Source organism: Armigeres subalbatus, chromosome 1 (assembly GCF_024139115.2).
Source record: "Armigeres subalbatus isolate Guangzhou_Male chromosome 1, GZ_Asu_2, whole genome shotgun sequence".
Taxonomy (NCBI): domain Eukaryota; kingdom Metazoa; phylum Arthropoda; class Insecta; order Diptera; family Culicidae; genus Armigeres; species Armigeres subalbatus.
The window spans coordinates 210290489-210434667 of record NC_085139.1 but is presented as its reverse complement, the minus strand read 5'-3'; the positions used below and the strand labels follow the sequence as shown (position 1 = coordinate 210434667).

The window sequence follows — 144179 nt, the reverse complement described above, 5'->3', positions numbered from 1 at the left end:
ACATGTTCATATTTTTCAGAAAAATCTGAAGGGTTATGTACAAGACACGACCGCCCAACGTAAACTACGTAGAACAGTTTGGTGCATTGAGGAATGTAGTCATATTTTAAGATAATTCATTTGATTACTTATGTCACTGGTTTAGAACAAAATTACAATAACTTAAAACATAAAAAAGTGTTGGACACTGTAGTCAGGGGTGTCGTCCGAGCCCTCACCGACAGTCTGGAGCTCGGATAACAAAACCCTTCAAAAAGGTCACTTATAATTCAGTTTTATTGTTCTCAGATACATAAAATCTATTCTACAAGCATTATATGTAGTTGAAACAGTGACCCATTCTCACCCCCATTTGACCCGTTGTCTCCCCGACGACGGTACGATAACTTAAAATTTTAACTTTAAAACCCCAAGTGGTAATAATGCTTTTCGCAATTCCAACTGTTGCATTCGACTTAGAGTAAAATTAGTAGGGATTCAGTTTCATTCCAAATTTTCGACCACTATTCTAGTTTATTTGTAATAATATATAGGTGGAAATAGTGGAGTATGATTATTAAATAATACTATTCTGAAATAAAAATAACTCACTAGCGTTACATGGTTATGATATCCCAAGCAGCACACGTTGAGCCAATCTTGTTGCAGTAACCATATTGTGAGAGAATTCGGGCATATATAAGTTACTGTGATCGATGTGCTATATGTTTGTTGCTGGGGGTGAATACTGGTGAGTGCGTGTACCACGATTTAGCGATTTTACGACAGATGCGAGACGATACGCATCGGCCCTGGACCTTGCAAAGAATCTATGCTCTGGCTACGGACAAACAGGTGCCTCTGTCCAATGGTAGTCAGAGCATCGAGTCATCACTGGTGGAAGAATACGAGCCTTGGACCTTTGGCAGAATCTCCGCCTTCTGTTATTTGGAGTGACGAGGAATAGTTGGCAGAGAAGGGATAGTCGTATTGTTGAGTCCGACAAAGAAGCGCGAGTCGATAAAACCCGGTTGCGCCAACTAGAAATCAACAAATACTAGCCATGTACCGTTTTGACTCAAATTCCGAACTTTAGCTTTTAAATGCCCATTTTAACTTTATTCGTGTAATTTTCTCCACATGAGTTAGAATTCGTTTGTTATCTTGATCCTTAGTGCGGAAAACCAATGACAGTTTTAGTTTTAGGGCGCTAAAACGCCAGTGTTCGGAATATGAGTCATATTCGGGATTTGAGTCAGAACGGTACCAAAAACCAAGCCATTCGGTTGAGATGCGCCAGAGTATACTATAGTAAACACTGCGGACGGGAATAGGGTATTTGTGCTATTTTATTACAATCTAACTTCCACTATCTGGCAGTGGCATTATGGATAACATACTCGTGCAACCATATTATTAATATAATTGCAAGAATCTTAGATCCGGGAGCTAGAAAGTAATAGTTCTATTGTAACCTATAGCCCGTTTCAATAAAGTATGCGTTCCGAAGCTATAGCCGTTTACAATAAGCCCCGCATGATTGTACCCACAGAGTATCTGAAGTGCATTCAAACTTCCTGAATTAAAATTGAATTCTTTTGATTTTGGCGCATATTTAATAATAAAAATATAATTAACAATATGCAGTTTATCATAAAACGGCTCACCATTTTCCTAAGTTATCTTTGAATCGAAAATGTTTGTTCATTTGCATTGCGATTATCGCATTATAACATTGCATTGCCGTTGCTAACAATCGATCATCCTATCCTTGCACAAACATGCGCTTGTATGTATATCGCCGACTGCGGTCACTGCTCTGGCCCTACTTTTTGTGGCAAACTGGTGCGAAGCACCGCACAAAAAGAATAGCCCAAAAACCAACTACACTGAACGACGGCCGAATGAGACTCACGTTGCGAACGGGAAAAAGAGGTGCTGCCAAAATGGTCCAATACCCTACTTTAACGTTGATAATCAAATGTTTCAATATTACTGGAAAATTCGTGGAGAGTTTCCGAGTCGATTGATATATAAATCTCAAAAATCCATCGAAAGATGAATGCGCTATTAACGTTCAAAATCTTACATGATTTCGTGACGGTCTCGGATTTGGAAATTTTCATTTGTCACCCTGTATCCGAGTCTTCCCCTTAGACGTAGTTTACGTCAAAAGTGAGGGAATAGATATTTGTCGAAGATGATCTGGTATTCCTTGAATAGCATGTTTCATGGACAGATCGTATACAATTGAGGAACTGTCGTTGGTGAAGTGAACTCGAGGTGGATTATAACACGGAAGACAAAGATCTGATGATATGTAGTTGAGATAAACTCTCAGGAATCTTGAACGACAAGTTAGTTTAAGCATATTATCGAAGTTATCTAGAACAAGTGTGTTACTTGTCCCACATTTGATGAGTATTCTAAGTGAGAGCTCCCAGTAACGGTGCTTTAAAGGAGTGACTCCAGCAAGCACCTCCAGGCTCATGTTATGCGTTGAATGCATGCAGCCAAGAGCAATACGCAAACAACGATACTGAATTCGTTCCAATTTGATCAGGTGGCAATCAGCTGCTGAGAGGAAGCAGAAGGAGCCATACTCTAAAACAGAGAGAATAGTCGTTCTATAGAGTTTGATGAGGTCTTCCGGGTGAGCACCCACCATGTTCCGGAGATAGAACGTAGAAAATTGATCCTTTTCCGGCATTTTGTATCAAATACTCAATGTGGAGTTTCCAGGTACATTTGGAATCAAACACGACCCCAAAGGTATTTATAAGATAAAGATTGGTTGATGTCATCATTCAACAGCTTGAGTTTCAGTTGAGCAGGATACCGCTTCTTAGTAAACACAACCAACTGAGTTTTTGCGGTGAAAACTCGATCCCTAGATGTCTGGCCCAAACAGTCAGATTATCCAGGGTACTTTGAAATGGTCCTTGCAAGACAGCTACACATGGACCTCTTAGAGACCACGGCATCATCTGCAAGTTGTCTGAGCGTGCATTGTCCTTCCAAACAATTGTCAATATCTTTGACATAGAAATTATAAAGCAGGACTTAAACATGAACCTTGGGGAAGGCCCATGTAACTATTTCTGGAAGTTGTCAGACTGCCGAGTGTGAAGTTCATTTGTTTTTCTGACAACAAATTGTACAAGAAATTATTCAAAAATACGGGTAGCCCATTACTGTGCAGATTGTCTGACAGTACTTCAATGGAAACTGAATCAAAAGCGCCCTTAATATCCAAGAATACTGAAGCCAATTGCTCCTTGTGCGCAAAAGCCAGTTGTATATCTGAAGAAAGCAACGCTAGACAATCGTTTGTTCCTTTACCTTTACGAAATCCAAACTGAGTATTTGACAGTAATGCATTTTGCTCGACCCAATGGTCGATTCTTGAAAGGATCATTTTCTCCAATAATTTTCTCATGCATGATAGCATGGCAATCGGTCGGTATGAATTATGATTAGACGCTGGTTTCCCAGGCTTTTGAATAGCTATTACTTTGACCTGTCGCCATTCAGGTGGCACAATGTTGTACTCCATGAAACAGTTGTACAGGTCAAGTAATCGTCTTTTTGCGATATCTGGGAGGTTTTTCAGAAGATTGAATTTGATGTTATCGCATCCCGGAGCAGAGTTGTTCGATGAAAGAAGAGACATAGAAAGTTCCAGCATTGTGAATGGTCCACCCAAAGAACCGGGATCAGTGACTGATTCTCGAAATAGCGGTTCTGCTGGTACGGAATCTGGACAGACCTTTTTTGCGAAGTTGAATATCCATCGATTGGAGTATTCTTCACTCTCGTTGGTGGAAGTGCGGTTCCGCTTGTTGCGGGCCGTTTTCCTCAGTGTTGTCATTGAGGTTTCTCGCGATAGTCCTCGACAAAACGTCGCCAGTAGCTACGTTTTTAGCCTTTGAGAAGATTTTGAGCTTTCTTTCAAGCCTCAAATACTCTTCAAAAAGCTCAGACCTTCCGTATTTACGGAAAGCCTTGAAGGCATCAGATTTCTCAGAATACAACTTAGTACATTCATCATCCCAACCAGGAGTGGCTGGTCTTCTTATGACGGATGTACTTGGAACGCGTCGTTTCTGAGCTTCTAGTGCGCTTTTTTAATTAATTCGGTAAGGAATTGATATTCATCCAGCGGTGGAAGAACATCAGTTGATTCAATACCAATATTTACCGCCGATGCAAATTTTTTGCCAGTCAATGTTCTTCGTGAGGTCGAAAGGAACATTAACTGGCTCAGATTGTTGATAGCTACTTTTAATTGTGGTAACTATCGGCATATGGTCACTACCGTGGGGATCTTGGATAACCTTCCACGTGCAATCTAACGATAGTGAATTTGAACATAAAGACAGGTCAATATGGCTTTGTTGACCATTTGGTCCTATTCGAGTTACTTCACCAGTGTTCAAAATATTCAAATTGAAATCGTCACACAAATCATAGAAAATAGGCGCTGTATAATCGTCATACGTTTCGCTCCATACAATACCATGTGCGTTCATATCACCCAATATCAATACTGGAGATGATAGGAGGGAGACTGCGCTCCAAAAATGTCGACGATTAATAGAGGCATTTGGAGGAATGTACACTGAAGCTATGCAAAGATCTTTATTCTTCACATTTACTTGGCATGCGACGATTTCTAAGCCGGGAACAGTCGGAATGGAAATTCTGTAGAACAGAGCTTCCCAAACTTTTGGATATGCGACCCACCTAGCAAAATTCTTTATGTCTCGCGACCCACCTATGAAAAAATGCATTTTACCAAGTAATATTAAGCATTAATTGAAGCAGAATGTCATCTGTTTCGGCAAGTTATACAAAAATATTCGCGTTACCTTTATGTACAAATGCAAACAATGACAAACATGATATTGTATGTTAAAATGTTTTTATTTTACTTCATTAAGGGGCAGCTTTTAGGCATAAATGTTTTCTATAATAGCGTGGTGATGAATATTTAAAATAAAATGCGGTTTGAACTTGGAATTATGTTCCTGAAAAAAAAATGATCAGAAGGTTCGGCATTCGAGCTGCAATTAATATTTATTCTACGCGACCCACCAACAATCCGCTCGCGACCCCCCTGGGGGTCGGGACCCACAGTTTGGGAAACCATGCTGTAGAAGGAGTAGCATTTTTTGATCCCCAAAAGAACGCCACCATAATGATCATCCCGATCTTGGCGAATAATGTTAAAATCGTGGAAGTTGATTTCATCTTCAGAAGAAAGCCATGTTTCACAGAGTGCAAATATGTCGCAATCGGAATTGCGAATCAAAAACTTGAACATGTCTAATTTATTTTAAGACTATGACAGTTCCACTGCAGCACAGTGATTGTATCTTGTGTAATAGCCGTATTATCCATCGAAAGATACAATTCCTGCAAGAAGGGCCATGAAACAGTCAATTGCTTCAGATAACTTTCCACTGTTGGTATAAAGAGGTCAATGATTGGCCTCAATGAATTCGGAATATTGAATAAATTCAAAAACGGTCCACAAGGTCCTTAAAGGAGATCAATCCTCGCTTGGACGGAGTACTTTTTGGGAAGAACGAATTGAAGTTTTTCTTTCATTGATTCTCCTAGCCGGATGTTTCTTGGAAACATCGGTTTTGGGCAATGGCGGGAATGTCTTGCTGCAAGATGGATCCAAAGGAGCAGTGAAGACAGGTTGCTTCGGGATTTTAAATAATCCCCCATTGCCTTCAGATTTGGGCAAGCTTTTATGGATGACTTTTGATTTCTTACGGCGCGATCCCGGGGAAGACGGTTGCTTCCTCTTTTCGGACACGTGTACCTCCGTAGAATCATCCATATCAGCTGTGTCGCTGCGTTGATCACACCTTTGATTTCGACCTCCCGCGAGGGGACATAAACTAAATATTCTACATTGTACGCCTTGTCTTTAGCAATTTCGTTCGCCACCTGATATGTAGGTGCGGTGATTCGTAGCTTGTTCCTGTTGATCTGACTAAAATCAAGCTTCGTAAAACGACGCGTCAAATCTTAATGCCGAGAAAGTCTAGACTTTTCACTTTCTGCCGAAAGTAAACAACCCAAGGCCCAGGCGAAGCCGCATGGTACAATCGTGTGCGGACATCTTTCAGAGGACTACCGCCCCCCATAGTCTCTGCCTCCATTCTCACCTCGCAAGGTGGAAGGACTATTAATTCTTATACTAACTTAGAACTAATAGCAAATTAGAAAAAAATATTAAAAAACTAATTTAATGTATTATAATTAATCCCACTCTGTATCAGAGAGATGGGAGAACAATAAAACAATGCCTTCCACTTATCTGCGCTGCTGCTGTAGGTAGCAGCAGAAACAATAGCCTGCTTCACTGGCGTCGCCAGAAGCAGCTACTTCGCTCGCCGACAGTAATCGCCTTGGATCCGTAGGTAGGCACCACACAATAGACACGCACTACCGAACAAAACCCGCGATGAGACACAGCACACACGTCTGGCTCGTTCGAACTATCGGCACGGAAGGTTTATGTTAATATCTGGGAAGCTGATTCCTCACAACACAGGTTTAATCAAAATCTTTTTTTTTATTGAACAGTTGAAGCAAATCAGATAACATTGAAGATTTGATAAAAATTTGATGAGAGCACAGAAATCCAATTTTGCACCTTATCTTGAGCGCCACACACTTCGATCTCACCTTTAAGGAAGTGATGCGTATGCATGCGTATGTTTTTCATGGAAATTAACTAATATTAAAGCACAACTCAACTCCTAATAAATCAGCCAAAAACTATATAAACTATATTAATTATCATATAATGTACTGTGAAATTGATCCTTGACACATCAACTGCCTTTCTTGCAAATCTGAGCTCAATTGGGCATACTGAACCATATTTCAAATAGATTGACGGAGGTGTATTTTTTCATGTATTTTTGCTGAAACCCATATATAAACTTCAAATAAAATGCGTGGAGGATGGTGGGGATCTAAAATCGCCAAATTTAGCTTTACGTATTTTATGAACGAACCCTTAGCGTTTGTGGAGACTTGATTCCCTTCTTATGATAAATATCCACCATCTATCCACCAAGTGGCGGCCGAATTTTTAAAAATATCAAAGTAGCTTTTTTTCTGGATGTTTGTTTTTCTTGGTGTCTATCTGGCGCTCATATTTTCCTGCTATTAAAAAAAGCGGAAGAGTAGATTTTTTTTATGACCGGTACAATATCTATTCAACGTAAATTTTCAAAGCAACCTCTTTATAAAATTTGTAAATCTACAAAACATTAAAACCCTGCAAAATGATTTTTTTTTGCTTAATTTGTGTAAAGGTGAATAAAGAAGAATCAAGTATTACCATTATTGAGTTAACCATTTGATATCAAAATATCCTAAACATACAACCCGCCAAAAAGTCTACCCACCTCGCCATGCCGGAAACGGTACCTAAATGTCCCTAGTCGTCCCACGAGAAGCATGCACAACATTGAAATCATCGAAAGCTCCCAAAATCAAAAGCTCTATCCCGAAAGCATCTCAAACAGCAAAAGAGCGCGTTCGTTCCCACCTCCAAGAACGAAGATCTAACGCACCATCTTACGCACAAAATGAAGAACACTGACTTTCGCTGATTCCTTTTGAGCCATTAATCCGACGTACCTATACCGCTACAGTACTGACCCGATTTTGTCACTCCCCGATTTTGTCTACCCCCGATTTTGTCTACCCCCGATTTTATCACGTTTTCGACCCGATTTTATCACGTCCCGATTTTGTCACGTTTTCGACCCGATTTTGTCACCCTAAAAAAATTTGTCATTCTTTTTATTTTCGTAAATAATACCATAAACAACATTGATTTTCATGAAATAACTTTCACCGCCTGTAGTTTATTACGAACGACTTCTGAGTACCTGGGAAATATTCTGTAAGCATTTTCGACAAGAAATAACGGGTACCGTTCACGCATTTTGCCTTTCCAAGGCATAAAATGATTCATATTTGTGGAATGAATTAAAAAAAATGAAAAAATTTTTTTTCCAATTTTGTCACATACCCTGTTTTATCACCCCAAAATTCACCAGGGGGGTGACAAAATCGGGATATTACTGTATAGAATTCCCACTTCCACACCGAAGGGAAAAGTAACCGGACAGACGGAAAAGGAAAAAATACACCTCTTCCAAACTGTTAAGATGATTAGCCGCTTCTGTAATCCTCGCAAAGTGCATAACAAAATTCGCAACCTCTCCTCCATAAGCAGCACGTCTGTATACGAAAGCGACCTGTACTGTGTAGGGACAGTGTTAGAAAAGCGGAGAAGACGCACCACCACTTCTAGAAGGAAACTCCACCTTCCTTAGCGCTTACTCAAGACAGTGTCCAACAGTGTAAAGAAGCTCGCATACAATAGACGTACGGATGGAGCTTTCCCACAGAGTAGTGTCTGTACGAAGAAAATGATGAATGAAAGTTCACTGTACCGACGACGACGACGTCGTCGCTTCACACACGGAACCGTAGCGTAGTAAACGTAGAAGGGTTCTTCGAATGGGAAACACATGCGCCGTCACAACACAGCAGCAGCGGTGGAAGCGGTTTGTTTGTGTGTTGCGTACCCAAACGGACCGAAACGCTGCTGCTGGGGAAGGCAAACGATGAATGAACAATCTACTGACTGCTTGATGAACACCGTGACGAGTGCTAAGGGCGCCTGCACGCTGAGTACCACATTGAGTGGTGCTTGTTCAACAAACGTTTGAAAAGATGGAACAACAAACGAACGATGGATACGGAAGACGGCGACAACTCTAGCGACAAGGAGCGCACTCGGGAAAAGGAACTTAATACAGTCCCTTCCCGATTTTGGCAACACGACCGGATTTTAATGTTGCCAAAATGGGGATGTTGCCAAAAACGGGAAAAAATTTCATACAAAATTTCAATTTTTTTTGTTTGCATGATTGAAGCTAAATACTTAGAATATGTACTACAAAGTATGCGGAGTGTGTTTAAGTGATGCACGTGCATCATAATCGTCATTTTTGCGATATTCATAACTCGAAGATTGTAGCTCAAACAAAATTGAAACAAACTCAAGAATGGTAATCAAACGATAATGTAACTAATTAGCCAATTTCATAATACAAATTTAATAATAAATAATATTTGAAATTAACAATAGCGTCGGCCATGTCCTTACAAAAAAATTGTAGTGATAAAAAACGTTTATATAGTAGTCAATTGAAGTGCTGACTTCAATCTGACATCTCAAATGAATTATTTCTTCTTGTTGGCATTACATCCCCACACTGGGACAGAGCCGCCTCGCAGCTTAGCGTTCATTAAGCAATTCCACAGTTATTAACTGCGAGGTTTCTAAGCAAAGTTAACATTTCTGCATTCGTATATCATGAGGCTAACACGATGATACTTTTATGCCCAGGGAAGTCGAGACAATTTCCAATCCGAAAATTGCCTAGACCGGCACCGGGGATCGAACCCAGCCACCCTCAGCATGGTCTTGCTTTGTAGCCGCGCGTCTTACCGCACGGCTAAGGAGGGCCGTGAATTATAGTATACCGAAAATGCTTGTTTTTATCATAATTAACTATATAAATCAAATAGCCATCCAACAAATACAAGATGACTAAATGTGCTACAAATTTCGGATTCTTATATAATGGATAAACTTTCTTGTGGTCGGTATGATTGAGAGTAAAGTTCTGTGCACTATTTTTGCTGACATTATGGAAAAAAAAGAACGCAAGGCATAAGACGTTCCATTGTTTTAGTAAATGGTAAAAGAAATCTGCATTCTGCACATTGGTCAAGCGTAGTGCGAGTACAATGAGCTAGACTTTACTAAGGTGGCGCAGATCAGCGTTCCGTGCCACTGATATCCACTTTCTCTTACGTGCAGAATGCAGACCTCCGATAACGATATCAGCAGACAAATTCGGAGACGCAGCGTGGCAGGAAAGCGTAAGTACGAGATCTGTACTATGCTTGTGGAGGATAAACGCGCACTTGGTTCTCTACAACGATCCGACAGGCACAAGACGGCGAGGTGTGCAGCGATCAAGGTGGATCGATCAGGTGGAAGACGATTTACGAACCCTCCGTAGATTGCGTGACTGGTAACGTACAGCAGTGGACGGAGACGACTGTTATGTACCGTAGAGGCCACTCCGGCCTTAGGCTGAATAAATAATAATAAAACCACATGGGACGCATCACTCGCCTATCGAAGCAGCTAGACTTACACCAGCGATCTCATGGGAACTTCCCGAGCAGCATAAGTCAGACAAAAATGGTTGCAGCAACTTCATTGTGACTAAATCTGGTCATATTTGAGTTGCGGTAACCTGAGTGGAGCATGTGTGCTGCTACCCGAGCAGCACAATTCAGCCAAAAATGGTTACAGCAACTTGATTGAGACTGAATCTGGTCACATATCAGTTGCAGAAACCAATGAGAAACATGTGTGCTGCTAGGGTAGGGTTCTCAGGAGCCACTTCTGATACTTCGCCATCACAAACAGAGAGAGCAGAAATTGGAAGTGTGAGTGAGTCTTGTGAGTATTGATCTATTGCAAACTATACTACATCCATAGCCAATGAATGAACTGCCTCACTCAGATGTATGCCAAACAACGAGTAGGAGCGATCGTTGCTGTGATAAACAATCAGCAACACCATCTAACAAGCCAAGCCGTGGTGAGGTATCCATGTAAGCAACGATAAGATAGTCGAGAGAAAGTATCGACGCCTCCCATTCAGTGTACTAGAGTTCCAGACTCATAGAGGTCTTCATTTTTAGAATGCTTGAATGGCTTCTGCTATCAGCGCACCGGAACGACGCTCATTGTTGTGTTACCAAGTGATTCGCTTCACTCAATAGGCTTCCATCGGTGAGTGTTAAAGACCATTAAACGGTAAATCATCTAACTCCAATTTCAAAGATCTTAGGAAGCTCTTGCCCCGCGGAAGAGCATCAAGTTGGCTTAGATTAACCCGATTTTTTCTCATGATTTGATTTTTTTCAATGCCTGCTTGAGAGCCTTACGATTTCATGTTACCAAACTCTTACCATTACTGTTGAACTGTTGGCAAGCATGCTGGAATCAAAAGGCTCGTTATGCAATTGACACATCAGGAAACAGGAAACACATCAGGGCCAACAGTATTCTAATGTTAATCGCTAGATAAATTTGTGTAAATTTTAAACAATAAGATTCTTTGAAATAAAATTGTTGATAATTTTCTATATGGAAATTCAGCAGATAAAATGACATTTTCTCGGCGCGTAATGAGCAAAACGACTTAATGACTAAACAGCGCATCTATAAAATCGAATGCGCCAATCATTAGCAATTAAACCTACTGGGATTGCTTGTTCCTGGATCACTCAAGCAGTATCGGTTGCATTGTGATGTAAACGGCGGGCTTCGCTTAATAGATGTTGTACTATGTACAACGGTGTGAGTCAGCTTATCGACGACAAAATCAGTGAGATGCCAAATACGACATTATACGGTGGGCTGGTTAGATTAGGGTAGTGTGAATAGGGACATGGAAAACGAGAATAAAAAGAGCAGAAAAGTTTCAATAGACATTGTTTGCAATGAGCGGTAATACGAGTGGTGGTTCATTAATTCAGTGAAAGTGCCCACTATTAGTACAGAGCCCATAATACGCATATAAACCCTAATGACATTTACTTTCGGTTTTGATTATCCTATTAGATATTAATAAAAAGGTTTTAGCTCTAAAAAGTAACAAGAAAAAAAATTCTAGGTTGTTGCCAAAATCGGGAAGAAAATGTTGCCAAAAACGGGTGTTGCCAAAATCGGGGGTAGACAAAAACGGGTGTTGCCAAAATCGGGATGGGACTGTAAATTGACTAACCGGATTGCAATCGGTATTAGGCTTTAAACATTCAATAATATGTATACTGAAATGGACTATTTCAATTTTAGAATGTTTTTCTTTTCTCGTACAACAAAGTATTACTGGTAGTAGGCTAGTTACTATAGAAGGCTATACTGCCCATGATCGCATATTTGTAACATTTGCATTTTTAAGATTTTTGATTACGTCTGTGAATCGTTCAAGGGAAATAGTAAGTCACTGCTAACCCCAGGGAAGCAAAATAGGCAATATGCTTATATGTGGTAAGCCAACAGTATTTGAATTTGTTGGGGCCATTTACAGTCAATTTACAAAATCAACGAAAATGCTAATGTTACATTTATGCGATCGGGGGTAGCATACTGCCCATGATCGCATATTTTTCCCATATGAATAGGAAATCCAGCAAAGATGGGACTGATAAACGATCATAGGCAGTATAGCTTCACCTCAAAAAAACAATTTTAAATAGAAAAGTTAAAGGAACATGTCGTGACCCGACCGAGATTTATTTTTTTTAGAATTGATAAAAGAAAAGTTACTCAATGTTGTCACTGGCAAAACCGAAAAAATAGGGAAGGATTGCCCAATATGCATTCCTCAAGCTTTTTCGATGTTTTAACCAATAGAAACTGAAAACCCGAATTATTTCACTGTGCAGACACAAAATTCTCAAGACTAGCTGCATATCACATTGACCTCCTAATATTGGATTGTTGCGTTTGGTCCATTCGCTCAGAAATGAGGTACAGTGAAGTTCGCTAATTGGGTTTTCTTTAGGGGCTCATCAAAAACAACATTCATGGTTATCCGAGTGCCCCCATTAACAAACAACATTCGTGAATTGGGGTAAGGATGTGTTTCAAATAGCGACCGTTAACTGTATAAACGATTTTACGAATGATTTAATTTTTATTTTTATGTGTTTTTTTTTAATATAAAACGAACGATTGAGAAAATTTAATTTTTTTACTGAGAATATCTGAGAATAAAAGAACTTTTAAGGAATTCTACAATGGTAAAAACAAGCAATTGAAATATGTATATTTATTTTACTTTTTTAATGAAAGTGGAGCAAAGATGATATTTCGGAGAAGTAGAATCAATAGAGAACTTTTAGAGGAAAATATTTGTGAATTCCTAAGTTCCCATTGTTTCAAAAAGTATTTATGACTAGTTGACCCGGCAGACGTTGTCCTGCATAGTAGGCAAAAATGCGCGTTGCGAACTACATACAAATTTTTATTTTTGTTTTTCACGGTTTACTCAACTTATGATTTTCGCATCAGGACATATCATATAAACCCGTCGGAAACGATAACGAACATATCTGCTGAAGGAATGAAGAAAATCCATCCAGCCGTTTTCGAGTTATGTGGATACGAACACAGCCCATTTCATTTTTATTACATAGAAGAAGAAGATAGATGAATTTTCATAACAAGTGTAGCTCCAGGAGGAGTTTTGGAGAAAATGTTCGATAACTGTAATGCGTTTTTGACGTCAACCAGTTGTAAGTCGACGTCAAATACATTCAGTATATCTGATTGTACAGCGCAATGACATCATCCCATTTTTTTTTTTTCAGTTTCAACCGCCACATCTAGATTTTGCTAATTTTGGCGTTATCCGAACACATTTTTATTAATCTTCTTTTATTTTTATTTGTGCCATCCTCATCAATCTTCTCGTATATTTTAAAATCCTCTCGCATCCGCTGGGTACCATCATGAATCGTTCGAGCACTGTCAGAGGAATTGCTCCCGGATTTCCGGAGGATAACCGTTCCAAGAATGCGGTGAAATCGTTCGCAAATGTCCGGAGGAATCTTTCGTGGAGTTCCGGAGTAATTCTTCCAGAAGGCCGGAGGAATGTTTCGTGACTTACCGGACTTGATGAAGGAATTATACGTGAATTTCCGGAGGAATCAGTCACAGATTGTTGAAGGAAACGTTTTCTAACTGCCGGAGGAATCCTTATCGATTTGCCAGAGAAATCGTTCCAGCATTACCAGGGGATTTGTTCTTAAATTGCCGGAAGGATCGTCCGTGAATTACAGGAGGAATCTTTTCCAAATTGCCGGAGGAATCGTTTTCGACTTTCCGGAGGAATCCTTATCAAATTACTGGAGGAATCGTTCGTGAATGGCCTGAGGAATCTTTCGTGGATTTCCGGAGAATCGTTCACGGATTGCCGGAGGAATCGTTCGCGGATTGTCGGAAAATCGTTTCTGGATTTCCGGAGGAATCCTTCGCAGATTACCGGAGGAATGGTTCGTGGATTTCCGGAGGAATTGTTCTCGGATTATCAAAGGGATAGTTGCCGGATTACTGGAGGAATCGTTCTCGAATTGCTGGATGAATCGTACTCAGATTGCCGAAGGAATCGTTTCCGGACCACCAGAGGATTCATTTTCAAATTGCAGATGAAATCATTTATGAATTCCAACAGGAATCGTTTGCTGATTCCCAGAAGAATCTTACCTAAATTGTTGAAAGAATCGTTCTCGAATTGCCGGAGAAATTGTTCGTAAATTGCCTGAGGAATCTTTCGCGAATTGCCGGAAGAATCTTTCATAGTTTGCCGGTGAAATCGCTCCCAGGTTGCCAGAAGAATCGTTCGTGAATTGCCAATTGTTTCCGAATTGATGAAAAAATTATTCACGGATTTCCGGAGGAATCGTAGCAAAGCAATCCAAAGCAATCCGGGAACTATTTCTCCGGCAATTAGCGTACGGTTCCTCCGGGAATCCAGGCACAATTCCACCAACAATGCGGGAATGATTCCTCGGACAAAACGAGAACCATTCCTCCGAAGATATGAAAACAATTCCTCCAGCATTCCGAGAACGTTTTCTCCAGAAATTTAAAAATGATTTTTCCGGCTACTAGCGAACGACTCCTCCGGAAATTCAAGAAGGATTTTTCGGAAATACGCGAACGATTCCTCCGGCAAATCGGGAACGATTCATTCGGCAACTCAGGAACGATTCCTTCGGCCATCTACGAACGATTCCTCTTGCAATTCGGGAACGACATCTCCGGCGATTCGAAAACTATCTTGCAATCCGGAAACGATCCCTCCCACAATTCACGAATGATTCTCCTGCAACGATTCCTTCGCATTCCACAAATGATTCCTCCTCAATTCACGAAAGGTTCCTCAAGCAATCCGGGAACGATTCCTCCGGCGATCCACGAACCTTCTTCTTCTTCTTCTTCTTATTGGCATTACATCCCCACACTGGGACAGAGCCGCTTCGCAGCTTAGTGTTCGTTAAGCACTTCCACAGTTATTAACTGCGAGGTTTCTAAGCCAGTTTACCATTTTTGCATTCATATATCATGAGGCTAGCACGATGATGCTTTTATGCCCAGGGAAGTCGAGACAATTTCCAATCCAAAAATTGCCTAGACCGGCACCGGGAATCAAACCCAGCCACCCTCAGCATGGTCTTGCTTTGTAGCCGCGCGTCTTACCGATCCACGAACCATTCCTATGTTTTTTCGCTTTCAGTTCGGGATAGATTCCTCCGGCAATCTTGGAACATTCCTACAGTAATCTGGAAACAATTCCTTTGGAAATCTGTTAACGATTTTTCTGGAAATCCGCGAACAAGTCATCCGGCATCCGAACATTAGGAGCGATTCCTCCGTCCATCCACTAACGATTCCTCCGGAAATCCTTATTGAACAAGAATGCAAAGATTTTGCATCGCTCTGCATCGTTGCATCAATCTTGGCTCATCTTCGCATCTTTTCGAAAAAAAAATATGCAGCGTGAGAGATCTTATGAAAAAAACACTGATCTAAAATATCTCCTTAATCTTGATGGTCATCGAATTGTCTATCCAGATGTGTCGCACACCTCGGTTTCAACAATAAGAAGAATACATACACACTTAAATTATTTTGCCGACCTCAGCAAAATTTTCGCCGAGATTCCAACAGCCGAGATCTCGGTAATATTTTTTACCGAAATTCGGTAATTCTTTTACCGAAATTTCGTCATAATTTTACCGAAATTCACTTTTTACCAAGATCTCGGTAACGATTACCGATGACTCGAAATCGAAATCTCGGTGAAAAAGATATCTGGCTGTTGGATTCTCGGCAATCGTAAAATTTCGAATTTTAAGTGTGATTTTTGAATATTTGGAAGACATTTTTTTTTTAACTTGATGAACAGATTCAACAGTGCGTGCTTGTAAGAAATTCCATTCGGGGCATTTGATTGGCGAAGCTTCGAATATTTTTATATAACAGCTTCATGTACAAGGATTTTTCTGAAAGAAATTCTTGGTATTTTTCAACGGCACAGAGGTCAAATTTCTGATGCAATTGAACTGTAGAGAGTAGCGTGGAGAAATTCATTTCAATATGTTTATTTCTGAACAAAAATTTGGAGTAATTAGCTGCATTACAAATGTTAAAATATACTTTCTAAGAGATTTGGTTGCCACTTTGATAATAGTTTTATTGACGAAGTAAAAAGATTAAAAATCTAGAACCAATAGGAAAACGCACATATTCCAAAGGGACCGATCAGCATTTTTCCAATCGTTCAGCTTTGAAGATAAGTATTGCTTTTGAATTAACGGATCCTGATGCAGTTGATACAAAGCAAACTTCTTGGCAAAATTTCTTCTGTCACTTTCAAAATATTCTGTAATACGAAGAAAACTTACTTCACTACAATTAAAAGAATACGGACTACCAAAAAAGTATTATAACGCCGAGTAAACATAAAGGGAGATTTCGAGACGCCTTTCTTGTAAATACGAATTTGGGAAGGAGTGAAGAAACTAAAATTAAAAAATTAACATAAATAAAGAAAAAAAACGAATTTGGGGTAGAGAACGTTTAAGCAGCGAGAGCTATTTATGTTAATTTTACAATTGATTGTGAACTTACATATTTAGTCCAGTCCAAAAACTCAACCACGTTCGAATTTGTGCAATAGTCTGTGTCTTTTTGTTTTATTCTGCTGAAAGTAACAGCGTGGAATTTTCACGTGCTTGAGATCACGCAGTACTGTTACTCAGCGTCACCATTATCTAACTAAGAATCTGTTCATCTCAGTCCATGCCTGGTCTCCAAACGTACTTGATCTAGACCGTGCCATGATTAACAAACGGCACCACAAGTCATACAAACAGTTTTCGTCCCGCATCGTCCGAATTCGAAGGCCGATTCCGCCAGTGTTTGCTTGACGAACCTTTTCTGTAGAGTGGTACAGGGAGTATCCGGAGGAGCACCGGACGCAGAAGCTGTTGATTGATATGGATTTGCTTCCCTTCGGATTTGCTGCACCGTCAGCTGATTTCCAGTGTGAAGGTACCAGCTTGTACACACCTCACAGCTATCAACACCACAAACCGTGGCCTTTCATGGCCACTTTCCGTGCGGGATCAGGCAGTGACGACAAAAGTTATACTTCTAGTGATTTTCCAACGTTGATTGTTTGGAACCATTGCGGTCTTTCACTTCATGTTCATCCCTCTTACAAAACAGACACGATTTAGGTTGGTGACCTACACTTGACTTTTTCCTTCTTCACGTTGAAACATTTTACTTCCCCTTTGGCTTATCTGGCCTTCTCGTGGGCTCTACGAAGAGTGTAACATTGTTTACTGCAGACACAATTGCTGTTATGTAAGCAATGAGAACACGAAAAGCACTAGTACTTGTCATTTATGCATTGCCCTGTCCAGGTTGATATTAGCTGTCAGCCTATCCACCAGTTCCTGGAGTAGAAGAGGTTGGACAAATGCTATTGGGTCGTTGGGTACTGTTGGGTCGAATTTCCAGCAGGAATTATAGGTTCGTCATAATTATATAGATTGGGAAGGTTTGCTTGACGAAGCTAGCGAGTAAACGAAACAGTGTTTATGTGGTCCATTGTGTAGCGTAACTAGCATTTGTCCCCAATTGGTAAATGTACGGAAACTGCGCCTGTCTACCACTTCTTGGCCCACTCTAAACGAAACATGCACCGTAGTATTATTTAGTCACTGGAATTGAAACGTTGTTGATGCTAACAGAGGCTGTGCATTGATAATACTGGATAATACTGACTGGATGAACTTCGTTTGAGGTTGGCTAAATGTTGCTGTATTCCCTGCAGTTCTCGTTCTAGATCCACTGTAGACCTTTTGCCGACGTACGATGGACATTTGTCGGCAAAACAAGCTGCGTCCTTCGAAGAGGGGGGGGGGGGTGAGGAATCTGTCTTTTTTCCACTGGAGTACTGGACGTTGAAGAATCGAAGCTAAATTCGCCGGGAATCGAATCGACTTAGGTACAAGTATTCTCCGCAATGTTGAAGTCGTACAAACCAGGAGCTGCTACAGATGTAATAAGGAATATCAGCCTGTGTGGAAATGATCAGAAGTGTACTACCATCCGAACTATCTGCGGTTGCTTTGAGTTCAATTTCGGAATGGTGGCGGCACTGATGAGGAATTGGCTTGTCCCGGACCCAGTGGCCCTGACCAAATCTTGGTTATTTTTCACTCAACTTCGCTCAATTTTCTTCTAATGCTGGAATTAATTTTTCGGCTCCCACCATTATTCGACAATTCCTTCTCCCATAGCAGGAAATTTCTTTACCGATTTATTTGGAAATTCCTTTAGGAATTCAAGCAAATTCCTTGTTCGGAAATTGATTTAGAAATTTCTTCGGGATATGTTTTAGGAAATCCTTCAGAAATTCTTTTGAGAACTTCTCCAGAAATTAATTCCAGGAATACAGTAGACGTTCGATAACTGCAAGTCATTTAACTGCAATTCGATAGTTGCAACAGTTTTGAAGTTATCGGACCGCTAAACTTCAAACTGATGTCAAACTCAATGACAGCTGCATTACGCTGCACATTTAGATTCACTTTTATTGCATCTGACGTCGATTGACAACCGTTTCATTAACTGAAAAGTAAACATTTTGCAGTTATCGAACGGCTACTGTAATTAAAAAATTAAGCTAGGAATTCCTTGAGACATTCCTTCTGAAAATCCTCTGGAAAAAAAATCCAAAACTTCATCCAAGAAATCCTTCGGAAATCCTTTTAGTAAAGCCACACGGATTTTATTTTTGATATTCCTGCAGTAAATTCCGGAAATTTTGTAGGGAAAATTATTTCAGGGATGAACAAGGAAATACTAAAGGTATTTCCAGATGAAATTTCCGGAAGAACTCTAAAAGTAATTTCCGAATGATTCTTAAAAAAAAGTCTGAACAAATTTTTGAAGTGATTTCCGAAAACTTTTCAAAGGACTAGCATTAGCATTAGCATTGAGATCCTTATCTAGAATGCTATCAGAAATCAAGAAGGGGAGTGGTCCTTGATTCCAGTCTTAAACAAAAATAACAAAAGCATGAGGATTACTACTCCTAGCCACGCCCATCTTCACCGTAACTAGGGAGAGGAAGGAAGTGTTGATATAGTACTTACTTAACGAGAGGCCGCCGACTTAGCGACACCCTCATAAGTACCACGGAGTTGGATGCTGAGGAAGGTATTCGTTGGGTCAGTAACCGTGGTAGATCTTACCCCGTAACACACCACGTAAAGGTGTCTACCCAGCATTACGGGTAATTCCGAAAACTTTTCAGAGGACTATCCAAAAATTTTTGACTAATTAAATTTCCTAATAAATGTCCGAAGGAATTCCTAAAAAATCGAAAGAATTCCTAGATGATGTTCTAAAGAAACTCCGGAGGGATTTCTTATGGAATTACTGGAAGAAATTCTTTGAGAAATTCCTGAAATAATTGCTGAAGGCATTTCTTAAAAAAGTTCGAAGGATTCCAAATCTGAAAAAACCCATTTCCGCAGGAATTTGTAGAGCAATTTCCATAAGAAATTTTTGAAGGAATTCTCCTAAGGAAATTTCGGAAGGTTCCCCTGATTTAATTTCCGTAGGTATTCCGACAAGAAAACTCTTTAAATAATACCCTAAGCATATTTCGAAGAAGTTCTCAAGACGCAAGTATTCCTTAAGGATTTTTTTTAGTTTTCCTAAAGGAATTTTCGAAGGAATATCCTAATGCATTTCTAAAAGAATTTCTGGATCTACTTTTAAGCATTTTTTGAAAGAATTTGCCTAAAGAATCCTTGGAAGAAACTCCGAAGGAATTCTTGGAGGAATGTACATCTATATATATAAAACTCAATGTTTGTATGTTTGTTCCAGCATAACTTCTGAACGCATTGACCGATTTCAACCAAATTTGGAACACACATTCTTTATCTTAAAGAGACGACGATAGGGGGGTTACGGATGCTCTTTGGAAAAGGGGGAGGGTGTGGTGGGAGGGGTCTTGCTTAGTCATCGGTCAACTCAGTGTACCTTCTGAACCCCTTGGCCGATCTCAATCAAATTTGGATCACACATTCTTTATCTTAAGGAGACGACGATAGGAGGGTTATGGATGCTGTTCGGAAAAGGGAGAGGGTGTGGGGGAGGGTTATTGCTTAGTCATCGATAAACTCAGTGTACCTTCTGAACCCCTTGGCCGATCTCAACCAAATTTGGAACTCACATTCTTTATCTTAAGGAGACGACGATAGGAGGGTTACGGATGCTCTTTGGAAAAAAGGGTGGGTAAGGGGGGAAGGGTTTTGCTTAGTCATCGATCAACTCAGTGTACCTTCTGAACCCCTTGGCCGATCTCAACCAAATTTGGAACACACATTCTTTATCTGAAGGAGACGACGATAAGGGGGTTACGGATGCTCTTTGGAAAAGGGGGAGGGTGTGGTGAGAGGGGTCTTGCTTAGTCATCGATCAACTCAGTGTACCTTCTGAACCCCTTGGCCGATCTCAATCAAATTTGGATCACACATTCTTTATCTTAAGGAGACGACGATAGGAGGGTTATGGATGCTGTTCGGAAAAGGGAGAGGGTGTGGGGGAGAGTTATTGCTTAGTCATCGATCAACTCAGTGTACCTTCTGAACCCCTTGGCCGATCTCAACCAAATTTGGAACTCACATTCTTTATCTTAAGGAGACGACGATAGGAGGGTTACGGATGCTCTTTGGAAAAAAGGGTGGGTAAGGGGGGAAGGGTTTTGCTTAGTCATCGATCAACTCAGTGTACCTTCTGAACCCCTTGGCCGATCTCAACCAAATTTGGAACACACATTCTTTATCTTAAGGAGACGACGATAGGGAGGTTGGGCATGCTCTTTGGATATAAAAGATGGTATGTGGGAAGGGGTATTGTTTAGCAATCGATCAACTCAATGTAAGTCTTGAGCCCCATGACCGATTTGAACCAAATTTGTGTCAAATATTATCTGTCCTAAGGCAACGATTTTAGTGGATATTGGTAGGTCCTTTTAAAATGGGGAGGTTGTGAGAGAGGGGTATTGTTTAGTTAGCGATAAATTCAGCATAACTTCTGTACCCATTTACCGATGTCCACCAAATTTAGAACCCATATTCTCTGTCTAAGGAAGACTATATCAGACTGGTAGGACTGTCATAGCTGAACGAGAGAGGGTATATTTGGTCGAGGTTCAGCCAAAACGCACCAAGCGCCAACGAAAAAATACCGATTTTTCTGCTCAAACTTTCGTTTAGCAGATTTAATTGATCGTAAATCGTATCGGATATCCCTCAACCGCATAACTGAGGATATCCTACTGCAAATGTACGTTTAAAGTGATATGAAACTATTTCCGTTGTCTTACGAACAAAATATCACAAGTCAGTCGAAAAGCCGCTTGGTGCGGTACTATACTGCGGTACATAATACTATTTGGCCTAAGGTCATTCAACATGAAGTGAATTTGGGATAATTATGAACAGCATCACAAAAATCTTTCATAGAAATCATGCATTTGCTGGGTATAAAGCAATGATAATTGTTACCCTTTATCGGAATCATAGTTTGCCCAGTGCAAAGCAATGAATAATGTGTTTCCTTCTGGATGGTGGATGTTATTGCTCCTTTAAAAGTAAGCATTTCCTCGGAATAAGGCAATGGTGGGTGTGATTCCTTCTTTAAAATATGCGTTTGCCCGGAATAAGACATCGGTGGATGTTTTCCCTTCTTTAGAAATAGACGTTTGCCCGGAATAAGGCTATTCAATTCTCTTCTTCAAAATCAGTCAATATTTCCAAAAACCTTCTTTTAATCAAATGATGAAGTATCAACAAGTAAACACAATTACCCTGTTAACCAATTGGTTTTATTATTTTCCGATTGTGAAAAAAAACTGCTAACCAAACTGGCAACTCCGAGCAAAGCCGGGTACAGAAAGCTAGTAGAAAATAAAAAATCTCGGAAATCCATCCATCCATATATATAAAACTCAATGTTTGTATGTTTGTATGTATGTTTGTATGTATGTTCCAGCATAACTTCTGAACCCATTGACCGATTTCAACCAAATTTGGAACATACATTCTTCATCTTAAGGAGACGACGATAGGGGGTTAGGGATGCTTTTTGGAAAAGGGGGAGGGTGTGGAGGGAGGAGTATTGCTAAGTTATTGATCAACTCAGTGTACCTTTTGAACCCTTTGGCCGATTTCTATCAAATTTGGAACACACATTCCTTATCTTATGGAGCCGACGATAAGCATGCTCTTTGAAAAAGGGGGAGGGTGTAGGGGGGAGGGGTATTTATTAGTTATCGATCAACTCTGTGTGACTTCTGAGCTCCTTGGCCGATTCAACGAAAATTGGAACACACATTCCTTATCTTACGGAGACGACGACGAAAGGATTAGGGATTTTTTTTGGCAAAAGGGGGAGGGTGTGGGGGAGGGGCATTTCTTAGTTATCGATCAACTCTGTGTAACTTCTGAGCCCCTTGGCCGATTCCAACCAAATTTGGAATATACATTCCTTATCATAAGGAGACGACGTTCGGGGGATAAGCATGCTCTTTGAAAAAGGGGGAGGGTAGGGGGGGAGGTGTAATGTTTAGTTATCGATCAACTCAGTGCAACTTCTGAGCCCCTTGGCCGATTTCAACCAAATTTGGAACACACATTCCTTATCTTAAGGAGACGGCAATAAGAGGTTAAGCATGCTCTTTGAAAAAGGAGGAGGGTGTGGGGGGAGGAGTATTGTTTGGTAATCGATCAATTCAGTGCAACTTCTTAACCCCTTGGCCGATTCCAACCGAATTTGGAACACACATTATTTATATTAAGGAGACGACGATACGGGGGTTAAGCAAGCTCTTTCAAAAAGGGGGCGGGTGTGGGGGGAGGGATATTTCTTAGTTATCGATTAACTCTGTGTAGCTTCTGAGCCCCTTGGCCGATTTCAACCAAATTTGGAACGCACATTCCTTATCTTAAGGAGACGACGATAGGGGGGTTAAGCATGTTATTTGAAAAAGGGGGAGGTGTATTGTTTAGTAATCGATCAATTCAGTGCAACTTCTGAACCCCTTGGCCGATTCCAACCACATTTGGAACACACATTATTTATCTTAAGGAGACGACGATACAGGGATTAAGCAAGCTTCTTGAAAAAGGGGGTGGGTGTGGGGGTAGCGGTATTTCTCAGTTATCGATCAACTCTGTGTAACTTCTGAGCCCCTTGGCCGATTTCAATGAAATTTGAACACACATTATTTATCTTAAGGAGACGACGATAGGGGGGTTAAGCATGCTCTTTGAAAAATGGGGAGGGTGTGGGGGGAGGTGTAATGTTTAGTTATCGATCAACTCAGTGCAACTTCTGAGCCCCTTGGCCGATTTCAACTAAATTTGAAACACATATTCCTTATCTTAAGGAGATGACGATAGGGGGGTTAAGCATGTTTTTTGAAAAAGGGAGGGTGTGGAGGTAGGTGTTTTGTTTAGTAAACGATCAATTCAATGCAACTTCTGAACTCCTTGGCCGATTTCAACTAAATTTGAAACACATATTCCTTATTTTAAGGAGACGATTGCCCGGATTCCTAAAAAAACAAATTCTTGACAATGACATTTTTCCGGTAATGACATTTCAAAAAATAATGAAAATGATACTTCCTGATACACATATCCCAGAATATGACATATCCCTGAGTGAAGTAAGCCATTAACATAACACTATTTGGCCTAAGGTCATTCGACGTGAATGGCATTTGGGATAATTATGAACAGCATCAGAAAAATCTTTCATAGGAATCATGCATTTGCTGGGTATAAAGCAATGATAATTGTAACCCTTAATCAGAATCATGGTTTGCCCAGTGAAAAGCAATAATTAATGTTTTCCTTCTGGATAGTGGATGTGATTTCTTCTTTAAAAAAAAAAAGCATTTGCCCGGAATAAGGCAAAGGTGGGTGTGATTCCTTATTTAAAAATATACGTTTGCGTGGATTAAGGCATCGGTGGATGCTTTTCCATCTTAAGAAATAGACGTTTGCCAGGAATAAGGGTATTCAAACCCACGATCCCTTCTTCGAAATCAGTCAATGTTTCCAAAAGCTTTCTTTTAATCAAATGATGAAATATCAATAAGTAAACACAATTACCCTGTTAGGGTAACCGTACCCTTAGTGGAGGTAGCACCAATAGTGGAGGTAGTGGGGTTTTAACGAAATTTATCATATTTATACACTTTATGATGGTTTCAGTTGATGCGTCGTGCTTTAAATATCCTGTTAAATGCAACTTATCCTAATATTTTGCTCGGAAAACTATTGAAAACAATGATTTTCCTTAACAAAATTGACTCCCTTGCACCTATAGTGGTGCAACTGTACCAATAGTGGCGAGTCTCATAAGAAACGAATGGATAGCACCACTATGGGAACCAAAATTAATTTTTACCTCCACTAAAGGAACAGTGTACCCATAGTGGTGCAAGCAATATTTGGTAATTGTTGATGTTAAATGACATCTATCTCATTTTTGTTAGCAAATTTATTTGTTTTTCTATTGACTAAGATATAAAAGCTGTAAATTTTCCATAATTATCAATTTTTAAAAAATATTTTCTTTTGTGGATCTACTAATACCTCCACTATTGGTACCGTTACCCTAACCAATTTGTTTTATTATTTTACGATTGTGAAAAAAAAACTGCAAACCCAACTGGCAATTCCGAGCAAGGCCGGGTACATAAAGCTAGTTCCTTAATAAATTAGTTCGGAAATTCTTGAAAGGAATTCCGGCGGAATTAAGGGAGCCGAGAGAATGGAACAACTGGAAGATTTTCTGAATTTCTAAAAATTTGCTAAAGAAATTTCTGAAGAAAATTCCGGAGGAGTTTTCAAAAGAAATGTCAGACAAAGAAATTTTCGAGAATTCCTAAAGAAATTTGTTCATGTATTTCTAGATTTATTTGCGGAAAATTTTCCAAGAAATTCTTTGAGGAATTTAGTAATGAATCACTGGGAGAATTTCCTATACACTACTTAGAGAAATTTACGATGGAACGCTTGGAGGAATTTTTGAAGGTATGACTGTAAAAACTTCTGAATGACTAATCAAATTAATTTCTAAAGGTATTTACGAGGATAAATATATGAAATATCACCTGGAGGAATACTGGAGAAATTTCCTAAATTAAAGAAAATTCCTAAGGAATATCTGAGAATATCTGAAGAAGTATGATGGTGGATCGACTGCAATTGTGATATGTTTGGCTTTTTTTTTACTACTGTCCGGATTTTAAAAGGAATTTCTGGATATATTTCTAGAAGAATTCAAATATTTCTGAAGAAACTCTTGCAGAAGTTTCTGAAGTAATTTCAGAATGAACTCTTTTGGAAATTTAAAAATTTATACGAAAATTCCATTTGCAATTCTTTCGGGGATTCGTTTAATAGTTATTCAGGAAATTTATTCAACAATTCCTTCAGAAATTCATTAAGAAATTCTTTTCGAAACCCTATTCAGAATGTTCTTTGGAAATTCGTTCGAAAATTCATTAGGAAATTCCCCCTGAAATACATTTTGAAATTCCTCCAAGAATTTCTTTAAGAATTTCTTCAGAAAATCTTCCAGATATTTTTTCGAGAACTAATCCAGGAATCATTTATAAAATTTTCCGAGTAGCTCATTTGTATACTCCTCCAGGGACTCTTTCGTAAAACTTCCCAAAAATACAGGGCAATATAAAAATACATTGTCTGGAAATCTAAAAAGAAGGGGACGTCATAGTTGAATCACCCCTAACATATATAAAACAAGTGCAATCGACTCAAACAATAATTAGTTTTGTCCATGGGACGAAAATGCAACCATTTTTTCATTCATTTGCCTTTAAATTAAAAATCAAAAATATTATGTTTTGCCTTTCTCGTATGTATTTTTCTAAGGACATAACTGGAGCCGTCATCAATTCTGGCAATGTTTCTCATTGTTTTGCCTTTCTCGTATTTTTTTGTTTTCATCAACTTCTGAAAGCAGTTATGAGTAATGCGTCATTCATACTAGTCAAACATCACCTTTACAAAACCATCAGACCAAACACAATCATCGACGACCACACTCCATGTACGTAGGAAGCGTCTTGCTTGTGTGGGAGTGATTCATACGCAAATGATGCGATTCCAAGCAGGGGAAGGCGAACTATCAGAATGAACATTCAAACGATTGCCTGCGTTTCAATGAACACACGGTGAGTGCGGCGCTCGCACTCCTGGGTTACCGATTGAGTGGCGCTTGTACAAAAAGCGAAGTTCAACAGACGACGACGGCGACGTCGATCCAAGCATCATCTGGTAAATTACTTTTGCTTCTCGTAAACTCGAGAGTCGAGGGATCACCGCACAAAAGATGAGGGTGCTGGCTGATGGCACACCGGTGCGATATTCTCTTCCATCCTTACATACACTCACACAATGGAGGCGCGTAACGGTGGACTGTGTACACACAATCCGGTCGGTCGGTCGGTTCTGCCGTGGACGATGCTGTGAGAGAGCGGTATTTACGGGACGACGTGCACGACGAAGAACGCCTGCTGCTGGGGTGAGGGCGAGGACGATTGGAACACTGAACAGTGAACCGTCGTTGTCGTCGTCGTGTGAGATATGTGCCTCGTTTGCTGTAGCTGACTGGCTGCTGCTGCTGCTGGCGTTGGTGCGGTGTGTCGTACCTATCGTACATACAATTTAGTAGCGACCGAAACGTCGCAGCGTAAACACGAGATTATGAGCCCTCCACAGAACGCATATACAAATTAAATTAGAGGTGTAGTGTTCCGAGAGTGATCTTATACATAGAGTAGGAAGAAGAAGACGAGCGCGCGATTCAGACGTGTCGAGCTCCGCGGCAAGGACCCAAGGTGTGATAAGAAAAAAAAAAAACAAATTAGCAATCAGGTGCACTGCCGCTGCACCTTGCGACCGATCGCGTTGTTCCGTTAAATCGTTTCCGGTTGCCGGTGTGTGAGAGGGTTCGCGACGCGTCGCATAAATCCGCGCGTTCAAGGATTCCAACCGTTTATTGTTTTAGTAGTGACCTCACTGATCACGTCGCCGTCGCACCACACAGAACAAAGAACCGCAATCCACACACCTTCCACACCTATTCGAGACACAAAGGAATACAGTTCGCCAAGTTCGAAGAAGGTAGTGCGTAAGCAGTTTCGTTCTAGTTGTTTTACTTAGAAGAAAAAAAATCAAGGAAAACCAGACAACGAATCGTTCTCTGCCTAATGACAAAAGCCTGTTAGCAACAAAGTGTTTAGTGCAATAACACGGGCAGCGCAACCGCGGTGGAATACGCCCCCTCACAAAGGTGATCCTTGGGCGGAAAGTGATCTTGTTTACTGCTGGTTCCTACTACGGTGAAAGTGAGACTTAGAGCTTAGAGCGCGATAAAGTGTAGGAAGGATGGAGCCGAACCGGAATCGAAGCAAACACTGATACGGCACTGAGTAATCGCGCAGAAAACCAGGTTACTGGTCACCGATAGCAATATGGATTGAGATTCCCGTAGAATGACCAGACCAGTGATTCATCCGGAAAGTTTTGAGTTTTTCCCCATCGTTTTTTTGGTTTGATGATTGATGAAACAACAGTTCCAATTCCGGAAGTTTGAAGTGCGTAAAGTGTGCGTGTTCGAGTGAAGTGGTGATACCGAAGACCAAACGGCGGAGTGTGGAAAGTGCCAGGAAATCCGAGTGAAGGCGGCGGGAGCGTTGAATCCCACACCGACCGGTTACCAATGTTGTCTTGTCTGGTGCCGCCACGTTTCGGACAAGAAGACTGTGTCATGCCGTCATCCGCCACGTTCGCCTTGCAGTGTATGTATTTTGATTTATTCTGTTTGAAATTTTAAAAAATATCAATGATTTGCAACACGGGTCACTCGTTCCAAATGGGTATTCTGGGGAATAAACAAAGCTGGGTTTCAGTAGATTTCGATTTGCTATAAAATTTGATAACGTGAATTCGAAAATGCCAAAATAAAATGTGTTTCCATTTGTACTCCTAGTTGTAGATCGTTAAGTTATGTTGACTAGTCAATGTTGTACGGAAAATCAAATTAAATAGTTCTGAACTGTAGAATATAAGAAGAAGTTCTGAACTTGTTTGGAGATATTCCTTCAAATACGTCTTAAACCAATAATCAAATTGTGGATAAGAAATATTTTTGAAGCGGCTCACACTAATTTAGGAATTCAACATCGTCTCATTGATATAAATTTGATTTCAAGTGGACAATGTATATAAATACTAATGAATGAAATTAACTTTCACATGCTTTTGGATGAGGATTGCAAAACTTCTCAAAAATGTATCACTTGATCGAAACGTAAAAGAAACTACATTGTGGAAAAAGTGAATTCTAGCAGTTCGAGCATTTTTGTTTTAATTTGCGTCGAATTGGAGTTCAGTTTGAACTTGATTGAAAAATACGACAGTGTGAAGTTTAAAACTCGTAAAATATTATTATTTTAAACTATTTCTTCTAGAGTTCTCTCAAAAAGATATTCATTAAATTCTATTTGGAATAAAGAGGTTATTTTCCGACTATTTACCATTAAAATGATCCGCGGCAAGACTCTTCTGATTTATCAGTTTTAACAGTGAGTTTATTCAATTATCAATCATGCAATCTTCATATGCATGTGAATGGTTGATTTTTGTTGGCCAAATATGACGAAAAAACAAAAAAGGAACAGTTGTTTTGTGATTCCCGATCATAACACTTGTTTTCAACATTTGAGAAACAAAACGGTCGATTTGGTACAGTGTTTGAAACAATTCAAAGTTGAATACTCCTACTCCTAGTGGCGTCTCCTGGGACGCCACCGAGAAATAGTTTCACGAACAAAAGCATACTTATGTGTTCTGCAAACAACATCATCCTGAAGGCAAAACATTTGACCGGAATATTTGAATTAGAGTGATTTTGGACTGAATATACGAATTGTTATGTCTCGCTTATCGGTTTTAGTAGGATTTTGTATTGGTCTCTGTAGTATATGTATATTTTTTTAAAGAGCTTATCACACAGTTACAAACTTTGTTAAACTGTTTGATATCTTAGTATCGTGGGTGACCGGAATCCGACCATTTCATGAAATATCAATAAATTGAAGGGGGTTGAAAGTAAATAATTCATGAATATTTTTTTATCCTGTTCATATACTAGACAGAAAGCATTTTGGCTGTTGAAATGAAAAGCAGGCTTTGAAATTAAAACAACACAAATCAAAAACAAATCACCACCCTGAAAACGCGGAGTTTTAAGTTGCCGTTCGTTCAAGTGTTGATCATAATTATACCAAAAGTGACTGTTTTGGAATGCAAATCGCATTAAATAAAATAAGTTCAGTAGAATATAAATCAAAGAGATTGCTTCACAGGATGCGTATTGAACTATTTACAGTGATAGTCTAGTCAGTAGGTCAATAGGCTTTAATTTGAATATTCAGTCAAAAATAGCTGCACGGATTTTGATCCTTTGATTTGTAATCCGTACAGGATTGTTGGATTTCGATTCAGGTGGTGTTGAATACGTTCAATATTTTAACAAGTTTTTCGTAGTTTTAAATGAGTAGAAAAAAGTGGAACACTTAAAAAATAGAGACCCTAATGCACAGCCTGTATCAACGTCGAACATTTCATTTGCATTCGATTCGTATTGTGTGGACACTTTTACAACTACTGAAGTTTTTAGACGGTAGCTAAAAATGAAAATAGTTCCATAGGATTTGGACTCTCTTTTCAGGTGCTTGCCACGCAAGATACAATATCATCCTCCGATAACCGTCCCTAACGGTCTAAATGTTAAATTGAAAGACAGGCACACAAGTGTACTAGTTTTTATATTTAAGAAGTCTCATAACATACCTTCTGCCAGTCTTTGGCCGTTCAGACCGCTAGTCAGCTTCTTCCATACTTTCTCATACGATTGACCCGCTTCGCAAAACTTTTGCTTTCTGGTCGCCGACGGATTCGCACTCATCCGGTTAATCAGCAAGTGCAACTGCTTCCGGTTGGTAACTCGTACGTCGAAATCATGATTTTTTACATTTAAATCCATTTACGATCAGAATTTAAAAAGGAAAACTTACCGCTTGGTTTACATTTTTTTGATTTTGAACCCTTCTCGATCCCTTAAATCGACGTAACACAAGTCTCGCTTGATATTATCGTTCCAATCAGACTTTTGTCGACATATGTCGACTATTAGAATGCAATGAGCGTTCATCGAAGTTCATTCAGTTCATTCGACAATAATATTGTCCCTTTATTCAGATACGGGAATTGGGAAATTGCGTGATGCGAACGACTCTTGGAACGACTCGACTCGTTTCGAATCGCGCGAGACGTTTTTGCATAGACGCATTTTTTCACTGCTACACAGACTCCCGATCTATAATTTATTTCTCAGTTATGATCTCTCATCTCAAATATGAATAGCAGCCTACTTCGATTGAAAATCGTTTTCCTTGCTTTGTTTCAGCTGTTTTAGTCACTGTTTTAAGTCACTGGAAACAATAAAACGTGTAGCGTCTTTTTTTAAATAAAGATCGAATGAACATGATTTCGAAATCTTTAGGAAATATGCATCTAAAGAAAAATCGGGCTCACAACACATTGCAGACACCACTACTTCTTTAACTAATCTAAAGTTTATCTAATTTTTGTTCTCTATGCTCCTCCACTTTTATAAAATATCATCGGTTCAACTTTTTGTTCTTTTAAAAATGGAGAAAAGAGGAGGAGTGTATTTAAGGCAGTGGCGTCGCGTAACCTCACTTTTTACCTGTGCATTGACCCAAAAAGTGAAAATTTTGATATTTCGACAGCCCAAATGGAAAAGAAAATTATCAGAGCCGTTTATACTAATCAAAATCTAGTTATTCTAGGCATTTCCGCACACCAATTCCTTAAATTTAAACTCAGTGCACAGGTAGATTGAGGCTAGGGAAACGCCACTGATTTAAGGTCATGAACGTTCTATGATCGTTCCCTTTTTTCTTCGATAAAAATAATTTCAGCCTAGTTTATCTCTGAACGTTGAGAAGTGGTTGCAGGATGGTTTGAGTAGGGTTAGAAATTTTTCGTCAAGCCAGGATGAACTATCGGGGTTCTGGCACAGTAAATCCATCTACAATAATAATAACAATCTATAATAAAAGTTTCATTTTGTATAATTTTGTCCAGCTCGTTTCCATTAGAGGAGTTTGTAAATCGGTGCCTGTAGAGTTAGTCGTTTTGGGTAGCCAGGTCGTCAGATTTATTTGAACAGATTGATGTCCTTCAAGAAGCTAATGGTCTTCCATTCGTCCAGAGTGTTTTTCCATAGGTCGGTTGTCGTGTTTTGTGACCCGTGCGGAGCCCCGGCAAAACAACCTGCTCGCGTCAGTTTATCAGGCCACCTCTCTGGAGGGGTCAATATTTGCCAGTCCCGTTCAATGTTTGCCAGTGTATCAGCGTACTCGTTTTCCCAAATGCCACAGTGGCCGGAGATCCACTACATCCAACCAGTGGATGGCAGATTTTAATGCAGTTCTGCCTAAAATCCTTACAAAAACTGAATAATAATTTGGCATATACAATTTCGGAAGATTTTAATACAATTGTTGTAAATATTGAAATCTTACAGATTTGAATTATTTTAAAACAATATCTTTATAAAAAGCTTACAGAATTGTATATGCCAAGATACAATGATTGTCGGATATGTTTTTTGGGTGTAGAGGGTAACATCACTGTCAAAGACCTCTTCGATTGACTGTATGTAGGGATATTTGCTGGTAGGAGTCAGAGGCTTCGCTATGGGTCGGGTCGGAGACTGGAGGATGGCCGTAGCTTCCGCAGAGAATACCGACCAATAATGGTTTGGTAGACGGTAGGAAGCTTATTTGATGGCGTCACAGGCGACACCTACCTTCGGATTTCGAAACGTCCGTGAAAATCATTTTTTTTCGGAACTCGGGTATTTGTTCGAAATTCGCTCGTTGAATAGAGTCTGAACATTTTTAGAAAGCTCCTCCGCCAGCTTTTTGATCCTAAGCGGCGGAGACCGACAATCCTGGGAAGGCGTTTCTAACAATTTGATAATCTAAGCGAAATATTTTCTTTTTTAAAAACAGCAAACAAGCGTTCTCGCACGTCATGACTTGATCATTGATATTTATCCATGATTGTACCAATATCGCAGCTGATGTTGCTTTACAGATACCTCAAACCTATCTCGATTGAAATCCGGTCTGAAGTATTAGCTTTCAAAAAATTCATTAAATTCCAAACAAGTTACTAGACGTTTAGTTATTGGAGACGTAATCGTTTAACGGAGAATAGAATACCTTCAATTAAGGTTAATATTTTTTCGGACATTGGAGTGGCCAAACAAGCGGTGCTGTGGCCATTAAAATTATTTTTCCAAGCTTACCTTGGCCGTTTGCTATACATCATGTTGTAGTGCAAGTTTGGTTTCATCAACAACATCGGTTTGACATTTATAGCATCGGTACTTTTGCTTCTGAAGGAATTTCGGTAAGAAGTTCCCGAACAAATTTCAAACTAATTTCTGGAAAGAGTGGTACTAAAAGCACATGGCTGTTTTTTTTGTCTAGGACTAGATGACGGTAATTTGAATGTTGAGTAATTACGAGAAAAAATTTGAGCCCTCCAATAATTTCTATCGAAAAAGGTTTTTCAAAATATTCACTTGTTTGAATTGCAAAAATCTATACATGGCACGTTTGTTTTTATCTGGAAATTAATTTAAGCACCTGAAACAAATCTCGAAAAATCAGGGAATTTTGTTTTAACAGATGAGAAGCCACCCCGATTTACCTGACTAAATAAAAAATCACAACGCCATAATAATAGCGGAAGCTTTCCAATATGACCAATAACAATTCGATGGAATAATCGGATTACCCCAATTTTTCTTCAAAGGCTTCGATCCAAAAATGGAAACTTGTCGACATTATGCTATTTGGTGCTTTTCAATTGTTCTTCAAAGTTTGAAAGTAAAGTGTTGGGAATTTGAGTCAAACCAACTCTGTGTGACATTTGGCCAAGTTCTTGCGCTACCTTTACTTTGAAAGCTTAGAATTTCATTTTCTTCATGACTTTCCAGACTAGAAACACTTAGAACAGATCAACTAAAATAAGTTCTTTGATTCTTAAGTTATTCTTGTTTTCTAGAGTCTTGTTTCTTAAATCATTATTTGTAGTATTGTGCACAAATTATTGTTTATCTCTCAAGCAAAAATTGCGTCTAAAACCCTCACCGAAATGTGTATTGTTTATTACTAAAGGGTAATATGAACTTCTGAAGTTTTGTGTCATGTTGTTGTTGCGATTTGCGTTTTTGGCTTGAGGAGCAGTGCCTCATATCCGCCACTAGCGGGGACAAGTATTGATTCTGGCTGCAGCAGCCATTCCTTGAGCAGTACGAAGCTGACAAGAAAACAGAATTTCGTAACGCTGGTAACGTCTGCAACGTAAGCTGTCATTTTCTCTGCGAAGAAATATTTCTTCTTATTAGTCGGTAAGCAAACGTTTCATTCGGGCTATCCTTGAGCAGCTATGTAAATTATTTCAGTAATTGAAGTAGTTCTTCTTTTTTATGATAACCGTACAAGGCTTTATGCCTAATACACTGCATATACGGAAAGAGTTCAATTTGATGATGGGAGAAATGTCATTTTCAGGGTTCGTAATGTTCACTCAATCTCAGCAGTACAGGATGCTCCCTCACGAAAACTTTCGGGGAAGAAAAACAGTCTGGAGTCTGATTGCCGTGGGAAATTGGTTTGCTCGTTTTCTTTTATGTATATCCGAGCATTTTAGGTGCCATCAGCAATGCAAACGGTAGTAGCCTTTGTGGAACAAATAACATGGTACACACTTAAATTATTTTGTAGACCTCGGCAAAATTTTTGCCGAGATTCCAACAGCCGAGATCTCGGTAATATTTTTTACTGAAATTCGGTAATTCCTTTACCGATATTTTGCCGAAAGTCGGCAAAGTTGATGTTTTTCCGAGGTCTCGGTAAGCCTCACACCTCGGAATTTGGACGGCGGGATTTTTCCCCATGTATTTTTACATATGCGATGTTTTCGGATTTCGGCACGGAAAATCAAAATCCCGACCCCATTTAAAACGCACGGGGACCAAGAAACTTCATTATTCATGCCAGTCTTGACTTCATCATTATGCTGGTTAACAACCAAACACTGTCAATAAAATGCTTTTTTTCTGTATAGCGTTATTTAGTGATAAAGTCAAGATGTTAATAACGAATGACCAGAGATTGTTGAGATGTGTGTCTGGAATCGAACATAATTGGACATACTCGACTACGGTCGACAAGTCTCCAGACAAAACTCGAGTCGCTTTCAAGAGAATATAGATCAAGCATCTTTTTCAAGAATCTGCAACGAAATGCTAATTAGCTTCGTCTAGGACTCTCGGAGATATCCTTGGTCTCAAAAACTCTCCGAAGCGTGGGTGCCATGTTGCTTTCCATTCAGTGTGTGTGGAATCAGTCTTAACGCTCAATCATCGAGACTTCATGCGCGAGACGACTCGCTTGCGATTCTGTAGGAGGAGCAACGCGCTTGAGTTTCTCGGACAGAATTGCATCGCCGAATTTCGCTCTACAAAGCGTCAACACGCAATCAAGGCGTATGTTTTGTTTACATACGGATTTATTAGCCATTGTATCAAGCGAAAAAAGTTAATGCAATGCATTTAACAATGAAGAACATCTGATGGGATTTGGCTCTCGCGCGATTTGAATTGCCGGTGAGAATTTGAGATTTTACCAACACTGTATCACTACCGAGAAGAGCTCTTGACGCGACGTTAATGAAATCTGGTTACAATATCATTTCCATATCATACATTATACTTCTGACAAATCCGGATAGTTCCTCAAATAGTTTCAAACGTGTGTGGAAAAGCCTATGCATTTAAAATAGCAAACGATGTTTCTTCATGTTTCTACTAGAATAATTATACATGAATTAATGAAATAAACACCTGGTCACTTTTTTCCTGATTTTTTGAATAATTTCTAGAAATTTCCTACTTTTTCCTGCATTTCCCGCATGGACTTTCTATTCCCGCATATTTCCCGCATTTCCCGATTTTCCGACTCCCTGGTCATCCTGCTACATGCAGATAGCGTGGTGGTGTGGCTAGAGTGAGCGCATTCCTTACGGCTATTATTGTTGACATGCTGGGTTCGAGTCCCACGGTGGCCATACAATTTTTATAATTGTTCTGCGATTATTCTCGCGAAAAGTGAGTGAGAGGTAAAAAAGAGGTGAACGAAAAAGGAATTTCATCTAATTGGCATGATTTTCGTTTATCCTGCAAGGCTAGCTCCAGAGAATAGATTGGTGGGTGAATAATGTTCCTCATTTATAAACAACGAAAATAGATTCTCCCTGAGCCCGAAAAACGCTTGGTTTGGTCTAATCGAAACGAAAAGTCAGAACACTGGCTTTGTGCAATATTGCGAAGGAACAATTTTCCGCAAGGAAGAGTGACAGCTCTGTTTTAGGTATATAGCAGGCGTTATTGGCGTTACGAAATTTTCTCTACTTGCCAGCTCCGTACTGCTCATGGAATTGCAGTAGCGGAATCATTCCATTATCTATTTGCACAGTACTATTCAGTGGCGTCGCGTAACCTCACTTTTTACCTGTGCACTGATACAAAAAATGAAAATTTTGATATTTCTACAGCCCAAATGGAAAATAAAATTATCAGAGTCGTTTAAACTAATCAAAATCTAGTTATTTTATACATTTTCGCACGAAAATTTCTTAAAAGTCCAGTGCACAGGTAGATTGAGGTTAGGGAAACGCCACTGGTACTATTGAAGTCCGTACTACCCTTTAGTTAGCAATCACTTCTGTAACAGTTTTAGTAACATTGACGACAATGGCGACAACCAAGAAAGTAGGTATTTCATACAAAATATTACCCCTATAGGCGAATCAACAATACTAATTCAAAATTCAACTGAGTTCATGAAAAAATGTTTTAAAATTACAACATCGTATGAATTGTGTTTGCGCTTCGACATATTATCAGATTTTCTGGATATGATACTCTGCGCGGCTTTTGTAATGTTCCCAAATGGGTAGTTGCACAAACTTCACCCGGCGAATGACTGTCGAAAGGTACGGCCGCACCAAACGATACACCGCAATGCTATTCACCCATAAGAATCAAGTAAACGGGGTGCAAAAAGCGTTGCGGTACCTTTCCTGAAAGGTGCGTGCAATTTTGAGAAAATTAAGCTATACCAAGCATTCGCTCAATTGGGGATACCTTCAGGAAGCAGATGACTGTAATGAACAACACAATGACAGCTAATGTCATTTATCCGTGCGTACCACCTTATTACATTGTGATTGTGAGTAATTTACCTTCCTACCGGAGAAGAATCTGCCGTGTTCGTTCGTCGTGGCCTTGTGATTTGCATTCGGTACCATCAGGAAGAGGATCTATTTTTAACTCATGACGGTCCCTTGGAAATAAAAACCTAAAAAGGGGAATTGATTGCGTGCCATCCAGCAGAGACGCGCACACGGTGAGGTGACGCGTGCCTTTCAACCGGTTTTGGCCAGTTGTTGACGGAGGGTGAAGCGTTTAAAAATCCGATTTCAGGAAAGGTATTTGCGTGCAAGTGCGCGTCGTTACTGCCACGCACCTTGTCCGTTTGTGGACGATTCCGATTGTGTGGATTGAGACTACGGAGGTTCGAACTGCACCCCTCCGTCAGGGTTAGCAAGAATGAGAATATTTAAATCCCTATCCGTATGGGCGAGGGTGCCGCCAACAAAGGTAAAAGCGGTCGACCAACTCCGTAGTTGGATTAGAATAGAGGTTTAATGAATTTTTGTTTCGGTCCAGCAGCGGCGCAACGTTACCGAAGTTAATTTGATTTCTGGGTGTAAGATAACGCAAGAGCGGATTTGACCATTGTGAATAGTTGACTGATTCTGGGATATTGGACAGTTACAACCCTATTATTAGCTTTTTCGTTCAAGAAAATCAAACAAAATGGATTACTTGGATGGCCTGTACTCAAATTTTGCATCATAACACGAAGCACAATGTTCGAAAAACGATCGCCGCACACGATTATGTGCGGTGTGTGTGGCGTGCTGCTGGCCGCTCGCCAAGCTCCTCCCACTATCGCTTGAAAACCGGTTTTCATCCATCACAAAAGGTGAAACGACGACACCTACCTACCGGCGCGTTGTTGGAACACATTCCCCACAAACGTGCCATGCAACAACAACAACAGCAATGAACAGGTCTTACCTGCGCTGGTATACGACGACGGTGATGGTCGGTGGCATGACCGAACGACCAACCACCGACGATGGCGATGCCGCGCCGTACCGCGCGCGTGTTAGGCCCAATTAAATAGCTACTTCCTCAATTATTATAGCCACACTACATACAGCAACAGACACAGTCAAGAGCGCAATATCGGACTCTGCTGGTGGGACTGATATAATAATGCGGTACCTGCCTTCGTGGCCGGTTAGCGGGGGTTAAACGATGGATGTTTGCATTTTGTGATTGAAACAATTGGTCCTATGTGAGTGTGGTGATGGATCCCCTTATTGCTGGATTTGTCTTTTCCGTGTCTGGTTTTAGAATTCTTGACTACGGAGCGTAAACATCACAATGCAAAATTCGTGAATCGATCATTGCAAATCCTATTATGAATGCCAAGGAAGGATTTTAAAGTAGTGAGAATTATAGAAAAATCATCGATTGAACTAATATGAAATACAATACTGTGATTTACATGAGTGAATTATAAAAAACGAGCTCCATAAATGTATAAAACATAAAACATCTAACTTTTTGTGAATTTTTGCCCCCGATTTTTTAAACATTACTACTTTAAGCATCTTAAAATAAACAAGTTGAAGACAAAACAATGTTATCAATTGGATAGGATTGAAATCGAGCTCAATAGGAACCCCGCTGAGATTTATTTGTGAGGTTTAACCTATCTAAAGATAGTGACCACACTCCAAAATAAGAGGCCACAAAATGGTCGTAGTCCGTGCACGCACGTGTTAGAAATTCTTATCGTTTACCTTCTTATCAACTCATTCGAGAATTTGTAGCCCATTCCACGGCCTTATCAGTGCCAGTTTGACGAAAAGGTCTAAAAAGTAAACCATCATCGTTGTCTACCTATCCTTATCGCAGTTACGGTAGAGGAGCGTAACCAGGCGGAGCCCGGTCCACATGTGCGATGATGGATGGAATGACGTCACCATTTGAACAGGAAATTCGTGCAAGCTTACCGTTCGTTGCCTACAATCTATGTATGTACATACTATCATTTAGGTAATGAGTTTTGAGCGCCCGATTGCCTCTCCTCTCCGATTAGAGATCACCTCGTCTGACGATCTACTCGAGCTGGGAATGAGGTGAACGCGATTTAACAACCCTCATTATCGGGCGCAAAAATGACAACTCAACAAATAAATGTTACTCTACATTATTATGCCGTTGTGGCGAGGACAATTTTGCATTCTTTGATCTGTTTCGGTAGTTTCATAAAAATCCAAGATGGTATTCGATTACCAAACCATTTTATTGGATTCCGACCGTTACAAATTTAAAACTCGCGAGCTCTCCATATCTTAAGTCTCAGTATCGACTTGTGAAATGAGAAGATGCACCAAGTGCATCGGGACCATCTGCAATGAACCGCAAAGAAACAGCTTAGGCGTATCCGACGGCTGCTGCTAGGCTGGCACACTGCTCAGTCAGTCAGAAGGTTGGTAATGATCGATTAGGGACGCATCCGCTCTCGATTTATTTAGGTTTTTTTTAGCGCTAGCAAAATGATTCGGTAAGAATCCGATCGAACTGAAGTCCATTAAATAGTGATCTTATGAAAACTAAGTAATGAAATTTTAATGAAATACAGTTATACCCCGATTTTATCACCTCCTGGTTTGACTTTGGGGTGAATGTGACAAAATCGGAAACAAATATTTTAATTTTTTAATGCATTTCACTGATATGAAGCAGTTTATGCCTTGGTAAAGCAAAAAGCGTTAACAGCACTTGCAACTTTTAGTCGAAATGGCTTTTGAGTCATTCTAGCTGAGACCGGGCCGGGACTATTTGCACGAGGTTCTTAAAAATGTCTAAAGGTATGTTCATTCGAAAGATTTCGGCGAGTATATTGAGTATCCGAGTTTAATTCATCAGAAAGATGGACCCCTCGTTAGCTATACACGAAATCACTTTTATGGACCCCTCGATTTTTGTCAATTCTTGACTCACCAAAACTGTCATAACTCCAACATTTCTCAACCGATCTTAGAGATCAGCATATCGTTGGAAAGAGGAAGAGTGTGTCCTCAATTTGCAATAATAAAAATATCAGCAGCCGTATTGAATTTGGCCGCCATCTTGGATTTATTTTTAAAAACTATTTTCCACCAATTTTGAATATTAATACATCGATGAAAATCTTAGCTTATATTGTGCATTGTGTCCGAAAATCTCAGGTGTATGTTTTTTCTATCAGAAGTTATGTACGATTTACCAATACCAAAATTCTTGTATTATTAATTACAATAACTTGAATACGGCTCCGTTATGCTCAAAACTTTTGAGCCCTTCAAAAAAAAATACTGTTGTAGATATGCTTTTCATTTTTGAAGAGGTTCATCTTTCTGAAGAATTCAACTCGGATCCTTAATATACTCGCCGAAAGCTTTCGAAAGAACATAAATTTAGGCATTTTTAAGAACCTCGTGCAAATAGTGGCCCGGTTTCAGCGAGAATTACTCTTTTAAAACCTTTGACAGACACTTGTGAATGATTCATAATAACATAATAAACCACTTTCGGTGGAAGTTATTTCATGGAAATCATTGTTGTTTGCATTGCATTGTTTATCAGTTTTGTTATTCAGGTGCTTAAATTAATTTCCAAGTTGCTGCGAAAAACCTTTTTTGAAAGAAAATTTTGAGGACATTTTTTCTCGTAATTACTCAACGTTCAAATTACCGTCATCCAGTCATCGACAAAAAACACCTCCCCCTCCTCGAAAAAAAATCCGCCCACCGAATTCTTTAGAAATTCCTTTGGATATTAATTCGGTAATTTCTTAAAGAAACTTTTTCCAGAAATTAGTTTAAATTTTTTTTTCGGGAATTCCTTCAGAACTTTTTTAAAGAAATTCCTTCAAAAGCAAAAGTATCGATGCTATAAATGTCTTGATGAAACCAAACATCTGCTACAACATGATGTATAACAAACGGCCAAGTTAAGCTTGGAAAAATAGTTTTAATGGCTACAGCACCACTAGCATTGTAGTACTATTGGAAATACCTTCAAAATATGCTTCAGAAGTTCCTTGAGATTTTTTTTAAGGAATTCATTCGAAGATTTTCCTACGAAAACTTTAGAAAACACCGTAAGGAATGCTTCCGGAGATTTCTACAAAAAATCCTGGAGGGATTCCATCGGCAATTCATTTACGATTTTTTTGGATAGTATAGTAAATTATTTTTTAAATAATTTCTTTGGAAATTATTTCTGGAATTCCTGAAAGAAATTGTTCCAGCGATTCCTTTAAAATTCTTCCAGTAATTTTTCAGGAAATCCTTCGGACATTTCTAGAAAATTTCTTTCAATAACTCTGTTTAGAAATTCAGAATCCCTTGAAGAAATCCTTTGAAAATTATTTTAGGAATTCTTTCTAGAATACCTTTAGAAATTCCTTTGGAAATTTCTCTTGGAAAATCCATTCGAAATTCCTTCGAACATCCTTTAGATTTTTTTTAAATCCCTTCAGGTTCTCCTTCAGGAATTCCTTGAAGAATCCTTCGAAAATTCCTCCTAGAACTTCTTTCGAAATTCCTCCATAATTTAAAAAAATATGCGAATAATTCCTAGGATATACTTCTTTAGTGATTCCTTTGGATAATTCTCAGGAAATTATTTCGCAAGTTTCCTCCAGGAATTGCTTTTGAAAATCCTTAGTAATTTAGTATTGTTTAATACATTCCTGAAGAATTTCCAAGGGACTTCTCAAAAGAATTTACAAAGCAATCCATATTTGATTTCCTGAATAAATTCTTAGGTATCTCTAGGTATTGCTTCGGGAACTCACCAGGAATGCCTTTGAAGATGACAAAACGTGTTTTTATGCCCATAGATCGGAATAACGATCCATAAATGATCAACATTTTCAATTGTGTGATTGGATTGATACATTTATTCAAAGTTATGGATCATTTTCATCTTTTGAGTTATTTCCATCAATGATCACCGAGCTAACTACATATAGAGAAAACTGTATGGAATTATGTTTAATGTAAATGCTGCCTTCGTAATTTATCCAGGAATTCGTTCGGAAGCATCTTCAAAGATCATCAAAGCAGCGGATTTTTTTTCGGAACGATTTTGGCGTTATATAATCTAATTTAAGGATAAATATTGTGTCGCAGCTCAGCTCTGTCAGTGGAGGCCGATAGCAATTGAAAATCGAGAATTTAAGTTGGGCTGGGCTGGTCACAGCTCACGTTAGGACGGAAATGAAATGTATGAACAAGCATTAGACTGGAACCCCGCTGGACAGCAGAGGACCCAGAGATTCATGGTGGTGTAGCCTCCATAAATAAACAAAAAAAAATCGAGTCGAATTATATCTTGGACACATGTTAAGCTGGACATCGCTCAAGATGAAGATGTTCAGTTTAACATGTTGCCAAGTGAGATTAAAAACGAAGGATCATCATTCGACAAATTAATGACGTTCTGTTTTGATTAAAATGGTTCTTCAGGAAAGTTGACCATAAATAAGTCGAAAAATTGACTGAAACAATAAAACGCGATAAAATTTTTGACGGGAAAGGTCACCTTTGATCCTTTGTTATAATCTTGTTAAACACTTTTGATCGGATATTCCGGCAACAAAATTGAATGATCTTTGGAGCTTATCACCATTTGTAGTTCAGGAAAAATACTACGAAACTTCTTTGGAAACATTAGTAGGACCGCAAAAGGACGGTCCACAAGAACAATCGGGTGGCTGCCCATTTTGAGAAAGATATTTACGATAAATCCGATGACGAGCAATAAGAACTACAGTCGCAATCTGATCAAGATTCGTGCTGATAGGTTTATGACAATCATTTTCGTCAAAGGTCAAAGCGATTATTTCAAAGAGATATCATGTTACCCAATCTTCACCAGAACCGAGTTCTGCATCAAGCTTATAACCGGAAATAGGCATAGTACAAAAAAAGCAGGAAATAGGCATAGTACAAAAATAGCTGACATAGCTTCTCCTCTGTTTCCCTTTAAAACATTATTTGATCTAATCTAATAAAAATAGTTTACTTGTTATTTTCCAATCGAAATACTATTTTTCTTCCTAATTTTTGAAAAGAACTTGCTCTTGCAAGGAGGCTTCCGAGCTTATTGGATAGAGGCTTCTGAGCCTATAGGAAAGGGGCTTCTGAGCCACTTGAAAGGAGGCTTTCGAGCCTGTTGAAAGTAGTGCCTTTTGAAAAGCTTCCGAGCTTTTTGAAAGGAGGCTTCCGAGCCTCTCAAAAGGAGCTTTCCCAGCCTCTTGAAAGTAGACTTCCGGGCGTCTTAAAACAAGGCTTCTGGCCTCTTGAAAAGAGGCTTCCCAGTCTGTTGAAAAGAAGCTTCCCAGCCTCTTGAAAGGAGGCTTCCGAGCCTACTGGAGAGAGGCTTCTGATCCTCTTGAAAGTAGGCTTCCGAGCCTCTTGACAGGAGTTTTCCGAGCCTTTTGAAAAGAACCTTTCGAGCCTCTTGAAAGGAGTCCTCTGAGCTTTTTGAAAAAAAGGCTTCCGAGCCTCTTGAAGGGAGCTTCCCGAGCCTCTTGAAAGGAGCCATCCAAGCTTCTTGGAAGACGGCTTTCAGGTCTCTTGCAAGGAGGCTTTCGAGCCTATTGGATAGAGGCTTCTGAGCCTATTGGAAAGAGGCTTTTGAGCCTCTTGAAAGTAGTTTTCCGAGCCTTTTGAAAAGCTTCCGAGCTTTTTGAAAGGAGGCCTCCGACCTTCTTGAAAGGAGGCTTCAGAGCCTATTGAAAGAGCATTCCGGGTATCTCAAAGCGAGGCTTCGGGGCCTCTTGAAAGAAAGCTTAGAGGCCTCTTGAAAGGAGTTTTCCGATCCTCTTGAAAGGATATTTCCAAGCATCTTGAAAGGAGGTTTCCAAACATCTCGAAAGATGCTTCCAAGCCTCTCGGAAGGAGGCTTGTGAACATCTTGGAAGGAGGCGTTCGAGCTGCTTCCGAGAAGCAAACGGACACGACACCAAGGACCAACGCGCACTTGGAGTTTTCAAAAGAAAAGTGCTGTGAACTATCTATGGTGGGGTGCACATGGTGGAGAAGACGATTGAACCACGAGTTGCATCAGCTGTTGGGAGAACCATCCATCGTTAACCCCGCGAATATCGGAAGACTGCGGTAGACCGAGCACGTAGCCAGAATGACGAGTAACAATCTGGTGAAATTGGTTCTTGACAACGATCCTACGGGAACAAGAAGCCAAGGTGCGCAGCGAGCAGGGTGATCAGGTGAAAGATGATTTGCGGAACCTCCGCAGGGTGCGTGGTTGGCGACATGTACCATGGACCGATCTGAATGAAGAACACATTTATGCACTGCACAGACCACCAAAGTTTTGAAATGAAAAATACACAATTGCCAAAACTTTATCAACAAGTTTTGATTGTAAGTGTAATACGTCCGCCATTACGCATTTTTGTCCGATGTACCCCCTAGGACCAGCGAAGGTACCCCCAGGGGTACATGTACCCCAGGTTGAGAACCGCTGGTCTTGATGTTAGATGAGCATCTATAAAGCAAGACCATGGTACGGTATAGAAGGTTTGCCCACAAAAAAGATACTTCACTTAATTACTATCGTAAGAGCTGCCCTGTTCCACAGTTGAGGCGCATACTGATGCCAGGTGAAAAGGTATTCGTTTTTGAACATCCCTGCAATATTCTAGATTGCCTTTTACGACGGTTTACGCACTGATTGTCTTCAGTAAGCAGTGCGATCTTCGATCCATGTGGCAAGGATCAGATCCTTGATTGTTGAATGTAAAAATCAATCAAATTTGAATCTCATTTCCACTACCTTTATTAAAAAAACAAATGGCGGCGCTGATGAGTTCTCCTTCGGAATTACAATTTTCGCAATCGTTTTCTCCGAAATTAGTCTTTTTGCCCCTTTATACTCCTCCTTATTATCAGTTTTGCAACTACTTTCATTAACCATCCGTTCTGGTTTCCAAATAAGTATCCTTGGGACTATCACTATGATCAGATTTTACTGTTCGGTAGACGAACAATCCGCAATCCGGAAAGAGAAGTCGCATTGCTGCTCAACCGCAAAAGTATTCCGCGCCGACTGGAACCACATTTGGCCGCTACCACTGTGCTTGAAATCAAATAGATTGATTTGTCAAGTTCTTTTATTTAAAAGGCTCAAGCATGTATTTAACTTTACGGAGCCATGGTTATTTTATTGTGTAAAATTGATATATGTTTTTGATTAACAGTTAGTTATTAAATTTACTACTTGACATTTGAAATCTTCTGATGCTTTTGTGTAAAATAGCAATTGAGTTTTGGAAACTTTAGGATCATCAACTATTCTGATTCTGATTCATGTGAATGACGCATATGATCTATTCAAAAAGCACTCTAGAGCTATACAAAAATCAGTGGTCTGTCCAGAATGGACAGTTTTTTATGCTTTTAAAAAGAAAGTTCAATCAACTCGCTAATCCGGACGAAGATAACAAACGTGATACCGACTGTAATACTCATAGTAACACCGAATGCAGTTCGAAATAAAAATCCTTCGCTGCACAACATAAGCCTACCTACCTAAAGATTGAAACGAAGCAAATCGTTCTCCAGACAGGTTGTTTATGTTTGCGGGGCCGTGTTGTTGTTGTTATGCTTTACGATGGAGAGAACGATGAAAGGGAAAATAATATTTAGAAAATGTATAATATTTCGCTAACGTTGGCGGTTCGTGATTTACCTGCCAGCAAGAGCCTCCCTTTGCTCCCCCCCCCCTTCACAATAGACCCTGTCTGCGGTCAGCAGGAAGACGTGATGTTTACGAATTGCATCCACCGTCGTCGTCGTCATCGTGGACTGCTTCGATCCCATAATCGGAGTCCTCTTCTTCGGCGGAGGCCTCGCTTCGCCGGCTGCTGGTGATGCGGGTACAGCGCAGCATTACTCACCTCACACCGAAAGAGGCAGAAAATGAAAAACTCACATGTTTATGAAAGTCGAAAACTTCTCGGAAACCGGGCCGGGGGTGGCTTCGCACCACACACCGCACCGCACGCGGGGGCTTATGAATGCAATTCTTTCAGAACTAAGGAAAGATCGACGCGGCGCGAACATCGCGTCGTCCCATCACTGCGCTGCTGCCGGAGATGAGGAAGAGATGCCTAAAGTAATTTCTCGAATAAATAAACAATAAAACGATTGAGAAGAGAGAGTGAATGCAACGAGTAACAGTAACGGAACGACCGACGACGACGACGAGACGATAGTGAAGTGCTCTTACATGTGTGAGCACTCGCATGGAAAAGCACCAGAAGAGTGACGTGTGAGGTAAGAATAATTAACAGTTAATAAGTGTCTGCCATATTGTTGATTAGTTTTATTGTTTGTTTTCGTTAGTGTCGATAAAAAGAAAGATGAAATAAAAGAGGCTCTCGGGTTGAAGGAACCCATTTTTCTCGCACCGTGGTGCAGTTCTCGTCCGGTTGGGCGCTACGGATAAATCGCATTCATTCAACAGCTGTGAACGATTCAGCGCGATCCAGCAGCAGCGCAGCTCTAGCCGGGCGATGAAACATGACGACTCGCACGGCTGGTGCACAATATGGTCGGTGCTGCCAGCAAGGTGCTCTCGCCGTCGTAACCCTTCGGCTCGCCCGGAGTGAATGAAAGACCAATTTCAAGGTAATTCAACTCCTTGTAAACACAGCGGTTTCAAGTGAGCGAAGGTAAAGAAAAGGTGAGACCCTTTGTTTTGCATGCTGTTGAGAGCTGTTGTTTACGGTAACGGTATTAAAAGACGATAAGCAGCCTGCGAAAGAAAGCGACGGAATTGCCAATTGAGTACCCATATCGGCAAAGCAAACGACTGCCAGTAGCCGTTTTTTGAGCCATTATGAATAGCAGTAAACAAAAGGTTGCGTCGTACGAAGTTTTTAATTAAACCGATGACAGATGATCGCAGTAGCCATAACAAAAGAGGTGTGCTTCGCAGATACTGAGACGAACACAGTAGTCCTTGAAATTTAATTAAACCAATTTCGCACTCTCATGAACAAAGCATTAATCACAGGTTACTCACCCCACCAGGGCAAGGCAACCTGCTTGGATCAGGGTACGGATAGAGCGGAAAATCAAAATGTTAACCCCCTGAATCCCTGAGGTTAAGCCCCTCCAACCACTGTCTCCTGCTCTAACCAACCAAATCCCACGTCATATGTGTTGGCTTTTTTTTCTGGTCGAAGCTTTTGCCAGGCTCTGCCGCTCTGATTGAAGTTGGGGATAATTAATTACGTGAACCTTTTGGTCCTATCTCTCTGTATCGCCATCATCGTCGTCGACGACGACGGTGGCTTTCCTGCAAGGGATACGATGGCCCTTCCCTCCATCCCCACTCACTCCGGTCAAGGTATGTAGTAGCTTACACAAACACCCGAATCGAGTTGTTTGGTCAAATCTAATTGCTTCTGCTCACAGAAGTGGAATCGTTAGTAAAACACAGTCGTCATTCCGGGGCTTACCGGATACGATTGCTGCCGGGTGTAGGGTGTGAAAAGGTATTATTTGACCGCAAAAGAAAATAAACAACCTCTCCATGGGGTCTCCGATGAGCTGTCGACTCGAGAGCACCGACCGTACCTGACTTAATTTTCCAACAATTCAATGAATGACCTGTCGACTCCTTGTCTTTTTACTACCGCACCCCCTGCTGGTCCGATTCGTTGCTACCTTTGACAGCTCTCTTCGCACTCAATTATCTTCGGACAACACCTCTTTTCGTTGTCCCTTCTCGCCGTATCGCATCCGTAACCTGTTCCATTAGGGGTTTCAACTTTTTTTCTTTTCGCTTCCCTATCTCCTCCTCCGGATCGGTGATTAAGGTTTCGCTAAAGAATAAGAAAAAAGCCACCGCATTCTGCCTTTCTGTTTGGCCTCTTGGTGATGCTCTTTGTGCCTGACTGTCGTCGTTTAGGTAAATGCTTATTCAAGACCTGACCTGAATGGCTGACGCCACGGTGACTCACAGGTTATCCGCAGGCAGGCAGCCAGGCGCCTTCTGTCCTGCTCACACCGGAGTTTCGCAACCAACCGGTCGGTTGGTCGGTTGGTGGGTACGCAAATTGAAGAATCATTTATTTCCCCCCTCCCCAGGAAGGAGGCTCATGGGTCGACTCATGTCAGAGTTGTCTTCGTTGACGGTGCGTGATTCCTCGAGGCAGTTTACCTTCCATCCAGTACCTACGTGCGTGACGTCCTTGCCGGTATTCGCCTCGCACACTTACGTCATCTTCGGTTCGGAGAAAACGCAAAGGATTTTTCCTCCACACACCGCGGCCCGGCGTCGTCCGGCGCTTCTCCTCTTATGGAAGTATTTATGCTACGTCTACCCAAAATAGACGAGGGCGAAATGTAAGTCAGTGGGGTGAGTTGGCAAAATCCGACGAAGGAAAGTTGTTTACCAGGGGGGAATGAGTCTAATTCTGCAGGGGTTACCTTGATATGGTATTTATTTGATCGTCGAATCGGCGACACGGTGGCGGCGACGGCGGCAACGTCGATGAGGACTACGACATTTCAGACTCGGAAGAGACCAACTGGGATGCTGAAGCGTAGGGGAGGACACGAACGTTTGTTTTATTTTGGAACCTGTGTTTCGGAAGCAGGGGACGGACAGGTGAATTCGGGAACTGGTTGATATTTTCTTATGCTGGAAAAAAGTATCCTAATTTTTAAGATGATACAATATTTAAAAGAGTATTTAAAACCCTGTAATTTGCATTGAAAAGTTTTTTATTTCCACCATAACTGGTTTTTTGATTCCCACAAGAAATTCTTCTGAATTTTTCCAAACAGAATTATTTTTAATTTCCTCGGATTTTTTTTTTCAAACTTCCACGAGAATTTCTTCTAATTTTCTGAGAACAATTCTTTCAATTTGCCTCTCGAAACGAATTTCCACGGAAAAGTCTCCAATTTTCCACGCGGAATTCTTCCGATTTTGAACAGGAACGTCTTTTAATATTCTACTGGAAATTCTTCAGATTTTCCACTGATTTTTTTCCAATATCCCACGGGAAATTCTTCCAGTTTCCCAAGAAAAATTCCTCCAATTTTCCACGGGAACGTCTTCCAATTTTCCACGGGAGCTCCATCCTCGGAAAATCTTTTCTATTTCCACTGGGAACTCTTTTCCGATTTTCCTTGGGAAACTCTTTCAATTTTCCGCTGGGAACTCTTGCGATTTCCCACGTAATTTTTTTTCCAATTGTCTACTGGAAATTTCTTCGATTTCCAACGGCGAATTTTCCCAATTTTCCAAGAATTTTTTTCCAGTTTTCTATGGGAAATTCTTCCGATTTTCTACGGGGAAGTCTTCCGATTTTCCACTGGGAAGTTTTCCGATTTTCCAAGGGAAATTTTTCAAATTGTCTACTGGAAATTCCTCCGATTTCTCACGGCAAATATTTCAAGGATTTTTTTCCAGTTTTCTTGGAAAATTCTTCAGATTTTCCACGGGAAAGTCTTCCGATTATCCACGGAAATTTTTCCAATTTTCTACTGGAAATTCTTCCGATTTCCCACAGGAAATTTTACAATTTTCCATTGGGAACTTTCGCAAACTTTCTCAGAAATTTCTTCCAGTATTCTATGGAAAATTCTTCCGATTTTCCACGGGAACGTCTTCCGATTTTCCACAGGAATTTTTTTCCACTTGTCTACTGGAAATTCCTCAGATTTCCCACGGCAAATTTTTACAATTTTCCAAAACATTTTTTCCAACTTTCTTTGGAAAATTCTTTCCGATTTTTCACGGGAACGTCTTCCGATTTTGGAAGGAAACTTCTTCCAGTTTTCCTCAGGAAATCCTTTCTATTTTCCACTGGGAGCTCTACTGAGAGCTTTTCTACGGGATTTTTACAATTTTCCACTGGGAACTCTTCCGATTTTCCACGTAGATTTATTCCAATTGTCTGCTGGAAGTTCTTCCGATTTCCCACGGTAAATTTTTCCATTTTTCCACTGGGAACTTTTGCGAACGTTCACGATTTTTTTTCCAGTTTTCTATGGAAAATTCTTCCGATTTTCCACTGGGAAATCTTCCGATTTTCCACGGGAAATTTTTCCAATTGTCTACTGGAAATTCCTCCGATTTCCCACGGGAAATTTTTCCAATTTTCCAAGAATTTTTTTCCAGCTTTCTATGGAAAATTCTTCCGATTTTCCATGGAAACGTCTTCCGATTTTGGAAGGAAACTTCTTCCGGTTTTCCTCAGGAAATCCTTTCTATTTTCCACTGGGAGCTCCTCTGAGAGCTTTTCCACGGTTTCTTCCGGTTTTCCTCAGGAAATCCTTTCTATTTTCCACTGGGAGCTCCTCTGAGAGCTTTTCCACGGGATTTTTTTCTCCAATTTTTCACTAAGAACTCTTTTGATTTTCCACGGGAAAATTGTTCAAATTGTCTACTGGAAATTCTTCCGATTTCGCACGGGAAATTTTTCCAATTTTCCACTGGGAACTTTTGCGAACGTCCACGAATTTTTTTCCAGTTTTCTATGGGAAATTCTTCCGAGTTTCCACGGGAAAGTATTCCGATTTTCCACAGGATTTTTTTTTACAATTGTCTACTGGAAATTCCTCCGATTTCCCACGGGAAATTTTTCCAATTTTCCAAGATTTTTTTTCTAGTATTCTATGGAAAATTCTTCTGATTTTCAACGGGAAAGTATTCCGATTTTCAACGGGAAAGCCTTCCGATTTTCCACTGGGATATCTTCTGATTTTCCACTGGGAACTCTTCCGCTTTTCATCGGGAAAGTCTTCCGACTTTCCAGTGGGAACTCTTTCGATTTTCCACGGGAAAATTGTTCAAATTGTCTACTGGAAATTCTTCCGAATTTCCCACGGGAAATTTTTCCAATTTTCCACTGGGAACTTTTGCGAACGTCCACGATTTTTTTCAGTTTTCTAATGAAAATTCTTCCGGTTTTCCACAGGAAAGTCTTTCGATTTTCCACAGGGAATTTTTCCAATTTTTCAAGAATTTTTTTCCAGTTTTCTATAAAAAATTCTTCCGATTTTCTACGGTCAAGTCTTCCGATTTTCCACTGGGAACTTTTCCGATTTTCCGAGGAAATTTTTTTCAATTGTTTACTGAAAATTCTTACGATTTCCAATTTTTCCAATTTTCCACTGGGAACATTTGCGAACGCCCACGATTTTTTTTCCAGTTTTCTATGGAAATTTTTTCCGAATTTCCACGGGAAAGTCTTCTGATTTTCCACTGGGAAGTTTTCCGATTTTCACGGAAATTTTTCCAATTGTCTACTGGAAATTCTTCCAATTTCCCACAGGAAATTTTTACAATTTTCCACTGGGAACTTTTGCAAACTTTCACAGAAATTTCTTCCAGTTTTCTATGGAAAATTCTTTCGATTTTCCACGGGAACGTCTTCCGATTTTAGAAGGAAACTTCTTCCGGTTTTTCTCAGGAGATCCTTTCTATTTTCCACTGGGAGCTCCTCTGAGAGCTTTTCCACAGGATTTTTTTTTCCAATTTTCCACTGGGAACTCTTCCGATTTTCCACGTATTTTTTTTCCAATTGTCTGCTGGAAGTTCTTCCGTTTTTCCACGGGAAAGTCTTCCGATTTTTCACTAGGAACTCTTCCGATTTTCCACAGATTTTTTTTCCGATTGTCTACTGGAAAATCCTCTGATTTCCCACGGCAAATTTTTCCAATTTTCCAAGATTTTTTTTCCAGTTTTGTATAGAAAATTCATCCGATTTTCAACAGAAAAGTCTTCCGAGTTTCAACGGGAAATTTTTCCAATTGTCTACTGGAAATTCCTCCGATTTCCCACGGCAAATTTTTCTAATTTTCCAAGAATTTTTTTTCCAGTTTTCTGAGAAAATTCTTCCGATTTTCAACGGGAAAGTCTCTCGATTTTTCACTGGGAGCTATTCGGATTTTCCACGAGAAAATCTTCCGACTTTCCAGTGGGAACTCTTTCGATTTTCCACGGGAATTTTTTCAAATTGTCTACTGGAAATTCTTCAGATTTCCCACGGGAAATTTTTCCAATTTTCCACTGGGAGCTTTTGCGAACGTCCATGAATTTTTTTTCCCAGTTTTCTAATGGAAATTATTCCGGTTTTCCACAGGAAAGTCTTCCGATTTTCCACAGGAAATTCTTCCTATTTTCCACAGGAAATTTTTCAAGAATTTTTTCCAGTTTTCTATGAAAAATTCTTCCGATTTTCCACGAGAAAGTCTTCCGATTTTCCACTGGGAACTCTTCCGATTTTCCACGGGAAGTCTTCCGATTATCCACTGGGAACTCTCGATTTTCCACGCAAATTTTTTCCAACTTTCCACTGGGAACTTTTGAGAACTTCCAGTTTTCTAGGGAAAACTCTTCCGATTTTCCACGGGAACGTCTTCCGATTTAAGGATGGACAGTTTTCTGATTTATCATGGTAAACTAATTCCGATTTTCGATCGAAATTCTTCCGATTTCCCATAGATTTTTTTCCGGATTTCCAAAGAAAATTCATCCGATTTTCCACGGGAAACTTTTTCAATTTTCCACGGGAGATTTTTAAGATTTTCCACGCGAATTTTTTACGATTTTCCACTGAGAATTTTTTTCTATTTTTTAGAGGAAATTCTTCGACTTTCCACGGAAAATTCGTTCAATTTTCCACGGGAAATTTTCCCCGTTCTTTACGAGAAATTCTTCAAATTTTCCACTGGAAATTATTTTAGTTTTCCATGACCAATTCTTCTGATTTCCCACGAGAACGTCTTCCGATTTCAACGGGAAACTCCTCCCATCTTAGAAGGGACATTTTTCCGATTTTCCAAGGTAAACTTTTCCGATCCTCAAGGGAAAATCTTTCGAATTTCCACGCGAAATTCTCCCAATTTTCTACACAACATTTTTCCCGTTTTCCAAGGAAAATCCTTACAATTTTCATTTTTTTTTTATAGGAAATTTTCCCGACTTTCCACGGGAAATTCTGCAGATTATCTACGGGAATTTTTTCAATTTACAAAAGAAAATTCTTCAAACTTTCTACGGAAAATTCCCTGGATTTGCCACTGGGAATTTTCCCAGTTTTTACGAGAAATTTTTCCGATTTTCCACAGAATCTTCATCCAAACTTTCGCGGGAGATTTCTCCAATTTTCCATTTTCCACGGAATTATTTTCCTATTTTCCACGAGAAATTGAAAATAATTAAATGAAACTTTTCGAATTTTCCACGGTAAACTTTTCCGATTTTCATGGAAAATTCTTTCGATTTTCCACGCGAACGATGTCCAATTTTCCACGAGAAATTCTTTCGATTTTCCACAGAAATTTATTCCAGTGTTCCAAGAAAAATTCCTCCAAACAATTTCCACATGAAACTTTTATGGTTTTCCTTGGGATTTTTTTCCGGTTTTTCATCCGAAATTCTTCTGATTTTTGGCAAAAAAAAAATTTTAGATTTTCCACGCGAATTTATTCCTATTTTCCACGGAAATCATTCAGATGTTCTAAAGGAAATTCCTCCGAATTTCCACGGAAAATTCGTTTTACTTTCTACGGAAAACTCTTCCGATTCTCGATGGGATATTTTTCCAGTTTTTCCGCAAGAAATTCTTCAAATTTTCCACGGGAACGACCTTCAATCTTCCAGCAGAAATTTTTCCGATTTCCCAGGGGATTGTTTTTCTGATTTTCCACAGGAAATTCTTCTGACTTGCACGAGAAATTCTTTTTATTTTCCACGGGAACGTCATTCGATTTCCCCAGAGAAGGTTTTCCGTCTTTTGATTTTCTTTGTGATTTTTTTCCGTTTTTTTAAAGAAAATTATTTTGGTTTTCCATGGATAAATATTCTGATTATCAAAAGAAAACTCCCGATTTTCCAGGGGAAAATTTCTTGTGATTTACAACGGGAATTGTTTTTTTTAATTTTCCACGAACATTTTTTAGATTTTCCTCAGAAAACTTTTCTAGTTTTCCACGAAAAATATTTCCGATTTTCCACAGGAACGTTTTCTGATTTTCCACGGAAAATCCTTTCGATTTTCTACGGGAAATTCGTCCGATTATCCACGGGAAAGTCTTCTGTCTTTCCACAAGAAGGTCTTCCGATTCTCCACTGGAACACCAAATTTGTTTTTCGATTTTCTCCGAGAAGTTCATCCGATTTTCCACGGAAACATCTTCCAATTTTCCACGGGAAATTCTTACGGTGTTCCACAGGAAATTATTCTGACCTTCCCCGATTTTCCAGATTTTTTTTTATTTCGGTTCGCTTAGTCTGTGAAAATAATTAATTGAAAGTATAAGTTTTGAAATATTTACATGCATGTTCCGTCTCTCAGTCAGTGGTGAATACAAATAGTCCATTTCACCATTGGCATCAGCATACTTTTTACTTCGTCAAATCGATTTGGATATCTATTTTCTGCGATCGAATACCTCAAAGTCATCACAGTCGCAAAAAATGCATTCTTTTCGGTTCAACTTCGCTGTCACAATATCTTCGGGTGCCGCTCTTCCGTTGACCACCAGCGGAGTTACCTCCCGTTGCGAACGAAACACACAGCTACGAAAAAAAAAAACGGCACCAATAACAATACACATAATTGTTAATGGTCCACGGCGCGAGATGTCATCGGCAATAAACGTCAAACGACGTGCAACAAAAAGTGTTTACTTAGCCTCCTCCGGAGATTTCGGTCTGCATTCACATTCACATAACTACCGGGGTTCGGTATTTTGTCAATTCGTGTCCCCACGCCGCCGGATGAGTCGAAGCAATCACTCAGGTTGTGCCCGGTCGCCTCGCCGTTCGTATTGTCGCGGGTGGTGAAATGGATTTTTAATACTCACGTCAATTGCTTTGGGCTAATTTTTCTATCACTCTTCTTGCGAGTGAAGTTGGGGGTGCCTACGCACGCAAGTTCGCACGAAGTCACGCCGGAGGCGAACCCGACACCGCTTCAAACCGTCGAAGGACACTTAATTAGTGGGAAAATGCGAGCGACGACCGGTGCGACGCTCCCACCTTCACCCATCGCTAGCGCACAGGAAAAAGGTGAAACAACAAACGTCAATTTCGGTTATTCACCACACGGCATGTCACGGCGAGGTGCCGGTGCGGTGTGGTGCGTCGCAATCGATCGACGTTTGATTGAGGTGCCCTGTGACTGACATTAGCTTGTAGAGAGAAGACGCTAATGGCGCCGCTTCCTGTGAGGTGTGCTCGCATCCGATGAATGGTCGGACCAGCGATGCCAGATCTACGGAAATTTCCGTAGATTTGCGGAATTGAGTGCTTTCTACGGATCTACGGATCCGTAGGTAAAAACTACGGAAATTTGAAAATTTCTGCGGAAATCTACGGATTTTTGCACTTTTAATTTCAATTGGAGTATCTGTGATTTTTAATTTATTAATGATTTTTACCTCATTTAATTCTAACTACCTAGTGCTATAAATATAGAACACACAGATGAGGAAATGAAATTTTCCTGGAGGAAATCCTGACGTAATTCTCGAAGAAATATCTGGAGAAACTAGGCATTCCATTAGACCTTCCATCGTGAATTCTTTCAAAAATCGCTTCATCAATTCATCCGGAAGTTCCACAAGGAATTCTTTTAGAAACTTCATTCAAAATTTATTTAGAAATTTTCTCAGAAATTCCTTTAGGAATACTTTTAGGAAATCCGTTCGGGTTTTTCTTTGGAAATTTTTTCTAAAAATCATTTGTAAATTCCTTCAGAAATTATTTCGGGACCTCCACCAGGAGTTCCAAATAATTTCCATTGAACATTCTTCCATCCTTTCAACATCCTTTGTGAATTTCTCCAGAAGGTTTTTCGAAAGATTCTACGGGAAATCCTCTGAAAATTCTAAGAAATCCATATAAAACTCCCTAAGGTTTTCTAAATAAATATGCTGGAGGCAGTTCTGAAGAAAGTTCTAAGAGAATTTCCAAACTATTAGACTTTCAATTGAATATCTGGAGGAATTTCCCAAGAATATTCAGGATTTTTTTTGGAATAATTTTGTGAGAGTTCTCCAAAGAAATCTCTGGAGGAGAACTCTTAGCTGAATATACAAAAAAATCTTGAAGAAATTTAACCTTCCAGGACTCGCATCGTTGTAAAAAGTACAACACCTCCGAAAAAAGCTCGCGTGTCGTTTACAACAGAGACGGAACTGCTTGACCGATCCAGGACCATGCGAGTCCTGGAAGGTTAAGAACTTCGAAAATTGTTTTACAAAAATCCTTTAGAAATTCTTTTTGTAATTCGTTCGGATATTCATAGAATTTCGTCTTACCATTTTTTCATCCATTCCTAAAAAAAATCATTTCTATTTGGAGGGAATTGAGCTGGATAAATTTCAGAAAAAATATAATTTTCGCTGTAGCGATTGCTCTGGGCATTAATGAAATTATTTCTTAAGAAATTCCTGTAGGAATTTCTGAAAATGTTACAAAAGGACTTTTTGGAAGATTTCCGTTAAAAATCCTTAGAATTTCTGAACGAATTCCCAGAAGAATTCCTTGCGGGATTTGGTTTTCTTATAGAAATTTCCGAAGAAATTTTTCGAAGTTAGTGAGTTTCCGATAACAATTTCTGAATTCATTTGCGGAGAATTTTTTAAAAGAAGTCCTGTTGGAATTTTAAAATGAATTCCTGGAATATTTTTTAATGAAATACCTAAATTCCGAAGGTATTCCTTTAAAAACAAAATTGGAGGTAGAAATATGTGTATGGCTTACCGAATTAATTCCTGGGAGTATTTCATATAGAATTATTTTAAATATTTCCTGGAAGGCTTTCCGATGCATTTCTGGATAAATTTATGAAATAACACCAGGATGATCAGAAAAAATATTTTAAACTCTTTTTAGTGGAATGTATTCAACCGTGTAAGACGAGTTAAGTAACCTCCATTTAATTCCACCAATTATATAATTGTGGTGGAATTAAATGGAGGTTACTTAACTCGTCTTAGACGTTTGACCAGGATAATTATTCCAAGATTTTTTTCGAGGAATTTTTGCACCAAATATGGATTATAATGTCGATATTTTAGGTGATTTTCTTGGTTGCTATCTTAATTTCAGCGTCAAAATAGGGTTTTGTTTAACTTCTGTACTGGCCGAATTATGAATGAACGTCAAAATTGCTGGTGAACGAACATTATCACAACTCTGGCACCGCCAGTACTAATTTATAATGGTCAAGATGATCTCCTAAGTGATGAAAACTTTATCATCTGCCTAAACTGAAGAGAGATCTGCATAAATTTGAGAAAACTAAACTACCAGTTACATAGCCCAACTGGATTCACTCCAACAGGTGTAATCAGGAGAAAGGATCCAGTTTTTTCTATCTGTACAGTCTTACTCTTATACACCTTTGCGAAGCAATCCAATTTAGACATTGTGTTGGGCTCGGTTCAACGCTATCCTTGCTTATTTCGTAGTTACGGATTGTCATCGGAGCATTTCCGTCTTTAAAATAGGAAAACTTTTCTCGGGATTGTTCCCATGTAGGGTCGATATTCAAGAATACTCAAACCTATTAGCACTAAAGAGCCAAGTAATCAGCTTTAGAATTGGAGTTGTCCTGGAAATTAAAAAGTCCATAATATTAAACTGAATCTATGTTGAATCAATAGAAGTTCTATAAATAAAATGGGGAAATGATAATCTCAGCGTTGGAAATAGTTACTGTCAAAAATATGTATAGCAACTGCCAATTGCCTTTATGACGAGTGTGGAAATCTATATAGGGCACTGTGCCTATACTCTTTCGTTTTTGGATTTTCATGAAAATAAGGATATAACAAGACCAGTAACTATAAATGTTGAAGTTTAGTGGTCGTATTGTTATCTTGTATTGTGGATGAGCGCCGAAATAGGGCTGGTTAATCTACGGAATTGATGTTGAAGCAATCTGGCATCGCTGGGTCGGACATCGATGGACAGATGATGATCGTGTGCGCAAGGTGAACGCGCGGTGTCAGCGCCCGGACCGCCAAACCGACGACGCACGGTGGACTATTTTCGGAAGAGGGGAGCGCAATCTGTTGCGGTGAAAGAGTTTAATGTTATTTTTGCTTTTTTTTCACCGCCGTCCACCGTCGACCACCGAAGGAAGCTGATGATCGTAAAATAAGACAGGGAAATGTGGTAAGAACGTTGTGTTTTGTTGCGTGTTGTTCTTTTTCCAAACAAATACCCATCGAGAGTGGCGAGGGCTCGGGACTGTCCCTGGTGAGTGGCGGGACGGGTGGGAATAGGTCAGTCTTGCGTTTGTTTACACAAGTGGTGGACAACGACGGGTCTTGATGGCTGCTGGCGGCAGCCAGAAGCGGGTCCGGCGCTGGTTAAATTCGGTTCCAAAATCTTTTGCGTTGGCCTCTTTTTATCTGAACTGCGGTGGAGTGGTTTGTCGTTAGGAAATTGCCCATACTGTTTGGTGCTCCCGGATGAGGTGACCAGCTGACTCCAGGTGTGGAGTGGTGAATAAAGATGGCAGCTAAGTAAAAGACGAACAGCTGCAGAGCCGTGACAGCCCACCTAAGTTACAAGTGGATTAACTGTTTGACATTTTGAGGCCTCCGCAATTATCGAACACCTCGGAGCAAGTTCGGGAGTTTTGCTGTGGTAGATGAAACGTGAAATGTAAACAACCGCATGGCACGGCCGGCCGCACCTTACGACAGTTGGGGTTTCCCGTCGTTCATGCAACCGTCGTCGCCGCCACCGGGCTGTACGTGCTCCACGATGACGGTTCAGTTTGTAAACATGCCCTGTTGCCTGTTCCCGTTGCAATTTGAATCTGATGCATTTCTAGCAGCCACGCCAAACGTCAGCGTTTGCATGAAGTGATTAATTTGAGGGACTGCGTCCCCCATCCGTAATTGGGTTACACGCGGCTTACACGGAACATATTTTAAAATGATAATAGACAGAAAAGCGACGGCCTCAGCAACGGCACGGCAGAGCCAGTGATCGCCCGAGCCACGGGAAAAGTGAGATTTATGTGGTTGATTTTCTGGTCGAGTTTGTTTTCGTCGGCCATCGCACGGAATCGGACCCCACCTCCCACGGTGGCATAGGTAAATAAATTTTCGTCCAACTCTTTTCAGAAACAGTCTACGCGCACGAAATACACGACCGTCGGAGCGCCGCGCGGTCACTACCGACTGGTGATAAACAAATAAATTTTGCACAGTACCACTCCGGCCATTGAGAGACCTAGTGGAGCGATTTATCGTTTTTTCGGTGTGTCCCTTTTGGGAAGGGGAATGGCAACCGGCAGCGTGCAGAAGTAGCAGCAGCAACAACAACAGTTCAATTACACCGGCTGTTTTATAGGGCTGGGAGGTGCAGACGGCGAAGAACCTGGCCATCTCCCGTGAGTCCATTGTAAGCAGCAGTAATTTGACTCCAGCAGGGAGCTCTGAAAGTACGTGTAATTCACCTCATTAGAGTAAATTGACAGCTTGAGCGGATCGCTGCTGCATCTCGAACCCGCATCACAGCAGCGTTTGTCGGAATAACTCACGGGGAAGCAGAATCCATAACTCGGGGAAAACGAAGCAGATCCCTCTGGCTTCGCTTCGAATGGTGTCAATTATCTGGCTTGAATTGAATCATGTGAAATTCTAAAGAAATTCTCGCAGACGGGAAAAAGATTCTTCTACACGGTCACATGTGTGCGGAAGCGAGGACTATCGCTCTGTTTACGACTTTGGAGATAAGTCTACGTGATTATTCTTTCAAATCGAAAAAGAGTAAATCGAATATGTGACTACAGTCTGCTTTCGGAGCACCTTCTATCTTTGTCGGTGTATTGAGAGTTTGTTTCTTTAACTAGGTCAAATGGGGTTTTCCTAAGATTTTGGAAATCCCTGAAGAATCAATCACATTTACATATAAGGTCTAATTATTGTTGTGGAGCTTATCTACTACACATTCTTAAAGAGTTTTTATTCGATCTGTACAGATTATGTAAGCATTTTCGTCCATATATTAATTATTTTTCCCATTTCCACGAACTTTGGGCCGAATGCAACTGATTCCGTTCCATTGTTCACAGCAATGAGATATCCGCGAAGAAAGCGTGTCCTTCATCGAGCAGACGTGAAAAATGGAAGAAATTGGTTATCTTCGGGTTCAGAAAACGACAAATTGATTTCATGTCGGCTTCGAGTGGCATGGATTGACGGTTATGAAGTGCGTCGGTTAGCTCCCCAGTCCGCGGCCGGAGTACATTTCACTAGACGTGCGTTTCGCACTGATAGCGGCGTCGTCATCGTCACGATTGACGCCGACAACGACATGATGGACCAAGATGATGATGATGCTGATGATGATGATGGCCGAAAATGATTACACGTATTGATGGCGTAAATTGCTGTCATCGCCCGGTGATGAAGTTTTATGATGAATGAGCTGCTTCGCTCGAACCACACCGTTTCGTGATTGGGAATTTACCGCAGACCCTGGATTTGACCAAAATAGAAGAAGGTGGTACCCAGCGGCACTCGTCGGAGACGACGCACGGCGGTCACCGCTGCACACGTTTCACCAACCGTTAAACAGTGTGATCAATGTGGAAATTAATTGGCTGCGGTGCCACGTTCGATAGAATCCAAAGCCATAAATCTCAAAATAGTTGGATGGAAGAAAAATACCGCGCTCAAAATTCCATCTGCTGTGAGGTGCGAGTTCTCGTTTCCTCATAATAGCGATAGATTCGATGTTCCACCGCACATGTGTGGCTGCTCACGTTGCTGCTGCGGCGACCATTTCTCGGAATTATGTCACGTTCTTTGTCTTCGGAGGTGTCTCCAAAGCCAGAACTGCGCACAAGAGCTTGTTGTGAAATCAACGTTAACGATCCAGCTGTTTAATGAAAGACAGGTGAATGTCGAACGTTGTAGCTTGGTTCCCACATGTGGGTGAGCCGTGAAAAATTCAATACCCTGCGCGTATAAATCACACCTCTCTCCGGGCCGACTGCAAAACATGCAGAACGATTTCTACTTTTTATTCCTACTGTCCCAAACTTCCTGTGCACCTTTCAACGCACGAAGCAATAAATTTCTTTCACGATTTACATTAATAAAATGGTTCATCTCGCAGACGATATGCGTGAGTTTTTTTTTTCACTCGTCTATCGCCGGAACTTCGATCCCGTAAAAAAAAGGTGCTCTCGCCTTCCCCTCTCGTTGCACCATCATAGGTGTCACTTCATAAGAATGGCATCCGGCTCCCTTACTTTTCATAACACATTAATTTTATGTACTTTAAATGATCCCGCAGCTAAGTGGGCTTTCCCATCAATATCGTTCTCACCTTTTGATGGTTTGATGGTGACGGATGGAAATGGGAAATGGCAGATGGAAACTCTTTGTATACAACTGAATATTCTTAGTGGCGTATTTGTAAGGTTTTACATAAATAGTGATAAGCAATGAAGCAATATTATCAGTGCATTTTTTCTGTTGTTGGATCTTTGGTGAAAACTTCGAAAATTCGATGAAATTTACCTTCGGAAATTCGAAGGAATTTCCCTTTGGAAATTCGAAGGAATTTCCTTTCGGAAATTCGAACGAATTTCCCTTTGGAAATTCGAAGGAATTTCCCTTTGGAAATACGAAGGAATTTCCCTTTGGAAATTCGAAGGAATTTCCCTTTGGAAATTCGAAGGAATTTCCCTTCGGAAATTCGAAGGAATTTCCCTTCGGAAATTCGAAGGAATTTCCCTTCGGAAATTCGAAGGAATTTCCCTTCGGAAATTCGAAGGAATTTCCCTTTGGAAATTCGAAGGAATTTCCCTTTGGAAATTCGAAGGAATTTCCCTTTGGAAATTCGAAGGAATTTCCCTTTGGAAATTCGAAGGAATTTTCCTTTGAAAATTCGAAGGAATTTCTTTTTGGATATTTGAAGGAATTTCCCTTTGGAAATTCGAAGGAATTTCCCTTTGGAAATTCGAAGGAATTTCCCTTTGGAAATTTGAAAGAATTTCCCTTTGGAAATTTGAAAGAATTTCCCTTTTGGAAATTCGAAGGAATTTCCCTTTGGAAATTCGAAGGAATTTCCCTTTGAAATTTCGAAGGAATTTCCCTTTGGAAATTCGAAAGAATTTCCCTTTTGGAAATTCAAAGGAATTTCCCTTTGGAAATTCGAAGGAATTTCCCTTTGGAAATGCGAAGGAATTTCTCTTTGGAAATTCGAAGGAATTTCCCTTGGAAACTTCGAAGGAATTTCCCTTTGAAAATTCGAAGGAATTTCCCTTTGGAAATTCGAAGGAATTTCCTTTGGAAATTCGAAGAAATTTCCCTTTGGAAATTCGAAGGAATTTCCCTTTGGAAATTCGAAGGAATTTCCCTTTGGAAATTCGAAGGAATTTCCCTTTGGAAATTCGAAGGAATTTCCCTTTGGAAATTCGAAGGAATTTCCTTTGAAATTGAAGGAATTTCCTTTGGAAATTCGAAGAATTTCCTTTGGAAATTCGAAGGAATTTCCTTTGGAAATTCAAAAAAAATTCCCTTTGGAAATTCAAGGAATTTTCCTTTGGAAATTCGAAGGAATTTCCCTTTGGAAATTCGAAGGAATTTCCCTTTGGAAATTCGAAGGAATTTCCCTTTGGAAATTCGAAGGAATTTCCCTTTGGAAATTCGAAGGAATTTCCCTTTGGAAATTCGAAGGAATTTCCCTTTGGAAATTCGAAAGAATTTCCCTTTGAAAATTCGAAAGAGTTTCCCTTTGGAATTTCGAAAGAATTTCCCTTTGGATATTCGACAGAATTTCCCTTTGGAAATTTGAAAGAATTTCCCTTTGGAAATTCAAAGGAATTTCCCTTTGGAAATTCAAAGGAATTTCCCTTTGGAAATTCAAAGGAATTTCCCTTTGGAAATTCGAAGGAATTTCCCTTTGGAAATTCAAAGGAATTTCCCTTTGGAAATTCGAAGGAATTTCCCTTTGGAAATTCGAAGGAATTTCCCTTTGGAAATTCCAAGGAATTTCCCTTTGGAAATTCCAAGGAATTTCCCTTTGGAAATTCCAAGGAATTTCCCTTTGGAAATTCCAAGGAATTTCCCTTTGGAAATTCAAGGAATTTCCCTTTGGAAATTCAAGGAATTTCCCTTTGGAAATTCAAGGAATTTCCCTTTGGAAATTCAAGGAATTTCCCTTTGGAAATTCAAGGAATTTCCCTTTGGAAATTCAAGGAATTTCCCTTTGGAAATTCAAGGAATTTCCCTTTGGAAATTTAAGGAATTTCCCTTTGGAAATTCAAGGAATTTCCCTTTGGAAATTCAAGGAATTTCCTTTGAAATCGAAGGAATTTCCTTTTGAAAATTCGAAGGAATTTTCCTCTGGAAATTCGAAGCAATTTTCATTTGGATATTCGAAGAAATTTCCCTTTGGAATTTCGAAGGATTTTCCCATTGGAAATGCGAAGGAATTTTCCTTTGGAAATTCGAAGGAATTTCCCTTTGGAAATTCGAAGGAATTTCCCTTTGGAAATTCGAAAGAATTTCCCTTTGGAAATTCGAAAGAGTTTCCCTTTGGAATTTCGAAAGAATTTCCCTTTGGATATTCGACAGAATTTCCCTTTGGAAATTTGAAAGAATCTCCCTTTGGAAATTCAAAGGAATTTCCCTTTGGAAATTCAAAGGAATTTCCCTTTGGAAATTCGAAGGAATTTCCCTTTGGAAATTCAAAGGAATTTCCCTTTGGAAATTCGAAGGATTTTCTCTTTGGAAATTCGAAGGAATTTCCCTTGGATATTCGAAGGAATTTTCCTTTGGAAATCCGAAGGAATTTCCCTTTGGAAATTCGAAGGAATTTCCCTTTGGAAATTCGAAGGAATTTCCCTTTGGAAATTCGAAGGAATTTCCCTTTGGAAATTCGAAGGAATTTCCCTTTGGAAATTCGAAGGAATTTCCCTTTGGAAATTCGAAGGAATTTCCCTTTGGAAATTTGAAGGAATTTCCTTTTGGAAATTCAAAGGAATTTCCCTTTGGAAATTCAAAGGAATTTCCCTTTGGAAATTCAAAGGAATTTCCCTTTGGAAATTCAAAGGAATTTCCCTTTGGAAATTCAAAGGAATTTCCCTTTGGAAATTCAAAGGAATTTCCCTTTGGAAATTCAAAGGAATTTCCTTTAAATTCATAAAATTTCCTTTGAAATCAAAGAATTTCCTTTGAAATTCAAAGGAATTTCCTTTGAAATTCAAAATTTCCTTTGAAATTCAAAATTTCCTTTGGAAATTCAAAGGAATTTCCCTTTGAAATTCAAAAATTTCCTTTGAAATTCAAAGAATTTCCTTTGAATTCAAAGAAATTTCCTTTGGAAATTCAAAGAATTTCCTTTGAAATTCAAAGGAATTTCCTTTAAATTCGAGGAATTTCCCTCTGAAATTCAAGGAATTTCCTTTGAAATTCAAAAATTTCCTTTGGAAATCAAAATTTCCTTTGGAAGTCAAAATTTCCTTTGGAAATCAAAGGAATTTCCTTTGGAAATTCAAAGGAATTTCCTTTGAAATTCAAAGGAATTTCCTTTGAAATTCAAAAATTTCCCTTTGAAATTCACAGAATTTCCTTTGAAATTCAAAATTTCCTTTGGAAATTCAAAGGAATTTCCTTTGGAAATTCAAAGATTTCCTTTGGAAATTCAAGGAATTTCCCTTTGGAAATTCAAAGAATTTCCCTTTGGAAATTCATGGAATTTCCCTTTGGAAATTCAAGGAATTTCCCTTTGGAAATTCAAGGAATTTCCCTTTGGAAATTAAAGGAATTTCCCTTTTGAATTCAAGGAATTTCCTTTGAAATTCAAAGGAATTTCCTTTGAAATTCAAAGGAATTTCCTTTGAAATTCAAAGGAATTTCCTTTGGAAATTCAAAATTTCCTTTGAATTCAAAGAATTTCCTTTGGAAATTCAAAGGAATCTTTCTTTGAAATTCAAGGAATTTCCTTTGGAAATTCAAGGAATTTCCTTTGAAATTGAAGGATTTTCTCTTTGGAATTTCGAAGGAATTTCCCTTGGAAATTCGAAGGAATTTTCCTTTGGAAATCCGAAGGAATTTCCCTTTGGAAATTCGAAGGAATTCCCCTTTGGAAATTCGAAGGAATTTCCCTTTGGAAATTCGAAGGAATTTCCCTTTGGAAATTCGAAGGAATTTCCCTTTGGAAATTGGAAGTAATTTCCCTTTGGAAATTCGAAGGAATTTCTATTTGGAAATTCGAAGGAATTTCCCTTCGGAAATTCGAAGGAATTTCCCCTCGGAAATTCAAAGGAATTTCCCCTCGGAAGTTCAAAGGAATTTCCCTTTGGAAATTCGAAGGAATTTCCCTTTGGAAATTCGAAGGAATTTCCCTTTGGAAATTCGAAGGAATTTCCCTTTGGAAATTCGAAGGAATTTCCCTTTGGAAATTCGAAGGAATTTTCTTTGGAAATTTGAAGGAATTTCCTTTGGAAATTCGAAGGAATTTCCCTTTGGAAATTCGAAGGAATTTCCCTTTGGAAATTCGAAGGAATTTCCCTTTAGAAATTCGAAGGAATTTCCCTTTGGAAATTCGAAGGAATTTCCCTTTGGAAATTCGAAGGAATTTCCCTTTGGAAATTCGAAGGAATTTCCCTTTGGAAATTCGAAGGAATTTCCCTTTGGAAATTCGAAGGAATTTCCCTTTGGAAATTCGAAGGAATTTCTTTCTGGAAATTCGAATGTTATCCCTTTTGGAAATTCGAAGGATTTCTGTTTTGGAAATTCGAAGGATTTCCCTTTTGGAAATTTGAAGAAATTTCCCTTCGGATATTCGAAGGAATTTTCCTTCGGAGAATCGAAGGAAATTCCGTTTGATAATTCGAAGGCATTTCCGTTTGGTAATTCGAAGGAATTTCCGTTTGGTAATTCGAAGGAATTTCCCTTTGGAACTTCATTAAAATATCCCTTCGGAAATTTGAAACAATTTGCGAAAATGCGAGGCAACAAGCGAAAGAACGAACAAGCTAAATATTATTACCTACTTGAAAACTGACCCGACAACAGCTCTTAATCCGGCTGTGTTGTTGCACCAAACGGTGACGAAACGAATTTTCAATTAGGATGAAAAATGGCCCGCGGTAAATACCCATCCAAATTGCAAAAGACAAATTGACAACCGACCAAGGCGCGGTGACGGCGACGACTGTGGGGGAGCACACCGAACTGAAGACCGAGACCGAAGTCGGAAGCGAACCGGTCAATTAGAGGAGGTTCGGTAGAGGAGACAGGTAGGATCTGCACCGCCAATATGAGGGGCACTAAATGTGTGTAGCCTTGAAATCGACCGCTATACCGCGTCACGCCATAACCCGCGCCCGCGAGCGAGAACCCCAGTAAAGGGGGAACAAGCACGAGAAAAATGGGCAGCTAGAAAGTTTGACAGGCGTATTTTTAAATTAACTGAAACGGTGGTGGCTGTATCGCACCTCACCTAGCGATTGAACGGACGATTGCTCGCACTTTCACTTTGTTGGGCGCCACAATGTAGAGCCGCTCGCCGAATGCACGGGAAATGAAATATTATTACAAAGTTTTATTGGAATATTGAAATATCCATTGCGGGGCACGCTTGTCTAAACAAAAACTTTGGGGTGCCACTCCCGCGTCCTTTCGAAAGCGGGGGAGCCACACGTCGCCGAGGTCGACGAAGATGCGACGGCAAGTTGACAGCTGTTTTCATTCTCCGTGTCGCGTCTCAAAGCCCGGTACGGATTTTAAAGTGGCGGTGGAGGTTCTGTGCCGTGGCACGGGAACGCCAAAATCAGTGAATAATGAGCTTCATTATTCAACTTTCTAGCGTTCTGCTGTCGGGTGAAACGAACTGACTAGCGACTGCATCTGCGGAGGTGTGCTGCCGGCATTTTGATTGAACAAATTGGTTCTTGTCTTTGCTTAAAGCAGTAGGCTTAATCGACTGCCGCCGGTTGCATCTGGTGGGTACGGGAACAGCGATGCCAAACAATAATCCACGCTGTCAAAAGAGGATTTCAAACCAGAATTCAAGGTTGCCAAATGCTTCCGACACCCGCATGTGTGCACAAGTTCATGGAAACAAATGTCCCTACTGATGTTCCTACCCCTCTGTAAGTATTTGTTTGCACTTTCATTCCCGAATATAAAAACGGGCAAGTTTTCCACTGAACTTGCAAATACGGAAAAGTAGCTACGTACCCATACCTCATATGGGAAAAGTTTAATGTGCTTCCCGAAACCCCCCTTGCAAAGGGGGACACGAGTGATGGAAACTTCCCAATTGTTCTCCGAATGGGTCTTGTTTGACAGTTTTCTGGCTCCTTCCGTTTGTTTTCACGCATTCAACAAGTAGAAGGGAGTCGACCTCACCCAAAAGTAGGTAAATAACACATCTCCACTGTGTCCATGAAAACTCGTCGCCGCCGTCCAGAAATCGGAAAGTGAAACAATAATTAAACAGAGGCATTAGACGCTGAATTGGTGACTTCGTCATCAACGTCGTTGTCGTCGTCTCGTCACATACGACGAGACGGTCCAGCGCAGCCCGCATACTTTCCCAGTTCGACGTTTGAAGAGCAACCGGGTCGGTCGGTTGTTGCGGTCCAGTTAATTGATATAAATTAAGGTGGTTGCGTGTGACTCACTCTCACTCCCCTCGCTTCGCTATTATATACACACGCGGCACGAAGCAGCAGTGCCCCAACAACAACGGAGCGGAATCCGAGAGTCACATCAAGAGCTCTACAACCGCAAGTGGGTCGTGGAATTTGAATAGACCGATGATGGCGAGAGCGAAGTCAGTCTGTGCGCGTTGAGAGCCCTTCTCCATTAGGGCCCAACCGAACCCCGCCACGTAGTGTTCGTTTGATGTTGCTGATGCGAAAAGGAAAATATGAGATTATCATTATATTATATGATTGCTATCATCATCACACGCCAAAGTAGCTTTCTAGTGGTGGTGATGATGTACGAGTCCAGCCGCCCGAGCCCGACCGACTGCTGCGGCGTGTGATCACTCGGTGCGGATGAAACAGCCACCACGATGAGATCATCGCCGGCTTTCGCTTGAAAATGAATGCCTTTCCTCCACCGCCGCTCACCCGAAAGACAAAATTACTTATGTTTCCATTTCTGCGTTCTTCTGTTTTTCATTTTCAGTTCCAGCATTGGCATCCGGCCTGCCGAAAGATGATGAGAGTAACACCCCCCAGACGGATTGCTTCCTCCAGTGTCCGCAGTGCGGCCAAACGCTGCGCGGTTTTCAGGTGAGTTTTTTTTGTTGGCAAAATGTAGATTGAAGAAAATGGTGAATCTGTAGCGCATTGTTGAACATGTTGAATTGAAAAAAAAAATTGTGTAAAATCAAGACGTTTTTGCACATAAAAAAAAGAAAGCGGAAGGCGTTTGCAAATTCTAGTGTACACTTTCATTGATGAAGATGTCAATGCCTGTCTACGACTTCCAGCCGGGAAGTTGTCTACGACTTCCATTCGGGAAGTTGTCTACGACTTCCATTCGGGAAGTTGTCTACGACTTTCATTCGGGAAGTTGTCTACGACTTCCATTCGGGAAGTTGTCTACGATTTCCAGCTTGAAAGCTGTCGACAACCTCCAGCTTGCTGTCTATGATTACCAGTTTGGATGTCATCTACGACTTCCAGTCTGGTAGGTGATTACGACTTCCAACCGGAAAGTTGTCTACGACTTCAAGCCTGGAAGTTGTCTACGTCTACGACTACGACTAAAGTCGTAGTTTGTCTACGACTTCCAGCCGGGAAGTCTTCTACGACTTCCATTCGGGAAGTTGTCTACGACTTTCAGTCAGGCAGCATTCTGCAATTTCCATTCGGAAAGTTGTCTACGACTCCAGCTTGCTGTCTATAAAAAGCTGTCTATGATTTCCAGTTTGGATATCATCTACGACTTCCAGCCTGGTAGCTGACCACGATTACCAGCCGGGAAGTTGTCTACTACTTTCAACCGGGAAGTTGTCTACGACTTTCAGCCGAGAAGTTGTCTACGACTTCCATTCGGGAAGTTGTCTACGACTTCCATTCGGGAAGTTGTCTACGACTTCCATTCGGGAAGTTGTCTACGACTTCCATTCGGGAAGTTGTCTACGACTTCCATTCGGGAAGTTGTCTACGACTTCCATTCGGGAAGTTGTCTACGACTTCCATTCGGGAAGGTGTGTACGACTTCCAACCTAACTTCCCTCTTTAGTTTGATGTAGGCTTCCTTCTCAAAGTAATGAGCCATGATATCAATTTCATCGGCGAAACCAAGTATGTGAGCAGACTTCGTGAATATCGTACCAACCGTCTCAATACCTGCCCTTCATAATACCCCCTCTAAAGCGATATTGAATAGAAGGCACAAAAGGCCAATTCCTTGCTGTAATTGTCTACGCATTTCGAAGGGACTCGACAATGCCTCTGAAACATGTACAACGCAAATTGCCCGATTTATTTCTACATTTTTCAAAACCACATTCGTGTAGACATTCGGAGAGATTCAAACATTACGAAAATCAGAAGACTTCGGTGGGTCAGGCACGTAGCCAGAATGTCGGATAGTAATCTGGGTAAAATGGTGCTCGACAACGAGACGGGAACAAGAAGACAAGGTGCACCTCGGACAAGGTGGATCGATCAGGTGGAGGACGATTTGCGGACCCTCCGCAGACTGCTTATTTTCGTGTCTTTTTCGTCATAGTTCATTGACCTACTGCAAACAGAATGGAATTCCAAAAGATCATATCTACGATAGCCTTCAGTTTCTACATTCTTTGAATTCCACTGCTTGATTTTAGATTCTTGCACCATTACCTTTGTTTCCAATTCACGAACATGCGAAAGAGTCGTTTTTGTTTTGGTCCTGACCACGAGTTGGTGACCGATTCATCAAACAAACGTTACAGCAGCTAAAACTTCAGCCCAATACGATTCTCGCATCTTTCCATCGAACAGCATCGTGGAGAAGGGTCATTCGTCCGAGAGTCATTTGGCCCTTCAAAATTTTGCATTCATTGAGGTACCCCTTCATAATAAGTTTAACTCATAAAATATTTGAAAAACGAGCCTCTTGAAAGGAGGCTTCCGAGCCTCTCGAAGGGAGGCTGCCGGGCCGCTTGAACCCGAGTAGGAGAAATTGGCTCAATAATACTTAATTCTGTTATTGATACCATACTCTGTTATGAACTAGCCCTGGATAAGAGGTAAAATACCAAAGGAATAATACCAAAAACTAATATGCACAATACTTAAGCCATAACAAACTCAGTTATTAAATTGAATTTCAATACCAAATGCATAACCAATTATTATTCGTTTGGTATTGAAATACCTAAGCATGGTATGCCTTAAGTATTCTGCATATAAGGTTTTGGTATTATTTTTTGGTATTTTACCTCTTATGCAAGGCTAAATCATACCAATTTCTGTTATCGAGGTCGTCGCTCCTGCTCGGGAAAGGAGGCTTCTGAGCCTCTTGAAACGAGGGCTCCGAGCCTCTTGAAAGGAAGGCTCCGAGCCTCTTGGAAGGAGGGCTCCGAGCCTCTTGAAAGGAGGCCTCTGAGCCTCTTGAAAGGAGGCCTGAGGCCTCTGGAAAGAAGGCCTCCGAGCCTCTTGAAAGAAGGCCTCTGAGGCCCTTGAAAGGAGGCCTCCGAGCCTCTTGAAAGGAGGCCTGAGCCTCTTGAAAGGAGGCCTCCGAGCTCTCTTGAAGGAGGCCTCAGGCCTCTTGAAAGAGGCCTCCAGCTCTTGAAAGGAGGCCTCCGAGCCTCTGAAAGGAGGCCTGAGCCTCTTGAAAGGAGGCCTCTGAGCCTCTTGAAAGGAGGCCTCCAGGCCTCTTGAAAGGAGGCCTGAGGCCTCTTGAAAGGAGGCCTGAGCCTCTTGAAAGGAGGCTTCTGAGGCCTCTTGAAAGGAGGCTTGAGCCTCTTGAAAGGAGGCTTCCGAGCCTCTTGAAAGGAGGCCTCCAGGCCTCTTGAAAGGTGGCTTCGGAGCCTCTTGAAAGGAGGCTTCTGAGCCTCTTGAAAGGAGGCTTCCTGAGCCTCTTGAAAGGAGGCTTCTGAGCCTCTTGAAAGGAGGCTCTGAGCTCTTGAAAGGAGGCTTCCGGGCCTCTTGAAAGGAGGCTCTGAGCCTCTTGAAAGGGAGGCTTCCTGAGCCTCTTGAAAGGAGGCTTGAGCCTCTTGAAAGGAGGCTCTGAGCCTCTTGAAAGGAGGCTTCCAGGCCTCTTGAAAGGAGGCTTCCTGAGCCTCTTGAAAGGAGGCTTCCGGGCCTCTTGAAAGGAGGCTTCCAGGCCTCTTGAAAGGAGGCTTCCGAGCCTCTTGAAAGGAGGCTTCTGAGCTCTTGAAAGGAGGCTCTGAGGCCTCTTGAAAGGAGGCCTCCAGTCTTGAAAGGAGGCCTCTGAGCCTCTTGAAAGGAGGCCTGAGGCCTCTTGAAAGGAGGCCTGAGCCTCTTGAAAGGAGGCCTGAGGCCTCTTGAAAGGAGGCCTGAGCCTCTTGAAAGGAGGCCTGAGTCTTGAAAGGAGGCCTCTGAGGCCTCTTGAAAGGAGGCCTCCGGGCCTCTTGAAAGGAGGCTTCCGAGCCTCTTGAAAGGAGGCTTCCGAGCCTCTTGAAAGGAGGCCTCTGAGCGTCATGAAAGGAGGCCTCTGAGGCCGCTGAAAGGAGGCCTCTGAGCCGCTTGAAAGGAGGCCTGAGCTCTTGAAAGGAGGCCTCTGAGCCTCTTGAAAGGAGGCTCTGAGCCTCTTGAAAGGAGGCCTGAGCCTCTTGAAAGGAGGCCTGAGGCCTCTTGAAGGAGGCCTGAGGCCTCTTGAAAGGAGGCCTGAGCCTCTTGAAAGGAGGCTTCTGAGCTCTTGAAAGGAGGCTTCTGAGCCTCTTGAAAGGAGGCTTCCAGCTCTTGAAAGGAGGCTTCCGAGCCTCTTGAAAGGAGGCTTCCTGAGCCTCTTGAAAGGAGGCTTCGAGCTCTTGAAAGGAGGCTTCCTGGAGCCCCTTGAAGGAGGCCTGGAGCCTCTTGAAAGGGAGGCTCTGAGCCTCTTGGAAAGGAGGCCTGAGCTCTTGAAAGGAGGCTCCTGAGCTCTCTTGAAAGGAGGCCTCCGAGCCTCTTGAAAGGAGGCCTGAGCCTCTTGAAAGGAGGCCTCCAGGCCTCTTGAAAGGAGGCCTCTGAGCCTCTTGAAAGGAGGCCTGAGCTCTTGAAAGGAGGCCTGAGCCTCTTGAAAGGAGGCTCTGAGCTCTTGAAAGGAGGCCTGAGCCTCTTGAAAGGAGGCTTCTGAGCCTCTTGAAAGGAGGCTTCTGAGCCTCTTGAAAGGAGGCCTTGAGCCTCTTGAAAGGAGGCTTGAGCTCTTGAAAGGAGGCCTCCAGGCCTCTTGAAAGGAGGCTTCCAGGCCTCTTGAAAGGAGGCTGGAGCCTCTTGAAAGGAGGCTTCCAGCTCTTGAAAGGAGGCTTCCTGAGCCTCTTGAAAGGAGGCTTCTGGAGCCTCTTGAAAGGAGGCTTGAGCCTCTTGAAAGGAGGCTCTGAGCCTCTTGAAAGGAGGCTTCTGAGCCTCTTGAAAGGAGGCTTCCAGGCCTCTTGAAGGAGGCCTGAGCCTCTTGAAAGGAGGCTTGAGAGCCTCTTGAAAGGAGGCTCTGAGCCTCTTGAAAGGAGGCTTGAGCCTCTTGAAAGGAGGCCTGAGCTCTTGGAAAGGAGGCTCTGAGCCTCTTGAAAGGAGGCCTCCAGGCCTCTTGAAAGGAGGCTTGAGGCCTCTTGAAAGGAGGCCTCCAGCCTCTTGAAAGGAGGCTTCTGAGCTCTTGAAAGGGAGGCTCTGAGCCTCTTGAAAGGAGGCTCCTGAGCCTCTTGAAAGGAGGCTTGAGCCTCTTGAAAGGAGGCTTCCGAGCCTCTTGAAAGGAGGCTTCTGAGCCTCTTGAAAGGAGGCCTGAGCCTCTTGAAAGGAGGCTGGAGGCCTCTTGAAAGGAGGCTCTGAGCCTCTTGAAAGGAGGCTTGAGGCCTCTTGAAAGGAGGCTTCTGAGCCTCTTGAAAGGAGGCTTCTGAGCCTCTTGAAGGAGGCTTCTGAGCTCTTGAAAGGAGGCTTCCGAGCCTCTTGAAAGGAGGCTTCCAGAGCCTCTTGAAAGGAGGCTTCCAGGCCTCTTGGAAAGGAGGCTGGAGCCTCTTGAAAGGAGGCTTCTGAGCCTCTTGAAAGGAGGCTTCCGGGCCTCTTGAAAGGAGGCTTCTGAGCCTCTTGAAAGGAGGCTTGAGCCTCTTGAAAGGAGGCTCCAGCCTCTTGAAAGGAGGCTTCCAGGCCTCTTGAAAGGAGGCTTCCGAGCCTCTTGAAAGGAGGCTTTGAGCCTCTTGAAAGGGAGGCTTCTGAGCCTCTTGAAAGGAGGCTTCTGAGCCTCTTGAAAGGAGGCTTGAGCTCTTGAAAGGAGGCCTGAGCTCTTGAAAGGAGGCTTCTGAGCCTCTTGAAAGGAGGCCTGAGCCTCTTGAAAGGAGGCCTGAGCCTCTTGAAAGGAGGCCTGAGTCTTGAAAGGAGGCCAGAGCCTCTTGAAAGGAGGCTTCCGAGCCTCTTGAAAGGAGGCCTGAGCCTCTTGAAAGGAGGCCTCTGAGCCTCTTGAAAGGAGGCTTCTGAGCCTCTTGAAGGAGGCTCTGAGCCTCTTGAAAGGAGGCCTGAGCCTCTTGAAAGGAGGCTTGAGCTCTTGAAAGGAGGCTTCCGGAGCCTCTTGAAAGGAGGCTTCTGAGCCTCTTGAAAGGAGGCTTCTGAGCCTCTTGAAAGGAGGCTTCTGAGCCTCTTGAAAGGAGGCTTCTGAGCCTCTTGAAAGGAGGCTTCTGAGCCTCTTGAAAGGAGGCTTCCAGGCCTCTTGAAAGGAGGCTTCTGAGCTCTCTGAAAGGAGGCTTCTGAGCCTCTTGAAAGGAGGCCTGAGCCTCTGAAAGGAGGCTCTGAGCCTCTTGAAAGGAGGCTTCTGAGCCTCTTGAAAGGAGGCTTCCGAGCCTCTTGAAAGGGAGGCTTGAGCCTCTTGAAAGGAGGCTCTGAGCCTCTTGAAAGGAGGCTTCTGAGCCTCTTGAAAGGAGGCTTCTGAGCTCTTGAAAGGAGGCTTCTGAGCCTCTTGAAAGGAGGCTTGAGCCTCTTGAAAGGAGGCTTGAGGCCTCTTGAAAGGAGGCTTCTGAGCCTCTTGAAAGGAGGCTTCTGAGCTCTTGAAAGGAGGCTTCCTGAGCCTCTTGAAAGGAGGCCTGAGCCTCTTGAAAGGAGGCTTCCTGAGCCTCTTGAAAGGAGGCTTCTGAGCCTTCTGAAAGGAGGCCTGAGCCTCTTGAAAGGAGGCTTGAGCCTCTTGAAAGGAGGCTTCTGAGCCTCTTGAAAGGAGGCTGGAGCCTCTTGAAAGGAGGCTTCCGAGCCTCTTGAAGGAGGCTCTGAGCCTCTTGAAAGGAGGCTGGAGCCTCTTGGAAAGGAGGCTTCTGAGCCTCTTGAAAGGAGGCTTCTGAGCCTCTTGAAAGGAGGCTTCCTGAGCCTCTTGAAAGGAGGCTTCCAGAGCCTCTTGAAGGAGGCTGAGCCTCTTGAAAGGAGGCCTGAGCCTCTTGAAAGGAGGCTTCCTGAGCCTCTTGAAAGGAGGCTTCCTGAGCCTCTTGAAAGGAGGCTTCCTGAGCCTCTTGAAAGGAGGCCTGAGCCTCTTGAAAGGAGGCTTCTGAGCCTCTTGAAAGGAGGCTTGAGCTCTTGAAAGGAGGCTTCTGAGCCTCTTGAAAGGAGGCTTGAGGCCTCTTGAAAGGAGGCTTCCGAGCCCTCTTGAAAGGAGGCTTCTGAGCCTCTTGAAAGGAGGCCTCTGAGCCTCTTGAAAGGAGGCTCTTGAAGGCCTGAGCCTCTTGAAAGGAGGCCTGAGGCCTCTTGAAAGGAGGCCTCCTGAGCCTCTTGAAAGGAGGCCTCCTGAGCTCTTGAAAGGGAGGGCCTCCAGGCCTCTTGAAAGGAGGCCTGAGGCCTCTTGAAAGGAGGCTTCTGAGTCTTGAAAAGAGGCTTCTGAGTTCTTGAAAGGAGGCTTCCTGAGCCTCTTGAAAGGAGGCTTCTGAGCCTCTTGAAAGGAGGCTTCTGAGCCTCTTGAAAGGAGGCTTGAGCCTCTTGAAAGGAGGCTGGGCCTCTTGAAAGGAGGCTTCTGAGCCTCTTGAAAGGAGGCTTCTGAGCTCTTGAAAGAGGCTCTGAGCCTCTTGAAAGGAGGCTTGAGCCTCTTGAAAGGAGGCTTCTGAGCTCTTGAAAGGAGGCTTCCAGGCCTCTTGAAAGGAGGCCTGAGCCTCTTGAAAGGAGGCTTCTGAGCCTCTTGAAAGGAGGCTTTGAGCCTCTTGAAAGGAGGCTTCCAGGCCTCTTGAAAAGGAGGCTTCTGAGCCTCTTGAAGGAGGCTTCTGAGCCTCTTGAAAGGAGGCTTCTGAGCCTCTTGAAAGGAGGCTGAGCCTCTTGAAAGGAGGCTTCTGAGCCTCTTGAAAGGAGGCTTCTGGAGCCTCTTGAAAGGAGGCTTCCGAGCCTCTTGAAAGGAGGCTCTGAGCCTCTTGAAAGGAGGCTTCTGAGCCTCTTGAAAGGAGGCTCTGAGCTCTTGAAGGAGGCTTCTGAGCCTCTTGAAAGGAGGCTTCTGGAGCCTCTTGAAAGGAGGCTCTGAGCTCTTGGAAAGGAGGCTCTGAGCTCTTGAAAGGAGGCTTCTGAGCCTCTTGAAAGGAGGCTCTGAGCCTCTTGAAGGAGGCTTCTGAGCCTCTTGAAAGGAGGCTTCCTGAGCCTCTTGAAAGGAGGCTTGAGCCTCTTGAAAGGAGGCTCTGAGCCTCTTGAAAGGAGGCTTCTGAGCCTCTTGAAAGGAGGCTTCTGGAGCCTCTTGAAAGGAGGCTTCCTGAGCCTCTTGAAAGGAGGCCTGAGCCTCTTGAAAGGAGGCTTCTGAGCCTCTTGAAAGGAGGCTTCTGAGCTCTTGAAAGGAGGCTTCTGAGGCCTCTTGAAAGGAGGCTTCTGAGCTTGAAAGGAGGCTTCTGAGCCTCTTGAAAGGAGGCCTCTGAGCCTCTTGAAAGGAGGCCTCTGAGGCCTCTTGAAAGGAGGCCTGAGCCTCTTGAAAGGAGGCCTCCAGGCCTCTTGAAAGGAGGCCTCCAGGCCTCTTGAAATGAGGCCTCTGAGCCTCTTGAAAGGAGGCCGCCGAGCCTCTTGAAAAGAGGCCTCCGAGCCTCTTCAAAGAGGCCTCCGAGCCTCTTGAAAGGAAACCTCCGAGCCTCTCGAAAGGAGGCCTCCAAACCTCTTGAAAGGAAGATACCGAGCCTCTCGAAAGGAGGCTTCCAGGCCTCTTGAAAGGAGTATTCTGAGCCTCTTGAAAGGAGGCTTCTGAGCCTCTTGAAAGGAGGCTTCCGAGCCTCTTGAAAGGAGGCTTCCGAGCCTCTTGAAAGGAGGCTTCAGAGCCTCTTGAAAGGAGGCTTCCGAGCCTCTTGAAAGGAGGCTTCCGAGCCTCTTGAAAGGAGGCTTCCGAGCCTCTTGAAAGGAGGCTTCCGAGCCTCTTGAAAGGAGGCTTCCGAGCCTCTTAAAAGGAGGGGAAAGTGGGAAACGTCTCACTTCTCACTGTAAAAGTTAGAAATGAGGAGTTAGAGTTCTAACTTTCACATTGACAAACAATCATTTCGACCAAGCGGCATTTTCGACCAAATGACCCTTTCTACCACATGGCCATTTTTTCAAACGGCTTTTTCGGCCGAATGTCGCTTTCGGACAAATGACACTTGCGGTTGAACCGTTTTCGGGTAATAACCGTTTTGACCAAACGTCGAATTCGACAAAATAGCCTCCGGCCGAATGATTTTCGCCCGACGTTTCGGCCTTTTATGTTGGCCTTTTTGAAGGGTGAAACTGTCAATTGTCGTGCAAAACAAAACTCATCGCTTTGACTAAAAATGACAGAGAAAGCCAAAAATTCCCACAAGTTTGTTGGAGTTTTACTCCGGAGCGATATCATCTTCTTCTTATTGGCATTACATCCCCACACTGGGACAGAGCCGCCTCGCAGCTTAGTATTCACTTAAGCACTTCCACAGTTATTAACTGCTAGGTTTCTAAGCCAAGTACCATTTTTGCATTCGTATATCATGAGGCTAACACGATGATACTTTTATGCCCAGGGAAGTCGAGACAATTTTCAATCCGGAAATCGCCTTGACCGGCACCGGGAATCGAACCCAGCCACCCTCAGCATGGTCTTGCTTTGTAGCCGCGCGTCTTACCGCACGGCTAATGAGGGCCCCAATGGAGCGATATCAGCCAATGGTAAATCGGCACACAAGAACTCAGGGATGCCAATTACCAATGATTCTGTCAAGACAAGAGGTTTCTTCAAGTGGAATGATGACGTTCACTACAAGGAAAAAAGGATATAAGACAGATATTCTGGAAGTAATTCAAACTGATGTTCAAGGACCAATAGAAGAAGCTTCACTTGCTAGGAGCCAATTTTACATCACGTTCATTGATGAAAAACTCAAACGAACTTTTCCGGAATTTTGATTTCAATTTCATTTAATCAATGGCACAAAGAAATCATTCGATTTGCGTAACTTTTTATCTGCAATGTTTCAGATCAGTTCTTATGTGCCTAAAAAGTAGTATCTTCAAGACTTCCTGAGCTGTGGTTGTCTCGTACGTAATAATAGTTTTTCCGTTTCATGAATTAAAGGATTTTTGTTTTAGCTTTTTATTCTTCAATCGCTATCGGTTCAATCGCTTTTCTTTTGGGTTGGACAGCAAATCGACAAGTGACAAGTTTCAGTCAAAATGCCATCATTTTTTTCTACACGCTTAAAATTTTTGAAACAACAATGCAGCTAACTTTTTCATGTACAGACTGTACTAATTCACCATTAGGCGTGCTCGCACCCTAATTCCACGTCTAAATATCTAATTAATTGTCTTTCCTCTACCCCCAATTTCTCACCTGCAGGCACTGAAAGACCACATCGACAACGTGCATTCCATGATCAAGCAGGAGCACCATGACTCGGCGACGCCCTCCCCGCCACTATCGGCGTTCTATCAGCAGTCGTCGTTCCAGCCAATAGGTAGCCACCAGTCGCTGCCGTCGCCACCTGCCTCTACCTCGACGCTCGAAAATAGCCACTGCAACGAGCCGACCTCGCTGGCGACTAATGGCAGGAGTAGTAGTAGTAACAGCCACAGTAGTAGCAGCAGCAGCAGCAGTAGTAGCAGTAGTTGTAGTCGAAGTACCTCGGCAGGTGGTCTTGGTCTCGGTGCCAGCACCGCTGCCGCAATCGCCGACGAAGGTGGGCGGTCTATTAGCCCGACGTACAGCAACAGTAGCAGTATTGGTGGGGGAAGCAACTGTGGTGGGGCCGTCGTCGGTGGAGTCCACCACGGCATTGGTGGCACCAGTGCCAGGAGCAGCAACGACGGTGGAGAACCCTACGCATGCTTACAATGCTCCGCCTCATTCCCAAATCGTGACTTACTCGAAAAGCATGAGCTGATGCATGTACCTAATGCTCTGGTGGTAAGTTGCCCTTCCCTCTTCTATGCTTCTATTCCTCTACACACCTGCCTGGAATATTATTTCGCATTGTACTCTCTACGCGCCTCCTCGAGCGCTTTTTTCACGGAGACATTTTTTTCCCCATTTATCGACCTGAGAAATCACTCCGACGGATAGGGACCGAAGAAGGCCAAACGCGAAGGAAAGAGTTCACTTGTGTCGGTCGGTAGCGCGCGTTATCTTCTCTCGAACACCGCTGCCCTCTCTTCATGTCGTGTTCTCACGACCGATTCGCTTTCTCACACCAGCGAGAAGCAAGCAGCAAGTTAATTCTATATAAGGTGTTTCCCATTACGTTGCTCACGCTCTTCGCGGCCCGCCGCCTCTGGACCCAACCAACCGGTGTGGTGCACACCTTGACATGGTTTGTGAACTTTATATACCCCGTCTCACGCTCGGATTCGTTAAAGTTTGAACGCCTGACGAACCATGGGTACGCAAGATGGCTTCGTTAAGTTAACAAATTGTTTTACTCGTTGTTTACCATCGCAAAACATCTCCGCAATCGCTATCAAAACTTGAGCGCAGTCTTCCTTGTTGCATTGTTTCTGATTATTTGTTGTTGCGAAAAACGGAGTTGTTCTCGAAAGTTACACATCATGAGCGCTTCACTGCTCCCGCCCGATGCAGCTGCATCAGGAGATGAGGTACGGAGACGGAAAAGATGCACCACAGAGTGCACTGTACATGAACACTCTGAGAGAAGAAAACCACCTTGTAGAAGACATTCCGTTCTTCGCACGGGGCGATTCTTGTCTCCGGCAAGACTGCAAGTGAAACGCAGACAGACAGATATACAGATAAAACTACATGGATGGTCCAACAGCAGCAGCACTCGGTTGCTACATCTTCGGTCGATTCTTACGTTTAGTTCAGGGAAACAACAAGAAGGGTCATAACCAGGGTAGTGGGAAAAAATAAATAAAAATAGATTGATTCACGTAACGGTGATTGCTTTCTTTCTCACATTGAAATACATTACCCGGTTCAATATCTCAGGGTTCAATGCCTTCTTGGACCTCTAGAAGCTTTGCCAAGGCACTTCTAGACAGAGGTATTTCAGAATAAAAGGCACATTTTTTTATAAACTCCCCTTTGTAAGACAAAAAGACTTCCTGTCTTAAGGACATGCATGGTTTGCGTTAAAGGAAAAGATATTTTAGTTACTAGATAAAGATTGTCGCTGTCGTCGCTGTCCGGAACATCTTTTGCTGGCGAGGATAGGGGAGTTAAATGTCAAAGAAGGAAAATCCATACGATTTGACAGGTATGTACCACACATGTTTCGGACAACAGAACAAAGGGAACCGAAGCGACAATCTTTATCTAGTAACTAAAATATCTTTTGTTAAAGGCAATGAAAACTGCTGTCAAACCATTATTTTATGGTTTCGGTTCACTTCGAACCCGATTGTACCACTTTCCAATGCACCAAGGAGCATGAGACAGTCAAAATGAAACGAGAATGATGATGGGAATTAAGTGAAATATGCACTCATACACCCAGACGGACCGTTTCAGCAGCGGCAGTGTCAGTGGCAGTAGGACTCGTCTTCTCCTTCGAGGAGGTACCTACTACTTGCGCTTGGAGTTTCTTTTCAGTTTTTCAGTTTTTTTTTTGCTCTTGTCCGTGAAGTTTCTGTTGAACCGATGGGTTTTAGTTCTTGTTTTGCTCGCTCTCGTGAAGCGGATCATCATCATCATCCGCGTATGCATATGTAGGTATCTATCTATCGGTTCACTACACCACACCGTCGTCATCCAGCGCGTCCATAGCCGCGCATTGCTTGAGGATGGGACAACCAGCTGTGTGGATGATATCCACACCAAACCGTACCGGCTGGGACACAAAGACAGATGAGCCAAGCATCGAGGAAATTAATTAAACATTTCCATGTACAAGATAAATTAATTTCAACAACTAATTCTGCGTTTGTGTTGTCGCGCGAAGAATGAAGTCAGCTATGGGACGTTCAAGTGGATCGGTAGTTGAGGACCACGAATGGAAGATCATTGAGATTGTTTATAGATTTATCGTTGCAAATTGTCCAATTCTATTCACGACCCGAAATTTAAAAAATGAAAACACTGAAAATCATTTCTTGTGAAAAATTGTAAAAATGGTTTAATTAAGAGAATGTGTTCTTAAAAGTGGGACACACAAAAACAATCGCAAAAAAAAAATTTGAAATCAAACTTTCTGCGATAAAACTTCAACATTAATATTATTATATTTTTGATCCATTACTTTACTGGGTATCCTTTTCATAATTGAAGCCAATATCTGCTGTCAGCTTTAGTTATTTTAGAAGTCTCGCATCAATGATGGCTCAAAAGTTCCCTAAACGAGCCACTAACTTCACAAAAGTCTAATATCAATTGCAGAATGCAAAATCTGGCCAGCGTTTTCCGTCCATCAAATCGGTGAAGTGCAGAATGTTCATTCGGAGGCTTTTGTTAAGGTAAATTTGCTGTCCCATCTTGTCCCACTTATCAAAGGCTTATCCAAAAAAAGCTTTTCAGATATTTCGACCATCTTCGTCTTCCTTCGAATTTCCTTGGGACATTCCGTTGAATTTCCACGGGAAAGTCCTGCGCATGTCCACAGGAAATTCCTTCGAATTTCCACGGGAAATTCCTTCGAATTTCTACGAGAAATTCTTTCGAATTTCCACGGGAAATTCTTTCGAATTTCCGAAGGGAAATTCCTTCGAATTTCCGAAGGGAAATTCCTTCGAATTTCCGAAAGGAATTCGAATTTCCGGAGGGAAATTCCTTCGAATTTCGAAGGAAATTCCTTCAATTTCGAAAGGGAAATTCCTTCGAATTTCCGAAAGGGAAATTCCTTCGAATTTCCGAAAGGGAAATTCCTTCGAATTTCCGAAAGGGAAATTCCTTCGAATTTCCGAAAGGGAAATTCCTTCGAATTTCCGAAAGGGAAATGCCTTCGAATTTCTGAAGGGAAATTCCTTCCAATTTCCGAAGGGAAATTCCTTCGAATTTCCGAAGAGAAATTCCTTCGAATTTCCGAAGGAAATTCCTTCGAATTTCCGAAGGAAATTCCTTCGAATTTCCGAAGGAAATTCCTTCGAATTTCCGAAGGAAATTCCTTCGAATTTCCCAAAGGAAATTCCTTCGAATTTTCTTGGGAAATTCCTTCGAATTTCCTTGGGAAATTCCTTCGAATTTCCTTGGGAAATTCCTTCGAATTTCGAAGGAAATTCCTTCGAATTTCGAAGGAAATTCCTTCGAATTTCGAAGGAAATTCCTTCGAATTTCCGAAGGAAATTCCTTCGAATTTCGAAGGAAATTCCTTCGAATTTCGAAGGAAATTCCTTCAATTTCCGAAGGAAATTCCTTCGAATTTCCGAAGGAAATTCCTTCGAATTTCGAAGGAAATTCCTTCGAATTTGAAGGAAATTCTTCGAATTTCCGAAGGAAATTCCTTCGAATTTCGAAGGAAATTCCTTCGAATTTCGAAGGAAATTCCTTCGAATTTCGAAGGAAATTCCTTCGAATTCCGAAGGAAATTCCTTCGAATTTCGAAGGAAATTCCTTCGAATTTCGAAGGAAATTCCTTCGAATTTTCGAAGGAAATTCCTTCGAATTTCCGAAGGAAATTCCTTCGAATTTCGAAGGAAATTCCTTCGAATTTCGAAGGAAATTCCTTCGAATTTCGAAGGAAATTCCTTCGAATTTCCGAAGGAAATTCCTTCGAATTTCCGAAGGAAATTCCTTCAATTTCGAAGGAAATTCCTTCGAATTTCCGAAGGAAATTCCTTCGAATTTCGAAGGAAATTCCTTCGAATTTCGAAGGAAATTCCTTCGAATTTCCGAAGGAAATTCCTTCAATTTCGAAGGAAATTCCTTCGAATTTCCGAAGGAAATTCCTTCGAATTTCGAAGGAAATTCCTTCGAATTTCCGAAGGAAATTCCTTCGAATTTCGAAGGAAATTCCTTCGAATTTCCGAAGGAAATTCCTTCGAATTTCCGAAGGAAATTCTTCGAATTTGAAATTCCTTCGAATTCGAAGGAAATTCCTTCGAATTTCCGAAGGAAATTCCTTCGAATTTCGAAGGAAATTCCTTCGAATTTCGAAGGAAATTCCTTCGAATTTCCGAAGGAAATTCCTTCGAATTTCCGAAGGAAATTCCTTCGAATTTCGAAGGAAATTCCTTCGAATTTCGAAGGAAATTCTTCGAATTTCGAAGGAAATTCCTTCGAATTCCGAAGGAAATTCCTTCAATTTCGAAGGAAATTCCTTCGAATTTCGAAGGAAATTCCTTCGAATTTCGAAGGAAATTCCTTCGAATTTCGAAGGAAATTCCTTCGAATTTCGAAGGAAATTCTTCGAATTTCCGAAGGGAAATTTCTTCGAATTTCCGAAGGGAAATTCCTTCGAATTTCCGAAGGGAAATTCCTTCGAATTTCCGAAGGGAAATTCCTTCGAATTTCCGAAGGGAAATTCCTTCGAATTTCCGAAGGGAAATTCCTTCGAATTTGCGAAGGGAAATTCCTTCGAATTTCCGAAGGGAAATTCCTTCGAATTTCCGAAGGGAAATTCCTTCGACTTTTCACTGGAAATTCCTTCGAATTTCCGAATTTTAACATTCAAAAGGGAAAATTTCTCCAAATTTCCACGCGATATTGTTCTCATGAAAAAGGAAAATATTTAAAACTTCCCTTACAAAACATTTCATTCTAGCGTCCTGATTGTTTGATGAAAATATTGAAAAATATAGAATTCTAATATTGGAACGATCTCACCAATGTCAAGTTCTTTCTTTTTTCGATTAAACGTGGTAAAAAAACACTCACTTATCCGGAACAATTTCGTTTCAAAAACTCATTTTCAACTGTTGCATATATGGCGCCCAAAAACCACCAATTCTATCGCCTATTATCGAAAAACGCACATGACGAACAAAATTAACCACCGAACAACCCTTTCCGGTCGTCACACATATCCCAGCGGCTCGAAACTGAAACTATCGCAGCATCAAGGCGGTACTTTCATCGCTGTAATTAACAATTAATTTCAACTTTATTTATACACACACACATACGCCCACACAAACCGAAAAACAAAGCCCTCAACGGTTCAACAACACATAATGAGCCGACTGAGCGCGGTGGTGAGCGTATGTTGCGTCCCATTTGCGCCTGCAGGGTAGGCACGTAGAAAACCGATCAACTCGACGGGGCTGCCACCGCCGAGTTGTGGCAATGGATAATTGCCATTAATTTAATTTTATTTTAATTTAATGAATCCGTATCAATTGCCGTATCGAACTGTGCGCTTCTGGTGATGGGGCTGGCAAGTACCTTGCCCTGTAAATGTTTAGTTTGCGTTGGTCGGGCCACCTCGCGCCCCATTGGACGAAATCGCGCTCGCCGATCGCCATATTTGTTTGGTTTCCCTACCTCGCCCCTCCTCCTGTATGTGTGAAAGTCGCTGGGCGAACTCGAGCTCATAGGAACTCGTCGCCGTCGTCGTCGGTCGCGGAAGGAGTACTCGCGCGTGGCTGTAAACGCTCGATTGGGCGCTAATCGTTTGTCACGCTTGTACTGCTTCTCGTCTAGCTGACGGGGGACTGGGCCGCGCTTGATGAGCACCGGGCGGGGAGAGTGCTTCGTTGCCCCCCAACCAGTCAGTCAGTCAGCCAGTTCGTTCGTCCATCGGTCGTCAACTATAAAACGAAGCTGCCAGTCGCCACAGCACAGCGCTGGCAAGATAGGCAATCAGCGATGCGATACGAATCAAATGAATGCGGATAATTGCACGTGGCTTCATGGCGCTTCACCCCGCGCTGTTCTCAAGTTTGGATAAGGCTTGCGTCTTCTGCGCCCTGACGATGATTTATGCTGACGACTTCTGCGGTTTCACCTAGTAGGCCATGATTGTGCAGAATCGAACGGGTCTACTGAGGAACGCATTTGTAACATGTCTTGACTTTTTGAAACGCCATGGCACTATTGTCTTTTAGGACGTCGTAGCTGTCATCCGGAAGCATGGAAATAAGTGTATTGTTAAATTAATGTTAGATCTAATTATACGTTGAAACCCGAATAATGATTTGTGTTTCGGATGGCTACAACTGAAATTTAAATGATCTGCATTTACATTGGCGCCCGGCATTTGAATAGTCATGTCTCATTGGTTCTTATACGTCGTATCAACAAAAGTACATTTCATAAAATAAAAAAACAAGTCGTATCTCACACGTAAACCTAACGACCGACCCAATGAACGAAGAGAAAGCGACCATTGTGAGAAAACATTCTTTAGATGTTGCATTCTACCAACGAACCGTTGAAACCCAATGCGACATCCTAACCGACGATACACCGAAAAAAAAGCAACGAACGAGAACACACTACGGCGCGCGATAACGATACAAAGATTTATTACTCTTCGCCATAATTTGTGCGGTCGACTCGCCAACAACCACCGTTGTTCGCTCTGCCTTGGCCGAAAAAAAATATCTTAGGAATGTTTGCTTTTTTTCTTGCTCACAACTGTCCATCGCAACTAAAATCTCTAAGAGTTTTACGACGATGACGACGGCGGCTCTAAACGCTTCCCGGATCACTAACCGAGCGAGCATAACTCGCCGAAATTACCCCAAACTTATCGAAACAAAGTGTCAATTCTTCGTCAACCTTCGCCTCCCTTTGCCTTGTGATGGAACCAACCCAACTACGCACTATTATCGTTAAAAATGATTTAAATTTCCTGTCCATCCATCCAGCCGCCAGCCCAGCTATACAGGCAACTCATTCACGACCGGCCATGCTCATGAGTCAGACTCGGGGTGATTATTTGAATGTGATGGCTGACTGACCGAAAAAAAAAGTATTTCGTTCGCCCAATTCGTCAGGGCCATATTTCCTTCGGCTTCATTGCGTGTTTGCAATCACCCTCACACTCTCACAGGCGAAGCCATTCGAATCATTTTCGGTAGATATAGGTACGGTGCTTTCGCTTTTACGAAGAACCAGGGCGGGCACACTTGGACCCGCCCGTGCCTGTCCGTTATCGCCGTCTACGTTTCGTCTCGTCCACCGGAGCAGATCCGCACCGAGAACAAACAGTTTGATTCACATAAAAATCCCTTAAAAATTGATGGCTGATGTTTCATGAGTGCGGCGTGCGGGGCGCGGCACACAAAATATTAAGAAGAATGTCAAAAAACGCATTTCAATATTTTGCGCTTCGTTATGCTCATGAGCGGGGGTGTACGTACAGGTTCGTGGTCTGCTCTTCTGAACATTTCCATCAACCGCGTCCGTTCGATTTCGTTCAACGAAAAACGAGAACAATAATCGTTTTGTGCCAGCACTGACAATAATTTAAGGTGATGATTACTTTCAGTGTGCGGCATGCAGACCGAGATGAAATGGCTCATGATTTGTTTTACAGCTGAATGCATTCAATAAATGTTCAAACTCGACACCTTTTTATGACGGAAATAAGTTCAAAGTAGATTCTTCACACTAATGGGGCAGTGCACCGAATGAACTTAACGAAAATATTGACGTTTGAGATGTGCCGAATGAGGCATTTCATCAAATGAACTTAACGAAGGTGTTGGTTGACGTTTGGGAGGTGCCGAAATTAATTTCAAATGAACTTAATGTAGGAAAAAGTGTTCGACACTGCTCAAACGTCAAAACCTTCGTCAAGTTCATTCGGTGTACAGCCGAATTGAACAAATTTTAATAAATGTTGTTCATTTCAAATGAACTTCGAATCGATTCCGAATGGAATCCTGCTCGATTCCGAATGGAATCCTGCTCAGATTCCGAATGGAATCCTACTCAGATTCCGAATGGAATCCTGCTCGGATTCCGAATGGAATCCTGCTCGGATTCCGAATGAAATCCTGCTCGGTTTCCGAATGGAATCCTGCTCGGATTCCGAATGGAATCCTGCTCGGATTCCGAATGGAATCCTGCTCGGATTCCTGCTTGGATTCCGAATGAAATCCTGCTCGGATTCCAGAAGAAATCCTACTCGGATTCGGAATGGAATCCTGCTTGGATTCCGAATGGAATCCTGCTCGGATTCGGAATGGAATCCTGCTCGGATTAGGAATGAAATCCTGCTCGGATTCGGAATGGAACCCTGCTCGGATTCGGAATGGAATCCTGCACAGATTCCGGGTGGAATTATGCTCAGAAATCCTGCTTGAATTCCGGAAGGAATCCTGCTCGGATTCCGGAAGGAATCCTGCTCGGATTCCGGAAGGAATCCTGCTCCGATTCCGGAAAACAACCTGCTTCGATTCCGGAAGAAATCCTGCCTGAGTTCTGGAAAGAATCCTGCTCAGATTCCGGAAGGAAGCCTGCTCGTGTTCCGGAAGGAATCCTGCCTGGATTCCGAAGAAATCCTGCCCGGATTCCGCAAGGCATCCGGAAGGAATCCTACTTGAATTCTGGTAGGAATCCTGCTTGATTCTGGAAGGAACTTATTCCCATTCCGGAAGGATTCCTGCTCCGATTACGGAAGGAAACTTGTTCAGATTCCAGAAGGAATCCTGTTCGATTCCGGAAGGAATCCTGCTCAGATTCCGGAAAAAATCGTGCTCAGATTCCGGAAGGAATGCTGCTTGATTCTAGAAGGAATCCTGCTTGGATTCTGGAAGGAATCCTGCTTGGATTCTTGAAAGAATCTTGCTTGGATTCTGGAAGGAATCCTACTTGGATTCTGGAAGGGATCCTGCTTGGGTTCTAGAAGGAATCCTGCTCGGATTCCACAAGGCATCCTGCTCGGATTCCGGAAGAGATCCTGCTCGGATGCCGGTAGGAGTCCAGCTCGGATTCCAGAGCGTATCCTGCTCGGATTCCGGAGCGAACCCTGCTCGGATTCCGGAAGGAATTCCGCTCGGATTCCGCAAGGAATTCTACTCGGATTCTGGAAGGAATCCTGCTCGGATTCCGGTAGGAAACCTGATCGGATCGCGGTAGGAAACCTGATCGGATCCCGGTTGGAATCCTGCTCGGATCCCGGTTGGAATCCTGCAAGGATTCCGGAACGAATCCTGCTCGGATTCCGGATGGAATCCTGCAAGGATTCCGGAACGAATCCTGCTCGGATTCCGGATGGAATCCTGCTCGTATTCCGGATGGAATCCTGCTCGTATTCCGGAAGGAATCCTGCTCGTATTCCGGAAGGAATCCTGCTCAGATACCGGAAGGAATCCTGCTCAGATTCCGGAAGGAATCCTGCTCAGATTCCGGAAGGTATCCTGCTCAAATTCCGGAAGGAATCCTGCTCGGATTCCGGAAGGAATTCTGCTCGGATTCCAGAAGGAATTCTGCTCGGATTCTGGAAGGAAACCTGATCGGATCCCGGTTGGAACCCTGCTCGGATTCCGGTTGGAATCCTGCTCGGATTCTGGTTGGAATCCTGCTCGGATCCCGGTAGGAATCCTGCTCGGATTCCGGATAGAATCCTGCTCGGATTCCGGATAAAATCCTGCTTAAAATCGGGATAGAATCCTGATCAGATTCCGAATGGAATCCTGCTCAGATTCCGGATGAAATCCTGCTCGGATTTCGGATGGAATCCTGCTCAGATTCCGGATGGAATCCTGCTCGAATTCCGGATGGAATCATGTTCGGATTCCGGATGGAATCCTGCTCGATTCCGGATGGAATCCTGCTCGATTCCGGATGGAATCCTGCTCGGATTCCGGTAGGAATCCTGCTCGGATTCCGGTAGGAATCCTGCTCGGATTCCGGTAGGAATCCTGCTCGGATTCCGGTAGGAATCCTGCTCGGATTCCGGTAGGAATCCTGCTCGGATTCCGGAAGGAATCCTGCTCAGATTCCGGAAGGAATCCTGCTCAGATTCCGGAAGGAATCCTGCTCAGATTCCGGAAGGAATCCTGCTCAAATTCCGGAAGGAATCCTGCTCGGATTCCGGAAGGAATCCTGCTCGGATTCCGGAAGGAATCCTGCTCGGATTCCGGAAGGAATCCTGCTCGGATTCCGGAAGGAATCCTGCTCGGATTCCGGAAGGAATCCTGCTCGGATTCCGGAAGAAATCCTGCTCGGATTGCGGTAGGAATCCTGCTCGGATTTTGGAAGGAACCTTGCTCAGGTTCCGGAAGGAATCCTGCTCGGATTCCGGAAACAATCCTTCTCGGATTCGGGAAGCAGTCCTGCTTCGATTCCGAAAGCAATCCTGCTTGGATTCCGGAAGAAATCCTGCTCGAATTCCGAATGGAGTCTTGCTCGGATTTGGAATGGAATCCTGCTCGGATTCCGGAAGGAATCCTGCTCAGATCCCGGAAAGAATTCTGCTCGGATTCCGGAAGGAATCCTGCTCGGATTCCGGAAGGAATCCTGCTCGGATTCCGGAAGGAATCCTGCTCGGATTCCGGAAGGAATCCTGCTCGGATTCCGGAAGGAATCCTGCTCGGATTCCGGAAGGAATCCTGCTCGGGTTCCGGAAGGAATCCTGCTCGGGTTCCGGAAGGAATCCAGCTCGGATTCCGGAACGGATCCTGCTCAGATTCCGGAAGGGATCCTGCTTGGATTCCGGAAGGAATTCTGCTCGGATTTCGGAAGGAATTCTGTTCGGATTCCGGAAGGAATTCTGCTCGGATTCCGGAAGGAATTCCGCTCGGATTCCGCAAGGAATTCTACTCGGATTCCGCAAGGAATTCCACTCGGATTCTGGAAGGAACCCTGCTCGGATTCCGGTAGGAAACCTGATCGGATCCCGGTTGGAATCCTGCTCGGATTCCCGTTGAAATCCTGCTCGGATTCCGGTTGGAATCCTGCTCGGATTCCGGTTGGAATCCTGCTCGGGTTCCGAAAGAAATCCTGCTCGATTCCGAAAGGAACTTGTTCGGATTCCGAAAGGAATCCTGCTCGATTCCGGAAGGAATCCTGCTCGGATTCCGGAAGGAATTCTGCTCGGATTCCGGAAGGAATTCTGCTCGGATTCCGAAAGGAATTCTGCTCGGATTCCAGAAGGAATTCTGCTCGAATTCTGGAAGGAAACCTGATCGGATCCCGGTTGGAATCCTGCTCAGATTTCGGTTGAAATCCTGCTCGGATTCCGGTTGGAATCCTGCTCGGATTCCGGTTGGAATCCTGCTCGGATTCCGGTTGGAATCCTGCTCGGATTCCGGTTGGAATCCTGCTCGGATTCCGGTTGGAATCCTGCTCGGATTCCGGTTGGAATCCTGCTCGGATTCCGGTTGGAATCCTGCTCGGATTCCGGTTGGAATCCTGTTCGGGTTCCGGAAGGAATTCTGTTCGGATTCCGGATGAAACCTGCTCGGAATCCGGTTGGAACCTGCTCGATTCCGGTTGAATCCTGCTCGGATTCCGGAAGAAATCCTGCTCGGATTCCGGAAGGAATCCTGCTCGGATTCCGGAAGAAATCCTGCTCGGATTCCGGTAGGGATCCTGCTCGGATTCCGGTAGGAATCCTGCTCGGATTCCGGTGGGAACCCTGCTCGGATTCCGGTTGGAATCCTGCTCGGATTCCGGAACGAATCCTGCTCGGATTCCGGAACGAATCCTGCTCGGATTCCGGAACGAATCCTGCTCGGATTCCGGAACAAATCCTGCTCGGATTCCGGAAGGAATCCTGCTCGGATTCCGGAAGGAATCCTGCTCGGATTCCGGAAGGAATCCTGCTCGGATTCCGGAAGGAATCCTGCTCGGATTCCGGAAGGAATCCTGCTCGGATTCCGGAAGGAATCCTGCTCGGATTCCGGAAGGAATCCTGCTCGAATTCCGGAAGGAATCCTGTTCGGGTTCCGGAAGGAATTCTGTTCGGATTCCGGATGAAATCCTGCTCATATGATGTCGTTATAAGCATAACTGTCCCATGAATCCCAGCAAACATGAGACAAATATGCGTATGACGGCAGTATGGAAATGTGTTGATTTCGGCACCGCTCAAACGTCAAAATTTTAGTTCAGCTCATTCAGTGTACTTCGCCAGAATTGGTTCATTGCTCTGCTCCTGCATCCAAATTAAACGTTTGAGCAAATGTGGTTTAAGCGCTGCGGAGATTGAGGTCGAATGAACTATCTCCTCATGTTGAATGCCTCAGTAAGTTAGTCCATCTTCGGTGTGCTCTTCCACTTACTACACATCATGTGTCCAAATTTCCCGAATCGATGTATCAATTGATTCCATGCCCATGTCCAAGTCCTACGCACTTCCTCTGATCATGACCGCGCGCAGCTAAGCCAAAAGAAGTGAAATGATGGAAACAAATCACCTTTCGGTTCTAATTTCTGGTCCCAGCGCTGCTAAGCCGCACCTAGCCGCCCGGCATCGCATCGGTTCTGACAGAATAGGGTCAATAAATTATGGATTATGGCAACGCAGATAGGCGGACGCGCGTAACTAGCGGATTTGCACCGCTTCGGGCATGTTTCTGAGCTGCGTAAAGCCGCCATAACACACTGTTCGCAACAAGTTTTAATCCCCGGCGCGGCGCTTTACAACCCATATAACCAAATCGAGTTGACAGATTGTTTCGTTAAGTTCTTTTTCCGCCATTTTATTTTGGTTTTAATGGCTGCCCGATGACCTTGCTGCACCTCGCATCCAGGTTGTCGTTTGGTTGACGAGCGTGGTGTGTGACATTTATTGATACACTCGCGTTATAAATTATGCTCAATTTTTCGGAGGAAACAAAAATCCGTCGAATGGCATCGTTCGAGAGGGAAAAAAAACTACACAAAACGAGGCACGAAAAAGTCATTCCCTCGCGCGCAAAAACGGTGGTAATTTATGACAGTTCATAGGAAAATTAGTCGGTAATTTTAACGACGAAATATCTGTCAAATTATGTGTCAATGCAATCCGATGGCTTCGCGTCTTGTCTGGGGTTATGACAATTAGTGATGGGCTTCTTGAATGGGTCTTCTGAGAATCGTTACGACAGAGTAAATTATTTGATTTATTGTTGGTAATAACAATCCGCAAATCAGCTCCCTTATAAATGTTAAACACAATGGTCATTTATCTGATTCTAAAAATACAGGGATTAGGAAATTCGCGGATAGAGTTGACGAAATACGTTTTGACATCTGAATTGGTCTGCGCAAAATAAAAATCTCTAACATAAATCATTATTCGGACAATTCGTGATATCAGACTAACTTGACAAATAGTGTTCTGATAGCCTAATAAGGCCGCGTGCTTTAAATAAACGTAGAGAAGTTTTTGACGTTTGAAAGGTGCCGAAATGAATTCGATATAAGAAGTTTTCATTCCGACACCTCTAATCAACCAGTTTTTTGTTTTCAATAGTTTTTTTTCTATTCGTCAAATGAATATTAAATTTTTGAGTTCTAGATTAAAGCCTTCAAGGTATGCTAAATTACACTTTTCATCGTTGATCATACGAGAGGCACAAAATGACCGAAATTTCGTTATTCCAGCGAACTTCATTCACATGTCTTTTGCACCATGAACTGAACGGCAAACACATCGCGTATTATTTGTATTTTTTTACTCACTTCACCCACTCCCGCTCCTGTACCCTATTTTGTGGTATCATAAATAAATGGACACGTTGCCTTCTTCGTCGTCTTCGGCCGTCCAAACCGGCGTTCGATGCTGACCGTGTGCATTGGGGGCGAGGGCACCGATCCGCCTCCAGACGTACTTCCGTTAGCCTCGAAGTCCCGCAGCTTATTTAGTAACCCCGAAATTGCCACACGAGGCAAGGTCCATAAAGCAATGAATAATTAGCGCACCGACAATGACGACGAGTGGGAGTGAGGTACCGAACGAAAAAAAAAACAACAGTTGACCGAAACATTTCAATAAAAATCTCATAAAATTTGCGTCGGCACTGCCGTATAGTCTTGCAATTCTTCCTGTCCGGCGTTGAAGCAATGGTTAATCAGGATGTCCGGTTGTCTTGATGGCATATATCTTCGTTTTTGCGTTTCTCATGGAGAAAAAAGCAATGGACTTCGATTACAATTAACGATTAAAATCAAATATTTGAACAAATCTAACGCTTTTGAAAACAGTTTTTATACTTAACAACTTAATTGTTTTTTCTTATTCGTTAAGTTCAATGGTGTATCAATGTGACAGTTGTCTAGTTAAAGATCTTAATTCTGAACATCTGAATCTGAGACAATTGACTGAATGGTGAAAAATATCCGCATCGATCTTCGCTTTCCATTAACAACCACACGTCAAGTAACATTCCGTGGTTCAGCTTTAAATTGATCCGAATCTTCCCCTGTTTGCAGCAGAAGTCACCCGACGGCCGGGTCCGTCGTCGCCGATGCGATAGGAGGTAAAAAGCGAACCGAAACGGTTAATTAAGCGAATTCTCATCTCATTTTCTTGTGGTCGATGATGATTTGTGCGAGCAGGTCCATCCGTGCGCTTGAGAGAGCCAACGAGAACCACAAACGGATCCATTCTGGCCAGTTCTTGGCCGTGTGTGTAGAGGAGTTTCGTCACGCCGTATCAGCGCCGTTCATCTCCGGGACTGTATCGTCGGGGTTCTGAGACTGACTTGCTGATGGTTGGTTGGCTGCAGTTACCACCAACCGATAGGAGGGCCATCAGCCAGAGCCACCAGACGGGATCAAGTTTAATTAAAATTGAAATGAATAAATACTCCCTTCATGCGCAGATAGAGAGAGAAAGACAGACGGTTGTTGCCTCTGCCGTGGCCGGAGACAGAAGCTTCAATCGGGCCGCTCCTCAAGGACGATTTCTGCTGGTCCAATGGGCCTTCCGTGCGCTTCTGTTCGCACTCGACGGTAAGATGCAATTTGCCGTTCTGTTCTGATAGTGTTCAAAGAAAAAAAAAATACGACATCAAAGAACAAAGAACTTGGTCCGCAGAATTGAAGTTCATCAAGTGTGATAATGCTTTCTTGTTTTTTCTGTGCTTAAATGGGCGCGAAATGTAATTTTCTGGTATTGTACTCATGGTGTGCCAAACATCTATTTGAATAGTATTTTGAAGTTTGGCGGAAGCGGCAACACTGCTCGCTCTATCACACAGCACACTGGTTACAAAAACAAGCTTAGAGAATTTTTTTACTGAGTTATAAATGAATATGAAGCGCTGTGCCAAATTGAACGAACGAAAATTTGGAAGTTTCAGTTCCCGTTAAAAATCAATTTCAGCACCTCCCGAACATGGAGGCATTCGTTCAGTTCATTCGGTGCATGGGGCACTGCACTGAATGAACTTAACGATGGATTTGACGTTTGCGAGGAATATAAATTCTATAAAAGTTCAGCCGGTGCTCTTCTCTATAGGGGAGTGCAAAGGTTCATTATTTGACGTTTGAGCGGTGCCGAAATTCATTTTGAATGAACTCACTGTATGAAGAAGCGTTCATTTTTAGTAAACAGTGCACCGCTCAAACGTCATTGTGTTCATTCGGTGCACGTCCTCATGGGGCAGTGCACCGAATGAACTTAACGAAAGTTTTGACTTGTGAGCAGAGTTGAAATAAACACTTTTCCTCACATTAAGTTCATTTCAAATGAATTTCGGCACCTCCCAAACGTCGAAACGTGCATTTGCATTTAATGAACTTCCCGAAAGCTTTGAGGTTTGGCAGGTGCCAAAATTTATTTCACGAACTCAATGTCAGTAGGAGACCCCATTGAACCATTCATCTAATTAACTTAACGAAGGTCTTGGCGATTGGGAGGTGTCATAATAAACCTATCTTCCTATATTCCAAATGATTTTTGGCACCTCCCAAATGCCAAAAGCTTCGTTATGTTCATTTCGTGCACTACCCCATGAGACAGTGCTACGAGTGAAATTGACAAAGGTTTCGACGTTTGAGACGGGCAAAAATGAACCCTCCTTTTTACAGATAATGCATCACAAATAAGCTTCACAAACCTCTCAAATGCCAGAAACATCATTAAGTTCATTTGGCTCTGTACACGGTGAGGCAGTGTATCAAATAAACTTAACGAAGATTTTGACGTTTATAAGGTGCCAAAATTCATTTGAAATGAACTCAATGTAATGAAAAGTGTTCATTCCGACACTGCTCAAACGTCAAAATCTTCGTTAAGTTCATTCGGTGCACTGCCTCATGGGGCAGAGCGCCAAATGAACTTAATGAAGTTTCTGACATTTGAGAGGAGTGAAGTTTATTTGTGATGAATTATCTGTAAAGAGAAGGGTTCATTTTTGCCCCTCTCAAACGTCAAAATCTTCGTTCAGTTCTCCCAAACTCCCAAACCTCTAAACGTTTAACGTTTGAGTGGTGCATTGCATTTAAAATTAACTCAATGCAATGTTAACACCTTCGTTAGGTTCATTTGATGCAGTGTCCCATAATTTCATTGCAAGACCCATCAAGCAATGCGATTTTTCCCAGCAACGATGACTATTTCGAAATATCACGTGGTGTCAAATTTCCAAAAATATTTGGCTGTTTAAAAACGTCTCTCGAAAAATTTCTATCAAAATGAGGTTGCCGTTCGCGTTCCACCTGATGATGACGCGGGCTGCTCCCATTCTCAAATCAGGCCTCAATTAATTCCGCGAAAATCTTAATGGTCCTGGTGACATATTTTGTTTGTCTTCTCGTTAGCTCGGTAATCAGCGCGTTCCGTGTTCCTAGACGCGGTAACTCTATAGTGGCGGAGTGTTTAGATCAAAATAGATCAACCACCGCAGATCTTTGGACGCGGCGCACATAATCCGAATTGCATCGTAAAAACATTTATTTACACCGGTGGGACCGACCGGTCGGTGGCGGCGTCGGAATTGTGTTGTTTTTCCTCTTATTGGTTGTGTTTCTACCACGGTTTTTTTTTATGGACGACGCGCACAAGTTGCCGCCGTGCCGGTCGCGGCAAGGTAAAGGAAACTTATGTTTTTAATGTCGATTTGAAATAAACAAAAGCGGACGACGGTGGACGACACGTTGTTAAAAATCGACGAAATAATAAGATCAGACTGCTTGTGTCGAGCGTTGCAATATATGTATTGCTTGGACGAAAGATTTCATAATATTGGACCATGTCAAAACAATGTGACCTACGAAAGTAAGCTTAACGAAAAAAAAATGTGCTCATTCGTTACTTTGTTTACCAACAAATAGTTTTCAATAATAGACTAACGCAAAATGAACTCCCCCAAGAAATTATGACGTTTGAGCGGGTCGCATAATGAACGCAAAATGAACTTTTGTTCGAGAAGACGACCCGCTCAAATGTCAAAATCCATCGGGTGAGTGAATTTAATGAACCGCTGCACATGTCTATTGGTTTCTGTGTACAGCTGTACGGATTGAATTTCCCGAATAATATTTTTTGCCATTTGGGCGAGGGGGGACGTTCACTCGAACAAAAGTTCATTTTGTTCACTCGAACAAAGGTTCAATATACGACCCGCTCAAACGAAAAATTTCTTAGGTGAGTTTATTTTGCGTTGGTCTACAGATCAGTGCACCGAATGAATTTAAAGAAGATTTTGACGTAACGGAAATGCCGAACTTAATATTATAATTAAAAAACACTCTAATAAAGACATAAAAAAGGTGCCGAAATTCATTTCAAATGACATCAATGTCAAAGGATCATGTTGGCACCCCCTAAACGTCAAAACCTTCGTCAAGTACATGCAATGCACTGCTCCATGGGGAAGTGTTCATTATTTGACGTTTGAGCGGTGCCGAAATTCACCTTGAATAAACTTTATGTATGAAAAAGTGTTCATTTTTAGTAAACAACGCACCGTTTAAACGTCATTGTGTTCATCCGGTGCACGTACTCATATTATTCAATGCACCAATTTCATCATTGACGTTTGAGTTGTGCGCTGTTTACTAAGAATGAATACTTTTTTATTCATCGAGTTCATTGAAGTGTTCATTTTTAGTAAACAGCGCACCGCTCAAACGTCAAATTAACCATGGCTGTAGAAATAGCTCGAAAGAACTGATCTGCCGTGTTGTTCTCCCTTTTCCAAATTCATTCTTCTCTCCCCTAACTCCGATTCCGATCAGAACCCAATACGGCGGCAGTACATTTTGCGACCGAAACCGGCCCGACCCAATACAGTACATCACTCTCCAAATGAACCGAAAAGAACAAACTCTCGATCTCGCAGTCGGTGCATTGGACCATGGGAATGCATGAATAAACTTAATGAAGGTTTTGACGTGCCCAAAATGAATCATCTTCCTCACATTAGGTTCATTGCAAATACAAGTTGACACCTCCCAAACATCAAAACCTTCGTTAAGTTCATTTGGTGCACTGCCCCATATGAGGCTGTCCACTTTGTGAACTTAACAAAGGTTTTAAAACAAGAAAACAACAATACAATACAAAATTACAAAATATAAGAGAAAAATAATTCCACACTGAAACAAAATATCATTTTGAAGGTATGACAACTTCGACCTGACAGAGGAATTTTACGTTCTCTCAGTGTGCAATTGCGAAAAATAGGTTCAAGTTCATATGAAATGTAACAAAAACCAAAGGTACATTAACCATGGCTGGAGAAATGGCTCGAAAGAATTGATCTGCTACGTTGTTCTCCCATTTCCAATTTCATTCTTCTCTCCCCTAACTCCGATTTCGATCAGAACCCAATACGGCCGCAGTACATTTTGCGACCGAAACCGGCCCGACCCAATACAGTACATCACTCTCCAAATGAACCGAAAAGAACAAACTCTCGATCTCGCAGTCGGTGGTAAAATAAACAACAAAAAAAAAGTGTATGACCAACATGGACACACTCCACGGTCAGCGGTGGGCGCGCAACGTTGTTGTTTTTGTTGCGTAGGCGTATCGAAACCGTCAATTCCAGTCCGGTCCAAATCAAGGTTCCTATTCGGGGGGTTTTCAGTGCTCGCTCGTTCGCCCCGCAGTCCCCTTCCATTGAGCCGTCTGAATTACACCACACATGAGTGAAGCTCTCGGTAAAGAAAGACGAGTTTCACAGTTAGCCCGGTGAAGCGGAGTACGGCGGCGGGGGTGGACACGATAACAAGCTGATAACGCTGTACGGCGACTGTACGGATACACACGCTACGGGCGGCCGCAGTAAGTGGTGGTGTGTAAATAATAAACATAAAAAGAGCCAATTGACTGCCAACGAACCGAATTGGAAAAAGGGGCGGAGGGTGTCTGCCACTGCTGCTGGCAACACCGGGCCCAGTCAACCAACGGTGAATGGTTCCTTTGCTTCTTTCACGATAAAGAACATCCCGTTTCGAGCTAACGCACACAGGACTGGAATTCCCCGAAGCGTTCCGTTCTTTGCGAGATAGCCAACGGTCACGGTTATCATCGTAAAACATTTCTGCTGTGGTGCGGATACCGTCCCCAATCCTCCTCCCCGACACAAAGGGGTGTCCCCTATCAATCGGTTGTCTTGAGGTGAGTTTTGACAACTGGAAGTACGCTCGACCGCCCGACTGGGTGACTGTTGGCCTATGCCGTCGTAAATCATAGCGAATTCGGTTCGATGTGCGGCGCGTGGAAGGACAAAATTGGTCTGGCTTCGACGAAGAAAAAAAAAGCGTACCACACACGTTCATTTTTTGACCGCCACTCCGCCGGAGGGACCATTCCCGGAGGAAGCACAAGACGACGAAGAAAATGATAATCATAACAATAATCGTAAAAAAATATTTATTAATACACAAACAATTCGTTTCGCCCATGGCGATCCTTTATTCAAGCTAGACGGCGTATTTCGCTCAGTGTGGTGGTACGCTGTCCATCGCTAAACGCATCGGTCATGTGTCTGGAGTAACCGGGGAGCAATGGAGCGGATCGTGCTAATTAACAATTTGTTTCAAAATAATTTACTTTTTTCTAGCAATTGACTTTTTTTACGTTTTCGAGACTCTTATTTAATCTAACTTTCTGGTTGGAGTAATTCGTCTTCTAATCAAACGCATTTTATTCCATCCTCCCCCTTCTATTGTGGCGACTGGCAGCGTACCTATCACGACCTCCTCGATGTCCACGTCCGGTCCCCGTTTGGTCTCAATATCGGTGGATACGGTGATCACAAAATATGAAAAATTCACAGTCGTTGTCGTCCTCGTGCAGCGCCACTTCGCGTCGTCGCCCCACACATAACTCCAATGAATTGTGAAGGTGAAATGACCTGAAACAGTTTTGCGCTGAAGGATGATGAAGATCGGAGCCTGAGCAGAGGTTGTTTGTGTGTCAATAAAATGAGATGATACACGGTTCCTCCTTTTGGAAAGAGGTTCGCCCACCAAGACGACGACGGTGTGCTGTATTCTGATTTTGTCGTTGTCGAAATGTTCAGGGTGTAAGACGATTACAGATCCTAGATGGATAGCGAGCTAACTGAACCCATTTCACAGGTCCTTCGCGATTCTTCTAATAGAACAATAACAACAAGGCTTCTTGAAAGTGGTCTCTGGCATGATCATTAATTCTTTTGTGGTCCTTGAGCAAAGTGAAGCTTATTATGCTAATTATGCTACCGATCCTAGATGACCGCGATTTCCGGCCTGGGGTGATGATAGAACCCGGAACGATATGCTTTGTAGCAGTAGAAGTATACTCAATGAATGACCAAATCAGTGAAGCGATCAACGTGAACACGATGCATGTGTCAAAAACAATACTAATTGAGTGGAAGAACAGTGAAAATATGGCGCAAATTGTCTTCAATCATTTCGTCAAGCGCAGACCATCCGGTATTGATTGCCAATGATGAGATCGCACATCATCATAAGAGTAGAATATCTTCTCCAATCGACAACCGCTTACTGTGCTGTCATTCGTTGACCAGCAGTGAACCCATCACCGCGCCGTGGTCACTCACCGTGAAACAATATTTTTTCTTCGTGTGTAAAGGTGCCCATTGCATTGTCTGTTGTGGGGAGTAAGGGGGTTGTTCGCAGAACCACAAAGGAGCGTAGTCGCGATGAGGTCACCGAACGAAAATTCCCTTCAATTAAAACGCGCCCGTTAACTGGCAGCAATTTAATTCAATCAAAAGCTCGGCATGGCGTTTCGTACACACGCACACTCAGCTCACTCATTCTCGCGCGCGGGAAGGTACGCTCGGTCCATTGTCCGCCATCTTGGGCTCTCGGTCAACAAGTTTGTTGTGCGGTGGTTGGCGGTGTCACCGGGGTGCCCCTTCTGCCACTTCTGCCGTGTATAGTACCGACCGACCGGCCGAACTCCGCTGATACAATGATGAGCAAACAAAGAATCATCTTCGGTCTCGTTGTCGCGTTTATGTCCGCCCGTGAGGAACGAAAGCGACGTCATGATGGGGTTTCAGTTAATTAGCCGAATGAGTTTTTAATTGACGATTACTGCTGCCGCTGCGAGGGTGAGTGGAACATGCCGTGTGTTTCCTCCGATCGGCAGCGTGTCGAGTTCCACTTTGGATTGCTGTTTGTCGTCGATGATGGCGTCAGGCAGGGCTGAGTGTACGGGCTGACTGGTCCACGAGCGCAATGATAATGATAGATTGTTTTGTTTAATTTGGAATAATACCTTTTGAATTAAGTGCGACGATTCAGTGCAGTGTAGTTGACTCAGTGAAGTGAGTCGTTCTGCCCCGTAATGTATCTGACATTCCGGTAAACTGACATGGTGACCAATCGCAATAATCTGTTAATTATTGAATTGTTGTTGCTTTCATCAACCGCATGATATTGTACTTGTCATGAAGAACGGGCATTTATCTCGTCTTTCAATCTCCAGTCTAGGCCACAAGGTTGCCAATCGCCAGTTTAAGATCAAATATTGTTTAATCCATCACTCCTCCTCGATGGTAGGCCTTGTAGATACATTTTTTTACAGAACGACACTTTGACTGCTTTGCCGTTCTCTGCAACTTTGTCTGACATCCGCTATTAGTAAAACTCGTACTTTTTTTTTTTTAATTTCTTTATTAAAGTGATTTTTTCGAAATTACATAGTAGAAACACTCGTACTTCTCCTGCCACAACCCCTTTGCCGGTCGCATCACAAATCATACAGTTGCCCTTCTCGAAATTCATTGTGAAGGTTTTGGACGTCAGTCTGTCCACAGAAATCAGCCCACCCGTCAGCGATGGAATGTACAAAACGTCATTTAGCCGCACTTCGATCACATTGCCTTGCCATCTCCATCAAAACATTGCACAGAACCTTCACCACATTCCGCAGTGGTACCAATCTTTCCGTTACCACAATCACATTGAGACCATCTTCATTCTTTAGCGACTTAAACAAGTTTTTATAACTTGTCATGTGATAACTGACACCGCTGTCCACAAATCAAGACTCCCGCTGCTGTCCACAACTATAGAGCACAAACTGGCACCGCTATTATTATTTTTTTCATTTGCTTGGCGTCCTGCTTCTCACTCGAATCGTTTCCCATCTTATTGTTTCCTATACTTCATCTACATTCCTTTTTGGCAAATGTCGACAGTTTCAAATATAATGCCCCAGATTTCCACAGAAGAAACTCCGACGTCGTCCGCACCTTACGCTATCACATATCGTTTTCGTTTCACAGAATTCCACGCTTGATTCATCTGCCCGTTCTTTTGTCCTCTTGAATGCGTCGAGGAGCTTTGATTTCACCAGCTGTATGGTCGACATCGCCACAACTTTCCAAAGCCGTCATTAGACCGCTGTTGTAGAATTAGCAATCCGGCAAGTTCAGGAGGATCCTTACGATTCGAAGGGATTCTTGCAACTCCTGCCCAGCATTCGTCAATCCATCGAACAGATCTTTCAACATCATGAGATGATTCTCGAACTAATTTCCTTCTTCCAGATTCAGACTGCAAAGTTTTTTTTCAACAGTGACAATAGCGAGGTAACCGTGTTCTTCTCGTTCGTGGAATTCTTTACTGATTATCAAAACAATAATTATCAATAAATAATCATTATAACTGGCCTAAGCTATCTTGTCGTTTCTCATCGACAGCTTTTTGGCATTTTGGCTTTCGATGATGTACACAGCAAATAATTTTGAAAATTCAACGACGTGTAAAATTGCAGCTCATCCCATCAAATGGATTAACATTCGATATTCAATTAAATTTGACCGAATTTTACAAGGCAGCACAGTTTTAATTTATTTCAATTTAAAAGAATAGTGAGATCGATTGAATATTACGTTTATTTGCATGCTCCAAATATGTGCATGAAAATACATTTAAAATCACAACATATTTTTATCTGTGTACCACAACTTTTCTCTGATCAACAACGTTTCCATTCGAAATTTCAAAATTTATCTATATTGATTGTTCAATCTGTAAGCGGGCTTGGTAGTCATATGGCTACTGCTTCTGCCTCATACGCAGGAGGTCGTGGGTTCAATCCCAGGTCCGTTCCATTCTCCTACTTTGTATCTTTCTCTTTATTTCTCATGTTCTAACAATCGCTAGAACTGGAAATGGACTTCCATACCGTTTCCATTACTATTCCTATACCTTCAACTTGAGTATTCTAACAGTAATCTGCTAGAATTGGAAATGAACTATAGAGCTCGTTTCCTACATCCAATTAGAAATTCCATCAGTTACCTTCTCCTATCTATCACAGTGGCAGCTCGTTAACCAAGACGGACCTCTGCCTCTCCAACCTAACCCAAAAATTCCAACAAATTCCGCATGAACTCGTGGCAAGTGCAGAGGTATATTCGGCTTGCAGTGGGCGAGTGATTGCATCATCATTTCCTCCCCCTTCCCTACATTGACTTGCATTCTGACGTGGCAGGCGCCAGTATGACCTAACAAATGAGATCACCAGTACTTGTACATTGAAGATGTGTGCTAGTCCCAAGCAAACATCTGTTGGTTCCCTGTGCAAGAACAGCTGATCTGGTCATAATGGAGTAGCAACTACGAGCAGTCAATCAAGCTCAAACTCAAGCTATTTTGATTGTTCAATCTGTAAAACGAAATCCAAACACGTCCTCCATTTCGTTTTACGGCAAACAACACTGCAGTCTTCTGAACAACAATTTCACGGAGCACAATAATGAGCTATTGGGCAGATTTTGTCCTCTATCCGGACCTTCCCTGGGCCCATAACCTGTTAAGTACAAGGTTGCCAGATCGCAAGTCCTAATTGATGAATTTAAACACTAAATGGTTGGTCTGATATTCGTCCAACCTCAGGCAAGAATCGGAAAGTGTGTCGAAAAAAAGTGATGTACAGTAGACGTTCGATAACTCATTTAACTGCAATGCTTTTTAACTGCAATTCGATAGTTGCAACAGTTTTGCAGTTATCGGACCGCTAAACTTCAAACTGATGTCAAACTCAATGACAGCTGCATTGCGCTGCACATTTTATTTATTTAGTCTACGCTGCACATTTAGATGCACTTTTATTGCATCTGACGTCGATTGACAACCGTTTGACATCTAGAATGCGGCATTCGTTAACTGTAAAGTAAACATTTTGCAGTTATCGAACGGCTACTGTAGTTTAAAATAAAAGAGTTAATATACTACAGATAAAAATTGTCGCCGTTGTCACTAACGGGGAAGGGTCGTTTGACCGTACGTTATTCGGCCGGAAGCCATTAGGCGGATTTGTTTGTTTGAGTCTGTTACCGAATACGTTAACAAGGAGTCAACTAACATACCCTAATTTTGATTAAAAGAAATACCATTGTGAGACTATGCATGTAGTACCCATAAGGTGGAAGACGCAGGTAAATTGCCAACTATTTGCGTATTCCACCTTGAAAGTGTAGATACTAATGCGACGCGTCAACTCCACCCCTACGAGCGAAGAGGCGAGTAAAAAGGCGTTGAAGGAAGTTCCGGGGCGAAAGGAGGAAGAAGAGAGAGAAAGAGAAAAAGGGTGAGGAACGAGAAAACGGGGAGTTTTTTGGAAGACGTTGATGAGTACGGACGCAAGAAAAAAGGTGAAGAAAAAGCGATAGTTGAAAAGCAAAAAGTGAATCCCGGTGAAGAGCTCGGTAAAAAGAGTTGTCGTGATTCCGGAGAAGTCTAACTACCACGTGTCCCTAGCCATCTGCGGTGATTACGGTTGCCGCCAGGGTCCCGATTTCCGCATGCTAGTCGTTTCCGTTCGCCATCGAAGAACCCGGAACTGGCTTATTCAAAAGCCGACTAACTGCTGCCCCCGAGCCGGTCAGAGACCTGCTGACAGTCTTTTCTATTCGATTGGGGCCAGCACCCTGCCATCGGTGTGGGTCCGATTACGTGCCATACTCTACCGACGGACCCAACCTAGTGCCTCTAGCCTCCACCGACCTGAGAGCTACCATCCGGCCAATCCAAGGCCAACATCGAGTACACCTCAGGCCCGAAGCGCCGAACGGAATTTCCCGGTGCAGGAAATCGCTTCAAGATCCGTAGTTTCGTCTCCACATTCATCCCGGCAGTGACCGCCGACACGTCTGTTCCAGTGTCGAACCAAGTCAGATCCTGCCCTACCGAGGCCCGTCCTCGGACGCTTCGAGATCCGTAGTTTCGTCTCCACAGTCATCCGGGCAGTGACCGCCGACAAATCTGTTCCAGTGTGGAATCAAGTCAGATCCTGTCCTACCGAGGCCCCGTCCTCGGGCGCTATTTTTCACGCCCAACATGAAGAGATTCCACTGCTCCTAGGATCGTACACCGCCAGAAATGGACACCAGAACGACCTACCAGCTGACCTCGCTCTCGTATGACAAATGCAACAATTGGCCGCAACGATACTAATCTCAAACTAACCACTAAACCCAAGATGAAAAGAACTCAAAAATAAATAAGTAAAAATGTATTAGCTTTCAATCATTTCAAGTACTAGCCCTGTTGTGCATGGGATTTCCTTGGCTCTGTGTTGTCCTCTGATGTACCTTTGTCTGTGTGTCCCCTAAGCAGGTTCAAGCCGGCCCTGAGAACCCCAAACGAGGTGAGCTAGTTAGGGACGTTAGGACGTCCACCCCATAGACGTTAGGACGTCGAAGGAGTTTGTTTCAAGTCTTTGTTTACGTAATTTTTCAACAGTAATATTAAGTTCCACTTAAGTACCACTTAGCCGAATTACACGTTGACTAAATTGGACATTTGGATGAAATGGTTATAAGGCCATAGACGGCTTCTCCGTAAATCTTATTTAACCGAAAATGTAATTTGGCCGAAAGGGACATACAGCAGAACTGGTCATTTGGTCGAAATGGTCATTTGGCAGAAAGGATCATTTGGCCGAAAATGTCATTTTATTGAACCAGTCATTTGGCACCGAAAATGACGTTTGGCTGAAATGGTCGTTTGGCAGAAAAGGCCATTTGGTCGAACGGGTCATAGCCAGACATTGAAAGCGAGAGTAAAACGGACGAGCATTGATCTAATTCAATCATAGCCAGTGAGTAAACAGCATGGCTCAGATGGATACCAAACAACGATTATGAGCGATCGTTGCTGCGTAAACTACGAGCAACAGAGTTCGCCAAGTCAAACTTATTATGGTATCTATGGAAGCTACGATTTGAGCATTCGCTTTACGCTTGCTCTACTAGAATAAAACTAACTTTTCTATCAAGTTGCTGGGATGGAGGAGAGATAGTATCAAAGCCTCCCATGTAGTTAGTTTATTATTGTTCCATACTCATAGCTGACTAAATTTTCCTAATGTTTGAAAAAAAATCTTTTCAATGCCTGGTCATGGGTCGGAAATGTCGTTTGGCAGAACAGATCATATGGTCGAAAATGTAACTTGAATCCTCTGAGACGAGTTAAGTCACTCCATTTAATTTATTTCGATATCTTTGCAAATATGTATTTCGACCACAACTGTGTGGTCGTCTTCAGTATTTCGTACTTGACTCAAGTCAAGTCGAGTCAAGTACGAGACACTGAAGACGAGCACACAGTTGTGGTCGAAATACGTATCTGCAAAGATATCGAAATAATTTGTGGAATTGAATGGAGAGTACTTAACTCGTCTCAGACGATTGAATACATTCCACTAAAAAAAAGCTTAAAATTTTTTTTCTGAAAATGTAACTTGGTTGAACGGATCATACGACCGTTGTTGTTTACTGGACATGACCGTTTTTCCGAAGAATAGTGAATGCGAAAAATGTGAAGTTATTAATAAGAGATTAGAAGTGAGACGTCTCACTTGTCACTCCTATTTTCTTATTTCTCACTTCCCACTGCGAAGATTGTGAAGTAAGAAATGGAAAGTAAGTAATAAAGAGTGGGATATTGAAATAAGACGTCTCACTTTTCACTACCTATTTGTCACTTCTCGCTTTTCACAGTAAGAAGTGAGAAATGAGACGTCTCACATTTCACTTCTCACTCTTTATTTGTCACTATAAAACGTGAATATTCCTCATTTTTCACTTCGTGAAATGAAACTGTAAGAAGTGAAAGTGAGACCCCAGTCAACATTTTTATACCTATTGCTATTGATATAGGTCATCATATACACATAAGATATTATGTATATAATGCACCGAATCGCTATATACCTACTAAAGTGGAGGCCATATACGGGCTAAATAACGACTTTCTCGAGATTCCATGAACATTTATACGACTTAGTGAATATTTGGAAAAATAAATGGTAACAACCCTGTCTCGAACATTTGACCTCTGGAACTGAAGGCTGATGCTCTACCCTTGCGCTACTCAGCAACTCTTGAAAAGCAGCAAAATTTTGACAATCATAATCTAGATGGCGATTTATTATTGACAAGAGCTTCTGTGTACGATATGAACTACATTGATACGATTCGGATCCCTTGTTGTTGTGCGTACAAATGTGGCATGAATCGTATATGATAACAACTTATGATTATCCTGATAATGTTCGTACATAACAACGATTGCGCATCATTCCAAACGATTCAACCCACGTATAAACGATTATGAAATGTCAACATCAGTCTTTCATCGTGTTTACTCTCGAACTGTGTTTACAACTTAATTACATTTTAGTTGTGCGATAAATTGTTAGTGCAGATATTGAGCGATACTGGTTGGCAGAGAAAAAGTACACCGGCAGCGGCAATAATCGGAATTTTGGCAGATCGGATGGAATGAAGTAAGTAATTTTGAAATTAATTCAATCGGTAAGGTTCAGTGGCTCAGTGCTCAACGCGCAGAAGGTGGAAGCTATATACGTACAACGCACATCGGTATATGATTTGCATGACAATATTTGTATACATGAACGATATTTCCGATTTGATCCGATAAAACTGATATTGTTTATATAGGTTTATGACTTCCATAAACGCAATCGTAAATATTGCTTACACTGTTATCATATACAATAATATTAATATTTTAGCGATCTTTATAAGCAGTCATATACGAGTGTGAAAGAAAATAGCAATATATGCGATACAATTTATCTTTTCATATACGATATGTGGTTTACTGGGACGTCTGCTTCTCACTTATTACTCCTCATTTTTTACTTTCATTTTTAACTTCTCATTTCTATTTTCTCATTTCTCACTTTTTTGTGTGTCTTTATTAAGGAGACTTTCGGTTTCTCACTTCTAAATTATCATTTATCACTTCACACTTTTCACATTCACTATTTTTCGGCTAAACGAAAGTTTTGGCCATATGCAAACGTTCAACCGTTCAGCAAACGATATACACGGTTCTATGATTAGTTTGACCAAGTGACCTGTTTGGTCGTAATACTCGTTCGGGTTGGAAATTTTCTCGACTTCCCTGGGCATAAAAATGTCATCCTGTTAGCCTCATGATATACGAATGCAAAAAATGGTAACTCGGCTTAGAAACCTTGCTGCTAACAACTGTGCAAGTGCTTAATGTACAAGCTGCGAGGCGGAAATGTCCCAGTGGGTGATGTAATGCCCATAAGAAGAAGAACTCATTCGGCTAAATGACATTTTCGGAAAAAAATGACTCTTTCTGCCTAACAGCCACTTCGGCCTAACGACTTTTTCGACCAAATGGCTTATTTGGTCAAACAAATTTTCGCCCAAATGACCTGTTCGGCTAAAATATTTCGCCGATATTTGTATCAAATGGCCCTTTCTATCGAACGACGCGGCCTAACGGCATTCTTTCGGCCGAACGACAGTTTCGGTCTTATGTTCATTTCGGCCAAATGACTTTCGACCAGATGGATTTTGGCTTATCTAAATTACTTCACAAATCCAACCAACAACTAGATCTAAATTATTTCACTGGACTGACGTGTCCCAAATTCGACTGAATCTAAATTACTTGACCAAACCGACTCGTCCCAAATCCAACCAACAACTGAATCTAATTATTTTACGAATCCAAACAACCATTGAATCTAAATTTAATCTAAATTACAAAATTCGACCAACAACTGAATCTAAATTATTTCACAATTCAGTTGACAGCCTCGCCTTATACGAATCGGTCGCGTTTTCTCTATCCGTGAAAAAATGGGTGCAAAAAGAGAGAACACTTTGGTTATTGATTTTAGTGTTTTGCCTAAACGTCCTGATGCATCGGTGGTGCACAAATTCATGTGCGAAGAACTGAAACTGGACAGAAAGGACATGATAAATGTCCAATTTCATAATCTACGAAACTGTGTCTATGTGGAGATGGTGGATATGGATACTGCCAGAAGATATGAAACCACTCATCACCTGCTCCATCTTCTTCAATCTGGCGACAGTGTTTATAAAATACCAGTATACGTAGATGATGGTGCGATCAATATACGTGTCCATGATTTACCACCAAAAACACCTCACTCGGTGGTGGCTGAGCACTTGCGGAAATACGGTACTATTCTCTCTATTACCAGGGAAGTGTGGAAGCATTATTTCCCTGGCCTTTACAATGGCGTTCGCGTAGTGAGAATGCAACTCACTCAACCTATTCCCTCGTACGTGACCATTGATGGCGACGTCACTTTGATCACATACCAAAAGCAACCAAAACACAAGAAGGTAAACCAAACCAATACCACGGAATCTGCGTTGGATTCCAACAATATCAGCCTACTTAACAACACGGATTTTCCACGGTTGGATACTCCTGAACACGTCGATCAAATAAATCATCAAAAGCAAACGAAACGAAATAAATCCGAACAAACCAATCAACAACGTGAGGACGACGTACCTAATACCATCTCCAACAATAGCAATGCAGATCAATCAGAGAGTGAGTCTGCCGAAACACAAACGGCAAACAAGCGACGGCTGTCAGCGGATCGAAAAGAGAATACTCCAAAACGGCGAACTCGGAAGCAGCGTTGCCAGACCGGCGGTACGGAAGAAACCGAGAATGATAGCGAGTTCGAATTAAATGATCATATAGTAGTAGTAAATTCACCAGTTCTCACTAGAAGTAAGAAAAAACATATGAATAATAACTAATGTAAAAATAATATTTTCCGAGACGAGCCAGCCACGGGCTGAAAGTCTCGTTAATAAAGACAAAAAAAAAAAAAAAAAAAATATTTCACAATTTTAACCTGCTACTAAATCAACATTATTTTAATGACCTGCCATGTCCCAAATCCAACCAACAACTGAATCTAAATTACTACACAAATCCTACCAACTATTGACTCTAAATTAATTCACTGGACTGGCTTGTCGCAATTCTACCAAAAACCACATCTAAATTACTTAAGGAAGGGTCGTTTGGCCAAAACTCATTCGACCGAAAGCCATTTGGCTAAATGCCACCAGACCGATACCCATCTGGCCGAAAGTCATTTGACCGAACGGCTGAAAAGGCCATATAGGTCATTTGACCGAAGAGGTCATTTGGCCGAACAGGACATTCGGCCGAATAGATTGTTTGGCCGAATATGTCATGCGGCCAAATAGATCATTTGACGTCTCACTTCTCACTTCTTAATACTCATTTCTCACTTATCACTGCGAAAAGTGAGAAATGAAAAGTTAAAAATTATGAGTGAGAGAAAAGGCGTCTCTCTTCTCACTTCTTATTTTACAATCCTCATTTCTCACTTCTCACTGTGAAAAGTGAGTAGAGTGAAGTGAGAAGCTAGGCGTCTCACTACTCACTTCTCACTATTCACTTTTCGCAGTGAGAAGTGAGAAATGCTGATTTTAATTGGCCATAAATGACATAAATGGCTATTCGGCCGTACGACCTATTCGATCAAATGACCTATTCGGTCAGATGACCTATTCGGCCAAATGACCTATTCGACTTTATGACTGTTCGGTCAAATGACTTTCGGCGTAATGGTCTGTTCAGCCAAATGGTATTTTTGGTCAAACAACTTTCGGTCTAGTGACCTTCGGCCAAATGGCATTCAACGGCCCTTCCTCAAATTATTTCACTGGCCTGATTTATATCAAATCCAACTAATGACTGAATCTAAATAATTTCACTGGACTGACTTGTCCCGAATTCGACCAACACTTAATTTAAATCTTTACAAATCCTACCAACTATTGAATCTAAAATTGGATCTACATTATTTTACTGGCCTGACTTGTCTTAAATCCAACCAACAACTGAGTCTAAATTACTCCACAAATCCAACCAACTATTGAATCTAAATTACTTCACTGAACTGACTCGTCCGAAATCACACCAAAAACTGAGTCTAAATTACTTCAAGGGACCGACTCTCAACAGGCCATCATGCGCGTAGTTGATTTGTCGATTTTTTCTGTCCCGCAACAGTGGAACACGACTTGAAAATGGACTGCAAGAACAAAAATCCCAAACCCAAAATAAAAGTTGTAGGCGAAATGTCATTGCGAAACCATACGATTTGACAGTTCTGTACCCAACATGTTGAGGAAGAAGAACAAAGGGAACCGAAGCAACAATCTATCTTCTTTCAATAAATTTGCTTTCAAGTTGGACAAAACTTCAACCTGCAAAGATCCAATCAAACATCGACATTGGTTATACGCCTCAAATCGCCAAAATTACGCCACCAGGCAGCTTGTTTACTGTTGGTTATTACGCCAACAGTCAAAAACAACAATTATTGTGCACAATCCCGTATACAAGCCATAAAAAGTCTCGAGTGAAATGGACTTTATATTCGGCAAATTTTCCTAATCTTAACTCTGGCGGTGGATACTTTTTCAGCCCATGAAAGGTGACAACGAGTGCTCCTAATATTGTCCCAAAAAGTTTTGGTTAATCGTGTCGCTATACTAATAAAAATTGTGAACTCAAGATAAGTATCTCTTTACAAAACGATGTATTGTCGCTAAATTATTGATGCGTACGATGAGCCAACGTAACATCCTAGGCTAACAATACCTTCCGTGCCTAGTGTATTAAAATCCTAAATCACCAATAGTGAACAAGTTATCATCTTCTTGGACAAGTGCATCATTTTCCCTTCGGCTCTCACAGCATAAATCCAAGAAAATGCTTTGTTTACCATATCCAAACGCAATTCATTCATTCTACGTTGGAAACCTCATGCCCATTTCCTCAATGAAAGTAAAACTTGGAGTATACTTCCTCGGAAGCAATCGATTTTCCTTTCGGCTGTTCAGCACACCCATACGCGTAGGTACCTCCATAAACCTGTCAATGTTTGGTTTACGACTTCCCCGATTGTACGCGCCAAAAGGCACTCACGTTGCGGCGGCGGCAGTTTCCACGAACAGATTTGTGAATGAAAAGGTGCCAATCAAATTCGAATTATAGAAGAAACGTCTTCCCCCGCGGAGCGCCATTTAAAAAATCATTTTTCTTTGACTCTGCTCCTGCTGTAGTGCGTAGCTCCGTTGTCGAAATTCCGGTTGTTTATTTAACTTGCTGTTCGGTGTTCGGTTCGAAACACCTTTTGATAATTTTTCATCTTGGCGACGATCCCGCTCTCCTCGTACCTACTACCCGCGTTCGTTCTATCATTCATTCTATCAAGCAAAGCAGGTGTGGTTGGCGGTCAAAGCAACCCACAATTCCGCCCCGTGGACAGTGACTACGGCGAGAGAAGTATTAATTTATTTTGACTGGTGTAAACCGAGCAGAAAAGTAGGCCGCGTTGGTTTCCTGCCGAAATTTTCGAGGAATAAAAACTCTTCGCAGTCTGCTATGGTGATGGCGATGATGTGCAACGGGCATTGGATTTATTGAAACTGTTTGCATATAAAACAGCATATGTCACTTTTCATGTCCGGTAGGCGGTCCTAACGTATCCTTGATGCTTTATAGGTGAATTGTAGCAAGCCGACAGAGACATTTCATCTACAGTAAATATTGGGATTTATACCAGAAGCTTTTAACAGCTACGAAACAACAGAATATGTATTTTTTTTATTGTTGGGCGCCATAATATAGCGACCCAAAATCGTACACAAGTTACAAGTGTTGCCAGTTAGTTGCCGAACTGAATATTCGTAGCATCAGAAATAGCATCGTTTGAGTCTCAACCCTTGCTTCTACCACAGAAATCCACAAGATCGATGATAATGAGGTTATTATGGTCTATAAATCTCAAGCATCAGCAGATGGCAGTAGTGTTGTGTCTCCGCTGCTTTCGTCAGTAATTGAAAGTGTTGTACCCGTTTTCCCGGACCGACGCTCTCACACAGGAGAACGTAACAAACGATATTTTTGTCCATACCTTTGCGCCACCGCCACGTCAAATCCGTAGAAAAATCCGACGGCAGGAAACAAAAACAAATTTATTTGCCTAATATTTACTTAATTACGATTATGTGCTACGATTATTTACAAAATATCGCATTATTTATGGCGGGGTGACTCCATTTTTCTCCTCGACGGGACAGCAGCAGCAGCAGCAATCGGCTGCTTAAGCTCGCGGCATAACCGGACGACCGAGTTGGAAAATTAGGCAGTGGAAAATAATTGACACCGGGTGCGTCGAACGGTGGTAAAACACTTAAATCATTTGCGGTGAAATATTTCGACCGACCCCAACCAGCACGTCGAATGGTGCCGCCCGCAGTTTGGTCTGTCGCGTGCTTTCGGAACCGTTGACAATAATGAGAAGTAGGCGGCGATCCGTTATTCATGGGAATGTAGAAGATCTTTTCAAGGAACATGATCTCGGCTTTCAGAAAGTGAAGCATGTCAAAATCCAGATCTAACTCTAGTTTGAGTTATTTATTTGACATTGAAACCGTAATCATTACACACAATAAACCTTCAACAATGTTTTCATTTGAACAAAATGCATTTTCAGTTGAAAATGTTCCTAAACATTATATAATCCTTTTAACCTCTACACCATCATTGATTCGTTTTTGACTTAGGTGTCACATCACTTTTGGATTTTTATTACAATTACGGTTAAAGGGGTTCGCTCCATAATAACTATCTGATTGGAACGGCTCTGGTTTTGCTGCAGCACGCATAAATTATACAGCGGCGAATTCTCATAAAACACAAGCCTGCCGCGACGCGATGCGATGCGGGAGACTCGTAAGTCGCCGCGGGGGACGTGGGAGGAAAATTCAAGAAAAACAGCATCCGCACCGTATAAAGCATACGCGCTACACCTGTCAAATCTTGGCTTTTGTTATGTTTTCCCTCTACGTGCGCGCACTGCTCTTGTACCTACATATGGTTGCTCGGATGGTCTGTTTCGTCGGGAAAAGAAGGTAACCCCTTTCGCTTCTTATTTGTCCATAGGGTTGCCAAGTGGAAAACGTTCCTCTTTAAACCGCAATTTACACGAAAGTTGGTTACCCTATGACTGATCGCTCTACCTTTGGAAAAAAAAACGGCGAAGACGAACGGCTTCGTACCTTCCTTCAGCGGATCCATTTTTCTCAATACAAGGGCGTAAAGTGCCTGTTGGAAAACCTTATGAAGGCAATAAGCAATGTGTGTTTTTCTGCCGCCAGAGACGGGGCCCGCGATCGGTGTTTATTTTTAGAGTTCTCGTTTTTTTTCTTCTGCCCTACATCAGAGAGAAGAGACGTATTGGAAAAATTATTACCTCTTTTCCATTAGTCATGCAATCATGGATGGTGGAGGGCCGGTCGGGCAGAGCGTGTGCAGGTGCACCACACACAAAAAGGGGGAATGTTAATGGCCCAAAGGTGGGACAGAGACTTAGGTGCGTTGGTTCCGATGCAGCAGGATGTGCCGTTTGTTCTATTTCTACTTCTGACAGACATAAAACCGAGGAGAGAGTCAGAGTTCGACTTGAAGAATGTTTAGTTCACTATTTTGAGAGGAAAATTAGATAAGATTTTGACATGTCAAAATTCAAATTAAAGTTACCACATGCCACTTAATAAAATAAAAATTCTAAATATTTTAACGATCAAAGTAAAATGTTCATCGAGAACCGAAAGTCTACTGTAAAATTTTCCAATCGAAAATCAATCAATCGTCCAATTTGTGTCAAACTTCGTTGTCAGTCCCATTTCAACGTAGTCAACCCATTCTGCCATTCAATTGACTTTTTCGATCAAAAACTTCGCTGGAAAAACTGAGCCCGTATCAAAATTCACCTTACTGAAAATAAAAAAACAAGCCATTTCTAATTAGGATAAATTTCTGTTGGAAATTCGGATGTATATTGGATGAAAGTTCACTGAAAATTTGGATGAATTTTCGTTGGAAATGCGATGAATTTCCGCTGAAAATTCGAATGATTTTCCGTTGGAAATTCGAATGAATTTCTGCTGAAAATTCGAATAAATTTCCGTTTGGGAATTAAAATGAATCTCTGTTGGAAATTCTAAAAAAATTCGATTGGAAATTCGGAAAAAAATCCGATGGAAATTCGAATGAATTTCCGATGGAAAGTCAAATGAATTTCCGATGGAAATACGAATGAATTTCCGATGGAAGTTCGGATAAATTACCGATGGAAATTCGGATGAATTACCGATGGAAATTCGGATGAATATCCGTTGGAATTTCGGATGAATTTCCGTTGAAAATTCGAATGAATTTCCGATGGAAATTCGAATGAATTTCGGATGGAAATTCGAATGAATTTCTGATGTAAATTCGAATGAATTTCCGATGGGAATTCGAACGAATTTCCAATGGAAATTCGTATGAATTTCCGTTAGAAATTCGAATGAAATTCCGTTGGAAATTCCAATGAATTTCCGTTGGAAATTTGAATGAATTTGCGTTAGAAATTCGAATGAAATTCCGTTGGAAATTCGAATGAATTTCCGTTGGAACTTCGAATGAATTTCCATTGGAACTCCGAATGAATTTCCGTTGGAAATTGAATGAATTTCCGTTGAAATTGAATGAATTTCCGTTGAAATTCGAATGAATTTCCGTTGAAATTGAATGAATTTCCGTTGGAAATTGAATGAATTTCCGTTGGAAATTGAATGAATTTCCGTTGAAATTCGAATGAATTTCCGTTGGAAATTGAATGAATTTCCGTTGGAAATTGAATGAATTTCCGTTGAATTGAATGAATTTCCGTCGGAAATTCGAATGAATTTTCGTTGGAAATTCGAATGAATTTCTGTTGGAAATTCGAATGAATTTTCGTTGGAAATTCGAATGAATTTCCGATGGAAATTCGAATGAATTTCCGATGGAAACTCGAATGAATTTCCGTTGGGAATTCGAATGAATTTCCGATGGAAAATCGAATGAATTTTCGATGGAAATTCGAATGAATTTCCGTTGGAAATTCGAATGAATTTCCGTTGGAAATTCAAATGAATTTTCGTTCGAAATTCAAATGAATTTCCGCTCGAAATTCAAAAGAATTTCCGTTGGAAATTCAAATGAATTTCCGTTGGAAATTCGAATGAATTTCCGTTGGAAATTCGAATAAATTTCCGTTTGGGAAAAAAATCGATTGGAAATTCTAAAAAAAAAGTCGATTGGAAATTCGAAAAAATTTCCGTTGGAAATTCGAATGAATGAATGAAAATTCGGATGAATTTCCGTTGGAAATGCGATGAATTTCCGTTGGAAATTCGAATGAATTTCCGTTGGAAATTCGAATGAATTTTCGTTGGAAATTCTAATGAATTTCCGTTGGAAATTCGAATGAATTTCCGTTAGGAACTCAAATGCATTTCCGTTGGAAATTCGAATGAATGTCCGTTGCAAACTCGAATGAATTTCCGTTGCAAATTCGAATCAATTTTTATTGGAAATTCGGATGAATCTATTTTGTTTGTTTAATTTTGTTTGCACAGGTCTAATGCGAAATTTTGTACCAATTTGTGAGAGTACGATTTCTGTCAACAAAAATTGAGTTTCAAATCCTTATTCCATTATTTACAGATGTAGAGTCCCGTATCGCGATGAAACTTGAAACGTGATTATTTTTATAGAAATTACACATCTTTTATCTCATTTAAATTCTGACAGCATTGACAGTTATTTTAACACAAAGAATGTTCTACTCATCCTTGGTTTGTAGAAACGATATTATTAAAATGCACAGCTTGTTTACTTAGAAATGATTCTATCTCAATAAGCATAATACGAATGAAAAATACAAAACAGTAAATTTTCCACACAAGAAGCCATGCACACCTTCAAAAGAGAGATTTGCTTCGAATATTTTTAGTTCATTTACCGCGTCTCCACTGCCACTGGTTGTCCTCAAGATCGCCACCGCCGCCGTGCGACAAAAATGTGGACCAATAAAAAGTAACAAATTTCGATCGCACGATTTAATTCAATTCCTCACGCCGAGGTAAATTTAGAGGTAAGACACCGAAGAATGCGAACGCGCGAAGGTAGCGAAACGCCAAACGAGCACCACAATGGCGCTAATCATGGCTTCGGACGCATTTTCGGAGCAATCGAACGGTGCTGTTTGCCAGCATTGATCGCAACATCATCGCTGCTCCAACAATCATTTGGCCATGCAGAAGAATCTCGTTCAATGATCGAATTTCTTCTTCGGAACGAAGGAGCAAGCCACGGAAGGTGCGTGCAAGAGGGGCGTTTCGTTACCGTCGTCCCATGTGAGCATCAACAACGGAATGCTTGTAAGGCTATAATTAGCTGACGGGTTGGTTCCATGCGAGAGCAGACGCTCTCTACACACCGGTAAGAATTTCTTCTAGAATAGAAGCAGTCACCTAAAAAAGCAAACAAAGGATTAGATCCGAATACCCCGTTTTGGTTTCCTCGGTTGCTTGACTGGCTTGATCAAAATATTTTCATTTGGGAGTGACTTCGAACGACAGACAAGAATTTGTAAACTCTTCCCTCGTTCCGATCGGTTAAGTCGACGACGACTCGATCGTCGGGGTGGGCATCGCACCACAATCCCCTTTTGTTTTGATCCGATCGGACCAGAGGGGTGATTCTGAAGCAAAATAAGCGCCCAAATCGCCTCAAACGAATGCAAACACGATCGCGCACCACCACCCACGTCGAGACGAGGATCGGTCCGCTTGCGCAAAAACACGGACTTAATTCATTCACAATTTACGTTTGAAATCCCTTTCGGCCGCTGAGCTGCGCTAACCTCCGCTAATTTTGAGCTGTCACAGACAAGTCACGCGCGAGTTGGGCGCCATTGTACCACCTGTCATCTTCGTCATCGGATCCGCGGTTTGCAAGCTCCACTAGAGATGTTCTTTGTATGGAATGATCTTGACACAGTACAAAAACATGCAAGATACGCCTACAAATCAATAACCTTTTTGAAACAAAACCTCCGATTTTCTTCGCATTCAACCGGAAGACAAATCCGGTAGGTCTAAATCTGTCATCGCATCAAATTTCGTGTCTCGTTTTCACTGTGCACGGTGAAAAATCTCGCACGGCTTGCCTGTTCGACTCCGATTTATAATCCACCGCATTTCACCACCTGCTCGGGAACTTTCACTCGCAGCAGCAGCATCACTCTTCTAATCTCCCATTGCGGGTCGCCATCCGAAAGTCATATATTTTGCCACCCGTTCGCGGCGCTGGCTGGTCCCACTCCCCTCGGCGTTATTTTCTTTCAGCCCGGTGGTGTGCGATACCCCTCGAGAATGATCTTTTTTCACTTCACACCTAACGCTAATTATTTCCACTTTTAATTATAAACAGAACATCACAACCTCACGCCGTACTCACCGGGAAAGATTTTAAAGAGAACCGATGGGCCACCACCAGCGCCCCGTGTCGGTCGGCGCGCTTGGCGGGATACCTTCTGATAGTAAGCAACTTCGTTGCGTAGTGCGTAGCAATAACACGTGTGTGACACATCGTCCTATCGGTAGATGGGCGCCCAAATAGTACGCCATCAGTTCTCACTACCTATTAGGAAGTTTTTTTTCTTCCTCCCTTGAAAGGATTCTAAGGGTAAAGGTACTGCAGCGTTGGCGTTGGCGGTCGTCAACCCGGCAACAGTAAGTGGTGCGACCAAACAAATGAGCTGCCGTTCGACAAAGTAAGATTTGATTAATCAGCCGGCGAAAGCAACATGGAGTTGAACTTTTTCCGAACTGAGCGACGATTTCTAGTTTTCGGCATCACGAGTTTGTCCCGAGAGGTGTTAACAAGTTGATTACACGAGTTTTAGTAGCGAGATGAGAGAGTTTCTAATGAGAAATATGCCGAGCCATTGTTCGACAATTTTTCACAACAAAATCTCGATTTAAGATGGACTGGAAATAAAGAAAATGTTTAGAACTGTCGAATTCCAGCAAGGTTTGGAAAAGTGTTTTCCAGTTGAGTTAAAAAATTGATACCAAAACTGGCGTTTCCAGTTGGTCTTCGAATGAATTGAAAATTCGAATGAATTGGAAATTCGATTGAATTAGAAATTCGAATGAATTTCCGTTGGAAATTCTAATGAATTTTCGTTGAAAATTAAATGAATTCCGTTCGGAATTTGAATGAATTCCCGTTCGGAATTTTAATGAATTTCCTTTGAAAATTTTAATGAAATTCCGTTGGAAAATCGATTGAACTTCAGCTGAAAATTCGAATGAATTTCCGTTAAAAACTCGAATGAATTTCCGTTGAAAATTCGAGTGAATTTTTCTTTAGAAATTCGAATGAATTTCCTTTGAAAATTCACATGAATTTCCTTTGAAAATTCACATGAATTTCCTTTGAAAATACACATGAATTTCCTTTGGAAATTCGAATGAATTTCCGTTGAAAATTGTAATGAATATCCGTTGAAAATTCGAATGGATTTTTGTTGAAAATTTAAATGAATTTCCATTGAAAATTCGAATAAATTTCAATGAAAATTGAATAAATTTCCGTTGAAATTCAGTGAATTTCCTTTGGAAATTCGAATAAATTTCCTTTGGAAATTCGGATGCATAACCTTTGGAAATTTGAATGAATTACTTTTGGAAATTCGAATGAATTACCTTTGGAAATTCGAATGAATTTCAGTTGGAAATTTGAATAAATTTTCGTTGGAAATTTGAATGAAATTCTGTTAGAAATTCTAATGAATTTTCTTTGGAAATTCAAATAAATTTTCTTTGGAAATTCGAATGAATTTCCGTTGGAAACTCGAATGAATTTCCTTTGGAAATTCGAATGCATTACCTTTGGAAATTTGAATGAATTACTTTTGGAAATTGAATGAATTACCTTTGGAAATTCGAATGAATTTCCGTTGGAAATTGAATGAATTTCCGTTGGAAATTGAATGCATTACCTTTGGAAATTTGAATGAATTACTTTTGGAAATTCGAATGAATTTCCTTTGGAAATTGAATGAATTTCAGTTGGAAATTTGAATGAATTTCCGTTGGAAATTCGAATGAAATAACAGAATTCTAATGAATTTTCTTTGGAAATTCGAATGAATTTCCTTTGAAAATACGAATGAATTTCCGTTAAAAATTCGAATGAAATTGAATGAATTTTCTTTGGAATGAATTTCCTTTGGAAATTCGAATGAATTTCCGTTGGAAATTCGAATTAATTTCCGTTGGAAATTCGAATGAATTTCCGTTGGAAATTCGAATGAATTTCCGTTGTGATTTCGAATGAATTTCCGTTGGAAATTCGAATGAATTTTTGTTAAAAATTCGAATGAATTTCCGATGGAAGTTGGAATGAATTTCCTTCGAAAATTCGAATGAATTTCAATTGGAAATTCGAATGAATCCGTTTGAATTTCGAATAAATTACCATTGGATTTTTGAATGAATTTCTGTTGGAAACTCGGATGAATTTCCGTTGTAAACTCGAATGAATTTCCGTTGTGAATTCAAATGCATCTCCGTTGGAAATTCGAATAAATTTCCGTTTGCAAATTCGAATAAATTTCCGTTGGAAATCCGAATGAATTTCCGTTGCAAATTCGGATGAATTCCGTTGGAAATTCGGATGAATTCCGTTGGAAATTCGAATGAATTCCGTTGTAAATTCGAATGAATTCCGTTGGAAATTCGAATGAATTCCGTTGGAAATTGAATGAATTTCCGTTGGAAATTCGAATGAATTTCCGTTGGAAATTCGAATGAATTTCCGTTGGAAATTCGAATGAATTTCCGTTGGATGATATCTATGTCGTCGGCGAAACCAAATAGCTGGACGGACTTATTGAAAATTGTACCACTCGTGTTAATCCCTGCTCTTCGTATTACCCTTCCAAAGCGATGTTGAATAGCAAACACGAAAGACCATCACCTTGCCGTAACCCTCTGCGGGTTTCGAAGGGACTCGAGAATGCCCCTGAAACTCGAACTACGCACATCACCCGATCCATCGTCGCTTTGATCAACCGTGTCAGTTTATCCGGAAAACCGTATTCGTGCATTAGCTGCCATAGCTGGTCCCGATCGATTGTATCATATGCGGCTTTGAAGTCGATGAATAGATGATGTGTGGGCACGTTGTATTCGCGGCATTTCTGCAGTACTTGGCGAATGGCGAACACCTGGTCCGTGGTGGAGCGTTCGCCCATAAAACCCGCCTGGTACTGCCCCACGAACTCCCTTGCAGTTGGTGCTAGTCGACGGCATAAAATTTGGGAGAGTACCTTGTAGGCGGCGTTCAGCAATGTGATTGCGCGGTAGTTGCTACAATCCAGCTTATCGCCCTTTTTGTAGATGGGACACACAACACCTTCCATCCACTCCTGCGGCAAAACTTCCTCCTCCCAAATCTGGGTAATGACCCAATGCAGCACTCTAGCCAGTCCCTCGCCACCGTGTTTAAATAGCTCTCCTGGTAGTTGGTCAACCCCAGGGGCTTTGTTGTTCTTCAGCCGGCCAATCTCCTCCTGGATTTCCTGGAGATCCGGAGCCGGTAGAATTATGTCCTGCGCGCGTTCTCCCAGGTCCATCACCATACCGCCATCTTCGTCTGCCACATCGCCATTCAGGTGTTCTTCGTAGTGCTGCCGCCACCTTTGGATCACCTCACGCTCGTTCGTAAGATCTTCCTGCTGGCGCTTTTTCCTCCGGAAAATCGAGTTTTGTCTGTTCCGCGCCTGTTTATATCGTGCCTCGTTCGCCCTCGTGCGGTGTTGCAGCAATCTCGCCCATGCTGCATTCTTCTCTTCCACTAACTGCTCACATTCGCCGTCATACCAGTCGTTTCTCTGATCCGGCACCGTTCCAAGTGCAGCGGTTGCGGTGCTACCAATGGCGGATCGAATATCTCTCCAGCCATCTTCAAGAGACGCTGCGCCTAGCTGCTCTTCCGTTGAAAGTGCCACTTCCAGCTGCTGCGCGTATTCTTGGGCTAGTCTACCATCTTGTAGCCGCCCAATGTTAAGCCGCGGCGTCCGACTTCGACGCGTGTTGTACACCGTCGAGAGTTTTGAGCGCAGGCATACTGCAACGAGGTAGTGGTCGGATTCAATATTCGCACTGCGGTAAGTGCGGACGTTCGTGATGTCGGAGACGAATTTACCGTCGATTAGAACGTGGTCGATTTGGTTTTCCGTTTCTTGGTTAGGTGATCTCCATGTGGCCTTGTGGATATTTTTGCGGGGAAAGAAGGTGCTTCGGACTACCATTCCGCGGGAGGCTGCGAAGTTTATGCATCGTTGGCCGTTGTCATTCGATACGGTGTGCAGACTGTCCGGTCCGATGACCGGTCTATACATTTCCTCCCTTCCTACCTGTGCGTTCATGTCACCGATGACGATTTTAACGTCCCGCAGTGGGCATCCATCGTATGTCTGCTCCAGCTGTGCGTAGAACGCTTCTTTCTCGTCGTCGGGTCTCCCTTCGTGTGGGCAGTGCACGTTGATGATGCTATAGTTGAAGAAACGGCCTTTAATCCTCAGCTTGCACATCCTTGCGTTGATTGGCTGCCACCCAATCACGCGTTGGCGCATCTTACCCAGCACTATGAAACCGGTTCCCAGCTCGTTGGTGATGCCACAGCTTTGGTAGAAGGTAGCCGCTTGATGCCTGCTTTCCCACACTTTCTGCCCTGTCCAGCAAATATCCTGCAGCGCCACGACGTCGAAGTTGCGGGGTGTAATTCATAGTAGATATCCTGTTGCAACCTGCGAAGCCTAGCGACTTATTGCAGTTCCATGTTCCAAGCTTCCAATCGTGATCCTGTATTCGTCGGCTAGGTCTTTGCCGATTATATCGAGTCGCATTATCTCTTATATTGTTCGTAATGATTGGTTTTCTAGGCGGCTTATTGGGCCTGCGCAAACCTCCTGTCTCGTCGGAGGGCCGTCGTGTCAGGGCTGTTTAGCGTCCCACCTAACACCAGGACTTGGGCTTGTGCGCTTTGAGCGGCACACGGTCGCTTTGGTGGGGCCTACTTGCGGATACATGCAGCTTTTTATAGAGGTTTAACAGGGCCCACTGTCAAACCCCACCACATCCTAGGCAAGCCCCACAACTCGCAGATGGCCTGGGGAGGGATCGTCAAGCCCTTGGACATAGTCCCTGCTGCCCGTTAAGGTTAAGGCAGGTATTTTCGTCTTTTCGTCATAGTCTGGAAAACCAACAAGAGACATTTTTGATAAACTCATTCGTATCAAATCTTAAGCTCAGGAGATACGTTCTGCTATAGTGGAGCTCTAGCAAATGGATGTTGCTTTCTATGGTTTTAGCCCCTATGACGATGGACGGAAACACCTGCCATGTCCCTATTTCCGTTGAAAGTACGAATGCACTTTCTTTGTAAACTCGAATGTACCTCCGTTGGAAATTGGAATGAATCAGTTCTTAAGTATAGAAACGAATCTTCCTTTCTTGTATCCAAAAGTTAGGTTTTCATCGTTTTTCGCGTTCTAGCAAACCATATCAGTTGGACATCGAACCCATCAAACAACATTCTTGTCTGAGATGGATCGCCGAACAGTTCATTTTGAAGAAAACACAAGTCGACGCATTCGAAACAAATCTACAAACTAATCGTTTCCCATTAAATTCGGGCTCTCCTCGAAGAAAGGCATTTGTAAAATTTTCATTTTCTCTAACCGTACGCCGCCAACCAACAACAACAGCAACAACCAAAACTCGTCGAAAACCATTTTTCCACGTTGAATTTTTTTTTCGCACCCCGGCCGGCAGCGACCAACGGCAGCAGCATAGCCTGTCACTTAGTTCGAGTAGTTGCGGTACGGTGTTGTACAGCCAGGAATGCGACTGTCTAATTACAAAACAGAAACGCGCGCGGCGAACACGATTCGGCCACGGCGACGAGTGGCCGCGGTCCATTAGGGTCTGTTCAAATATTACGTAACGCAATAGGGGGTGGGGGGTTGTTTTATTTTTGTTACGATTTGTTACGCAAAATATAGGGGGTGGGGGTCCTTCGAAAAATTGTTACGCGTAACAATGAGAAAAAATATTTAAATTTTCCAAAAATAAGTTGTTGTCTTTAAAATAGCATAAAATACACAAAAAATAATAATTTATTTAATCGTGGTTCAAATTCTACCAAAAACAAGATTTTTTCAAAAAAAAATGTATTTGTTACGCATCACGCATGGGGGTGGGGGTAGTTCTCAATTTTGTTACAGATTGTTACGAGGAGGTGGGGGGGTTCTTAAAAACAACGTTTTTCGCGTTACGTAATATTTGAACAGACCCTTAGTAGCAGCTCAACATCAGCTAGCAGGATGGTCTTATCCCATCCAGTGGTAGTGCCAGTGGCTGTGGTAAAGCTCTTGATATTAGAATGGGAGGAGGAAAAAAACTTACCCGTTTGTCTGCTCCACGTCGTCGTCGTCGTCGACGGGTTCCAGTGGCGTTCTTTTCCGTCACTCGCGTTCCGCGGTCGGTAAGATCGCGAAGGAATTTTTTCATTAGCATTCAACCGCTCTGCCCGTCTTCTTCCACCGATGGGAATTTCTTCGTGGTGTTATTTGTCAAGTGCATCGTGATGATGCGGTGCTGTGCAGCGTGTTTTGTTCCGGGGGAACTGGAATTTATTCGGAATTCGAAGGTCCGATAAGATAACCTATTTTGTTGCGGCGGCGCAGGTACCAGGTCCATGTGAGGCTGTTGCTTTTCCAAACTGCAAATAAACAACAAAGCCTGACTCATTATTCGTGTAAACAAATGCCCGGCTCAATTGAACGATCTTCGCAGTATTGCAGAGAGGTAAGACGTCACAGAAGTTCAGGGCGTCTCGTGGACTTTTGCTACACCTGTTCTACACCGACCACTAGGGTCTAGTGGTTTCGAATGAAAGTTGTGCATTTAATCTAATATAACAGCCTTTGCTTGTACAACTTTAACCAAATATTAGAAAAAAAAATAAATGGAAAGGATTTACAAAACAATAAATAGCTTATTAATCTCTTTTGTTACAAAAATGTTTTAAATTTAGATGCACTTAAAATTTTAAGCTCTCGCAAATCGTCTGAAATCTAACTTGGTAATAGTTGGCAATAACTGGATATTGTTCAGAATAGAGATCTTTCAAATCGGCTCATTCCACCATTCGGGGTACACGGGTCCCATCGCCGCAAATATTTAAATTCTCACATATTTTGTTGCTATGAAAGAAATGTTATTAACCATTATTAGTACAATAATTATAGTATATAATTATACAATTATTGTTTGATGTGACCCCAGATTGTGACGACCAATGAGTCACATTTAGAAGCTGAAATGTGTTCCAGTTATTTAATTCTTCAAATTTAGTGAAAACTATACCTTTTTCTCTATGTTGATTGATTTTGAGTATTCGTGAAATGTCTCTTTTGAAAACGCAAATATCAATTTATTATTGTTCTTGATGCATTGCATATTCATCAGGAGAAAAAAAAACAAATCGCTTCCAATCATCGAAGTAAGAACGAAAGCGTGCGCGGTGCGCCTTTCGGCAAAGCACAGCCCGACACTACGGTCGAGTCTAACCGAAGGTGCGTCGCGTCGTTGATTGTTCTCGCAGCGCGTCGAACGGGTTTGACTACTGCTGCGCGCATAGCAGAACTTGTATCGAAACGTGCTTGCTTCGCATGCGAAAGAGGATGATGTGAGGAAACGGAGAAAGCTGGCAACGCTCACGCTGGTTCTCTGCGCGCGGAGAACGAGTGAGCATACCAAGGAGGAAATTATTTCAAATCATTTGTCATGGCGCAAAACTTTAAATTTGACTTCTGGCAGCGCTGCTGTTGGTTCTTCATTATGGATCGTACGACTTTCTATGCGATGGGGTGTGGTGTGTCGGGGAAACACACATTTAGCTGCAATTTGACTGTATACGCCAAGCATGTGGCGTTAACTTGATCTGCCTACGAAATATTTTGTTTCTGTTTTAGATGTTTAGATGTTAAAATCATTGGAAATATTACGTGAAACTTTGTTTAAAAAATTTACTGAGTAAATTATTTGCCCTAATAATTAATTGCCAAGACATTAATTTCCTACTTCTGACCTAAAAATGGTTACCTGTTCCATGAACAGGTAGAACGTATGGACGAGTCGCCTCTGCAGAAGTTATTCAACTTCTGCAGTATCAATACACGAAGGAACGGCTGGGCTGCCACGAAGAGTTGGCCATGATCGGTCACTCAACCAGGGAGGGGAGCACTCACGCGAGATAACCTTATTTCAGGAACTTTGTATGCAGACTTTGGAAGTATGTGTTTACAACTGTTCCTTCGTTATCTTTTTCCGCCGTAGGTTCGCGTATCATGTCCATTCGAACAAATGCACCCTGCAAGAATGCTTGCTCGACGAAATGGTAGCAATATAGGTAGGTTGTGAACCAACATGCACGAATGGGCGTTTTCGCGTCCAAATTCGTTATCAAGTTCGAAACCATTAAAAAAACACACGCGTGGGAGGCCCGATCGTTTGAAATTTGATTAGACGATCACCTCAGCTCGCCATGTGGGAATAAAATGGCTGCCAAACGAGAAAACCGTGCTCGCTCACGGCGGAGTCAAATAACTCAGGTTTATTGTGTTGAAGTGAAGTGAGATTCAACGAATGGAGGTGCATAGCATGAAAGACGAAAATTGATGTATCCTTGAAAGTGAATCAGACCTTTTCATGCGAGTTCACACTCTTGGTTATCAGACATCTCTTCCTACATGCGGGGTACAGACGGTAAAGACATCAGAGTTCGCATCAGGAGAAACGGGAAGGGACGAGTCTTCGAAACATGTGTGCCAGAAAAGAATTTCTGCTTCTTCACTGGGTTTCTTCGCTCGTTTGGTCTGAAACGAGCGGATCCGGTGTCTTTAGGCAGCAATGGAAGAAGCAGTAGACGGCGGCCAAGGGTTTCTCCTCGTCCGTGTCCGTTTACCGATCGCGAGTGGGCGATAAATAAATCACTCAATAATAAATTAAAAATGAAAATTCATTAACTTCGGTCGACGCGTCGGAGTTGGATGCTTTCTGTGTGTCATGGGGAGGTTGGCTGCCACCATTCGATTATGTTTATGTTCTACACTTTGGCCTCCCTCCTACCGTTTGCGTGTACAGAATTGAGGGCTTGTGCGTGAAAAACAATGAATTATCAAATGACGTCTTGTTATTGCGCTGACTCAAGTAGGTATCGGCAAACAAAAGCCTTAAGACTTTTGGCTGATTGGAACAAGTCAATTTCCATCACGAATCCCTCGCGGTTCTTCCATTTCGACCTCATTCAACCTACATTATTGTTCGTCTCTTTGGCGAACGGATTGATGCAAGCCAAAGCATCAAGATCTAAAAGGTAAACGTTTTAAGAGCTTGGGTGGGAAAGCGGGCAACGTGCATCTGCGTTGTCTCGAAACCGGAGAACACTTGGCTCTCTTATACCTCAACCTTAGCCACCCGGCCCGGACGATTTGCACGGCCCATATGGCTCCTCGCTTGCCGAGCAGCACTGCTAAACGACCTTTTTTCCCGGTTTTGTACGCCGTCAGGGTAAATAAAAACGCATTCGCAGCAGCAGCAGCGGTGCCAATGGGGATAATCCCCGGGGCACATTGACGACGAACGCCTCTTCTCTTGATCGGGTGTCAATAAAAGCACTACACTACCTACTGCCCACTGGCAGCTTGTTTAATTTACACCATAAAAATCGAACGTGTGTAAAAACAAAAATATTTTGATTGCAAACGGAAATTACTGGCGCATTGCTGGACGACGATGCGGTAGTTTGAGCAGCGCAGATATTCGTTAAAAAATATTTCTGCTTTGCGTGCGCGGGACTTCGCTTTTTTTTTATTATAACGAATTTTATTACATTTTCCCGTCCATTTGATCATCGGTTTTCATCCATCTGTGAGCCGGAGAGGTAGAGTTGGTGTTTGTGTGTATGTCTGTTAAACGCGACCCGACGAGCGCATTTCACGCGTGATTGAAAGCCAATTCAAAATGGTGCGTATCGCAGCAAACGCGCTCCATATAAAATTTCCATCATAAACCGATCAATCAGTCCAGCCCGGCCGCCGGTCAGCGCGCGCCTAGATTTTTGCTCCACTTCAAGCAAACACGCCATCATCAAACACCCCTTCATCATCGTCCGCGTCACGTTCACCAGCACTGTGTGCTACTGCGCTACTTGAATTAACACTAGACGAGACTGCTACCTATCCAGGTCTTTCAAAACAAATCGCTTTTTTATAAATAAATCGAACTCAATTTCAACGCTTATTGGTCGGCCGTGAGACGTTTGCTAGTTTGTTGGCTACCGTTTCTTATAGTCTCAGGTGGTATTCGAAGCGTCCTACAGATAGGATGCAAAAAATCGGGCGTCTGCGTCAGAGACGGTAACATTTTTACATTTCGATGTGTCCCATGAATGAGTTTCAGGTTTAAAAAAAATACTGTACTGATTTCGACTCAGCTGCATAGATTATTGTAGGTGTCCCAAACGCAAAAAGGCTTCAACCTAACAACTTGCTGAATCCCGCTAAATGAATTCTTATATGTTCAACATCTATTAACAATTAAAAATACCGTTTGTGGGACACTTGAAAACATTCTTTGTATAAAACACGAATGATTTGTCTCTTGTAGTGATCGCATAGTTCAAAGAATTGAATTTAAACGACTCATAGTACCACAAACGATTTTTAATATCCGATATGAGCGAGATCATTGTGATCTACCAGCCTAGAGCACAAATCCTACAAACTAACGAGACTGGATTAATAACAAAGAGACGCTATTTCAAACTTAGAACAGCGCGTTTGCTGCCAAATCGGTTGTACCAATCAAGCACAAGGTTTTCAAATGTTGGAGATGGCGCCACTTCTGTATCCAAGTACAGTAATATCCCGATTTTATCACCCCCTGGTGAATTTTGGGGTGATAAGATTGGAAATGTGTCAAAATCTGTTTTTTTTTAATTCACATTTTTTTCTCGTTTCCCATTTTCACAAATATGAATCAGCTTATGCATTGGAAGGACGAAATGCGTGCACGGTACCCGTTATTTCTAGTCGGAAAGGCTTTCAAAATCCTTCACATGCACTCAAAAATGATTCACAATAAACCACAGATGGTGAAAGTTATTTCATGAAAACTATTGTTATTTGTGGTATTCTTCACGAAAATAAAATGAACGACTAAAATTTTCAAAATTCTTTGGGGTGACAAAATCGGGTCGAAAACCTGATAAAAACGGGGTACACAAAATCGGGGAGTGACAAAACCGAATCAATCCAAATCCAAACCCAAATATAATCCAATTCCGATAGAAATCCAAAACCAATCTAAATCCAATCCAAATCTGATCCAAATAAAATCCAATTCAATCCCTATCCAAGTCCAATTCATATCCAATCCTATTCAGATCACCATCCAAATTCAATTCAAATCAAATCTAATCCAAATACATTCCAAATCCAATCAAAATCTAATCTAATCTAAATTCAAAGTAAATTCGATCCAATCCCAATCCAGATTTAATTCAAATTTAATCGAAATCCAATATGAGTCCAATCCAAATCCATTCTAATCCTAAACCAAATCCAATCTAAATCCAATCCGATTTCAATTCAAATCTAATCAAAATCCAATTCACCTCTCATCTAAATCCATCCCAAATCCAATCCAAATATAATACAAATCCAACCCACATCCCATCCAACTCCAATTTAAATCCAATCAAAATCCAATCCAATCCAAACCCAATCCAACTCCAACGCAAATCCAATCTCAATCCAATCCAATCCAACTCCAATCTAAATCCATCTCAGATTCAATTTAAATCCAAATCCAATCCTATTCCAATCACCATCCAAATTCAATCCGAATCAAATCTGTTCCAAATGTAATCCAAATACATTCCAAATAATCTAAATCCAATTCAAATCAAAATCAAATCTAATCCAAATCCAAAGGAAATTCGATCCAATCCCAGATCCAATTCAAATCCAATCAAAATCTAATCTGAGTTCAATCCAAATCCAATCCGACTCAAAATCAAATCCAATCTAAATCCAATCCAATTGAAATCTAATCGCAATCCAATCCTAATCAAAACCAGATCAAAATCCAATTCTAATCCTAAATCAAACCCAATCCAATTCTAATCCAATCCAACCCCAATCTAAATCCATTTCAAATTCAATCCTAATAAAAAACCAATCTTAATCCAATCCAATCCAATTCCAACGCAAATCCAATCCAGTTCCAATCTTAATCCAATCCAAATCCATCCCAAATTCAATTCAAATCAATTTTATTCCAAATGTATTCAATTTCGATTCAAATCAAATCCAATCCAAATACATTTCAAAACTAATCCAAACTCTAAATCACATCTAAATCCAAGTCAAATCAAAATCAAATGTAATCCAAATCGAATGGAAATTCAACCCAATCCCAATTCAAATCCAATCTTATTCCAATCTAAATCCAATTCAAATCCTATCCAAATCCAATCCAACTCAAATCCATTTCCAACCCAACTCCAATTAAATTCAATAAAAATCCAATCGTAATCCAAACCAAATCAAAATCCAATCTAAATCTAATCCAAATCCAATTTATCTCCAATCTAAATATAATAAAAATCCAATCCAACTCCAATTCAAATCCAATCCTAATCCAAACCAATTAAAAATCCAATCCACATCTAATCCAAATTCTAAATCCAATCTAAATCTAATTCAAATCCAAATCCAATGAAAATGCAACCCAATCCAAATCCAATCTAAATCCAATCCACATCCTATCAAACTCAAATCCAACCCAGCTTCAATCAAAATCCAATCGTAATCTAAACCAAATCAAAATCCAATCGTAATCCAATCCAAATCCAATCCAAGTATAATAAAAATCCAATCCAAATCTAATTCAATCCAAATCCAATCCAACTCCAATCCAAATCCAATCTTAATCTATCCCAAATCAAATCCATTTTAAATGTATTCAATTTCGATTAAAATCAAATCCAATCCAAAACCAATTCAAATATATTCCAAATCCAATCCAAATCCAATCCGAATTCCAAAACTAACCTAAATCCAATTCAAATCAATCCAAATCCAATGGAAATTCAATACAATAACAATCCAAATCCAATCTAATTCCAATCAAAATTCAATCCAAATCCACTCCGAATCCGAACCAAATCAAAATCCAATCCAACTTCAATTAAAATCCAACCAAAATCCAATCCTAATCCTAACCAAATCAAAATCTAATCTAAATCTAATCCAACTCCAATCTAAATCCATCCCAAATCCAATCCAAATATTATAAAAGTCCAATACAAATCCAAATCCAATCCAAATCCAATCCAACTCCAATTTCAATCCAATAAAAATCCAATTCTAATCAAATCAAAATCGAATCCTAATCCAATCTTAATCTAATGCAATCCAAATACAATCCAAATCCAATAACTAAACCAATCTGACCGAAAGTAATTTGATTGAACGGGTCATTTGGCCGAATAAGTCATTTGGCCATGTACTCCAGAGGTGAGCCAGCCAAGGGCTGAAAGCCTCTCAAATAAAGACAATTATAATAATTTGGCCGAGTAAGTCATTTGACGTCTCACTTCTCACTGCGAAAAGTGAGAAATGTAAGTGAAGAACTGAATTCATTTCGAAATTCACAAAAAATAAAGAGAGAAAAAATGAGAAATGAGAAGAGTGGCGTCTCCTTTCTCACTTTTCACAGCAAATATATCTAGGCAATAAATCACTAATTATGTCTAACTTCTCACCGTGAGAAGTGACTAATGTTAGTGAGAAAGAAGGCGTTAGAAATAAAGAGTGAGAAGTAAGAATTTCTCACTGGGAAAAGTGAGGTGTGCGAAGTGAGACGTCTCTCTTCTCACTTTTTATGATAAGTGGGAATTGAGGAGTGAGCAGTGAGAAGTAACACGTCTGTGAAATGTTGAGTGAAAAGTAAGGCGTCTCACTTCTCACTTCGCTCTTCCCAATTTTTTCATTGAGAATTGAGAAGTGAGAAAAAAGTAGTAAGAAATGGGACGTCTCACCTCTCATTCATCATTTCTCACTCCTCATTTCTCATTTCTCACTGTGAAAAGTGAGAAGTTCGAAGTGAGTAGTAGGACGTCTCACTTCGCGCTACTCATTTTTCCCAGTGACAAATAAGAAGTGAGATATGAGGGATGAGAAGTGCACTTGAGCAATTCTCCGTTTTCCGTGCAATGAGCACTTCTCCGTTTTCGTTATGGGAAGTGAGCAACGAAGAGTGAGAAGTATGTAGGGAGACGTCTCATTTCATACTTCTCACTCCTCTTTTCTCACTTTTCACAGTGGTTCTTTTGCCAAACGACCATTAAGGCCAAACGCCGTTTTCGGCCAAATGACCCATTCAGTCAAGTGACATTTTCGATTAAATTACCTAGTCGGTCAAATGACCAATTCGGCCAAATAATCTATTCGGCCAAATTACCATTCTGCCAAATGACTTAATCGCATATATGATCTTTTCGGCCAAATGAGTCTGCCTAATGGTCTGTTCGGCCGAATGATATATTCGGCTAAAAAACTGTCGGCCTAAGGGCCTTCGGACAATTTTTTTTGTTAACTTTATTAAAGTGATTTTTCAAAATTTCGGTCAAACGGCCCTTTTCCATGTAAATTCAATCCAATCCAACTCCAAATCCAATGCAATCCAAATCCAATCCAAATCCAATTTTAATCAAATACAACCCGAATCCAATCTTAACCCAATCCAAATCCATTTTGAATCCAAATTCAATCCAAATCCAATACAAAACCATTCCAAATCCGATCCAATCATACTCCAATCCAATCCAAATCAAACTACCCAACCAACCAAAAGTACGGATAAGATGGGATGTTTTGGATTAATCAGCTTGCATTTTAAATAATTTTTTTGTATGGCTGCGGCGCAAAAGTGAAATTTGAAGTTCTGTTAAGGTGTTTGGAACTCGAAGTGAACCAAGAGTGAAGGTATTGGTTCGATTAGGAACAAATTTAAGTTCAATACAAACTTCTGGTTGCTTGGGTAATCCAAACCCAATCCAAATCCATATCCAAATACAAGTCAAATCCAAACACAACCCAAATCCAATCTCAATACATATCCAAATCCAATCAAAAGTCCAATTCAATCCATTCCAAATTCATCTGTCTAAAGTAATTTTGCTCTGCGAGCAGTGTTTTTCGATAATTCGATACCTGTCACTTTTAAGCTCAATTTGTGTTTAATTTGGAGATTGAGACAGACCTAAGGATTGTGATATCATGTTCGCTTGGTACACATTTAGAAAAGCCAAAATAATTATATTAAAATAATATTCAAAAGAACCAAAATGCCATTTTTCATGAAAAACGTACACATTCCCTCTTTATTGTTAAGGAACTGTCTGCTAAATTATTTTTAAAAAAAATCCAGTGCAGCAGCTCTACGACTGATCCACTCGAATCTAACCCACAATCCCGATCTTGTTTCCGTTACAGAGCTGCAAGGTGTGCCACAAGCAGTTCGCCAACGTGTACCGGCTCCAGCGCCACATGATCTCCCACGACGAGTCGACACTGCTGCGAAAATTCAAATGCACCGACTGTGATAAGGCGTTCAAGTTCAAGCACCACCTGAAGGAGCACGTGCGCATCCACTCGGGCGAGAAGCCGTTCGGGTGCACCAACTGCGGCAAACGGTTCTCCCATTCCGGTTCCTACTCCAGCCACATGACGTCCAAGAAGTGCATCAGCATGGGGCTGAAACTTAACAACAACAGCTCGTCCGTCACCAACAACAACAACAACAACCACAGCAGTCCAACGGGAGTCGCCGTGAAATCGGAAAAGAGCGGCCGACGGTCCGGGTCTTTCCTGCCTGGAGGCAGCCCGGCTGCTGTCGGCTTGTCGAACGGGCAACTGCCGAACGGCCCCAATACGGCCAACAACCCGAACGCATTCTTCCCAATGCTTCCGAAATACCCCAACTACGAAACGGCTGCGTTTCTGGCCTCGTTCAACCACTTGTACCCCATGTCCGCCCTAAACTCCGTCAATCCCGCGTTCAGTCCCTACAGCATACAGCGTCTCATAGAATTGTCTGCCGGTGCAACTGCTGGCTCGGTTCCCGCTGCAGAATCCATGGAATCGCTTATCTTCAAAACGCAACAGCATCTCAACGCATCGCTCAAATCGGACATGGGCCGAAACTCCAAATCACCCAGCGTTCATTCCGATGGCGAAGACATGGTTGACGATGTCACCGAGAACGAAAACGAGGAAGAGGAGGAACCCAAACTGGTTATGGACGTAGACGATGACGAAGATGATGCAATGGAAGAGGACGACGATGCGGAGAAAAAAGACATCAAAGTGGACGAGGACGATGATGAGGAGGAGGAGCAGAAGTTCCCAATCGAACGACGCTCTGACAAAGCATCTCCCATTGTTTCCGAACAGCCTCACCCGGAAGCCGGCGAAGTGACATCTGCGAATGACTACCGAAATATTCTCGATGACATGAAACAAAAAATCCTGGATGCTGCGCATCGTATGTCTGTTGGAGAACAGGTCATGCATCGACAACCCACTCCGGTTAATGTCTGCGCAGAACCGATCAAAATCGAACGACCCGAATCGGTGTCCTCCCCGGAACTCAACATTGACATCGACCATCGTAGTCCCAGCCCAGTACCAGTCGTTTCCCCTGTCCCACAGATCAAGCAAGAGTTCAAAGAAGATGATCACATGGAAAAAATGGAAGACAAAACTCCAGTTCTGCAGTGTCAACAGTGCCAAGCGACCTTCAACCACCAAGCGGAACTGGTCCAACACGAACAAGTTCTGTGTCAATCGCTTCTCTTCCAAAAGCAAATGGCGGCGGCCGCCGCTGCGGCAGCAGCTGCCAGCAACTATCTCCCGATGCACAGCGGCAGCGAAGACGACACGGATTTCGATGGATCCAAACTGTCTTCGGAGCGTAGCGGAAAAGTCCGTGTGCGAACCGCCATCTCCGAGGATCAGCAGAACGAACTAAAAAAGTATTACTCCATGAACAACAAGCCCAACCGCGAAGAGTTCCAGATGATCGCAAAACGCGTCGGTATGGAAGCACGAGTCGTCCAGGTGTGGTTCCAGAACAACCGATCCCGGGAGCGAAAAATGGGCAACCTGCCCAACAATCGGGGTCCGATTCAACCGGACGGCTCAGCAGCCCCTACGATCTTCTCTCCCGATACTCCTGCCCCTAGTCAACCGTCGGAAACCGACCAACCGCTCGATCTTTCCGTCAAGAAACCCGAATCTATCCCTTCCAGTTCGCCCCGTTACGGAACGGCTCCACTCTCGCAACCCGACACCGCCAGTCTCCTCGACGAAGCCATGAATCTCAGCGTCAAATCATCCCGCAGTTCAACGCCTTTCAAGGGCTTCTATCCGTACAACACGTTCCCGAACGAATCGATGATCCGTCAAACTCCCTCCCCCAACGAAGCGGCAGCCCACCCTCGCCAGAACCAACAAATGCGCCCCGCTGCCATCGTACCCAGTTATCCTCCCATGCCGCCCGCGGATTCCGCCTTCGTTGGGATGGATCGCTTCCTGCAGCATTTCCCGCCGGAGCTTGCCCGAGCACCGATCCGCGCCGACAGTCTCAGCCCGGGCGCGGAGAAGCGTGCCTGGCGCGATCTGGAGCAGTACGAAGCCGCCGTCAAGCTGCACGGCCAACCGACGCCGTACGACGAGCAGAAACTACTGCAGATGCAATCGATGCTGAACGTTCCGAAACGGGTACTTTATTCGACGGCCAACACCGGCAAAGAGCAACCGGACGCCGAAGGCCAATACATCTGCGACCAGTGCGATAAGGCGTTCAGCAAGCACAGCTCGCTGCAGCGGCACAAGTACGAACATTCAGGTAAGTGCGCGCGAGATCGCGCGAGAATCATTCAAGCTTTTTTTTTTGTTGTTTTTGCTACCTACTTCACAACTCATTCCATTTGGTGGGGAGATGATAGTCGTTTAATGGCATCGTAGAAAAATTAGAGCATGGCCTCCGGTGCCCATATTAGGTGCCGGATGGTTGATAAGAGCTGACCCGAACGTAGAATGCGATCTACGCGGCGGCGGCGGCAGCGGCTTGCGGCGGTAACTGCGATCGATCGCAATGCTGTTTTTCTGTTACGTGTTGGACGTCATTGCGCCTCTAGTAGATGGGTGTTGGTAAACAACAACCGTTCTCGTTCTCATCCGTCCGTCGGCAGATTGGGGATAGTTGATTTTGTGGGAACGTTTTGCTGCCGGGATGACCAATGTATGAATGAATCACGGTAGCGAACTGGACTTTCAAGGTTTTATTTTTTAACAAACAAGGATTAGTGACGCGAGAAGCAAATAATGCGTATCCTGTGAAAATTACTTTGAAGAAAGGCTTGAAGTTCCCTTCATCATCTTTATCTCATGTCAATATTTTTTTCGGCAATACAATCTGAGATCAATCAAAATTTTAACCAATTCCAAACCGAATACAATCCAGATTGAATCCAAACCCAAGTTCAACCCTAACCCATTTCCAATAAATTCCAAATTGATTCCGAATTTAATCCAAACTCAAAACACATCCATTTTAAATATAATCCAAATCCAATCAAAATTTCATTCAAACCCTAACAGAATCAAATCCCGATCGAATACAAATCCAAATTTGAAAAACTAATTCAATGCAATAATTATCCGATCCAAATCTAGTCCAATGCAATCCTATTCCAATCTTAATCTAATTAAAATGCAATCCAAATCCAATCTAGATCTAATCCAAATCCAATCCAATTCAATCTCAATCAATTCAAATCCAAACCCCAAATGAAGTCTAAATCCCAATCCAATTCCAATAAAAATGCAATCCAAAGCCAATCCAAATCGAGTGTGAATCCAATCCAAATTTAATCAAAAACCAATCCAAATCCAATCTTACTCGAATTCAAATGCAGACCAAGTCCAACCCAAATTAATCCAAATACAATCTAAATCTTTTCAATGCAAATATAAATCCAAATAATTAATTTAAATCTTAATCCAAATCCATTTTGAATCGAACCCAAATACAATCTAAATCCAAACCAAATCCAATCGAAATCGAATCCAACCCAAAATAAGATCTTAATCCCAATTCAAATTCAATACAAATCCAATCCAAATTCAAACCACATCCATTCAAAATTCAATCCAAATCAAATTCGAACCTAATCAAAATCCAATCTACATCTAATCTAATCCAATTTAATCTGACTCCAATCTCAATCAAATCAAATCCAAACCCCAAATGAAATCTAAATCCCAATCCAATTCAAGTCAAACACAAATGCAATCTAAAGCCAATCCAAATCGAGTCTAAATCCAATCCAAATTTAATCAAAAACCAATTTAAATCTAATCCAATCCAAATTCAATCTTAATCGAATTCAAATGCAGTCCAAGACTAACCCAAATAAATCCAAATACAATCTGAATCTTTTCAATGCAAATATAAATCCGAATAATTAATTTAAATCTTAATCCAAATCCATTTTGAATCAAACCCAAATACAATCTTAATCCAATTCAAATCCAATCGAAATCGAATCCAACCCAAAATAAGATCTAAATCCCAATTCAAATTCAATACAAATGCAATCCAAATTCAAACCACATCCATTCAAAATTTAATCCAAATCAAATTCGAACCTAATCCAAACCCAATCTACATCTAATCCAAATCCAATTTAATCCGACTCCAATCTCAATCAAATCATATCCAAACCCCAAATGAAATATAAATCCCAATCCAATCCAAATCCAATACAAATGCAATCTAAAGCCAATCCAAATCGAGTCTAAATCCAATCCAAATTTATTCAAAAACCAATTTAAATCTAATCCAATCCAAATTCAATCTTAATCGAATTCAAATGCAGTCCAAGTCCAATCCAAATAAATCTGAATCTAATCAAAATCAAATATAAATCCGAATTTTTAATTTAAATCTTAATCCAAATCCATTTTGAATGGAACCCAAATAGAATCTAATTTCAAATCAAATCCAATCGAAATCGAATCCAACCCAAAATAAGATCTAAGTCCCAATTCAAATTCAATACAAATTCAATCCAAATAAAATTCGAACCTAATCCAAATCAAATTCGAACCTAATCCAAATCCAATCTTCATCTAATCCAAATCCAATCCCATCCGACTCCAATCTCATTCAAATAATATCCAAACCCTAAATAAAATTTAAATCCCAATCCAATCCAAATCCAATTAAAATCAAATCAAAATTTTATTAGAATCCAATCCAAATTCGATTCAATTCCAATCCAAACCCAATTCTAGTCCAAATTCAATCCAAATCCAATTAAAATCAAATTGAAATGCAAACCAAATCGAATCCATACTCAATCCAAACCAATTTTGAATCCATTCCAAATCGAATCCGAATACTTTTCAAATCGAATCAAAATCCATTTCAATTCGAATCCAATTTAAACAAATTCCAATACAAACCGAATCCGATTCAAATCCAATCAAAGGCAATCCAAATCCAATTGAAATCTAACCCAAATTGGCTTAAATTTGGTTTGATTTAGATTGTTGGATTGGATTTCAAATCCTATCCAACAATCAAACCCAAATTTAAGCCAATTTCAATCAAAATCCAATCTAAATTTAATTCCAATTCAGTTCAAAACCTGTGGACCGAGAATCGAACTCGCCATCTCAAGGCTACTGGAGACCCATCCTAATATTATATCTAATCTTTTGTACAGTCGCATCTCCATATATTGACATTGAAGGGACCATTGAGATAGGGAGAGATCGAAGAATGGAAGGAAAATTGAAATGGATACTAGATCCAGAAAGGCTCGTTGCTATGAAAAAACGACAACAAAACAAATTTCTTTTTCTGTTGTTGATATGTTTGTTATTGTCCAAAGATGGTCTAGTAGCCTGAAAAATTGAAGATATTGACATAAGGAGAGTGAATCCTGAAGAAAATATGATCAGAACACATCGAGATAGAGATTGAGATAGGGAGGTTATCGAGATGTAGAAAGCCCAAATGTATGTAGATTGAATGGACTGAGGAAACCATCGAAATAGAGAGAGATATCGAGATATAGAATATCGAGATGTAGAGAGTCGACTGTAAATATTAATTTTTCGACAATTCGCGAGCCGCTCCTGCCTTTCAGATCAATTTTCTTTAAATATTGCTAAACCATTTTTTTCTTTTCATCAGACTATCTAAGCTAGTGAGGCTTCTCTCTTTATAACCAAAATTAGTCAATGTTAAGGGACGCGAAACAAATTAATAGCAATTGAATAGGAATCCTACATCGCATACATAATCAACCAGCAATTCATCAATTGGAGACTAACCCTATTCCACCAATTTTCTTATCTTCCGCAGGTCAACGCCCCTACAAGTGCGTCGAGTGTCCAAAGGCCTTCAAGCACAAACACCACCTGACCGAGCACAAGCGGCTGCACAGCGGCGAGAAGCCATTCCAGTGCGGCAAGTGTCTGAAGCGGTTCTCGCACTCCGGTTCCTACAGCCAGCACATGAACCACCGCTACTCGTACTGCAAGCCGTACAGGGACGGCAAATAAGATGAGGACCAGGGACGGGAAGTTCCGTCCCCGGCCGGTGGCTATCACCCGTCTACGTTGCCACACCACCTCCATCATCAGCAGCATCCAGCGGGGCCGTCCCGACCGGGAAGACGCGGCCGGCGCCCGGGATCGTCCGCGACCAGTGCGCTGATTTTCCCAGGTCCGCCGCCGCCACCGCCACCGCCTCCGCCCCCACCACCGGGTTCCGGCGCGGTGTCGACGATGGGAGTCTCACCACCTGCAGCAGTGCCATTCCAGCATCCCGCGATGCAGCCCGTCTCGTACTTCGATCGGCGCCTGCTCGTGGACAGCTATCTGAACTCGGGCTTCCTGGGGTACGGCAGCGGGATCGGCGGAGTTCACTAAACAGGTGAAGCACAAGTATGTTTGCGCGTGTTTGTACATACACAAATTCGTCTCTTTTTGCGCGAAAGCTGTTCAAACTTAACACTTCAAGAAAACTTGATTTTTTTATTATTATAGTTAGCGTTGATTATTGGTTAATTTATTCGTGGTATTTTCGGCATAATACAAGGCAAAACGAATGATCGTACTTAAAAAATGAACAAATTTGCGAAATTGACAGTGAACATGAACTGATCCCAGTTTTATAGCCAGGTTTGACGCCATTTTTACTCGGAAGTCGGTGTCAGTTGGAACAGACGCTGAAATACTATCACTAGAAGCTGTGCATTTAACAAATTTCGGACCGAGACCGACGAAATCTTCGTGGCGGTCGAAACAAACTCTTCTTACCCGTCTACGGTAAGAATGGTTGAAACTCTTAAGCAAGCAACTCGAATCTCATTCCTTCGCTAAGGTTTATTTGTGTAGTGGTTATTGATAAAACTTAGCTTGTTATAATCATTCGGATTACTTATTTTTCACGTATTGTTTAAGTGATTTAGCGATAAGACCCGTGTGTCGACGTGTGAAAACGCCGATCACGACCTGTAAAATACTCACGTGAATTCAGATGCCATAAAACAGAGAAAAAAGCGTTGATTTTATTTCAAAACAATTTATCTAAACTAACATCATTTCGAAAGGCTGGGTCTAGCAATTATTGTTTTAATTTTATGTTTTATTTTCGCGAATCCTATATGAAAATAAATTAGATAAATGAAAAAAAAAACAAATCTGAGCAAAACTATATACGCATTTTTGGACCACACGGTGTTAACAAGACAATACAATACAGTAATTTACCCTTTGAATCGAATTGATATTCTACTAAAACACAACACACTCTCAAACTTTCTATCTCAACTATATGAATAGTAACCTTTTTCCTTAAACATATTTTCACTAACAAATTGATAAAAAAATCTATTGCAAGAAAAATCAAGAAGTTACATCAGATGGACACATGAAATCCTTGGACTTTTTCCCTAAAACTAATTAACGGAAGCTGTAAATAAAAAAAAAACAAATTAATTTGACATCAATCGCTTTCACAAGATCTAGAGAATGTGATTCAAATATTGGAATCCGCCATTGCCGCTGAATCTGTAAATCGCAGCCTACTTTTCACTATCGTTGTGCTAAATTTTCACATGTAAAATAATTGTGCGACAAAAACTACTTTATAAATGAACTACAGATAAAGATTGTCAGCGTAGTTATTCTTTTATTTCTGAGGTGAACCAGCCCAGGGCTGAAAATCTCAATAATAAAGAAAAACAAAATTCTGTTAATTTTCAAACATGATGATCACAAAACTGTCCAAAACTGGATTTTATGGACAGTTTACTCCCAGTCTCTATTTGTTTTACAAATCTAAAATACATCACGATTCAAAACAATTGAGCGCCCTTTCTCTACATGCATCATCCGCTTATTAGCAATAAAACGTTATATTGGCGACTTCCAAGTTCTATAGTGAAGATTTACAATATTTGAATCACTTCTTCACTCGATCACATTCAACAACAAACGCCAAATGGTTTCAGCGACTTACTCCTGTCAGAATCATACCTTACAAATTTAACTAGGCTTCAAAATCACTGATCGCTTGCCAACAAAAATGGAACGCCAACACACGTGTTTGGGAAAATCTGCTGTTCCTAACACACTCACGCACCCAAACGCAAAACTGTACAGATTTCTGTAAATACTCGTACCAAAACAACACCGAACAACACGACGTTTAGATTTGAGTAGCAAAAAAAATCTCCTGCTTTCTAGGTAAGGTAAGGTAATCCAAACATTGTAAAATATGTAATATGTTATAAGCTGTATTATACATTTATAAGACAAATATTCGAAGACGTAAGATGCTGGTTGAAGATATGGAATTAATACATCGAGTTATATTGTAATCTTTTTTACAAAGCCGCAACAGTCTACGAAAAAAAAATGGAGCCAAACAGAAGAAAAATACACGAGCAAGTGAACAACGAAAAATGAAAAACTGTTAATTTAGAGCAAACGTATTGCCGTCACAGGCGTCGTCCCGATCGGGACGCACCGGGCGACAGAGAACAAGTGTCTTTTGTATTAACATTAACTTGAATTACTATTTTTATTAAATTGCTACACTGAACGATTATTATTGAGCATTATTTAGTTATGTGAATTGCGTATCGTAAGGGAACGTGAGCGAACACTAAGAAAATATTATATTTAATAATAAAGTATTGTTAAATATTTCTACGAATAATCTTAAATTCAACCATAAAAAATTCAAAATAAGAAAAAAAAAACAAAACAAAACTTAAAAGATAACCATTCCAGTAAAAAACGAAAATGAACTATAAGAAGCTGATTGGTGGAGAAATTCTTGGGGATACAATGCGAAATGAAAATCGGTAACTTGTTTCAGTTAAGGAATTGACAGCAGCTTTGACAGAACTACAAGTGTCATAATTGCTATGATATTGGCAATTACGACTCTTGTCGGCACTCTGCGTCAGAACACGAACAAAATAAAGTTGATCAGAATCAAAACATTTGTTCGCTTGTGTCAATTCTTCAACTGAATCAAGAGTCATCGATTTAGGCAAATTACAGCATTATAATGAAATTGTGTAACTATTAACGTAAAACAAAAAAAATGGATAAATGTAAGGGGTTGATCTTGTTACCAGACAATAATATAAATTTAAAGAAATGAATGGAATGCCAATGAATTTGCCAACTCCGACAGCGTGTAGCTTGCAATGCCCAAAGCACATATAGCCCGAACACGAACCGCATGGACCGGAAACGCTTAACGCATGGAAGCAAAACGAACGCTTCCCTCGAACGGACTTGCGCGCTACCCGCTGCTCGTGCTCGAAACATTCTCGCGCTACTTTTTTAGCAACATTTTGCCTTACTATTGATTTAACAAACGTAAACACGAAACGCTCAACATACTTAATTCGTCGAGGTCCCCGTTCTTTCTTCCTCACCACTAAGAGACAAACAAAAATTGTTCATTTCGATCTAACAACCGGCCAGGTTTCCAAAACAACGAATTTCTCCCGAATTACAGCCGTAATGATACATACGTTATAGTGAATGACTTTTTCGAATGCTCTTAACTAGGTTTTAAGGAACAATGTACATTTTTTTTTTCAACTTCAATTCTTCCAATAAGGTTATCGATTTTTTTTGTCGTATTTAAGTTTCTGTACAAAACGAAATTATTATTTCTTTATTTCGGTCAAAAAAGCTAGCAATCCAAAGAATTTTTCGTGCTCCTTCGTTCTGAATTTGATGAAAACCATTTTACTCAAAATTCATTGTACAGCCTGCGTGAACGAAGAGCCACAACGAATCACAGAAAGGTAGAATCTATGCCAAAAGTTACAATTTAAGTTTAGCGTATAAGTTTCAGTTAGCCTTCGGTTAGTTGAATAGGTTTAATAAATTTCTTAGTTGCCAAGAGCCTTTTCCCCTTACTCGTTGACGATTTGTATTAACTTTATGTCAGAGGTTTATGATTTTATTTCCATCTTCCGAAGATAGAATTTACGTTCGCTGTAATTATATTTAGCGTGGAATATTTGTGCCAAAATCAATAAGGACGACAAACGGATGTTTTCCAAAATGAAAAAGAAAGTTGCAAAAATGAACGTTGTTTCTATTTGATGTCTTACTTTAGTTTTTTTACACTAACACAGGAAAAAAAACTAACCACACGGCGAGATGTAATGTAACAACAAGAAATCAAAACAATGAATGAATGAATGAACAAACAATGAAAAGAAAATAAAGAAAAAAAAGTTACTCGATGGAGATGTAATTCAAAATCAAGTGAAAAATGGAAACAAAAAGTATGTCTTTAAGTATATGAAAAAATTAAAATATATTATATATATACAAAAATAAAATAATTATGAAAAATTTAAGCATCTGTCTCTTGTAATTTATTATTCCGAAATATAAAATTTGATGACAAATCCAAAATCTAAAATTATCAAATTACTCGAAAAACCGCGAGACCTGCGACTGATGTAAAAGCCCTGCAAGTACTTCTTCAGCTCTTTTGCAAGCAATCCTGGAAGATTTTTTTTCACAGTTGTTGCCGATCTGTGTATTTTTCTATGTTCTTTCTGAATTACGTTCGACGCTATCTTTGAATAAAAAACCGTTCACGTTATAATGTGGTCGATTTGTGATTCTGATCTCCATAGGTGTACCGATACAGAAGGCTGTGTTAGAAGTAGGTGCTGCGAAAGGCCATATTCTTGGAGGCGGCGAACTCAATTGTTGATGATCGCTCGTATAGTCCTCTCCTGGTATCCGTTGATCTTCACTGTTTCCAAGATGTATTGTAGTTCCTTCGTTTTTCCTTCTTCGCTCAGGGGTATCGTCTGCATCCTGTGGATCATGTGATGAAATGCTGCCATTTTATGTTGTTACGGATGGTTCCATGTATATGGGATGACTCAAAAGATAGTTACTAGATAAATATTGTCGCTTTGGTTCCCTTTGTTCTGCTGTCCGGAACATGTTGGGTACCAAGCTGTCAAATCGTATGGATTTTCCTTCTTTGACATTTAGCTCCCCTATCCTCGCCAGCAAAATATGTTCCGGACAGCGACGACAGCGACAATCTTTATCTGGTAACTAAAATATCTTTTGATGACTCTCGTGGTGCTCGTGGGCTTCCTGTAGATTTCGAGGCTCAATGTTGTATTTGCTTCCCTGATGACCAGTAGGTCCAAGAAAGGTAGTTTACCTTCTTTTTCCTCCTCGAAGGTAAATTTGATGTCCTTATGCACGTTGTTTATCGCTTCCAAAATCCTGGGTAGATCCTTTCGGTTGATGATGCTGAAATCTGATGAAAATTTCTTTGAACTTTAAATGCTTTTAAAGAAGGGATCATCTTTGGAAAAATGATCATTTTTGTTGCTTTTTTTTATTTTTTATACATATTTTAAAAACTTTCTTATTTTTTAATTGTTCTTTATTGCGTGAAAAGTTTATAATGTTTTGTGGAACAAAAATATTTATTCTATGGAAAAATTTGTATAATTGTTTATTGCTAATATTGATTTATTTATGGATATTTTGTATTTTTTTCATGGAACATTTTGATTTCTTCATGGAGAATTCTTCTTTTGTAATCGCAATTTTTACTTTTAAAAGTCATAATTTATTTTTGTTTTGTAGAAATTTTTAATTGTTCATGGAAATCTTGCATTATTTGTGGAAATTTTATATTTTTTTTACT

General features: G+C 41.6%; 1 protein-coding gene and 1 long non-coding RNA gene across 3 annotated transcripts; one reads left to right on the top strand and one right to left on the bottom strand.

The window, feature by feature from the left end:
• The first annotated feature begins 26846 nt into the window (after positions 1–26846).
• LOC134205723 (zinc finger protein 1) lies at positions 26847–142851 on the top strand. Of its 2 annotated transcripts, none has more exons than XM_062681264.1 (5): positions 26847–28121; positions 67873–67979; positions 77611–78177; positions 132365–134780; positions 138312–142851. In XM_062681264.1, exons 1-5 carry the CDS (start codon positions 28043–28045, stop codon positions 138509–138511), a joined length of 3369 nt encoding a protein of 1122 aa, XP_062537248.1. In that variant the 5' UTR covers positions 26847–28042; the 3' UTR covers positions 138512–142851. The 2 variants fall into 2 exon arrangements, with proteins under 2 accessions (XP_062537248.1, XP_062537249.1); XM_062681265.1 differs by lacking the exon at positions 26847–28121 and adding an exon at positions 46074–46341.
• Positions 31567–45913, bottom strand: LOC134205725 (uncharacterized). The gene is made up of 3 exons (XR_009978183.1): positions 45401–45913; positions 45241–45315; positions 31567–31849 (listed from the first exon to the last, which is right to left on the bottom strand). It is a non-coding gene; the product is annotated as an uncharacterized LOC134205725 (long non-coding RNA).
• Positions 142852–144179: the final 1328 nt, after the last annotated feature.

Excerpts from the sequence above, each read along its gene's own strand:
- LOC134205723 (XM_062681264.1), top strand. The coding sequence starts at position 28,043 with ATGTTGTCTTGTCTGGTGCCGCCACGTTTCGGACAAGAAGACTGTGTC. Across the intron at positions 28,122-67,872 it reads CGCCACGTTCGCCTTGCAGT|TTCCAGCATTGGCATCCGGC; the intron begins GTATGTATTTTG and ends TTTCATTTTCAG. Across the intron at positions 78,178-132,364 it reads ATGTACCTAATGCTCTGGTG|AGCTGCAAGGTGTGCCACAA; the intron begins GTAAGTTGCCCT and ends TTTCCGTTACAG.